The 114,227-nt window shown below is 33.0% G+C and overlaps 8 protein-coding genes, 1 long non-coding RNA gene and 7 pseudogenes across 16 annotated transcripts; 8 read left to right on the top strand and 8 right to left on the bottom strand.

Moving 5' to 3' along the window:
* Positions 1–822: 822 nt before the first annotated feature.
* Positions 823–1,873, bottom strand: LOC122725043 (protein VAPYRIN-like). The gene is made up of 2 exons (XM_043961466.1): positions 1,679–1,873; positions 823–1,587 (listed from the first exon to the last, which is right to left on the bottom strand). Exons 1-2 carry the CDS (start codon positions 1,871–1,873, stop codon positions 823–825), a joined length of 960 nt encoding a protein of 319 aa, XP_043817401.1.
* Positions 1,874–8,976: 7,103 nt separating this feature from the next.
* On the top strand, positions 8,977–14,250 carry LOC122725042 (annotated as a pseudogene).
* Positions 14,251–22,213: 7,963 nt separating this feature from the next.
* Positions 22,214–22,898, top strand: LOC122725173 (uncharacterized protein At3g28850-like). The gene has a single exon (XM_043962097.1). The coding sequence runs from the start codon at positions 22,551–22,553 to the stop codon at positions 22,896–22,898; it is 348 nt and encodes a 115-aa protein (XP_043818032.1). The 5' UTR covers positions 22,214–22,550.
* A 461-nt stretch (positions 22,899–23,359) lies between these two features.
* Positions 23,360–24,540, bottom strand: LOC122725170 (annotated as a pseudogene).
* A 5,187-nt stretch (positions 24,541–29,727) lies between these two features.
* Positions 29,728–32,800, top strand: LOC122725041 (annotated as a pseudogene).
* A 5,912-nt stretch (positions 32,801–38,712) lies between these two features.
* LOC110608363 (uncharacterized protein At5g39865) lies at positions 38,713–39,478 on the top strand. Its single transcript, XM_021747584.2, has one exon. It carries the CDS (start codon positions 38,717–38,719, stop codon positions 39,476–39,478), a length of 762 nt encoding a protein of 253 aa, XP_021603276.1. The 5' UTR covers positions 38,713–38,716.
* Positions 39,479–39,955: 477 nt separating this feature from the next.
* On the bottom strand, positions 39,956–41,136 carry LOC122725171 (annotated as a pseudogene).
* A 12,018-nt stretch (positions 41,137–53,154) lies between these two features.
* LOC122725168 lies at positions 53,155–80,265 on the top strand (annotated as a pseudogene).
* Positions 61,819–62,175, top strand: LOC122725175. The gene is made up of 2 exons (XR_006352627.1): positions 61,819–61,865; positions 61,949–62,175. It is a non-coding gene; the product is annotated as an uncharacterized LOC122725175 (long non-coding RNA).
* Positions 64,243–65,618, bottom strand: LOC122725169 (annotated as a pseudogene).
* LOC122725174 (uncharacterized protein At3g28850-like) lies at positions 70,277–70,624 on the top strand. Its single transcript, XM_043962098.1, has one exon. The coding sequence runs from the start codon at positions 70,277–70,279 to the stop codon at positions 70,622–70,624; it is 348 nt and encodes a 115-aa protein (XP_043818033.1).
* Positions 71,120–72,268, bottom strand: LOC122725172 (annotated as a pseudogene).
* Positions 80,266–81,486: 1,221 nt separating the features above from the next.
* LOC110625924 (DNA ligase 1) lies at positions 81,487–94,874 on the top strand. Of its 7 annotated transcripts, none has more exons than XR_002489634.2 (19): positions 81,487–82,449; positions 82,908–83,024; positions 84,247–84,348; positions 84,434–84,550; positions 86,303–86,533; positions 86,620–86,714; positions 87,700–87,787; positions 88,670–88,801; positions 90,087–90,199; positions 90,600–90,701; positions 90,786–90,847; positions 91,056–91,127; positions 91,261–91,334; positions 91,408–91,464; positions 92,813–92,890; positions 93,522–93,599; positions 93,743–93,871; positions 93,974–94,017; positions 94,228–94,874. XR_002489634.2 is itself a non-coding variant. In XM_021771623.2 (17 exons), exons 1-17 carry the CDS (start codon positions 81,622–81,624, stop codon positions 93,809–93,811), a joined length of 2,415 nt encoding a protein of 804 aa, XP_021627315.1. In that variant the 5' UTR covers positions 81,487–81,621; the 3' UTR covers positions 93,812–94,226. The 7 variants fall into 7 exon arrangements, 1 of the variants encoding a protein (XP_021627315.1); XR_002489633.2 differs by having other exon boundaries at positions 93,949–94,017; XR_002489635.2 differs by lacking the exon at positions 93,974–94,017.
* Positions 94,875–95,533: 659 nt separating this feature from the next.
* LOC110625925 (protein enabled homolog) lies at positions 95,534–97,309 on the bottom strand. Its single transcript, XM_021771624.2, has 2 exons — positions 97,011–97,309; positions 95,534–96,893 (listed from the first exon to the last, which is right to left on the bottom strand). Exons 1-2 carry the CDS (start codon positions 97,062–97,064, stop codon positions 96,177–96,179), a joined length of 771 nt encoding a protein of 256 aa, XP_021627316.1. The 5' UTR covers positions 97,065–97,309; the 3' UTR covers positions 95,534–96,176.
* Positions 97,310–105,242: 7,933 nt separating this feature from the next.
* LOC110626083 (SHUGOSHIN 2) lies at positions 105,243–108,155 on the bottom strand. The gene is made up of 9 exons (XM_021771824.2): positions 107,625–108,155; positions 107,374–107,411; positions 107,085–107,193; positions 106,964–106,987; positions 106,810–106,878; positions 106,163–106,201; positions 105,978–106,074; positions 105,821–105,881; positions 105,243–105,725 (listed from the first exon to the last, which is right to left on the bottom strand). The coding sequence occupies exons 1-9, from the start codon at positions 107,787–107,789 to the stop codon at positions 105,431–105,433; spliced, it is 897 nt and encodes a 298-aa protein (XP_021627516.1). The 5' UTR covers positions 107,790–108,155; the 3' UTR covers positions 105,243–105,430.
* A 662-nt stretch (positions 108,156–108,817) lies between these two features.
* On the bottom strand, positions 108,818–111,383 carry LOC110626081 (protein NUCLEAR FUSION DEFECTIVE 4). Of its 2 annotated transcripts, none has more exons than XM_021771823.2 (2): positions 110,910–111,383; positions 108,818–110,800 (listed from the first exon to the last, which is right to left on the bottom strand). In XM_021771823.2, exon 2 carries the CDS (start codon positions 110,775–110,777, stop codon positions 109,104–109,106), a length of 1,674 nt encoding a protein of 557 aa, XP_021627515.1. In that variant the 5' UTR covers positions 110,778–110,800; positions 110,910–111,383; the 3' UTR covers positions 108,818–109,103. The 2 variants fall into 2 exon arrangements, with proteins under 2 accessions (XP_021627515.1, XP_021627514.1); XM_021771822.2 differs by having other exon boundaries at positions 108,819–110,827.
* Positions 111,384–114,227: the final 2,844 nt, after the last annotated feature.

The following is a 114,227-nucleotide window of genomic DNA, read 5'->3' as shown; positions in this document are numbered from 1 at the left end:
TAACAAAAGACGATAAAAGTTTATCTGATCTTGAAAGAGGGGTTGAAACAGGATCTATGGGGTCAAGGGCTTAATAAATGGCAAAAAAGAAGACATGCAACTCGCACAATGAATCAGGAAGAAACCATGATTCCAGGCCAAATATACCAGTCATGGCTTCAAAATGCTTCTGATATTGCCTCTAGAAGAGGAATAAAATGAAAGGTTCGTGCTTGCTCTTCAACATGGTTCACTTTTCTAACCTGGGCAATGAATCTTTTGATTATCATGTAAGTTAGGAGACAATTGGATAGGCTAAGAATATACTAACATGTCCACCATTGTTTAAAATTTCAATTGTTGGATGTATCTACCCTTGCAAAACAAACATTAAAGTGAAAAGCAAAGGAGCCTTGGACAACATACTGCATATTTTGCAGGAATGCAGGGATATTATGTCTTATTGGAGTAGCTAACCTGATGGATCTGCCACCTCTGTTCCTTATTGATGATTTATGTGCATATGAATATAGAGAAATATATAAATTTCAATTAAAAATTTTTAATTTAACAGTTAACAATCTATTAACTTAACTAGCATTGATACTATATCTTTGTGCCCTTTGATAGCTGCTGCACGCAAGGCTGTGAAGCCATATTGATCTTTATAGTTTTCGTTTGCACCTTTCTTTAGTAATGATTCAAGGTGTTCCAAGTTCCCTCGCCTGGCCGCCATTAGCACTACTTCTCCACGTTCCAGAGTCTCCAGAATCTCCTCCGGCGTCGTCGTCAATAAAGAAAGGTTCTTAATAATGTAGTCTGAATTATTTGAAGCTGGATTCTCTAGTTTGTGACTATATTTAGATGTCCCTTGTCCCGAGCAACATCAAAAGCTGAACGGCCATGATTATCTGCGATTGTGGGGTCAGAACCCATCTCAATTAGCATCTCTACCATCTTATGGTCACCATTTGCCGCTGCTCTATACAGTGCAGTCCAGCCATCTTTGCTCTTAGCATCCTTATCTGCACCGGATTCCACCAATACCCTAGCGCACTTGATATTCCCTCTACCTGCCGCCAAATGCAACGGTGTCCTTCCTTCTTTATCTCTCAAATCCAATGGCCCAAAACTATCCAATGAATCCAAAACTTCGTCCGTCCGATCAAATGCTATTGCCACGTGCAGCTCGCACCAGCCTTTGGATTGCCACTTTGCGTCCATTTGATGAAAGCCCACATCATCCGCTTTCGCCCGTGCGTCAATCTTCAACCCAGCTTCAAGCAGTAAGTTCACCATACCCTCAGGGTCAGCCAACTCAGTAGCAACTCGAAGGAGCGACTCAGCCTCTCTCGGTGACAACTCAGAAAGTATCGACCTCTGCCTCTTTATTATATTCTTCACAGAGTTAACATCCCCACTGCTGACAGCGTGCCGGAGAAGAAACGGACCGACGAAGGCAACCTTGAGCTTAAAATCTTGAGTTGACCAGAGAGGAAGGGAAGAGAACCATGAGTTGAGAGAATCGGGGTTAGTCAAATCGGATGAATTGGGAGGAAACGGTCGGAGGGAGAACGAGGGAAAGAGGATGGGAGATGGGTTTGTGGTCTGAGTATGATTTGAAAGATGGTAGAGGATGAAGGAGGGATAAGCCCAGTTGGTGGATTAACCAGGAACTTGTGCGCGCTGAAGTTTGGACCTTGAATGCTATTGGGGTAGTGGCGGAGAGAGACCTGAGGCGGACGTTGGCTCGGCATTTGAAATTGAGCATAAAGTCTAGACGAACCTCTGAGTCTGATACTACGATGAGCGGCCTCTCCATTAATGGAGATGGAGAAGTCAGAAATGGGGAAATGGCCTGTACGTTGTGATGATTGATGAAGAGGAAAGACATTCCCCGAAATTAAGCAATTAAAAATATTAGCATGCATTGCCATGTTTTTTTTTCCGATTGGCTCCATCATTTTTTTGCAAATATTAATATTAAAAACCATAAATACTTAATTACCATAACTTCAAATCTTTCCAAGTAAACTTGACTATATATATAATTACTTTCTTTCTTACTAAATTCTAATTTAGAATAAATATTTCATCTCTGAACATCCCCAAAACCAAGGATTTAAAAATATTACCATGTGCTGCATTGCTATTTTTTCTCAATTGGCTCCATCGTTTTTGCAAATATTAATATTAAAAACCCATAAATAATTAATTACCATAATTTCAAATCTTTCCAAGCAAACTTGACTATATATATAATTACTTTCCTTCATATTAAATCTTAATTTAGAATAAATATTTCATCTCTGAACATCCCGAAATCAAGAAATTAAAAATATTACCATGTGCTGCATTGCTATTTTTTCCCGATTGGCTCCATCTTTTTTTGCAAATATTAATATTAAAAACCATAAATACTTAATTACCATAACTTCAAATCTTTCCAAGCAAACTTGACTATATATATAATTACTTTCCTTCATATTAAATCTTAATTTAGAATAAATATTTCATCTCTGAACATCCCGAAACAAAGAAATTAAAAATATTATCATGTGCTGCATTGCCATTTTTTTCCGATTGGCTCCATCTTTTTTTGCAAATATTAATATTAAAAACCCATAAATAATTAATTACCATAACTTCAAATCTTTCCAAGTAAACTTGACTATATATATAATTACTTTCTTTCTTACTAAATCCTAATTTAGAATAAATATTTCATCTCTGAACATCCCCGAAACCAAGGAATTAAAAATATTACCATGTGCTACATTGCTATGTTTTCCTAATTGGCTCCATCGTTTTTGCAAATATTAATATTAAAAACCCATAAATAATTAATTACCACAACTTCAAATCTTTCCAAACAAACTTGACTATATATATAATTACTTTCCTTCATATTAAATCTTAATTTAGAATAAATATTTCATCTCTGAACATCTCGAAACCAAGAAATTAAAAATATTACCATGTGCTGCATTGCGATTTTTTCCCGATTGGCTCCATCGTTTTTGCAAATATTAATATTAAAAACCCATAAATAATTAATTACCATAACTTCAAATATTTCCAAGCAAACTTGACTATATATATAATTACTTTCCTTCATATTAAATCTTAATTTAGAATAAATATTTCATCTCTGAACATCCCGAAACCAAGAAATTAAAAATATTACCATGTGCTGCATTGCCATTTTTTCCGGATTGGCTCCATCTTTTTTTGCAAATATTAATATTAAAAACCCATAAATAATTAATTACCATAACTTCAAATCTTTCCAAGCAAACTTGACTATATATATAATTACTTTCCTTCATATTAAATCTTAATTTAGAATAAATATTTTATCTCTGAACATCCCGAAACCAAGAAATTAAAAATATTACCATGTGCTGCATTGCCATTTTTTCCCGATTGGCTCCATCGTTTTTGCAAATATTAATATTAAAAACCATAAATAATTAATTACCATAACTTCAAATCTTTCCAAGTAAACTTGACTATATATATAATTACTTTCTTTCTTACTAAATCCTAATTTAGAATAAATATTTTATCTCTGAACATCCCCGAAACCAAGGAATTAAAAATATTACCATGTGCTGCATTGCTATTTTTTCCCAATTGGCTCCATCGTTTTTGCAAATATTAATATTAAAAACCCATAAATAATTAATTACCATAACTTCGAATCTTTCCAAGCAAACTTGACTATATATATAATTACTTTCCTTCATATTAAATCTTAATTTATAATAAATATTTCATCTCTGAACATCTCGAAACCAAGAAATTAAAAATATTACCATGTGCTGCATTGCCAATTTTTCCCGATTGGCTCCATCGTTTTTGCAAATATTAATATTAAAAACTCATAAATAATTAATTACCATAACTTCAAATTTTTCCAAGTAAACTTGACTATATATATATAATTACTTTCCTTCTTACTAAATCCAAATTTAGAATAAATATTTCATATCTCTGAACATCCCCAAAACAAAGAAATTAAAAATATTACTATGTGCTGCATTGCCATTTTTTTCCAAATTAAGTTTTAAAATTAAAATTTTTAATTAAAAAATTTTATTTATAAATTATTAATTAAAATTATATAAATATGGTATTAATTTGAGTCATAATAATTGATTTTAGAATGAATTTAAATAATTTAATATAAATTTTCATCGTATTTGAACGAGTTCAATTATTAAAAATATTAACCGATTTAGCATAGGGTGGTTTTTTGTGAATGTTCTTTCATTATTATTTTAGAGAGATGAACAATAAAATTCATTTTATATCATTTGTTAAATCACATCATTGTTTATACTTTAAAAATAAATAATTAAATTAAATTTAAAATAGTTATATTACACATTTTATTGATGTTTGTAAATGTTTCTCTCATAAATTCAGTTTTAAATGTATTTATTAAAAACCATTTTAGTTTTAAAAGTTGACTCATCAAAATCCCGTTTGGATAGATTAGTGGTGCACAAGTTGAATTAAAATGGAAAAATTAAAAGGAGAAATTTTTAAGTGAATTAGATTTATTATGAAGTTAATAGATATTAAAGGCACTCCGAGGCTTAGCCTGGTGGAAAATGCATCCTAGTAGACTTGACAGGTCTAAGGTTCTACTCCCCCAATTCCTATTTCAAAAAAAAAAAAAAAAAGATATTAAAGTGAATTTTATTTATTATTTTATAATATAATTTATTATTTATAATTTTAAAAATTTATTAATCTATAATAAATTGGATCCAAATATATACTTCCCATCAAATGTACTTAAAAATAACTCAATTTATTGATTTATTGGTTTATAAAAAACATTTTCGTCAATTTTATAGTAAACAATATTTTATTAATAATAATATTAGTCAATATACTAATATGTAGAATGCTTTCGGGTGAGCATTTATTAAATTTTAAAAATTAAACTCTATCTTATTTTATTTTGTCAATTTTATAACAAACAACATTAAAAAAAGTACGAGATAAATTTAAATATTGTATCATAAAAAGCTACTACTCAATTTAAATAAATAATGTAATGCATGGTAGTCAATTTAAGGTCAACGTGAAAGATGAAATTAGAGATTTACGCCCATATTCTAAAATTCTTAAATATTGATTTCAATTCAACGATTTCATGCAAAAAAAAGTGACATACAACAAATTTTAATTTGATTTAAAGAAAAATAAAACAACTTAATTAAATTGATGTTGATTTTATTTTAATTTTGCTTCAAAACCTAACAGATTACTATTTAAATTCAAAATAAAAACCGAACCATGACTCAATTGGGAATGTAATTCCTTTTGTTTGCTCCGCATTTTCTAATTTTTAAATGTGAGTCCATACTGATAATTCTCATTTTTTAATAAAATTTTAGGATGCAAATTAGATACTTTGAATGTAGCCTCACTTATTAAGGACGGATGATTATTCATCTAACTCATTTTAGGATGAGGTTAGGAAAAATCATATAAGCATATGGATAAGATTTGATGATAAGAGTCTTTTTTCTGTAATATTAACTGTTTTATTAAACTATTAACTGATTATTCACCTTATTTAGTAGGGAATAGCAGTTATGTTAGTGATTACTTGAATATAAAAGATAATTTTTTATAATTTATTTTTTTAATCACTAAATCAAAATATTAAGCATTAAGAAAAAATTATTACTTAATTTTTATAAAAAATTTTAATTTTAAAAAATATATTAAAATATTTTAAATATTTTAAAAAATTTATTAGTAAATGATTAGGTTAATTTTATTCATTAAATATTTTACTATTTAATATTTATAATTTTAAAAATTTATTAATTAATATTTTAGATATTTAAAAAGTTTATTAATTAATTTTTTATATTCATAACATTTTAAATTCTTTTATAATATTTAACCTTAAAATTAATAAAAAATAATTATTATTTTTTAAAAAAATATTAAAAATATTTTAATATATTTTTTAAAATTAAAAAATTAATTAGTTTTCTTATACCATATACACTAAAAAATATTTTTTTCCTTACTAAGATGGAAGTAGCGGGAAGAAACCATTGTGATCCTATGACATCTTTTATTCTAGAAATGATATTAAAATTTCAATAATGATTTCTGAGTTGTTCCTGCACATGCATTTGCTCATACATATGGCACAATTAAGTTCTATAGTCGTAAACAGAATTATTTAGGGATTGGCAGATCTCAATGCACCCCTCTGGCTACTAGTGAATATCCCCGAAATCAAGAAATTAAAAATATTACCATGTGCTGCATTACCATTCTTTTCTAATTTGCTTCATCTTTTTTGCAAATATTAATATTAAAAACCCATAAATAATTAATTACCATAACTTCAAATTTTTCCAAGCAAACTTGACTATATATATAATTACTTTCCTTCTTACTAAATCCAAATTTATAATAAATATTTCATATCTCTGAACATCCCCGAAACAAAGAAATTAAAAATATTACCATGTGCTGCATTGCCATTTTTTTCCAATTAGCTCCATTTTTTTTTGTAAATATTAATATTAAAAATCCATAAATAATTAATTACCATAACTTCAAATCTTTCCAAGCAAACTTGACTATATATATATAATTACTTTCCTTCTTAGTAAATCCAAATTTAGAATAAATATTTCATATCTCTGAACATCCTCGAAACCAAGGAATTAAAAATATTACCATGTACTGCATTGTAATTTTTTCCCAATTGGCTGACATCTTTTTTGCAAATATTAATATTAAAAACTCAAATAATTAATTACCATAACTTCAAATTTTTCCAAGCAAACTTGACTTTATATATAATTACTTTCCTTCTTGCTTAATTCAAATTTAGAATAAATATTGAGAATATCTAATATTTTTAAAGACCTCCAAAGATTTAAACCAATGATGAATCAAGTATTTGATCAGACACTCCATTGTTAAAGTTATAGAATCCCTTTCTTTAATAGCACCAAAGGCCCGGTCCAGTCCTACTTTGTAACCCTAACTAGTCTCATGTCTCTTCCATTCTCTCTCTCTCTATATATAATGTGGCTAGAGTGGCTGAGATCACCAAGTAGGGCTCACACCTCCCTGAGACTGCCGGCGGAACCACCTTCACCAAGGTACTTCTCCTGCTCATCTTTCAAAGATATCAATGCCATTCTCTTAGAAGAACAAAATGGATCCAAATCCCAACCCCAAACCCCCATAAGACCCTCCATTTTCCACCGTGTCCGGATTGCCTCCCCACTCCACCGCAACCACTCTAAAACATTCATAATTTCACCCTGGTTAGGAGGTGGTGAAATTATGAATGTTTTAGAGTGGTTGCGGTGGTGGCAGTGGAGTGGGGAGGCACGGTGGAAAATGGAGGGTCTTCTGGGGGTTTGGGGTTGGGATTTGGATTCATTTTGTTCTTCTAAGAGAATGACATTGATATCTTTGAAAGATGAGCAGGAGAAGTACCTTGGTGAAGGTGGCTCCGGCGGACGTCTTAGGGAGGTGTGAGCCCTACTTGGTAATCTCAGCCACTCTACTGCGTCCAAAAAAGTTAGGTTACCTGCAGTTTTCTTAGGAGGGAAGTATGTTGGCGGGGCCGAGGAGATCAAGGAGATGAATGAGAGTGGTGAGTTGAGTAAGCTGATTGAATGGCAGCCATAAGATCTACTCTGAGAAGCATGGGTTTAGGACCTGCACATCCGGTCTGATTAAGTGCGGCCTATGTTATCCCGCCTATGTTATCCCGTGCAATGTAAACGGTCTGATTAAGTGCGGCATATGTTATCCCGTGAAGCGGCGATGTATGTCAACTTAGCCCTCTATCCACAATAGGAAATATAGAAATAAAATAATATTGGTGTTTTTTCTTTTGCTTATTTTCTATTTTAGAAAAAAATGGAATACAGGAAAGTGGGGATCTTCCTATTTGGGTTCTTTTATTTGATGGGATTTGTTTGATTAGATGTTTATAGACTTTTTTTTTGCCACAGATGTTTATAAACTTAGCAGCAAGTGTTTGCTGATTTATGAATTATTTGTGAAACTTGTAAATCTTTACTTGTTGATTTTTGTTTATTATTTTTCTAACAAGTCCCTGTGATACTATTTCTCCTTTTTTTTCTCTTTTTCTTTGTTTTTTTGCAAACATAAGCGATTTCTAATTTCTATTACATAAAAGGAAAATGCAGTATTTCAGTCATACACCATACCTATTGAAGAATATTCAACATAAAAAAAACAAATCATGGATAGCTACTATAATATGCTTTAGAAAATATCATTGAGAAAATTATTAACTTAAATACATATTAGTCAAATTTATAAAAAAAATTAATTTAAAATTAAATTTAACATGCTTTATTATAAAAATTTGAATAAGTAAATAATTTTAATTTTTTTTTTTTAGAATGGGGATTAGAAATTGAGAGACTAGAATATGAGAGTTCTATCAAATTTACTTAAATGCACTTACCATATTAAATCTGTGAGTCCAATTTTAAATTCTTTATATATATATATATATACACATAAACATATCTTAAACGATCATTGTTTTTTCTTATTCCGATCTTTGACGGGATGAGCCGCTTTCCTGTTGTTGACTCTTAAATTATTAGGGACAACTATATTTTCTTATTTATCGATAGTTAATTGAAGCAGATCGTTTCTTATGGAGAAGGAAAAATAAGAAGTTAGGTTTAAAAAAGAGGAAAAGGCGAGAGTACCGAGCTACAAAAGGAGTACAGAGGAAAACTTACATTATTATATATATTATAAAAACATGTAGAAGCATATAAAAAAATATTATATGAATTGTTAATCTGAAAAAAAAAGTCGTTAATTAATAAAAATATTCTGTGGTAGCTCGTTAAAATTTTAATTAAAAAATAATAACGCTAGGAGAGAATATTTTTATTTATAATATTTTTAATTTGAAAAATATTTTAAATATTCATAAAGATTATGATGTTTATTTTCTTCTCTTTTTGCTCCTGGAAATTCATCAGATTTAGAGTTCTTCTTCTCTTTTTGCTCTACCGGAACTTTATTTTGTGCTGGTCGCTCAACGACGAAGGTATATAGCTACATATGGTTTTCTGTTTGTTTCTTGGGAAAGTGGAGAAGAATGGTTGGTGAAATTTGGTGGTCTGTTTGCAGGTTTAGCGTTATTGAAGTTTAGAGAAAGAATAGTGAGTGATCCGTACGACGCGTTGAAGAATTGGAAGGATGAGGATGGAGTTGTTAATCCGTGTTATTGGTTTGGAGTTGAGTGCTCTGATGGCAAAGTTGTCGAATTGTATGTATCTTTTCTCTCTGCTGAAAAATTTTGGCCTTTTGTTTTCGTTTTCTTTTCTGTTCTGATACTGGAAAATTTAAGGGAAAAGTTTTGAGGCTCGAGATGCATTTTTTTGATAAAATTTGTAATTTCTGAAGCTAATCATGCGAGTCAGCGATGAAAAATACATAACCTTTTGGTTTTGGATGGCAAGTTTAAAGTGTGTTCTAGCTATTACTTTGCAGTTTTGAGAAGTCATCCGTTGGTTTCCAGTTTACTTTTTTGGATGACTCTATCAGATCAAAGTAACTCTATTACTATAATTTATGCTGCTTGATCTATGGATTACATGTTCTGTTGATTGCCCTTTTGGCTGCAGTCTGCAGCATTGTGAGAACATTTTTCAAAACTATATCACATCAGGTGCTGCTGTGCCTGGGATCCTTTTGGGTTCCCTGGTGATATGTAAACTTTGCAACTTGAATCAGAATCCTTAACTCGTGCTTTGGTTTCCAAGTTCGGTTTATTTTGATTAGAACTTAATGGAATCAGCTCAGATTGAGTAAAACTTGAAAAGAAAATCAGTGTTACTCTCTTTGTAGTTAATGGTTATTTTAAACGTGATACTACTTGCTGATAAGCTCTCTATTTTATTCTAAAGAAAAATATGTAATATTCAGGAACTTGAAAGATCTTTATCTTGGAGGAACACTAGCACCTGACCTCAGAAACCTTGTTCGCATAAAGTCTATGTAAGTATCAACTAGGCAACATAAATTTACCTTCTGTCCTTTGATTCAGAATTTTTTTGCCTTTGGTCATATGGCTTAATGTTCTGCTGCAGCATTTTGCACAACAATTCTTTTACTGGCATCATTCCTGAAGGGATTGGAGAGTTGAAGGAGTTGGAGGTGCTAGATTTTGGAAATAATAACTTCAGTGGGCCACTCCCTCCCGTCCTTGACAGTAGTCTCTCTTTGACAATCCTGTAAGTTGATAATGTTGAACAATTTTTTTCCTCCATTGAGATTATCTTTTGCTTCCATTAGTATATGAACTCCATTTTTTTTGTGCATATGTTTTAGTCTCCTGGACAACAACAGGCTTCTCAGCAATTTATCACCTGAAATTCATCGACTAGAAACACATTCTGAATTTCAAGTAGATGAAAACCAACTAGCTAGTGCAGCTAAAGGACCATCTTACAATGAAAGATCTGCCTTACGGTATGTCAGTTGAATATTCTCGTATGGGTCAAGATAAGACATTTTTCTGGTAGTCTACTGTAAATCTGAGACAATTTTAGTGGCACTAACATTGTTTTAGGTTCTTGGGCACCTTTTGGTGAACCATCTGATGGAATTTCTCCTTTATGGGGGACGTTGAGAAAAGGAATGGCCCCTCTGTGACAAACAATTCATTGTTTTCATGAAATGAAATTGTCTTGCATTCCCCCCCTCCCTTCCCTTCCCCTTCTCTGTATTTGTGTAATTTCTTTGTTGTTCCATGCTGTTACATACTTACATTATGCCTTTGTCCCCCATATTTTTTACAGGAATGCTGTGCAAACTGAAAATGCAATTAACAAGCGACAGCTGCAAGTGGCCAATGCCCCTCGAGTGAATGAATCACCATATTTAAGAAGTCGTTTCTCTGTTCCAGAAGCACCTTCTGAATCTGGAAAGGCTCCACCTAGATCTGTAGCCCCACCATTTTCGCTTTTGCCTTCTCCCCCTGTAAATAACTCCATTCAATCTCCTCCACCGGAACCAAATCCGGCACCCTCTTCTCCCCCTGCAGTTGTTTCTCTTCCAACTCCACTGGAACCAAATCCCCCTTCTGCTTCACCTAATGGTTCTGCTTCAAATCCTCTTCTAGTTCCAACTCCTCCATCCTCTAATAATCCTAGAAAACCTTCCTCATCAAAAAAACATGTTTCTGTAATTGCTGGTGCCATAGGGGGTGCTCTACTTGCCATGTCCATTGTCATCTTCTATGTGTATAAAATTAACAAGGCTACTGTCAAACCTTGGGCCACAGGATTGAGTGGGCAACTTCAGAAAGCATTTGTAACTGGTAATTCTTCTTCCCAAGTGGAAAAGTTATATTTTGTACGAGGGTGTGAGGTTTCAAACTTCAAACCATTTTACATGTGCATCTAGAGTGTAAGCTGCTCCACATCTTTCTTCCATATGGTGTGTCCGTGTTCAACCCTTTTTGGCTATCTACTTGCATGACTCAAGATTTGCATTTCAGGTGTATCGAAGCTTAAAAAAGATCTGAGCTTGAAGCAGGCTGTGAAGATTTCAGTAGTGTAATTGGTTCTTCACCAATTGGTACACTGTACAAGGGAACATTGTCCAGTGGCATTGAAATAGCTGTGGCCTCAGTTGCAGTAACATCTTCCAAGGATTGGCCTAAGCATTTGGAAGTTCAATTTAGGAAGAAGGTACTTTATGAGCTAATCACATTGAACTATAAGGACTTATGATGCAACCTCGTTTTCTAATTCCTTCAGATATTTTCTTTCAGATTGAGACATTATCAAAAGTGAATCACAAGAATTTTATCAACCTTTTTGGATATTGTGAGGAGGAGGATATTTTACTTCATTTCTCTTCTCTTCAATTCCTACTGGTAAATGTGAACAAACTTGCATGGTTTCATTGCTTTATGGCGTTTTGAATTCTAACAAGCTTGAACTCTTCAAAATTTGGCTCGACTCGATTCGTTTACACCCCTACTTATTTATTATTTTATAAATTTACAACAGTTGAATTTTCATAAAATGTTGAACTTATGTTTATTGACTTGTTTATTTTGTTTGAAATAAGTTTAACCTTTTCCTTTCACTTCATGTTTCAAATCAAGAAATTTGTAAAAATTTAACTTAATTTATTTTTTTACCAATTTTTAAATTGAAAATGAAAAATTAATTCTTTTTAATTTAATAAATAATTTTAAGTAAAACTATAATTCATATATGATTTATTTCAAGTGACACATCAAAAAATAATTTTAAATGCTATTGAAAATTAGTTTGGAAATATTTATTTGTTTGGAAATTTTACGATTAAAAAAAATAATGATTATGTTTTTTTAGCAATTTCTATTCGACGTATTGAAAGTAATGCTCAAACGACAATCTACTTTTTACTATCTAGGTTCGGCCCGGTGGAAATTGCCCATTGAAATTGACCCGGCCCAAATAAATTAAATGAGCTTTCAGTAATTGCCCAACCGAATCCGATGATCCATGCTTGTGACCCATGAGCATGTAGTTATTAGTTAACAAGATTTTTTTTGGCAGTATTAGATTAGTAAATTTAAATTTATCGTATACCAAAATTATAAGTGAATTGCATGTTTATTAATTAACGTACTAAAAGTGTGAGATGAATAAATTATATTAAATTCAATTAATCTAAATGATTACTGCTGGTCGCTTGCATAGAATCATAATTGAGCCCTTAGATTCAAAATTCATCAAAGTTAACTATGTAAGATAATACATTAGTGTTCAACTCCATCTCCAATCGAGTAGGCCAGACCGACTGAAGTCAGAGTTTCCAATCTCGGGCAATGAGTATAATGTTTCCATGTTTGTTTACAATGAACAGATTTTGAATCCCTATGTACCAATGGCGCTTAGGCTCTCTGGCATTCTAATATCCTTTTTTACAATCTATTTTGTAATCGATTTCTGATTGGAGATCACTGACTAGAATGTTTTCTTTTCTCTTCTCAGGTGAAATTGTTATCGTTTATGAACGGAAAGTGAAACTCCTCTATGGTGATGTTCAGTCCCTTTTATCTCACATTTGTTGAAGTTAAATTGCAATTTTCAGTATCATCTAGGTTAACAGTCTCTACTGTGTGTTTATTTGCAGATGATGCAATCCATTAGCTGGGTAATTGCACGAATTTCTACATCAAGAAGAAAACGAAACCATTCCTCGGTTTTCTTTTTGGCTTTTTGTTTTTAAATTTACAATTTCCTTCACTCAGCTAATTTTAAATTATGTGGTGTCCGCTGACTCCACATCCTACTGTTCCTCCTAAAGAGGTCACCGTCTTTTTTCTCTTCACCTCTCCTCTCCTCTCCTTGAATCAGCGTATTTTATCACACTGATTCACTAAACCAGCCCGCTATGTCGCAACCATTTGAGAGGAATTGTTTATTTCTACACAATTTAAGACCAGAAGATGTTAAGAGCCGATGAAGGCCTTACCGTTCTGTCTCCAGAGAATGGCGAGAGCATTGTATGCACCGCAAGCAAGGGTGGCAATGTGAAATAGCACGTGTTTGACCGTTTCGTTTTTTATTAATTGGTGTGATTTGTTCGCTGGAAGGAGTCTGTAACAACTCTGCCCGATAACCAAGGGACTGATACAAACGCCATAATTAGTTTCCAAAGAGCAGCCCATTTTGCAATTGGTAAATTAATATAAACATAAATTTCGCTTTCTACATGTGATCTAAGCTATTATGTTAAACAAACAAATCCTTCGCAGGAAATTGTTTTGAAAGTGTGCAACTTTTCCGTTAAGCTAACCATTGTTGTTCTCTCAGCTAATGCCAAGAACATCAAATTGTTTGAACGTGTTGATTTGTGTATTATCTATGATAGCTTTGAGGAGACACAACCAAACTTCACTTCTGGAGATCATATGAAGATCCAACCTACTCTCATACCCTCCTAACTCTGACAGAATGAAACTCCATGTCAGTAACATGATATGTGCGCATTTCAAGATGTTTTTTTTTTTTGTTTCTCTCTCTTTTATCTTCATGATATTCTAAACAATCTTTTACATTTTTTTCCTTTTTCCAACAGGGTTATGCAATTAGCTTTCCAACAGGCAACCTTGAGCTTAAAATCTTGAGTTGACCAGAGAGGAAGGGAAGAGAACCATGAGTTGAGAGAATCGGGGTTAGTCAAATCGGATGAATTGGGAGGAAACGGTCGGAGGGAGAACGAGGCAAAGAGGATGGGAGATGGGTTTGTGGTCTGAGTATGATTTGAAAGATGGTAGAGGATGAAGGAGGGATAAGCCCAGTTGGTGGGTTAACAAGGAACTTGTGCGGCGATGAAGTTTGGACCTTGAATGCTATTGGGGTAGTGGCGGAAAGAGACCTGAGGCGGACGTTGGCTCGGCATTTGGAATTGAGCATAAAGTCTAGACGAACCTCTGAGTCTGATACTACGATAAGCGGCCTCTCCATTAATGGAGATAGAGAAGTCAGAAATGGGGAAATGGCCTTTATGTTGTGATGATTGATAAAGAGGAAAGACATTCCCCGAAATTAAGCAATTAAAAATATTACCATGCACTGCATTGCCATTTGTTTTTCCAATTGACTCCATTTTTTTTGTAAATATTAATATTAAAAATCCATAAATAATTAATTACCATAACTTCAAATTTTTCCAAGCAAACTTGATTATATATATAATTACTTTCCTTCATATTAAATCTTAATTTAGAATAAATATTCCATCTCTGAATATTTCGAAACCAAAGAAATTAAAAATATTACCATTTACTGCATTGCCATTATTTCCTGATTGCCTCTATCTTTTTTTGCAAATATTAATATTAAAAACCCATAAATAATTAATTACCATAACTTCAAATCTTTTCAAGTAAACTAGACTATATATATAATTATTTTCCTTCATATTAAATCTTAATTTAGAATAAATATTCCATCTCTGAACATCCTGAAACCAAGAAATTAAAAATATTACCATGTGCTGCATTGCCATTTTTTTCCGATTGGCTCCATCTTTTTTTGCAAATATTAATATTAAAAACCATAAATAATTAATTACCATAACTTCAAATCTTTCCAAGTAAACTTGACTATATATATAATTACTTTCTTTCTTACTAAATCCTAATTTATAATAAATATTTCATCTCTGAACATCCCTGAAACCAAGGAATTAAAAATATTACCATGTGCTGCATTGCTATTTTTTCCCAATTGGCTCCATCGTTTTTACAAATATTAATATTAAAAACCCATAAATAATTAATTACCATAACTTCAAATCTTTCCAAGCAAACTTGACTATATATATAATTACTTTCCTTCATATTAAATCTTAATTTAGAATAAATATTTCATCTCTGAACATCCCGAAACCAAGAAATTAAAAATATTACTATGTGCTGCATTGCCATTTTTTCCCGATTGGCTCCATCGTTTTTGCAAATATTAATATTAAAAACCCATAAATAATTAATTACCATAACTTCAAATCTTTCCAAGCAAACTTGACTATATATATAATTACTTTCCTTCATATTAAATCTTAATTTAGAATAAATATTTCATCTCTGAACATCTTGAAACCAAGAAATTAAAAATATTACCATGTGCTGCATTGCCATTTTTTCCCGATTGGCTCCATCGTTTTTGCAAATATTAATATTAAAAACCCATAAATAATTAATTACCATAACTTCAAATCTTTCCAAGCAAACTTGACTATATATATAATTACTTTCCTTCATATTAAATCTTAATTTAGAATAAATATTTCATCTCTGAACATCCCGAAACCAAGAAATTAAAAATATTACCATGTGCTGCATTGCCATTTTTTTTCCGATTGGCTCCATCTTTTTTTGCAAATATTAATATTAAAAACCCATAAATAATTAATTACCATAACTTCAAATCTTTCCAAGCAAACTTGACTATATATATAATTACTTTCCTTCATATTAAATCTTAATTTAGAATAAATATTTCATCTCTGAACATCCCGAAACCAAGAAATTAAAAATATTACCATGTGCTGCATTGCCATTTTTTCCCGATTGGCTCCATCGTTTTTGCAAATATTAATATTAAAAACCCATAAATAATTAATTACCATAACTTCAAATCTTTCCAAGCAAACTTGACTATATATATAATTATTTTCCTTCATATTAAATCTTAATTTAGAATAAATATTTCATCTCTGAACATTCCGAAACCAAGAAATTAAAAATATTACCATGTGTTGCATTGCCATTTTTTCCCGATTGACTCCATCTTTTTTTGCAAATATTAATATTAAAAACCCATAAATAATTAATTACCATAACTTCAAACCTTTCCCAGTAAACTTGACTATATATATAATTACTTTCTTTCTTACTAAATCCTAATTTAGAATAATTATTTCATCTGTGAACATCCCCGAAACAAAGGAATTAAAAATATTATCATGTGCTGCATTGCTATTTTTTCCAAATTGGCTCCATCGTTGACTCGCGGTTGTCGAAGCCGGTCAAAAATAACCTTCCTGGTTATCAACAATTTTACAACTGCAGATAGTGGTGAAAGGATCGAATCCACAGAGAATTGATTACCTATTTATTTTTCTCAACAAGACCAATAAAATGAACTGAAACAATAATAAATTAAAGATGAGATAAAAGACTGAAAGTGGGATCAAATGAGATAAACTGGAAGCAGAATAAAAATAAATTGCAATAAAAGTAAAATGGGGGGTTTGAGATTGATTGTAGTAACTAATAATGAGAGTAATAATAGAAAGCAAATAGTTAAAATAAAAGAGGAAATCAATATGAGAAAAGCCTAGTTGAAGATATGGATCCACTTTGGTTGTTTGGGTTGATCATTGAAACTTAGATTATCTTGATTAGTTCAATAGATTAGTTATGGGGGTGGAAGACGCTTCTCACCACCATGTCTCTCCTTATGATTAAATTAATTAGGGAACGTCCTCTAATTAATTACTAATTAACAAATTGCCAAGGAACGTCTTTGGGCCATAGGCATCAAAACAATTGTCAATTGCATAAAGAAATAAAGAGATCCAATCCTAGCTACCCAAACGTATGGAGATAATGCTAGATCATGCAATTTTCTTGGGTTTTATCCCAAGTGTTCTAAGGTCAGAATATTTCCAGCAATTACGGACTAAAAATAATCCCAACTAACAATCAATTAACTTTGCAATTAAAATCAAGTGGCCAATTTGATCAAAACAACAAAGTAATCATATAATTAAAGCATCAATTGCATAAATATTGAACAAAACCAAAGACAATTATTTATGTTCAGATCTCACAACCCATTAAACAACCTTAGTTTCAACCAATCCTCAACTAGAATTAAAGATTTCAGCCTCTCATGGCTGAAACAAAACTAAAAATAAAATAAAAGAAGAAAGGTAGAAGAAGAGATGTGAATTTCGTAGGTGTCTCCCAAGGAGGGCTTAAGGACCATGTAGAGGCTCCTTATGTGGCTTTTTATAGTTGAAAAGTGTTGCCCTAGGTCATACTTACTGCCCAAGAGGTATTTTCTGCCCAAGTTATGTCTGAAAAGGAAAGAATCGCGTTTTTCGGCTTCAGAAGGAAGGCTGCGCGCGAATGCTTTGCGGAAAGAAGTTGGTGCGCGCGGTTTGGTCTCAGAAAGGGAAAGAGGCGCAGATTGTGCTTCCTAAATAAGTTTAGATGCTGACCTTACTTCCTAATTAGTGTAGAGGCTGCCCAAGATGCTGCCCATGTGCAACTTGCTGCCCAAGTTGTTGCAGAATAGGAAGGTGGCGCGCAGATGGCTCTCAGAAGAGGAAAGCGTGCATATTGTTTCTGAATAGGAAGGATGCACGAATTTTGATCTTCAAAGGGGAAGATATGCTTGTCCATACATTTCTTTTTAGGTGGAGCCTCTTTTGAAATTTGAATATTGAATGCAGAAGAGGAAGAGTATCTCTTTGAGATCTTGCTGCCTAAATAAGAAGATATGACTACAGCAGTGTGTGCACATTTTTGAACAAGGAAAGAAAGATCTGCGATTTGAATTTCAAATAATCTTCTGAGTGAGTTTTCCTTGTTTGCTTTTGCTTCTGCACTTTCCTCATTTGAAAACCTTCCTTTTCTGAAAACTTTCCTTATTTGGCACTTTTTGGCAGTTTTAAGAGCATTTTCTCCAGATTGTCTCTTTACACCTAATATCTGCAAAACATAATTAAACCCACAAAATTAAGCAGAAAAGATGTAAATAAACATCAAGAACATAATGATAAAATGGACTAAAATATGCTCTATCAATCGTTTTTGCAAATATTAATATTAAAAACCCATAAATAATTAATTACCATAACTTCAAATCTTTTCAAGTAAACTAGACTATATATATAATTACTTTCCTTCATATTAAATCTTAATTTAGAATAAATATTCCATCTCTGAACATCCTGAAACCAAGAAATTAAAAATATTACCATGTGCTGCATTGCCATTTTTTTCCGATTGGCTCCATCTTTTTTTGCAAATATTAATATTAAAAACCATAAATAATTAATTACCATAACTTCAAATCTTTCCAAGTAAACTTGACTATATATATAATTACTTTCTTTCTTACTAAATCCTAATTTATAATAAATATTTCATCTCTGAACATCCCCGAAACCAAGGAATTAAAAATATTACCATGTGCTGCATTGCTATTTTTTCCCAATTGGCTCCATCGTTTTTACAAATATTAATATTAAAAACCCATAAATAATTAATTACCATAACTTCAAATCTTTCCAAGCAAACTTGACTATATATATAATTACTTTCCTTCATATTAAATCTTAATTTAGAATAAATATTTCATCTCTGAACATCCCGAAACCAAGAAATTAAAAATATTACTATGTGCTGCATTGCCATTTTTTCCCGATTGGCTCCATCGTTTTTGCAAATATTAATATTAAAAACCCATAAATAATTAATTAACATAACTTCAAATCTTTCCAAGCAAACTTGACTATATATATAATTACTTTCCTTCATATTAAATCTTAATTTAGAATAAATATTTCATCTCTGAACATCTTGAAACCAAGAAATTAAAAATATTACCATGTGCTGCATTGCCATTTTTTCCCGATTGGCTCCATCGTTTTTGCAAATATTAATATTAAAAACCCATAAATAATTAATTACCATAACTTCAAATCTTTCCAAGCAAACTTGACTATATATATAATTACTTTCCTTCATATTAAATCTTAATTTAGAATAAATATTTCATCTCTGAACATCCCGAAACCAAGAAATTAAAAATATTACCATGTGCTGCATTGCCATTTTTTTCCCGATTGGCTCCATCTTTTTTTGCAAATATTAATATTAAAAACCCATAAATAATTAATTACCATAACTTCAAATCTTTCCAAGCAAACTTGACTATATATATAATTACTTTCCTTCATATTAAATCTTAATTTAGAATAAATATTTCATCTCTGAACATCCCGAAACCAAGAAATTAAAAATATTACCATGTGCTGCATTGCCATTTTTTCCCGATTGGCTCCATCGTTTTTGCAAATATTAATATTAAAAACCCATAAATAATTAATTACCATAACTTCAAATCTTTCCAAGCAAACTTGACTATATATATAATTATTTTCCTTCATATTAAATCTTAATTTAGAATAAATATTTCATCTCTGAACATTCCGAAACCAAGAAATTAAAAATATTACCATGTGCTGCATTGCCATTTTTTCCCGATTGACTCCATCTTTTTTTGCAAATATTAATATTAAAAACCCATAAATAATTAATTACCATAACTTCAAACCTTTCCCAGTAAACTTGACTATATATATAATTACTTTCTTTCTTACTAAATCCTAATTTAGAATAATTATTTCATCTGTGAACATCCCCGAAACAAAGGAATTAAAAATATTATCATGTGCTGCATTGCTATTTTTTCCAAATTGGCTCCATCGTTGACTCGCGGTTGTCGAAGCCGGTCAAAAATAACCTTCCTGGTTATCAACAATTTTACAACTGCAGATAGTGGTGAAAGGATCGAATCCACAGAGAATTGATTACCTATTTATTTTTCTCAACAAGACCAATAAAATGAACTGAAACAATAATAAATTAAAGATGAGATAAAAGACTGAAAGTGGGATCAAATGAGATAAACTGGAAGCAGAATAAAAATAAATTGCAATAAAAGTAAAATGGGGGGTTTGAGATTGATTGTAGTAACTAATAATGAGAGTAATAATAGAAAGCAAATAGTTAAAATAAAAGAGGAAATCAATATGAGAAAAGCCTAGTTGAAGATATGGATCCACTTTGGTTGTTTGGGTTGATCATTGAAACTTAGATTATCTTGATTAGTTCAATAGATTAGTTATGGGGGTGGAAGACGCTTCTCACCACCATGTCTCTCCTTATGATTAAATTAATTAGGGAACGTCCTCTAATTAATTACTAATTAACAAATTGCCAAGGAACGTCTTTGGGCCATAGGCATCAAAACAATTGTCAATTGCATAAAGAAATAAAGAGATCCAATCCTAGCTACCCAAACGTATGGAGATAATGCTAGATCATGCAATTTTCTTGGGTTTTATCCCAAGTGTTCTAAGGTCAGAATATTTCCAGCAATTACGGACTAAAAATAATCCCAACTAACAATCAATTAACTTTGCAATTAAAATCAAGTGGCCAATTTGATCAAAACAACAAAGTAATCATATAATTAAAGCATCAATTGCATAAATATTGAACAAAACCAAAGACAATTATTTATGTTCAGATCTCACAACCCATTAAACAACCTTAGTTTCAACCAATCCTCAACTAGAATTAAAGATTTCAGCCTCTCATGGCTGAAACAAAACTAAAAATAAAATAAAAGAAGAAAGGTAGAAGAAGAGATGTGAATTTCGTAGGTGTCTCCCAAGGAGGGCTTAAGGACCATGTAGAGGCTCCTTATGTGGCTTTTTATAGTTGAAAAGTGTTGCCCTAGGTCATACTTACTGCCCAAGAGGTATTTTCTGCCCAAGTTATGTCTGAAAAGGAAAGAATCGCGTTTTTCGGCTTCAGAAGGAAGGCTGCGCGCGAATGCTTTGCGGAAAGAAGTTGGTGCGCGCGGTTTGGTCTCAGAAAGGGAAAGAGGCACAGATTGTGCTTCCTAAATAAGTTTAGATGCTGACCTTACTTCCTAATTAGTGTAGAGGCCGCCCAAGATGCTGCCCATGTGCAACTTGCTGCCCAAGTTGTTGCAGAAAAGGAAGGTGGCGCGCAGATGGCTCTCAGAAGAGGAAAGCGTGCATATTGTTTCTGAATAGGAAGGATGCACGAATTTTGATCTTCAAAGGGGAAGATATGCTTGTCCATACATTTCTTTTTAGGTGGAGCCTCTTTTGAAATTTGAATATTGAATGCAGAAGAGGAAAAGTATCTCTTTGAGATCTTGCTGCCTAAATAAGAAGATATAACTACAGCAGTGTGTGCACATTTTTGAACAAGGAAAGAAAGATCTGCGATTTGAATTTCAAATAATCTTCTGAGTGAGTTTTCCTTGTTTGCTTTTGCTTCTGCACTTTCCTCATTTGAAAACCTTCTTTTTCTGAAAACTTTCCTTATTTGGCACTTTTTGGCAGTTTTAAGAGCATTTTCTCCAGATTGTCTCTTTACACCTAATATCTGCAAAACATAATTAAACCCACAAAATTAAGCAGAAAAGATGTAAATAAACATCAAGAACATAATGATAAAATGGACTAAAATATGCTCTATCAATCGTTTTTGCACATATTAATATTAAAAACCCATAAATAATTAATTACCATAACTTCAAATCTTTCCAAGCAAACTTGACTATATATATAATTACTTTCCTTCTTACTAAATCCAAATTTAGAATAAATATTAAGAATATCTAATATTTTTAAAGACCTCCGAAGATTTTTGATCAGACACTCCATTGTTACAGTTATAGAATCCCTTTCTTTCATAGCATCAAAGGCCCAGTCCAGTCCTACTTTATAATCCTAACTAGTATCATGTCTCTTCCATTCTCTCTCTCTCTCTCTCTCTAATGTGGCTAGAGTGGCTGAGATCACCAAGTAGGGCTCACACCTCCCCAAGACAGCCGCAGGAGCCACCTTCACCAAGGTACTTCTCCTGCTCATCTTTCAAAGATATCAATGCCATTCTCTTAGAAGAACAAAATGGATCTAAATCCCAACCCCAAACCCCCAGAAGACCCTCCATTTTCCACCGCGCCTCCCCACTCCACGGCCACCACGGCAACCACTCTAAAACATTCATAATTTCACCACCTCCTAACCAGGATGACCACGAGATCATCCTCTACTTTACCAGCCTCGGCATTGTCCGCAAAACATTCGAAGATTGCAGAACCGTCAGATCAATCCTCCGTGGATTTCGCATCCCAATTGACGAGCGAGATTTGTCCATGGATGCCGGGTATCTCGACGAGATACAGATGATCACATGTTCTAAAAAGGTTAGGTTACCTGCAGTTTTCTTAGGTGGGAAGTATGTTGGTGGGGCCGAGGAGATCAAGGAGATGAATGAGAGTGGTGAGTTGAGTAAGCTGATTGGTGGGTTACCCTTTGTAGGAAACAATAGTTTCTGTGATGTTTGTGGAGAGCTGAGACATGTTCTTTGCGCACAGTGCAATGGCAGCCATAAGATCTACTCTGAGAAGCATGGGTTTACGACCTGCACATCGTGCAATGTAAACGGTCTGGTTAAGTGCGGCCTATGTTATCCCGTGAACCGGCGGCGAATGTCAACTTAGCCCTCTATCCACAATAGAAAATATAGAAATAAAATAATATTAGAATGGAAGTAGTAGCTGTTTTTTCTTTTGCTTATTTTCTATTTTAGAAAAAAATAGAATACAGGAAAGTGGGGACCTTCCTATTTGGGTTCTTATATTTGATGGGATTTGTTTGATTAGATGTTTATAGACTTTTTTTTTTTGGCACAGATGTTTATATACTTAGCAGTAAGTGTTTGATGGTTTATGAATTATTTGTGAAACTTGTAAATCTTTACTTGTTGATTTTTATTTATTATTTTTCTAACAAGTCCCTTTGATACTATTTATGGCATGTTAATTGAATTTGTGGGCCACTGTTAAAAATAAAAGTTAGGTTTATTTAGGAAATCATGTTAATCTTGACAATTTTAGTTGTATAATTACTTTTGAATATCATAGAAACTCAACACGCCTTCCAGCACACTATTTCATTTTTTATTCTGTACCAAAACCCAGTGTCTCCATCATCAGAAATTGGAATAATCAAGTCAATAAAGAAAGGTTCTTAAAAAAGAAAGGTTCTTAATAATGTAGTCTGAATTATTTCAAGCTGGATTCTCTAGTTTGTGACTATCCTTACATGTCCCTTGTCCCGAGAAACATCAAAAGCTGAACGGCCATGACTATCTGCGATTGTGGGTCAGAACCCATCTCAATTAGCATCTCTACCATCTTATGGTCACCATTTGCCGCTGCTCTATACAGTGCAGTCCTGCCATCTTTGCTCTTAGCATCCTTATCTGCACCGGATTCCACCAACACCCTAGCGCACTTGATATTCCCTCTACCTGCCGCCAAATGCAACGGTGTCCTTCCTTCTTTATCTCTCAAATCCAATGGCCCAAAACTATCCAATGAATCCAAAACTTCGTCCGTCCGATCAAATGCTATTGCCACGTGCAGCTCGCTCCAGCCTTTGGATTGCCACTTTGCGTCCATTTGATGAAAGCCCACATCATCCGCTTTCGCCCGTGCGTCAATCTTCAACCCAGCTTCAAGCAGTAAGTTCACCATACCCTCAGGGTCAGCCAACTCAGTAGCAACTCGAAGGAGCGACTCAGCCTCTCTCGGTGACAACTCAGAAAGTATCGACCTTTGCCTCTTTATTATATTCTTCACAGAGATAACATCCCCACTGCTGACAGCGTGCCGGAGAAGAAATGGACCGACGAAGGCAACCTTGAGCTTAAAATCTTGAGTTGACCAGAGAGGAAGGGAAGAGAACCATGAGCTGAGAGAATCGGGGTTAGTCAAATCGGATGAATTGGGAGGAAACGGTCGGAGGGAGAACGAGGGAAAGAGGATGGGAGATGGGTTTGTGGTCTGAGTATGATTTGAAAGATGGTAGAGGATGAAGGAGGGATAAGCCCAGTTGGTGGATTAACCAGGAACTTGTGCGGCGATGAAGTTTGGACCTTGAATGCTATTGGGGTAGTGGCGGAGAGAGACCTGAGGCGGACGTTGGCTCGGCATTTGGAATTGAGCATAAAGTCTAGACGAACCTCTGAGTCTGATACTTCGATGAGCGGCCTCTCCATTAATGGAGATAGAGAAGTCAGAAATGGGGAAATGGCCTGTATGTTGTGATGATTAATGAAGAGGAAAGATATTAGTGTTTGAGACGATGCATGCACGTGATTCTGTGGGACTCATGCATGGGTGGCCAATTTGGGTTTGTCTTTGTCCCTAATGTATTAAGAATTAAAGTATAATTACATAATAATTAATTTTTTTTATAAGTTAAAAAAATATATTCCCTAACTATTTTTATTTTTTTAATACAATTGATAGCTAAATATCTTATGAAACGATATAAATTAGAGATTTGAATAAATAAAATATTTTTGAATATTTAATTTGATGAAATTTTATTACAATGAATTTGAATAAAATATATAATTAGATTTAAAATAGTTTTGATTTAAATTCATGGTAGACTTGCTTGGATTTGGATTTTTCATATTGAATAATCATTATCTAAATTTATTTATATAAATAATTAATTTAATTAAAATATATATTTTATAATAATATTTATAAATTTTTATATGTTTTCATTTAAAATTATATTATAAATATTTTATGAAATATTAAGTTTTAAAATTAAAATTATTAATTAAAAAATTTATTTATAAATTATTAATTAAAATTATATAAATATAGTATTAGTTTGAGTCATAATAATTGATTTTAGAATGAATTTAAATAATTTAATATAAATTTTCATCGTATTTGAACGAGTTCAATTATTAAAAATATTAACCGATTTTGCATAGGGTGGTTTTTTGTGAATGTTCTTTCATTATTATTTTAGAGAGATGAACAATGAAATTCATTTTATATCATTTGTTAAATCACATCATTGTTTATACTTTAAAAATAAATAATTAAATTAAATATAAAATAGTTATATTACACATTTTATTGATGTTTGTAAATGTTTCTCTCATAAATTTAGTTTTAAATATATTTATTAAAAACCATTTTAGTTTTAAAAGTTGACTCATCAAAATCCGGTTTGGATAGATTAGTGGTGCACAAGTTGAACCAAAATGGAAAAATTAAAAGGAGAAATTTTTAAGTGAATTAGATTTATTATGAAGTTAATAGATATCAAAGGCACTCCGAGACTTAGCCTGGTGGAAAATGCATCTTAATAGACTTGAGAGGTCTAAGGTTCTACTCCCCCAACTCCTATTTCAAAAAAAAAAAAAAGATATTAAAGTGAATTTTATTTATTATTTTATAATATAATTTATTATTTATAATTTTAAAAATTTATTAATCTATAATAAATTGGATCCAAATATATACTTCCCATCAAATGTAGTTAAAAATAACTCAATTTATTGATTTATTAGTTTATAAAAAACATTTTCGTCAATTTTATAGTAAACAATATTTTATTAATAATAATATTAGCCAATATACTAATATGTAGAATGTTTTCGGGTGAGCATTTATTAAATTTTAAAAATTAAACTCTATCTTATTTTATTTTGTCAATTTTATAACAAACAACATTAAAAAAAATACGAGATAAATTTAAATATTGTATCATAAAAAGCTACTACTCAATTTAAATAAATAATGTAATGCATGGTGGTCAATTTAAGGTCAACGTGAAAGATGAAATTAGAGATTTACGCCCATATTCTAAAATTCTTAAATATTGATTTCAATTCAACGATTTCATGCAAAAAAAAGTGACATACATCAAATTTTAATTTGATTTAAAGAAAAATAAAACAACTTAATTAAATTGATGTTGATTTTATTTTAATTTTGCTTCAAAACCTAACAGATTACTATTTAAATTCAAAATAAAAACCGAACCATGACTCAATTGGGAATGTAATTCCTTTTGTTTGCTCCCCATTTTCTAATTTTTAAATGTGAGTCCATACTGATAATTCTCATTTTTCAATAAAATTTTAGGTGTAGCCTCACTTATTAAGGACGGATGATTATTCATATAAGCATATGGATAAGATTTGATGATAAGAGTCTTTTTTCTGTAATATTAACCGTTTTATTAAACTATTAACTGATTATTCACCTTATTTAGTAGGGAATAGTAGTTATGTTAGTGATTAGTTGAATATAAAAGATAATTTTTTATAATTTATTTTTTTAATCACTAAATCAAAATATTAAGCATTAAGAAAAAATTATTACTTAATTTTTATAAAAAATTTTAATTTTAAAAAATATATTAAAATATTTTAAATATTTTAAAAAATTTATTAGTAAATGATTAGGTTAATTTTATTCATTAAATATTTTACTATTTAATTTTTATAATTTTAAAAATTTATTAATTAATATTTTAGATATTTAAAAAGTTTATTAATTAATTTTTTATATTCATAACATTTTAAATTCTTTTATAATATTTAACCTTAAAATTAATAAAAAATAATTATTATTTTTTAAAAAAATATTAAAAATATTTTAATATATTTTTTAAAATTAAAAAATTAATTAGTTTTCTTATACCATATACACTAAAAAATATTTTTTTTCCTTACTAAGATGGAAGTAGCGGGAAGAAACCATTGTGATCCTATGACATCTTTTATTCTAGAAATGATATTAAAATTTCAATAATGATTTCTGAGTTGTTCCTGCACATGCATTTGCTCATACATATGGCACAATTAAGTTCTATAGTCGTAAACAGAATTTATTGGAGTTCTCCACATTAGCTGAGAAAAATTATTTAGGGATTGGCAGATCTCAATGCACCCCTCTGGCTACTGGTGAATATCCCCGAAATCAAGAAATTAAAAATATTACATGTGCTGCATTACCATTTTTTCCTAATTTGCTCCATCTTTTTTGCAAATATTAATATTAAAAACCCATAAATAATTAATTACCATAACTTTAAATTTTTCCAAGCAAACTTGACTATATATATAATTACTTTCCTTCTTACTAAATCCAAATTTAGAATAAATATTTCATATCTCTGAACATCCTCGAAACCAAGGAATTAAAAATATTACCATATACTGCATTGTCATTTTTTCCCAATTGGCTGACATCTTTTTTGCAAATATTAATATTAAAAACTCATAAATAATTAATTACCATAACTTCAAATTTTTCCAATCAAACTTGACTTTATATATAATTACTTTCCTTCTTACTAAATTCAAATTTAGAATAAATATTGAGAATATCTAATATTTTTAAAGACCTCCGAAGATTTAAACCAATGATGAATCAAGAATTTGATCAGACACTCTATTGTTAAAGTTATAGAATCCCTTTCTTTAATAGCACCAAAGGCCCGGTCCAGTCCTACTTTGTAACCCTAACTAGTCTCATGTCTCTTCCATTCTCTCTCTCTCTATATATAATGTGGCTAGAGTGGCTGAGATCACCAAGTAGGGCTCACACCTCCCTGAGACGGCCGGCGGAGCCACCTTCACCAAGGTACTTCTCCTGCTCATCTTTCAAAGATATCAATGTCATTCTCTTAGAAGAACAAAATGGATCCAAATCCCAACCCCAAACCCCCATAAGACCCTCCATTTTTCACCGTGTCCGGATCCCTCCCCACTCCACCGCAACCACTCTAAAACATTCATAATTTCACCCTGGTTAAATTATGAATGTTTTAGAGTGGTTGCGGTGGTGGCAGTGGAGTGGGGAGGCGCAGTGGAAAATGGAGGGTCTTCTGGGGGTTTGGGGTTGGGATTTGGATCCATTTTGTTCTTCTAAGAGAATGGCATTGATATCTTTGAAAGATGAGCAGGAGAAGTACCTAGGTGAAGGTGGCTCCGGCGGACGTGTGTGAGCCCTACTTGGTGATCTCAGCCACTCTACTGTGTCCAAAAAAGTTAGGTTACCTGCAGTTTTCTTAGGAGGGAAGTATGTTGGCGGGGCCGAGGAGATCAAGGAGATGAATGAGAGTGGTGAGTTGAGTAAGCTGATTGGTGGGTTACCGTTTGTAGGAAACAATATTAAAATTAAATTTAATAGCGTAATGGCAGCCATAAGATCTACTCTGAGAAGCATGGGTTTAGGACCTGCACATCCGGTCTGATTAAGTGCGGCCTATGTTATCCCGTGCAATGTAAACGGTTTGATTAAGTGCGGCATATGTTATCCCGTGAAGCGGCGACGTATGTCAACTTAGCCCTCTATCCACAATAGGAAATATAGAAATAAAATAATATTGGTGTTTTTTCTTTTGCTTATTTTCTATTTTAGAAAAAAATGGAATACAGGAAAGTGGGGATCTTCCTATTTGGGTTCTTTTATTTGATGGGATTTGTTTGATTAGATGTTTATAGACTTTTTTTTTACCACAGATGTTTATAAACTTAGCAGCAAGTGTTTGATGATTTATGAATTATTTGTGAAACTTGTAAATCTTTACTTGTTGATTTTTGTTTATTATTTTTCTAACAAGTCCCTGTGATACTATTTCTCCTTTTTTTTCTCTTTTTCTTTGTTTTTTGCAAACATAAGCGATTTCTAATTTCTATTACATAAAAGGAAAATGCAGTATTTCAGTCATACACCATACCTATTGAAGAATATTCAACATAAAAAAAACAAATCATGGATAGCTACTATAATATGCTTTAGAAAATATCATTGAGAAAATTATTAACTTAAATACATATTAGTCAAATTTATAAAAAAAATTAATTTAAAATTAAATTTAACATGCTTTATTATAAAAATTTGAATAAGTAAATAATTTTAATTTTTTTTTTTAGAATGGGGATTAGAAATTGAGAGACTAGAATATGAGAGTTCTATCAAATTTACTTAAATGCACTTACCATATTAAATCTGTGAGTCCAATTTTAAATTCTTTATATATATATATATATATATATATATACATTAACATATCTTAAACGATCATTGTTTTTTCTTATTCCGATCCTTGACGGGATGAGCCGCTTTACTTTTGTTGACTCTTAAATTATTAGGGACAACTATATTTTCTTATTTATCGATAGTTAATTGAAGCAGATCGTTTCTTATGGAGAAGGAAAAATAAGAAGTTAGGTTTAAAAAAGAGGAAAAGGCGAGAGTACCGAGTTACAAAAGGAGTACAGAGGAAAACTTACATTATTATATATAATATAAAAACATGTAGAAACATATAAAAAAATTATTATATGAATTGTTAATCTGAAAAAAAAAGTCGTTAATTAATAAAAATATTCTGTGGTAGCTCGTTAAAATTTTAATTAAAAAATAATAACGCTAGGAGAGAATATTTTTATTTATAATATTTTTAATTTGAAAAATATTTTAAATATTCATAAAGATTATGATGTTTATTTTCTTCTCTTTTTGCTCCTGGAAATTCATCAGATTTAGAGTTCTTCTTCTCTTTTTGCTCTACCGGAACTTTATTTTGTGCTGGTCGCTCAACGACGAAGGTATATAGCTACATATGGTTTTCTGTTTGTTTCTTGGGAAAGTGGAGAAGAATGGTTGGTGAAATTTGGTGGTCTGTTTGCAGGTTTAGCGTTATTGAAGTTTAGAGAAAGAATAGTGAGTGATCCGTACGACGAGTTGAAGAATTGGAAGGATGAGGATGGAGTTGTTAATCCGTGTTATTGGTTTGGAGTTGAGTGCTCTGATGGCAAAGTTGTCGAATTGTATGTATCTTTTCTCTCTGCTGAAAAATTTTGGCCTTTTGTTTTCGTTTTCTTTTCTGTTCTGATACTGGAAAATTTAAGGGAAAAGTTTTGAGGCTCGAGATGCATTTTTTTGATAAAATTTGTAATTTCTGAAGCTAATCATGCGAGTCAGCGATGAAAAATACATAACCTTTTGGTTTTGGATGGCAAGTTTAAAGTGTGTTCTAGCTATTACTTTGCAGTTTTGAGAAGTCATCCGTTGGTTTCCAGTTTACTTTTTTGGATGACTCTATCAGATCAAAGTAACTCTATTACTATAATTTATGCTGCTTGATCTATGGATTACATGTTCTGTTGATTGCCCTTTTGGCTGCAGTCTGCAGCATTGTGAGAACATTTTTCAAAACTATATCACATCAGGTGCTGCTGTGCCTGGGAACCTTTTGGGTTCCCTGGTGATATGTAAACTTTGCAACTTGAATCAGAATCCTTAACTCGTGCTTTGGTTTCCAAGTTCGGTTTATTTTGATTAGAACTTAATGGAATCAGCTCAGATTGAGTAAAACTTGAAAAGAAAATCAGTGTTACTCTCTTTGTAGTTAATGGTTATTTTAAACGTGATACTACTTGCTGATAAGCTCTCTATTTTATTCTAAAGAAAAATATGTAATATTCAGGAACTTGAAAGATCTTTATCTTGGAGGAACACTAGCACCTGACCTCAGAAACCTTGTTCGCATAAAGTCTATGTAAGTATCAACTAGGCAACATAAATTTACCTTCTGTCCTTTGATTCAGAATTTTTTTGCCTTTGGTCATATGGCTTAATGTTCTGCTGCAGCATTTTGCACAACAATTCTTTTACTGGCATCATTCCTGAAGGGATTGGAGAGTTGAAGGAGTTGGAGGTGCTAGATTTTGGAAATAATAACTTCAGTGGGCCACTCCCTCCCGTCCTTGACAGTAGTCTCTCTTTGACAATCCTGTAAGTTGATAATGTTGAACAATTTTTTTCCTCCATTGAGATTATCTTTTGCTTCCATTAGTATATGAACTCCATTTTTTTTGTGCATATGTTTTAGTCTCCTGGACAACAACAGGCTTCTCAGCAATTTATCACCTGAAATTCATCGACTAGAAACACATTCTGAATTTCAAGTAGATGAAAACCAACTAGCTAGTGCAGCTAAAGGACCATCTTACAATGAAAGATCTGCCTTACGGTATGTCAGTTGAATATTCTCGTATGGGTCAAGATAAGACATTTTTCTGGTAGTCTACTGTAAATCTGAGACAATTTTAGTGGCACTAACATTGTTTTAGGTTCTTGGGCACCTTTTGGTGAACCATCTGATGGAATTTCTCCTTTATGGGGGACGTTGAGAAAAGGAATGGCCCCTCTGTGACAAACAATTCATTGTTTTCATGAAATGAAACTGTCTTGCATTCCCCCCCTCCCTTCCCTTCCCCTTCTCTGTATTTGTGTTATTTCTTTGTTGTTCCATGCTGTTACATACTTACATTATGCCTTTGTCCCCCATATTTTTTACAGGAATGCTGTGCAAACTGAAAATGCAATTAACAAGCGACAGCTGCAAGTGGCCAATGCCCCTCGAGTGAATGAATCACCATATTTAAGAAGTCGTTTCTCTGTTCCAGAAGCACCTTCTGAATCTGGAAAGGCTCCACCTAGATCTGTAGCCCCACCATTTTCGCTTTTGCCTTCTCCCCCTGTAAATAACTCCATTCAATCTCCTCCACCGGAACCAAATCCGGCACCCTCTTCTCCCCCTGCAGTTGTTTCTCTTCCAACTCCACTGGAACCAAATCCCCCTTCTGCTTCACCTAATGGTTCTGCTTCAAATCCTCTTCTAGTTCCAACTCCTCCATCCTCTAATAATCCTAGAAAACCTTCCTCATCAAAAAAACATGTTTCTATAATTGCTGGTGCCATAGGGGGTGCTCTACTTGCCATGTCCATTGTCATCTTCTATGTGTATAAAATTAACAAGGCTACTGTCAAACCTTGGGCCACAGGATTGAGTGGGCAACTTCAGAAAGCATTTGTAACTGGTAATTCTTCTTCCCAAGTGGAAAAGTTATATTTTGTACCAGGGTGTGAGGTTTCAAACTTCAAACCATTTTACATGTGCATCTAGAGTGTAAGCTGCTCCACATCTTTCTTCCATATGGTGTGTCCGTGTTCAACCCTTTTTGGCTATCTACTTGCATGACTCAAGATTTGCATTTCAGGTGTATCGAAGCTTAAAAAAGATCTGAGCTTGAAGCAGGCTGTGAAGATTTCAGTAGTGTAAGTGGTTCTTCACCAATTGGTACACTGTACAAGGGAACATTGTCCAGTGGCATTGAAATAGCCGTGGCCTCAGTTGCAGTAACATCTTCCAAGGATTGGCCTAAGCATTTGGAAGTTCAATTTAGGAAGAAGGTACTTTATGAGCTAATCACATTGAACTATAAGGACTTATGATGCAACCTCGTTTTCTAATTCCTTCAGATATTTTCTTTCAGATTGAGACATTATCAAAAGTGAATCACAAGAATTTTATCAACCTTTTTGGATATTGTGAGGAGGAGGATATTTTACTTCATTTCTCTTCTCTTCAATTCCTACCGGTAAATGTGAACAAACTTGCATGGTTTCATTGCTTTATGGCGTTTTGAATTCTAACAAGCTTGAACTCTTCAAAATTTGGCTCGACTCGATTCGTTTACACCCCTACTTATTTATTATTTTATAAATTTACAACAGTTGAATTTTCATAAAATGTTGAACTTATGTTTATTGACTTGTTTATTTTGTTTGAAATAAGTTTAACCTTTTCCTTTCACTTCATGTTTCAAATCAAGAAATTTGTAAAAATTTAACTTAATTTATTTTTTTACCAATTTTTAAATTGAAAATGAAAAATTAATTCTTTTTAATTTAATAAATAATTTTAAGTAAAACTATAATTCATATATGATTTATTTCAAGTGACACATCAAAAAATAATTTTAAATGCTATTGAAAATTAGTTTGGAAATATTTATTTGTTTGGAAATTTTACGATTAAAAAAAATAATGATTATGTTTTTTTAACAATTTCTATTCGACGTATTGAAAGTAATGCTCAAACGACAATCTACTTTTTACTATCTAGGTTCGGCCCGGTGGAAATTGCCCATTGAAATTGACCCGGCCCAAATAAATTAAATGAGCTTTCAGTAATTGCCCAACCGAATCCGATGATCCATGCTTGTGACCCATGAGCATGTAGTTATTAGTTAACAAGATTTTTTTTGGCAGTATTAGATTAGTAAATTTAAATTTATCGTATACCAAAATTATAAGTGAATTGCATGTTTATTAATTAATGTACTAAAAGAGTGAGATGAATAAATTATATTAAATTCAATTAATCTAAATGATTACTGCTGGTCACTGGCATAGAATCATAATTGAGCCCTTAGATTCAAAATTCATCAAAGTTAACTATGTAAGATAATACATTAGTGTTCAACTCCTTCTCCAATCGAGTAGGCCAGACCGACTGAAGTCAGAGTTTCCAATCTCGGGCAATGAGTATAATGTTTCCATGTTTGTTTACAATGAACAGATTTTGAATCCCTATGTACCAATGGCGCTTAGGCTCTCTGGCATTCTAATATCCTTTTTTACAATCTATTTTGTAATCGATTTCTGATTGGAGATCACTGACTAGAATGTTTTCTTTTCTCTTCTCAGGTGAAATTGTTATCGTTTATGAACGGAAAGTGAAACTCCTCTATGGTGATGTTCAGTCCCTTTTATCTCACATTTGTTGAAGTTAAATTGCAATTTTCAGTATCATCTAGGTTAACAGTCTCAACTTTTCCGTTAAGCTAACCATTGTTGTTCTCTCAGCTAATGCCAAGAACATCAAATTGTTTGAACGTGTTGATTTGTGTATTATCTATGATAGCTTTGAGGAGACACAACCAAACTTCACTTCTGGAGATCATATGAAGATCCAACCTACTCTCATACCCTCCTAACTCTGACAGAATGAAACTCCATGTCAGTAACATGATATGTGCGCATTTCAAGATGTTTTTTTTTTGTTTCTTTCTCTTTTATCTTCATGATATTCTAAACAATCTTTTACATTTTTTTCCTTTTTCCAACAGGGTTATGCAATTAGCTTTCCAACAGGCAACCTTGAGCTTAAAATCTTGAGTTGACCAGAGAGGAAGGGAAGAGAACCATGAGTTGAGAGAATCGGGGTTAGTCAAATCGGATGAATTGGGAGGAAACGGTCGAAGGGAGAACGAGGCAAAGAGGATGGGAGATGGGTTTGTGGTCTGAGTATGATTTGAAAGATGGTAGAGGATGAAGGAGGGATAAGCCCAGTTGGTGGATTAACAAGGAACTTGTGCGGCGATGAAGTTTGGACCTTGAATGCTATTGGGGTAGTGGCGGAAAGAGACCTGAGGCGGACGTTGGCTCGGCATTTGGAATTGAGCATAAAGTCTAGACGAACCTCTGAGTCTGATACTACGATAAGCGGCCTCTCCATTAATGGAGATAGAGAAGTCACAAATGGGGAAATGGCCTTTATGTTGTGATGATTGATAAAGAGGAAAGACATTCCCCGAAATTAAGCAATTAAAAATATTACCATGCACTGCATTGCCATTTTTTTTTCCAATTGACTCCATTTTTTTTTAAATATTAATATTAAAAATCCATAAATAATTAATTATCATAACTTCAAATTTTTCCAAGAAAACTTGATTATATATATAATTACTTTCCTTCATATTAAATCTTAATTTAGAATAAATATTTCATCTCTGAATATTTCGAAACTAAAGAAATTAAAAATATTACCATTTACTGGATTGCCATTATTTCCCGATTGCCTCTATCTTTTTTTGCAAATATTAATATTAAAAACCCATAAATAATTAATTACCATAACTTCAAATCTTTTCAAGTAAACTAGACTATATATATAATTACTTTCCTTCATATTAAATCTTAATTTAGAATAAATATTCCATCTCAGAACATCCTGAAACCAAGAAATTAAAAATATTACCATGTGCTGCATTGCCATTTTTTTCCGATTGGCTCCATCTTTTTTTGCAAATATTAATATTAAAAACCATAAATAATTAATTACCATAACTTCAAATCTTTCCAAGTAAACTTGACTATATATATAATTACTTTCTTTCTTACTAAATCCTAATTTATAATAAATATTTCATCTCTGAACATCCCCGAAACCAAGGAATTAAAAATATTACCATGTGCTGCATTGCTATTTTTTCCCAATTGGCTCCATCGTTTTTACAAATATTAATATTAAAAACCCATAAATAATTAATTACCATAACTTCAAATCTTTCCAAGCACACTTGACTATATATATAATTACTTTCCTTCATATTAAATCTTAATTTAGAATAAATATTTCATCTCTGAACATCCCGAAACCAAGAAATTAAAAATATTACCATGTGCTGCATTGCCATTTTTTCCCGATTGGCTCCATCGTTTTTGCAAATATTAATATTAAAAACCCATAAATAATTAATTACCATAACTTCAAATCTTTCCAAGCAAACTTGACTATATATATAATTACTTTCCTTCATATTAAATCTTAATTTAGAATAAATATTTCATCTCTGAACATCTTGAAACCAAGAAATTAAAAATATTACCATGTGCTGCATTGCCATTTTTTCCCGATTGGCTCCATCGTTTTTGCAAATATTAATATTAAAAACCCATAAATAATTAATTACCATAACTTCAAATCTTTCCAAGCAAACTTGACTATATATATAATTACTTTCCTTCATATTAAATCTTAATTTAGAATAAATATTTCATCTCTGAACATCCCGAAACCAAGAAATTAAAAATATTACCATGTGCTGCATTGCCATTTTTTTCCCGATTGGCTCCATCTTTTTTTGCAAATATTAATATTAAAAACCCATAAATAATTAATTACCATAACTTCAAATCTTTCCAAGCAAACTTGACTATATATATAATTACTTTCCTTCATATTAAATCTTAATTTAGAATAAATATTTCATCTCTGAACATCCCGAAACCAAGAAATTAAAAATATTACCATGTGCTGCATTGCCATTTTTTCCCGATTGGCTCCATCATTTTTGCAAATATTAATATTAAAAACCCATAAATAATTAATTACCATAACTTCAAATCTTTCCAAGCAAACTTGACTATATATATAATTATTTTCCTTCATATTAAATCTTAATTTAGAATAAATATTTCATCTCTGAACATTCCGAAACCAAGAAATTAAAAATATTACCATGTGCTGCATTGCCATTTTTTCCCGATTGACTCCATCTTTTTTTGCAAATATTAATATTAAAAACCCATAAATAATTAATTACCATAACTTCAAACCTTTCCCAGTAAACTTGACTATATATATAATTTCTTTCTTTCTTACTAAATCCTAATTTAGAATAATTATTTCATCTGTAAACATCCCCGAAACCAAGGAATTAAAAATATTATCATGTGCTGCATTGCTATTTTTTCCAAATTGGCTCCATCGTTGACTCGCGGTTGTCGAAGCCGGTCAAAAATAACCTTCCTGGTTATCAACAATTTTACAACTGCAGATAGTGGTTAAAGGATCGAATCCACAGAGAATTGATTACCTATTTATTTTTCTCAACAAGACCAATAAAATGAACTGAAACAATAATAAATTAAAAATGAGATAAAAGACTGAAAGTGGGATCAAATGAGATAAACTGGAAGCAGAATAAAAATAAATTGCAATAAAAGTAAAATGGGGGGGTTTGAGATTGATTGTAGTAACTAATAATGAGAGTAATAATAGAAAGCAAATAGTTAAAATAAAAGAGGAAATCAATATGAGAAAAGCCTAGTTGAAGATATGGATCCACTTTGGTTGTTTGGGTTGATCATTGAAACTTAGATTATCTTGATTAGTTCAATAGATTAGTTATGGGGGTGGAAGACGCTTCTCACCACCATGTCTCTCCTTATGATTAAATTAATTAGGGAACGTCCTCTAATTAATTACTAATTAACAAATTGCCAAGGAACGTCTTTGGGCCATAGGCATCAAAACAATTGTCAATTGCATAAAGAAATAGAGAGATCCAATCCTAGCTACCCAAACGTATGGAGATAATGCTAGATCATGCAATTTTCTTGGGTTTTATCCCAAGTGTTCTAAGGTCAGAATATTTCCAGCAATTACGGACTAAAAATAATCCCAACTAACAATCAATTAACTTTGCAATTAAAATCAAGTGGCCAATTTGATCAAAACAACAAAGTAATCATATAATTAAAGCATCAATTGCATAAATATTGAACAAAACCAAAGACAATAATTTATGTTCAGATCTCACAACCCATTAAACAACCTTAGTTTCAACCAATCCTCAACTAGAATTAAAGATTTCAGCCTCTCATGGCTGAAACAAAACTAAAAATAAAATAAAAGAAGAAAGGTAGAAGAAGAGATGTGAATTTCGTAGGTGTCTCCCAAGGAGGGTTTAAGGACCATGTAGAGGCTCCTTATGTGGCTTTTTATAGTTGAAAAGTGTTGCCCTAGGTCATACTTACTGCCCAAGAGGTATTTTCTACCCAAGTTATGTCTGAAAAGGAAAGAATCGCGTTTTTCGGCTTCAGAAGGAAGGCTGCGCGCGAATGCTTTGCGGAAAGAAGTTGGTGCTCGCGGTTTGGTCTCAGAAAGGGAAAGAGGCGCAGATTGTGCTTCCTAAATAAGTTTAGATGCTGACCTTACTTCCTAATTAGTGTAGAGGCTGCCCAAGATGCTGCCCATGTGCAACTTGCTGCCCAAGTTGTTGCAGAAAAGGAAGGTGGCGCGCAGATGGCTCTCAGAAGAGGAAAGCGTGCATATTGTTTCTGAATAGGAAGGATGCACGAATTTTGATCTTCAAAGGGGAAGATATGCTTGTCCATACATTTCTTTTTAGGTGGAGCCTCTTTTGAAATTTGAATATTGAATGCAGAAGAGGAAGAGTATCTCTTTGAGATCTTGCTGCCTAAATAAGAAGATATAACTACAGCAGTGTGTGCACATTTTTGAACAAGGAAAGAAAGATCTGCGATTTGAATTTCAAATAATCTTCTGAGTGAGTTTTCCTTGTTTGCTTTTGCTTCTGCACTTTCCTCATTTGAAAACCTTCCTTTTCTGAAAACTTTCCTTATTTGGCACTTTTTGGCAGTTTTAAGAGCATTTTCTCCAGATTGTCTCTTTACACCTAATATCTGCAAAACATAATTAAACCCACAAAATTAAGCAGAAAAGATGTAAATAAACATCAAGAACATAATGATAAAATGGACTAAAATATGCTCTATCAATCGTTTTTGCAAATATTAACATTAAAAACCCATAAATAATTAATTACCATAACTTCAAATCTTTCCAAGCAAACTTGACTATATATATAATTACTTTCCTTCTTACTAAATCCAAATTTAGAATAAATATTAAGAATATCTAATATTTTTAAAGACCTCCGAAGATTTTTGATCAGACACTCCATTGTTACAGTTATAGAATCCTTTTCTTTCATAGCATCAAAGGCCTAGTCCAGTCCTACTTTATAATCCTAACTAGTATCATGTCTCTTCCATTCTCTCTCTCTCTCTCTCTAATGTGGCTAGAGTGGCTGAGATCACCAAGTAGGGCTCACACCTCCCCAAGACAGCCGCAGGAGCCACCTTCACCAAGGTACTTCTCCTGCTCATCTTTCAAAGATATCAATGCCATTCTCTTAGAAGAACAAAATGGATCTAAATCCCAACCCCAAACCCCCAGAAGACCCTCCATTTTCCACCGCGCCTCCCCACTCCATGGCCACCACGGCAACCACTCTAAAACATTCATAATTTCACCACCTCCTAACCAGGATGACCACGAGATCATCCTCTACTTTACCAGCCTCGGCATTGTCCGCAAAACATTCGAAGATTGCAGAACCGTCAGATCAATCCTCCGTGGATTTCGCATCCCAATTGACGAGCGAGATTTGTCCATGGATGCCGGGTATCTCGACGAGATACAGATGATCACATGTTCTAAAAAGGTTAGGTTACCTGCAGTTTTCTTAGGTGGAAAGTATGTTGGTGGGGCCGAGGAGATCAAGGAGATGAATGAGAGTGGTGAGTTGAGTAAGCTGATTGGTAGGTTACCCTTTGTAGGAAACAATAGTTTCTGTGATGTTTGTGGAGAGCTGAGACATGTTCTTTGCGCACAGTGCAATGGCAGCCATAAGATCTACTCTGAGAAGCATGGGTTTACGACCTGCACATCGTGCAATGTAAACGGTCTGGTTAAGTGCGGCCTATGTTATCCCGTGAACCGGCGGCGAATGTCAACTTAGCCCTCTATCCACAATAGAAAATATAGAAATAAAATAATATTAGAATGGAAGTAGTAGCTGTTTTTTCTTTTGCTTATTTTCTATTTTAGAAAAAAATAGAATACAGGAAAGTGGGGACCTTCCTATTTGGGTTCTTATATTTGATGGGATTTGTTTGATTAGATGTTTATAGACTTTTTTTTTTGGCACAGATGTTTATATACTTAGCAGTAAGTGTTTGATGGTTTATGAATTATTTGTGAAACTTGTAAATCTTTACTTGTTGATTTTTATTTATTATTTATTATTTTTCTAACAAGTCCCTTTGATACTATTTATGGCATGTTAATTGAATTTGTGGGCCACTGTTAAAAATAAAAGTTAGGTTTATTTAGGAAATCATGTTAATCTTGACAATTTTAGTTGTATAATTACTTTTGAATATCATAGAAACTCAACACGCCTTCCAGCACACTATTTCATTTTTTATTCTGTACCAAAACCCAGTGTCTCCATCATCAGAAATTGGAATAATCAAGTCAATAAAGAAAGGTTCTTAAAAAAGAAAGGTTCTTAATAATGTAGTCTGAATTATTTCAAGCTGGATTCTCTAGTTTGTGACTATCCTTACATGTCCCTTGTCCCGAGAAACATCAAAAGCTGAACGGCCATGACTATCTGCGATTGTGGGTCAGAACCCATCTCAATTAGCATCTCTACCATCTTATGGTCACCATTTGCCGCTGCTCTATACAGTGCAGTCCTGCCATCTTTGCTCTTAGCATCCTTATCTGCACCGGATTCCACCAACACCCTAGCGCACTTGATATTCCCTCTACCTGCCGCCAAATGCAACGGTGTCCTTCCTTCTTTATCTCTCAAATCCAATGGCCCAAAACTATCCAATGAATCCAAAACTTCGTCCGTCCGATCAAATGCTATTGCCACGTGCAGCTCGCTCCAGCCTTTGGATTGCCACTTTGCGTCCATTTGATGAAAGCCCACATCATCCGCTTTCGCCCGTGCGTCAATCTTCAACCCAGCTTCAAGCAGTAAGTTCACCATACCCTCAGGGTCAGCCAACTCAGTAGCAACTCGAAGGAGCGACTCAGCCTCTCTCGGTGACAACTCAGAAAGTATCGACCTTTGCCTCTTTATTATATTCTTCACAGAGTTAACATCCCCACTGCTGACAGCGTGCCGGAGAAGAAATGGACCGACGAAGGCAACCTTGAGCTTAAAATCTTGAGTTGACCAGAGAGGAAGGGAAGAGAACCATGAGTTGAGAGAATCGGGGTTAGTCAAATCGGATGAATTTGGAGGAAACGGTCGGAGGGAGAACGAGGGAAAGAGGATGGGAGATGGGTTTGTGGTCTGAGTATGATTTGAAAGATGGTAGAGGATGAAGGAGGGATAAGCCCAGTTGGTGGATTAACCAGGAACTTGTGCGGCGATGAAGTTTGGACCTTGAATGCTATTGGGGTAGTGGCGGAGAGAGACCTGAGGCGGACGTTGGCTCGGCATTTGGAATTGAGCATAAAGTCTAGACGAACCTCTGAGTCTGATACTTCGATGAGCGGCCTCTCCATTAATGGAGATAGAGAAGTCAGAAATGGGGAAATGGCCTGTATGTTGTGATGATTAATGAAGAGGAAAGATATTAGTGTTTGAGACGATGCATGCACGTGATTCTGTGGGACTCATGCATGGGTGGCCAATTTGGGTTTGTCCCTAATGTATTAAGAATTAAAGTATAATTACATAATAATTAATTTTTTTATAAGTTAAAAAAATATATTCCCTAACTATTTTTATTTTTTTAATACAATTGATAGCTAAATATCTTATGAAACGATATAAATTAGAGATTTGAATAAATAAAATATTTTTGAATATTTAATTTGATGAAATTTTATTACAATGAATTTGAATAAAATATATAATTAGATTTAAAATAGTTTTGATTTAAATTCATGGTAGACTTGCTTGGATTTGGATTTTTCATATTGAATAATCATTATCTAAATTTATTTATATAAATAATTAATTTAATTAAAATATATATTTTATAATAATATTTATAAATTTTTATATGTTTTCATTTAAAATTATATTATAAATATTTTATGAAATATTAAGTTTTAAAATTAAAATTATTAATTAAAAAATTTTATTTATAAATTATTAATTAAAATTATATAAATATAGTATTAGTTTGAGTCATAATAATTTATTTTAGAATGAATTTAAATAATTTAATATAAATTTTCATCGTATTTGAACGAGTTCAATTATTAAAAATATTAACCGATTTTGCATAGGGTGGTTTTTCGTGAATGTTCTTTCATTATTATTTTAGAGAGATGAACAATGAAATTCATTTTATATCATTTGTTAAATCACATCATTGTTTATACTTTAAAAATAAATAATTAAATTAAATATAAAATAGTTATATTACACATTTTATTGATGTTTGTAAATGTTTCTCTCATAAATTTAGTTTTAAATATATTTATTAAAAACCATTTTAGTTTTAAAAGTTGACTCATCAAAATCCGGTTTGGATAGATTAGTGGTGCACAAGTTGAATCAAAATGGAAAAATTAAAAGGATAAATTTTTAAGTGAATTAGATTTATTATGAAGTTAATAGATATTAAAGGCACTCCAAGGCTTAGCTTGGTGGAAAATGCATCCTAATAGACTTGAGAGGTCTAAGGTTCTACTCCCCCAACTCCTATTTCAAAAAAAAAAAAAAAAGATATTAAAGTGAATTTTATTTATTATTTTATAATATAATTTATTATTTATAATTTTAAAAATTTATTAATCTATAATAAATTGGATCCAAATATATACTTCCCATCAAATGTAGTTAAAAATAACTCAATTTATTGATTTATTAGTTTATAAAAAACATTTTCGTCAATTTTATAGTAAACAATATTTTATTAATAATAATATTAGTCAATATACTAATATGTAGAATGTTTTCAGGTGAGCATTTATTAAATTTTAAAAATTAAACTCTATCTTATTTTATTTTGTCAATTTTATAACAAACAACATTAAAAAAAGTACGAGATAAATTTAAATATTGTATCATAAAAAGCTACTACTCAATTTAAATAAATAATGTAATACATGGTGGTCAATTTAAGGTCAACGTGAAAGATGAAATTAGAGATTTACGCCCATATTCTAAAATTCTTAAATATTGATTTCAATTCAACGATTTCATGCAAAAAAAAGTGACATACATCAAATTTTAATTTGATTTAAAGAAAAATAAAACAACTTAATTAAATTGTCACACCCAATCCCCAAACTGTAGAGACTGATATGACCCGAAAAACTGACAGAACTTCCCCTGATATTTATACATATAAAAACATGTAACCTGCTATAATTCCAAATTATAAAACATATAAGAGAAAAACTGATAGTTGGACCTGTCAATCCCTCATATATTTACAATAAACAAAATACATTCTTCACTGGGCTGTACAATCTATACATGATATATCAAAAGTACAAAAAAGAAACGACAAAAGGCCTAGGATTGGTCCGACCTCCTCTAAACTCTGAGTGGACGATGTGGAAGGAATGACAAACTAGGAAATGAGGACTGCTGAGCGGATCACCCAAAAGGAACTGAAAGATTAAAAGAAATATAAGGGGTGAGTACAAACTACTCAGTGAGCGGATAAATAAATAACAAAGGGGAAAAGATAAGTTTAGGTACTTAATAGTACCAAATATTTAGCTAAAATAAGTCAGCTGAATAAATATAATTTAATTCCATCAATTTAACATAAACTGTGAAAAATACAATCCGCATACACTCATAATATGTTCCCTGCAGATAATGCTGGCATCTCAGGTGTAATAACATAATAACAGCCTGAGAGCAATGCTGGCATCTTAGGCTCTATAATGACAAGTTTGGCCCAAGAGCAAATAAAATACTGGTCATACACATGTGCAGAGCTACCCCCAAAGGGTGACCACCTGACATACGCCCCAAAGGCTATCTGTATATCAAGCGCTGTCCCAAAGACAGTATAAATATATATCATGCTGAAAATAAATCACCTGTCATTAAGGTGTTATCTGTTCGGTGCATATACAGAGTGTAATCGGCTATTTATTCAGCTGTGCTTTAAATTGAATTGTCATTGATTCAAGAAATATAAAGTAACTTTATCCTTTCCCATTTTAAATAAACAAAATAACCTATACACATATAAATACATTTAAGAAAAATATCAATGTTATATATTTATCCACTCACCAGAATACTTAGGACAAAAGACTTAGGTCGCAGGAGGACCCCTAGTATCTATCCTGGAAGCTGGATCCTCTCCTAGAATTAAAAAGAAAATAAAATAATATATCAAATAATAATAAAAAATGCTCTAGAACAATAATATAAAAATACGAAATTTTAAATACATTTATATATATATATATTTTAAAACAATTTCGGCAATATTTCGGCATAGTTAGTCCTCCCAAAAATACCCAAACTCAACAAAAATACTCAATAAGCTGTAAATATTATTTAAATCAACCTATAAAAATCATTAAGTCCAAAAATAAATATAAAACCCCATTGATTGGATCTAACTAAAACATAATCCATTTTTATCCTCAAATCACAAAAATCACTATTAAAAGGTAAAGAAAATAAATTATATCGTAAAATTGAATAAAAGCGATAAAACTCACCTACCCAAATTTTGGAGCCTCTGGCAGAAATTATTGAATTTTTAAGCAGAATATAGGTTTAATCAGGATCTAGCTGAAGGATCTTAGAAGTTTATGGGTTGATTGGGTTGAGGAGGAAGAGATTTAGATTTAAAAGAGGAATTTTTTTTTTTTTATCAAACCAGAGCAGAAGCTCTGTTTCGCAAGGGGGGGAAGAAACTGTGGTTTCGGGAATGTTTCGGGACATTCCCGAAACCACAGCTTAAAAGCTCTTTTCTTTTTCTTTTTTTTTTTATTTTTTTATTTTTTTATGGGCTAGGCTTGGGCCTGATAATTCTCTCCTCCTAAAAGAAATTTCGTCCTCGAAAGTTTACATACCTGGTGAAGGGAATAAATGTGGGAATTGAATTCGCATATTCTCTTCTTTTTCCCAGGTAGCTTCTTTAGCAGAATGATTACTCCATCGAACTTTAACCAGGGGTATTATCTTGCTCCTTAAAACCTTCTCTTCTCTGGCAATGATCTCTACTGGCTCTTCTTCATATGTTAAATCTTCTCTCAACTCGATAGGTTGTTTCTGGAGGATATGGGAAGGATCACTTATGTATCTTCTTAACATAGATACATGAAAGACATCATGAATCTGAGATAGCTCTGGAGGTAGTGCTAAACGATAAGCAACTGGTCCGATTCTCTCTAAAATCTCATACGGTCCTATGAATCGCGGACTCAATTTTCCACGTTTGCCAAAACGTACAACCCCTTTCCAAGGAGAGATCTTCAGAAATACCTTGTCGCCAACATTATATTCAATATCCCTTCTCTTCAAATCTGCATAACTCTTCTGTCTATCTTGTGCTGCTTTTAACCTACTTCTGATCATCTGAATTTTATCTGTAGTGTGTTGTACTAGTTCTGGACCTTCTAATTGTCTTTCCCCTACCTCATTCCAACACAATGGCGTTCTGCATCTTCTCCCATACAAAGCTTCGTAAGGAGCCATGCCGATACTCGAATGATAACTATTGTTATAAGAGAACTCCATTAAATGCACATACCTATCCCAACTTCCTTTAAACTCCATCACACAAGCTCTCAGCATATCCTCCAAGGTCTGAATCGTTCTTTCTGATTGACCATCAGTCTGAGGGTGAAAGGAAGTACTAAACTTCAACTTGGTGCCTAAAGCATTTTGCAAGCTAGGCCAAAAACGAGAAGTGAATCTTGGATCTCTATCTGAAACAATAGAAACTGGAGCACCATGAAGTCTTACAATCTCACTGACATAGATCTCTGCTAACTTGTCTAAAGAGTAATCCATCCTGACAGGCAAAAAGTGTGCTGACTTGGTTAACCTATCAACTATCACCCATACTGCATTATGTCCACGCGAAGTACGAGGTAGCCCAGAAACAAAATCCATAGTAATGTGTTCCCACTTCCATTCCGGAATAGGGAGCGGTTGCAGCTTTCCTGTTGGATGTTGATGTTCTGCTTTAATCTGTTGGCAAACTAAGCATGTGTACACAAAGTCAGCTATTTCTTTCTTCATACCTGGCCACCAATAATTTTCCTTAAGATCTCTATACATTTTTGTACTGCCTGGATGCATAGAGTAAGCAGAACAATGGGCTTCCTCCATAATTTCTCTCTTCAAGCTTTCCACTCTGGGTACACATAGTCTATCACCAAACATTAAAGTTCCATCCTCCCTTAGAGAAAAGTCGGTACGAGTGCCATCTCTTACTTCATTCTGGATCTTACTCAACTGCTCATCCTGATTTTGGGCTTCTCTGACTCTTTCTATCAAAACTGGTCGAACTTTGAGAGTTGCTAACAATGCTCCTGCATCATCCACTGCTAGTTCTACCCTTAAGGATCTGATCTCTAGTAACAAAGGAAGCCAAACTGTTTTGAGATAAGCCAAATTACTAAAGGACTTGCGACTAAGGGCATCAGCTACCACATTAGCTTTACCTGGATGATATTCAATGGTACAGTCGTAGTCCTTAAGTAACTCAATCCACCGTCTCTGCCTTAAATTCAACTCCTTCTGTGTGAGAAGATACTTCAAACTCTTGTGATCTGTAAAAATCTGACAAGTCACGCCATAAAGATAATGCCTCCATGTCTTTAATGCAAACACAACTGCAGCTAATTCCAGATCATGGGTGGGATAACTTAATTCATGTGGTCTAAGCTGTCTAGAAGCATAAGCTATCACCTTCCCATGTTGCATGAGTACACAGCCTAAACCCTTGTGAGAAGCATCACTATACACCACAAATCCATCTGTACCTGAGGGTAAGGTAAGAACTGGGGCTGATGTGAGACATGTTTTAAGCTTCTCGAAACTCTCTTGACATTCATCTGTCCATTCAAACTTTGCATTCTTCCGAAGGAGTTTAGTCAATGGTGCTGCAATGATGGAGAAATCCTGAACAAAACGACGATAATACCCTGCTAAGCCCAGAAAACTTCTAACCTCTGTAACATTAGTTGGAGGATCCCAATTGACTACTGCTTCAATCTTCTTAGGATCAACCAAAACTCCATCTGCTGAGATAACATGTCCCAAGAAAACCACCCGATCAAGCCAAAACTCACATTTGCTCAATTTAGCATATAGTTGTTTATCTCTCAAAATCTGCAATACTATCCGTAAATGCTTCTCATGCTCTTCCTTGCTACGGGAATATACTAAAATGTCATCAATAAACACAATAACAAAGCTATCCAAGTAGGGCTTGAACACCCTATTCATGAGATCCATAAAAGCAGCGGGTGCATTAGTTAACCCGAAAGGCATAACGAGGAACTCATAATGCCCATAACGAGTTCTGAAGGCTGTCTTAGGTATTTCAAACTCCTTGATCTTCAATTGGTGATACCCAGACCGCAAATCAATCTTAGAGAATACTTTAGCACCTTGAAGCTGATCAAAAAGATCATCAATGCGGGGTAAAGGGTACTTATTTCGCACTGTGACTCGATTCAATTGTCTGTAGTCAATACACAACCTTAAGGAACCATCCTTCTTCTTCACAAATAGCACAGGGGCTCCCTAAGGTGAAACACTGGGTCTTATGAAACCTTTATCAAGTAGCTCCTGCAATTGTGCTTTTAACTCCTTCAATTCTACTGGGGCCATTCTGTATGGTGCCATAGAAATAGGAGCTGTACCTGGATTTAAATCAATAGAGAATTCAATCTCTCTATCTGGAGGCAACCCAGGAAGCTCTTCAGGAAATACATCAGGAAACTTGCTTACTACTGGTATATCTTCCAATTTAGGTCCCTCTAGGTTACTGTCCACCACATAGGCTAAGTATGCTTGACAACCCTTCCGAAGCATCTTCCTAGTAGTCATGGCAGAAATCACATAAGAAGGAAGTAAACGCCTCTCCCCAAAGAAAGTGAACTTACACCCTTCTGGACTATTAAATACCACTGATTTCTCAAAGCAATCTATTGTGGCATGATGACGGGATAACCAGTCCATACCTAGGATGACATCCAGATCTTGTAGACACAAAGGAATTAGATCCACTAACAACTCATGGTCGCCCAACTTAACAACACAATCCCTATACACATATTCACATACAACAGAATCCCCAACTGGAGTACTCACAGCTAATCCACAGTCTAAAGGTTTTAATTCTCTATCAGCATGCTTAGAGAAGGATTGAGATACGAAAGAGTGGGTGGAACCAGGATCTATAAGAATGTGTGCATCTTTATCGAAAATAGTTAACATACCAGTCACCACCTCTGGAGATGCTCGTGCCTCCTGCTGTGTCATAGCAAAGACTTTGGCCTGAGTGCGAGGTCTACCAGGCTGCATCATTGGTCTAGGCTGAGAAGATGAAGTAGCTCCACTGGCTCTGCTTGTGCCAGGCCCAACTTGTGCTGTAGGTACACCCTGTGATGGTGTCACACCATACCTTAGATTCTGAGGCGCCACTGATCCTTGCTGAGAACCACTGTCTCTGGCTATCAGCAATGGACAATCTCTCTTAAAATGGCCCGAAGAACCACATTCAAAACAACCCCTATCGAACTTTCTGCACTCCCCAGCATGATGTTTACCGCAGGTGGCACATTGAGGAACATGTCTCTTCCTTTGTTCAAACCCAGAATCATATCCTTGACCTTGTCCACGTTTCTGTGCCCCAAAGGAACTACCCGCTGGTTGTGCTACTGAGCTCTGACTGGACTGGGGTCGAGCAACCTGTTGCTCTGTGTTAACAAAGGAACCTCTACCACTACCACTGTATCCAGCTTGCGACTGAAATGAACTGCTCCCTCTCTTAGTTGGTCTTTCTCTAAACCCCTGTGAGCCCTGCAAATGCTTTCTACTTATCTTCTGTTCATACTCTTTCTCTTCTTGCTTAACTTTTTCAACATTCAAAGCTGCTTCCACCAACTCTCTGAAGTTATTACCTCTGAACCAGGTTAGAGATGATCTGATATTAACATGTAGACCCTGTCTGAATCTGTCACATTTTGCTTCCTCAGAAGGCAATATATCTGAAACAAAGCAATAAAGATCTTCAAACTTGTCAACATACTCTCTTATTGAGAGGCTTCCCTGAAACAACCTGAAAAAGGCATCCTGTTTTCCTTTCCTGTAACTTTCTGACAAATATTCCTGACGAAATTCATGTATAAATTGATCCCAAGTCAGTCTGACTCCATGTCTACGACGAATGCCATCAAACCAAGCATCAGCCTTACCCTGAAGTAAACCATGTACATTTTCCACCTTCTCTGGATCAGTCAACTTCATTAATTCAAACACTTTTAGCATTTTCTTTAACCATTTATCTGCAATGTCAGCATCAGAGGAACCCTCAAAATCATAAGCTCCCAAACGTCTAGCATGATCCACTATCTCCCACGGATCTCTAGGTTTGGCTGTAACAGCTGCTGTAACTACTTGTGCCACAAAAGCACCCAAGTCTGCATTTATCTGGAAAGGATGGGCTGGTGCTACAGGTGGAACAAAAGGTGGAGCTGCAGGTGCAACAGGAGGTGCAACTGCAGGTGCCGAGGAAGGCGATGGTGTAGTCGGATATGCCCCTGATTCAACACCATGAGAGACAGATTCTCCATGTCCTTCTCGGCTCTCAGATAACTCATGATCTGCCACCCCTTCAAGAGGCGGAGGTGCAACCGTAGGATCCCTAGGAGGTCGACCAATATCAGCTAATCTAGCTGTACGAACACCACGGCCCCGACTTCTATTACCTACTCTGGGCGGCATTGTCCTACAAACGAAAAAGAAATACGAAAAGAATGATTAGAATATAATAAAAAAAAATACCAACTCGACGAATCTATAACCTAAGCTCTGATACCAAAAATTGTCACACCCAATCCCCAAACTGTAGAGACTGATATGACCCGAAAAACTGACAGAACTTCCCCTGATATTTATACATATAAAAACATGTAACCTGCTATAATTCCAAATTATAAAACATATAAGAGAAAAACTGATAGTTGGACCTGTCAATCCCTCATATATTTACAATAAACAAAATACATTCTTCACTGGGCTGTACAATCTATACATGATATATCAAAAGTACAAAAAAGAAACGACAAAAGGCCTAGGATTGGTCCGACCTCCTCTAAACTCTGAGTGGACGATGTGGAAGGAATGACAAACTAGGAAATGAGGACTGCTGAGCGGATCACCCAAAAGGAACTGAAAGATTAAAAGAAATATAAGGGGTGAGTACAAACTACTCAGTGAGCGGATAAATAAATAACAAAGGGGAAAAGATAAGTTTAGGTACTTAATAGTACCAAATATTTAGCTAAAATAAGTCAGCTGAATAAATATAATTTAATTCCATCAATTTAACATAAACTGTGAAAAATACAATCCGCATACACTCATAATATGTTCCCTGCAGATAATGCTGGCATCTCAGGTGTAATAACATAATAACAGCCTGAGAGCAATGCTGGCATCTTAGGCTCTATAATGACAAGTTTGGCCCAAGAGCAAATAAAATACTGGTCATACACATGTGCAGAGCTACCCCCAAAAGGTGACCACCTGACATACGCCCCAAAGGCTATCTGTATATCAAGCGCTGTCCCAAAGACAGTATAAATATATATCATGCTGAAAATAAATCACCTGTCATCAAGGTGTTATCTGTTCGGTGCATATACAGAGTGTAATCGGCTATTTATTCAGCTGTGCTTTAAATTGAATTGTCATTGATTCAAGAAATATAAAGTAACTTTATCCTTTCCCATTTTAAATAAACAAAATAACCTATACACATATAAATACATTTAAGAAAAATATCAATGTTATATATTTATCCACTCACCAGAATACTTAGGACAAAAGACTTAGGTCGCAGGAGGACCCCTAGTATCTATCCTGGAAGCTGGATCCTCTCCTAGAATTAAAAAGAAAATAAAATAATATATCAAATAATAAAAAAAAATGCTCTAGAACAATAATATAAAAATACGAAATTTTAAATACATTTATATATATATATTTTTTAAAACAATTTCGGCAGTATTTCGGCATAGTTAGTCCTCCCAAAAATACCCAAACTCAACAAAAATACTCAATAAGCTGTAAATATTATTTAAATCAACCTATAAAAATCATTAAGTCCAAAAATAAATATAAAACCCCATTGATTGGATCTAACTAAAACATAATCCATTTTTATCCTCAAATCACAAAAATCACTATTAAAAGGTAAAGAAAATAAATTATATCGTAAAATTGAATAAAAGGGATAAAACTCACCTACCCAAATTTTGGAGCCTCTGGCAGAAATTATTGAATTTTTAAGCAGAATATAGGTTTAATCAGGATCTAGCTGAAGGATCTTAGAAGTTTATGGGTTGATTGGGTTGAGGAGGAAGAGATTTAGATTTAAAAGAGGAATTTTTTTTTTTTTTATAAAACCAGAGCAGAAGCTCTGTTTCGCAAGGGGGGGAAGAAACTGTGGTTTCGGGAATGTTTCGGGACATTCCCGAAACCACAGCTTAAAAGCTCTTTTCTTTTTCTTTCTTTTTTTTTTTTTTTTATGGGCTGGGCTTGGGCCTGATATAAATTGATGTTGATTTTATTTTAATTTTGCTTCAAAACCTAACAGATTACTATTTAAATTCAAAATAAAAACCGAACCATGACTCAATTGGGAATGTAATTCCTTTTGTTTGCTCCCCATTTTCTAATTTTTAAATGTGAGTCCATACTGATAATTCTCATTTTTCAATAAAATTTTAGGTGTAGCCTCACTTATTAAGGACGGATGATTATTCATATAAGCATATGGATAAGATTTGATGATAAGAGTCTTTTTTCTGTAATATTAACCGTTTTATTAAACTATTAACTGATTATTCACCTTATTTAGTAGGGAATAGTAGTTATGTTAGTGATTAGTTGAATATAAAAGATAATTTTTTATAATTTATTTTTTTAATCACTAAATCAAAATATTAAGCATTAAGAAAAAATTATTACTTAATTTTTATAAAAAATTTTAATTTTAAAAAATATATTAAAATATTTTAAATATTTTAAAAAATTTATTAGTAAATGATTAGGTTAATTTTATTCATTAAATATTTTACTATTTAATTTTTATAATTTTAAAAATTTATTAATTAATATTTTAGATATTTAAAAAGTTTATTAATTAATTTTTTATATTCATAACATTTTAAATTCTTTTATAATATTTAACCTTAAAATTAATAAAAAATAATTATTATTTTTTAAAAAAATATTAAAAATATTTTAATATATTTTTTAACATTAAAAAATTAATTAGTTTTCTTATACCATATACACTAAAAAATATTTTTTTCCTTACTAAGATGGAAGTAGCGGGAAGAAACCATTGTGATCCTATGACATCTTTTATTCTAGAAATGATATTAAAATTTCAATAATGATTTCTGAGTTGTTCCTGCACATGCATTTGCTCATACATATGGCACAATTAAGTTCTATAGTCGTAAACAGAATTTATTGGAGTTCTCCACATTAGCTGAGAAAAATTATTTAGGGATTGGCAGATCTCAATGCACCCCTCTGGCTACTAGTGAATATCCCCGAAATCAAGAAATTAAAAATATTACATGTGCTGCATTACCATTTTTTCCTAATTTGCTCCATCTTTTTTGCAAATATTAATATTAAAAACCCATAAATAATTAATTACCATAACTTTAAATTTTTCCAAGCAAACTTGACTATATATATAATTACTTTCCTTCTTACTAAATCCAAATTTAGAATAAATATTTCATATCTCTGAACATCCTCGAAACCAAGGAATTAAAAATATTACCATATACTGCATTGTCATTTTTTCCCAATTGGCTGACATCTTTTTTGCAAATATTAATATTAAAAACTCATAAATAATTAATTACCATAACTTCAAATTTTTCCAAGCAAACTTGACTTTATATATAATTACTTTCCTTCTTACTAAATTCAAATTTAGAATAAATATTGAGAATATCTAATATTTTTAAAGACCTCCGAAGATTTAAACCAATGATGAATCAAGAATTTGATCAGACACTCTATTGTTAAAGTTATAGAATCCCTTTCTTTAATAGCACCAAAGGCCCGGTCCAGTCCTACTTTGTAACCCTAACTAGTCTCATGTCTCTTCCATTCTCTCTCTCTCTATATAATGTGGCTAGAGTGGCTGAGATCACCAAGTAGGGCTCACACCTCCCTAAGACGTACTTGGTGATCTCAGCCACTCTACTGTGTCCAAAAAAGTTAGGTTACCTGCAGTTTTCTTAGGAGGGAAGTATGTTGGAGGGGCCGAGGAGATCAAGGAGATGAATGAGAGTGGTGAGTTGAGTAAGCTGATTGGTGGGTTACCGTTTGTAGGAAACAATATTAAAATTAAATTTAATAGCGTCTGTGATGTATGTGGAGGGCTGAGATATGTTCTTTGTGCACAGTGCAATGGCAGCCATAAGATCTACTCTGAGAAGCATGGGTTTAGGACCTGCACATCCGGTCTGATTAAGTGCGGCCTATGTTATCCCGTGCAATGTAAACGGTTTGATTAAGTGCGGCATATGTTATCCCGTGAAGCGGCGAGGTATGTCAACTTAGCCCTCTATCCACAATAGGAAATATAGAAATAAAATAATATTGGTGTTTTTTCTTTTGCTTATTTTCTATTTTAGAAAAAAATGGAATACAGGAAAGTGGGGATCTTCCTATTTGGGTTCTTTTATTTGATGGGATTTGTTTGATTAGATGTTTATAGACTTTTTTTTTTACCACAGATGTTTATAAACTTAGCAGCAAGTGTTTGATGATTTATGAATTATTTGTGAAACTTGTAAATCTTTACTTGTTGATTTTTGTTTATTATTTTTCTAACAATTCCCTGTGATACTATTTCTCCTTTTTTTTCTCTTTTTCTTTGTTTTTTGCAAACATAAGCGATTTCTAATTTCTATTACATAAAAGGAAAATGCAGTATTTCAGTCATACACCATACCTATTGAAGAATATTCAACATAAAAAAAACAAATCATGGATAGCTACTATAATATGCTTTAGAAAATATCATTGAGAAAATTATTAACTTAAATACATATTAGTCAAATTTATAAAAAAAAATAATTTAAAATTAAATTTAACATGCTTTATTATAAAAATTTGAATAAGTAAATAATTTTAATTTTTTTTTTAGAATGGGGATTAGAAATTGAGAGACTAGGATATGAGAGTTCTATCAAATTTACTTAAATGCACTTACCATATTAAATCTGTGAGTCCAATTTTAAATTCTTTATATATATATATATATATATACATTAACATATCTTAAACGATCATTGTTTTTTCTTATTCCGATCCTTGACGGGATGAGCCGCTTTACTTTTGTTGACTCTTAAATTAATAGGGACAACTATATTTTCTTATTTATCGATAGTTAATTGAAGCAGATAGTTTCTCATGGAGAAGAAAAAATAAGAAGTTAGGTTTAAAAAAGAGGAAAAGGCGAGAGTACCGAGTTATAAAAGGAGTACAGAGGAAAACTTACATTATTATATATATATTATAAAAACATGTAGAAGCATATAAGAAAATTATTATATGAATTGTTAATCTGAGAAAAAAGTCGTTAATTAATAAAAATATTCTGTGGTAGCTCGTTAAAATTTTAATTAAAAAATAATAACGCTAGGAGAGAATATTTTTATTTATAATATTTTTAATTTGAAAAATATTTTAAATATTCCTAAAGATTATGATGTTTATTTTCTTCTCTTTTTGCTCCTGGAAATTCATCAGATTTAGAGTTCTTCTTCTCTTTTTGCTCTACCAGAACTTTATTTTCTGCTGGTCGCTCAACGACGAAGGTATATAGCTACATATGGTTTTCTGTTTGTTTCTTGGGAAAGTGGAGAAGAATGGTTGGTGAAATTTGGTGGTCTGTTTGCAGGTTTAGCGTTATTGAAGTTTAGAGAAAGAATAGTGAGTGATCCGTACGACGCGTTGAAGAATTGGAAGGATGAGGATGGAGTTGTTAATCCGTGTTATTGGTTTGGAGTTGAGTGCTCTGATGGCAAAGTTGTCGAATTGTATGTATCTTTTCTCTCTGCTGAAAAATTTTGGCCTTTTGTTTTCGTTTTCTTTTCTGTTCTGATACTGGAAAATTTAAGGGAAAAGTTTTGAGGCTCGAGATGCATTTTTTTGATAAAATTTGTAATTTCTGAAGCTGATTATGCGAGTCAGCGATGAAAAATACATAACCTTTTGGTTTTGGATGGCAAGTTTAAAGTGTGTTCTAGCTATTACTTTGCAGTTTTGAGAAGTCATCCGTTGGTTTCCAGTTTACTTTTTTGGATGACTCTATCAGATCAAAGTAACTCTATTACTATAATTTAAGCTGCTTGATCTATGGATTACATGTTTTGTTGATTGCCCTTTTGGCTGCAGTCTGCAGCATTGTGAGAACATTTTTCAAAACTATATCACATCAGGTGCTGCTGTGCCTGGGAACCTTTTGGGTTCCCTGGTGATATGTAAACTTTGCAACTTGAATCAGAATCCTTAAATCGTGCTTTGGTTTCCAAGTTCGGTTTATTTTGATTAGAACTTAATGGAATCAGCTCAGATTGAGTAAAACTTGAAAAGAAAATCAGTGTTACTCTCTTTGTAGTTAATGGTTATTTTTAACGTGATACTACTTGCTGATAAGCTCTCTATTTTATTCTAAAGAAAAATATGTAATATTCAGGAACTTGAAAGATCTTTATCTTGGAGGAACACTAGCACCTGACCTCAGAAACCTTGTTCGCATAAAGTCTATGTAAGTATCAACTAGGCAACATAAATTTACCTTCGGTCCTTTGATTCAGAATTTTTTTGCCTTTGGTCATATGGCTTAATGTTCTGCTGCAGCATTTTGCACAACAATTCTTTTACTGGCATCATTCCTGAAGGGATTGGAGAGTTGAAGGAGTTGGAGGTGCTAGATTTTGGAAATAATAACTTCAGTGGGCCACTCCCTCCCGTCCTTGACAGTAGTCTCTCTTTGACAATCCTGTAAGTTGATAATGTTGAACAATTTTTTTCCTCCATTGAGATTATCTTTTGCTTCCATTAGTATATGAACTCCATTTTTTTTGTGCATATGTTTTAGTTTCCTGGACAACAACAGGCTTCTCAGCAATTTATCACCTGAAATTCATCGACTAGAAACACATTCTGAATTTCAAGTAGATGAAAACCAACTAGCTAGTGCAGCTAAAGGACCATCTTACAATGAAAGATCTGCCTTACGGTATGTCAGTTGAATATTCTCGTATGGGTCAAGATAAGACATTTTTCTGGTAGTCTACTGTAAATCTGAGACAATTTTAGTGGCACTAACATTGTTTTAGGTTCTTGGGCACCTTTTGGTGAACCATCTGATGGAATTTCTCCTTTATGGGGGACGTTGAGAAAAGGAATGGCCCCTCTGTGACAAACAATTCATTGTTTTCATGAAATGAAATTGTCTTGCATTCCCCCCCTCCCTTCCCTTCCCCTTCTCTGTATTTGTGTAATTTCTTTGTTGTTCCATGCTGTTACATACTTACATTATGCCTTTGTCCCCCATATTTTTTACAGGAATGCTGTGCAAACTGAAAATGCAATTAACAAGCGACAGCTGCAAGTGGCCAATGCCCCTCGAGTGAATGAATCACCATATTTAAGAAGTCGTTTCTCTGTTCCAGAAGCACCTTCTGAATCTGGAAAGGCTCCACCTAGATCTGTAGCCCCACCATTTTCGCTTTTGCCTTCTCCCCCTGTAAATAACTCCATTCAATCTCCTCCACCGGAACCAAATCCGGCACCCTCTTCTCCCCCTGCAGTTGTTTCTCTTCCAACTCCACTGGAACCAAATCCCCCTTCTGCTTCACCTAATGGTTCTGCTTCAAATCCTCTTCTAGTTCCAACTCCTCCATCCTCTAATAATCCTGTTAGTTTAACAATTGAAAACACAGAACAAAGACAAAAATTATAACAAAAAAATATTGAATAATTGCAAACAGAAAGAAGAAGAGAAAGATTGTTGTAAAGGATCCATCTATTCATGAACTCTTCCTTTACATTTATAGTGATGAATTGAACTGAAAAGCAGAAATTGACGCAACTAAGATCAACAACTAAAGTAGTGCTTGAAAGCACGAGGGGAAAAAAAAAAAAAAAAAAATCTTCAGATCCCTAAAGACTATATCTGAGATAATTAAAGCAATTAAAAAATAAATAAATAAGAACACATGACAAGCACGTGAGTTTAAAGTAACAGAAGCAATAAACTAATACTCCTCCTTGCTTTCGTTACTGCAAACTCCAAGTTTCTGCCTAAGCAGCTCAAACTTGTTAACTGGGAGTGGCTTTGTAAACAGGTCTGCTATTTGATCTTCAGTTTTGCAGTAAACCAGTGTTGCTCCTCCATTCTCTTGTATCTCTCTCAAAAAAAACAATTTGATGTTGAAATGCTTTGTTTTTCCATGAAAGACCGGATTGTTAGAGATCGCAATCGCTGCTTGATTATCAACAAAAATCTCAGCACCACTTTTCTGCTCCATATTCAGATCACACAAAATTTTCTTTATCCATAAAACTTGATTAACTGCTGCTGTTGCTGCAATAAACTCAGCTTCAGCAGTAGATTGTGCCACAATCTCTTGCTTCTTTGAGCACCAAGAGAAGAAACCTGAACCAAGACTGAAACAATACCCAGATGTACTTTTCATGTCGTCAACTGATCCAGCCCAGTCACTATCTGAGAATCCACATAGCCTGAAATTTTCACTTTTTCCAAACTTGACACCATAATTGATTGTACCTTTAATATACCTCAACACTCTCTTTGCTGCAATTCAATGTAACTCACTAGCACAATGCATAAAACGAGATAAAAGACTTACAGCAAATAGAATGTCAGGTCGTGTAGCAGTAAGATACATAAGACATCCAACCAAGCTTCTATAGTGGCCTTCATCAACTTTCTCAGTTCCATCTTCTTTGCTCAACTTCTCTTTTTGATTCATGGGTGTAGCAACTGATTTGCATTCTTCCATTTGAAATTTCTTTAGAATTTCCTTGGCATATTTTTTCTGACAAATGAACACTTCATTTTGGCCTTGTGTAATCTCCATACCAAGAAAATAGTTCATGAGTCCAAGATCCGTCATTTCAAAAACGTGCTCCATTTCTTGCTTGAATTTTTCAACCAGCAGATCATTATTTCCTGTCACCAATATATCATCAACATAAAGAGAGACTATAAGAACATTGTTCTCTTTATGTTTAACATAAAGAGTTGCCTCCGATAAGCTCTTTTTAAAGCCTAAGCTTTGCAAATAGTCATCAATTTTGCTATACCAGGCCCTGGGTGCCTGTTTCAAGCCATAAAGAGCCTTTTTGAGCAAGTAGACTTTATCTTCTTCACCTTGAACAACAAAACCAGCAGGCTGCTCCACATATATTTCTTCCTGCAAAACACCATTCAAAAATGCAGATTTGACATCTAATTGAAATACTTTCCAGCCTTTTTGAGCAGAAATAGCTAGAAGCATTCTGATTGTGTCCAATCGAGCCACAGGAGCAAAGGTGTCTGAGTAATCAACACCAAAAATCTGTGCATAACCCTTAACCACAAGTCTCGCCTTGTGTTTGTTGATGGTGCTATCTGCATTTAATTTTATTCTGAACACCCACTTCACTCCTATAATTTTTCTGTCAGCAGGTTTGTCAACTAACACCCATGTTTTATTTTTTTGAATCATCGACATCTCCTCCTCCATTGCTTTTTTCCATTTTGGATCTCCAAGAGCTTCTTCATGTCCAGCTGGTTCATAAACTGCCATATTACATCTTTGGTAGATTTCAGAAAGTGACCTGGTTCCTCTAACTGGTAAATCATCAAGATTTTCTTCCAGCAAGTTGTCTTTTGATTGTTCTTCAGGAAGACTAAGCCCATGTAGAAGTTTTGATGAGTCATTCCAATCCCATTGCTTCTCTTCATTAAAGTGAACATCTCTGGTAATAGTCATCTTTCCAGTTTGTGGATGATAAACTTTATAAGCCTTGGATACTAAGCTATAACCGACAAAGATACCAGGAATAGCTTTCTTGTCTAGTTTGTCACGCTTATTTTGTGGAACATAGACAAAACAGACACTACCAAATATTTTCAGAAATTTTAATGAAGGTTTAAAACCATACCAGGCCTCAAATGGTGTTTGATCCTTCAATGCTTTGCTTGGGAGTCGATTTTGGAGAAACACAGCTGTGTTGGCAGCTTCTGCCCAAAAACTCTTAGGCAAGTTCTTTTCATGCAACATACATCTCACCATCTCCATCACATATCTGTTCCTCCTTTCACTGACCCCATTTTGTTGAGGTGTATAGGGAGCAGTAAATTGATGTTCAATGCCGGCTTCTTCACAAAAAGCATTGAACTGAGATGAGGTGTATTCTGTTCCATTATCAGATCTCACAACCTGAATTTTGCAGCCACTCTGATTTTCCACCATATTTTTGAATTTCCAAAAAACTCCAGCCACTTCTGACTTATACTTCAAGAAGAAAATCCAACACATTCTTGTAAGATCATCAATAAACAAGATAAAGTAAAGGCTACCTTGGAGGGATGGAGTTCTTTGAGGTCCTGCAACATCTGTATGAATTAGTTGCAATTTCTGTGAGGCTCTCCAAGTTGATGTAAGAAATGGCAATCTATTCTGTTTACCAAATTGACAAGCATAGCAATCTGGCAATTTCTCAGCAAGCTTTGGCAAATCTCTTATCATATCTTTCTTTTTCATCTCCAACATACGCTGAATATGACAATGGCCAAGTCTTTTGTGCCATACTTCAGTGATATTGTTGGTTTCTGCAACATAAACAGCTTGCTCCTCCTGTGTTGGATCATATAAGAAGCTTCTACCTCTCATTTTAACTCGCAGAACATGCTCTCTTTTTGCATCAAAAAGGTCACAAAACCCATCTTCGAATATTAATTTGAACCCTTTTTCAACTAACTGTCCAACACTTAACAAATTTTGATCAATATCAGGTACAAAAAGAACATCAGACACTGTTTTTATACCTGACATTGTTATAATTGTGACAGTCCCTTTTCCTTTTGCTGGAATGTGAACACCATTACCAACTCTGACTTTACTGATTTTGGTAGGATTCAAATCTTTAAAAAGAGCTCTGTCATAGGTCATGTGATGTGTACAACCACTGTCGATCAACCAACTTTCTGAAACGCATTTTGCTGAGAAACATGATGCAACAAAAATCTGATCTTCATCTTGCTCAGCAACTTGGACAACTGCTTCTTGCTTCTTGGTTTTGCAAATTATAGCTTCATGTCCAAGCTGATTACACTTCTTACATTTGGCATCTGGCCTTCTCCAACATTTGAAAGATGCATGACCTGTTCTGCCACAATGTTTACAAGCTGAATATTCTTTTGATCCTCCACCTTTGCCACAATTTTGATCATCTGCGTTCTGCTCATCATTTGAACCAGCTTGCTTTCTTAGAAGGTCTTTTTTTTCATGATGTCTGGCCGGAAGCGCTCCCTCAATGAAACCATTTTGCCTCATAGATCTCCTCTGCTCTTGTGCCTGAAAAGAATTCAGTAACTCGGCCAAAGTGATTTTGGACAAATCCTTTGTATTCTCCAAAGTGGTAATAGAAGCCTCATATTGTTCAGGAGCAGTAACTAACATTTTCTGAACAATTCTAGAATCGTCAAAAGTAGTGCCGAGTAACCTTACTTTATTGACGATATCGAGACGTCTTTCGGAGTATTCTTTGGCTGTCTCTGACTCCTTCATTCTTTGCAGCTCAAACTCTCTAATGTAATTGAGAGCTTTCATACCCCGAATCCTATCATCACCAGTATACTCCTCCTTCAAATAATCCCAAACTTGCTTAGCTGTTTTGAGAGACATAATTCTGGTGAAGATAGTGTTTGAAACAGCGGAGAACAAACAATTTTTTGCCTTTGATTTTCTGGTTTTCTTTTCCTTGTGGTTTTTTATCTGGGCCACGGTCGGATTTGCAGGCAGCGGAGCAACTTCATAATCCTCTTCCACGGCTTCCCAAAGATCAAGAGCATCCAAGTGGGCTTCCATTCTAATTGCCCAAATTTCATAATTTTCTCCGTCAAAGATGATCGGAGCTTTTGGAAAACTCCCCTCAGGTTCCATCTCACAAGTCCCTTCAAGAACAGGGCTTTGATACCAATTGTTAGTTTAACAATTGAAAACACAGAACAAAGACAAAAATTATAACAAAAAAATATTGAATAATTGCAAACAGAAAGAAGAAGAGAAAGATTGTTGTAAAGGATCCATCTATTCATGAACTCTTCCTTTACATTTATAGTGATGAATTGAACTGAAAAGCAGAAATTGACGCAACTAAGATCAACAACTAAAGTAGTGCTTGAAAGCACGAAGGGGAAAAAAAAAAATCTTCAGATCCCTAAAGACTATATCTGAGATAATTAAAGCAATTAAAAAATAAATAAATAAGAACACATGACAAGTACGTGAGTTTAAAGTAACAGAAGCAATAAACTAATAAATCCTAGAAAACCTTCCTCATAAAAAAAACATGTTTCTATAATTGCTGGTGCCATAGGGGGTGCTCTACTTGCCATGTCCATTGTCATCTTCTATGTGTATAAAATTAACAAGGCTACTGTCAAACCTTGGGCCACAGGATTGAGTGGGCAACTTCAGAAAGCATTTGTAACTGGTAATTCTTCTTCCCAAGTGGAAAAGTTATATTTTGTACGAGGGTGTGAGGTTTCAAACTTCAAACCATTTTACATGTGCATCTAGAGTGTAAGCTGCTCCACATCTTTCTTCCATATGGTGTGTCCGTGTTCAACCCTTTTTGGCTATCTACTTGCATGACTCAAGATTTGCATTTCAGGTGTATCGAAGCTTAAAAAAGATCTGAGCTTGAAGCAGGCTGTGAAGATTTCAGTAGTGTAATTGGTTCTTCACCAATTGGTACACTGTACAAGGGAACATTGTCCAGTGGCATTGAAATAGCTGTGGCCTCAGTTGCAGTAACATCTTCCAAGGATTGGCCTAAGCATTTGGAAGTTCAATTTAGGAAGAAGGTACTTTATGAGCTAATCACATTGAACTATAAGGACTTATGATGCAACCTCGTTTTCTAATTCCTTCAGATATTTTCTTTCAGATTGAGACATTATCAAAAGTGAATCACAAGAATTTTATCAACCTTTTTGGATATTGTGAGGAGGAGGATATTTTACTTCATTTCTCTTCTCTTCAATTCCTACTGGTAAATGTGAACAAACTTGCATGGTTTCATTGCTTTATGGCGTTTTGAATTCTAACAAGCTTGAACTCTTCAAAATTTGGCTCGACTCGATTCGTTTACACCCCTACTTATTTATTATTTTATAAATTTACAACAGTTGAATTTTCATAAAATGTTGAACTTATGTTTATTGACTTGTTTATTTTGTTTGAAATAAGTTTAACCTTTTCCTTTCACTTCATGTTTCAAATCAAGAAATTTGTAAAAATTTAACTTAATTTATTTTTTTACCAATTTTTAAATTGAAAATGAAAAATTAATTCTTTTTAATTTAATAAATAATTTTAAGTAAAACTATAATTCATATATGATTTATTTCAAGTGACACATCAAAAAATAATTTTAAATGCTATTGAAAATTAGTTTGGAAATATTTATTTGTTTGGAAATTTTACGATTAAAAAAAATAATGATTATGTTTTTTTAGCAATTTCTATTCGACGTATTGAAAGTAATGCTCAAACGACAATCTATTTTTTATTATCTAGGTTCGGCCCGGTGGAAATTGCCTATTGAAATTGACCCGGCCCAAATAAATTAAATGAGCTTTCAGTAATTGCCCAACCGAATCCGATGATCCATGCTTGTGACCCATGAGCATGTAGTTATAAGTTAACCAAGGGACTGATACAAACGCCATAATTAGTTTCCAAAGAGCAGCCCATTTTGCAATTGGTAAATTAATATAAACATAAATTTCGCTTTCTACATGTGATCTGAGCTATTATGTTAAACAAACAAATCCTTCGCAGGAAATTGTTTTGAACGTGTGCAACTTTTCCGTTAAGCTAACCATTGTTGTTCTCTCAGCTAATGCCAAGAACATCAAATTGTTTGAACGTGTTGATTTGTGTATTATCTGTGATAGCTTTGAGGAGACAACCAAACTTCACTTCTGGAGATCATATGAAGATCCAACCTACTCTCATACCCTCCTAACTCTGACAGAATGAAACTCCATGTCAGTAACATGATATGTGCGCATTTCAAGATGTTTTTTTTTTTGTTTCTATCTCTTTTATCTTCATGATATTCTAAACAATCTTTTACATTTTTTTCCTTTTTCCAACAGGGTTATGCAATTAGCTTTCCAATAGGATTATGCAATTATCTAATGCAGCCTTTTTTTCTTTCACCAATTTCCATTATATATTGCAATCTCAAAAAAAAAAAATCCATTATATGTTTTTATCTATTTATTTGTCTTTCCTGGACCGGCGTGTGAAACTTCTGTTAATGTATTTGTTTTTTTCCAAAAATGAGATTCTTAAATGTTTGTAGTGAATTCCTTTACTACTGAATCATATAAGGGTTTTCTATTTGATGATGACATACAGTGGTGTATATTAATAACTACAGAACAATTTGATCATTTTCCTTCTTCATTTTAATGAACCGAAACATTATGTGGTCATTCTAGCATTTACTCTAAAGCCTTGACTGATAGAGCGAACACTTGTGAACTTTCACTAAGAAAACGTCTAGCTGTGTATATATATTAACATTAATATTGCCTTATGCAGCTGTTGAAATTGAAGGCTATCTAGAAAAATAAGTCAATCAACCATCTGATGAATGCAAGGCAAGCAGACAGGTAAAGTAATTTAATTAAAGAAGCTCTTATGTATGATCATGTTAGCTTAACAAAAGACGATAAAAGTTTATCTGATCTTGAAAGAGGGGTTGAAACAGGATCTATGGGGTCAAGGGCTTAATAAATGGCAAAAAAGAAGACATGCAACTCGCACAATGAATCAGGAAGAAACCATGATTCCAGGCCAAATATACCAGTCATGGCTTCAAAATGCTTCTGATATTGCCTCTAGAAGAGGAATAAAATGAAAGGTTCGTGCTTGCTCTTCAACATGGTTCACTTTTCTAACCTGGGCAATGAATCTTTTGATTATCATGTAAGTTAGGAGACAATTGGATAGGCTAAGAATATACTAACATGTCCACCATTGTTTAAAATTTCAATTGTTGGATGTATCTACCCTTGCAAAACAAACATTAAAGTGAAAAGCAAAGGAGCCTTGGACAACATACTGCATATTTTGCAGGAATGCAGGGATATTATGTCTTATTGGAGTAGCTAACCTGATGGATCTGCCACCTCTGTTCCTTATTGATGATTTATGTGCATATGAATATAGAGAAATATATAAATTTCAATTAAAAATTTTTAATTTAACAGTTAACAATCTATTAACTTAACTAGCATTGATACTATATCTTTGTGCCCTTTGATAGCTGCTGCACGCAAGGCTGTGAAGCCATATTGATCTTTATAGTTTTCGTTTGCACCTTTCTTTAGTAATGATTCAAGGTGTTCCAAGTTCCCTCGCCTGGCCGCCATTAGCACTACTTCTCCACGTTCCAGAGTCTCCAGAATCTCCTCCGGCGTCGTCGTCAATAAAGAAAGGTTCTTAATAATGTAGTCTGAATTATTTGAAGCTGGATTCTCTAGTTTGTGACTATATTTAGATGTCCCTTGTCCCGAGCAACATCAAAAGCTGAACGGCCATGATTATCTGCGATTGTGGGGTCAGAACCCATCTCAATTAGCATCTCTACCATCTTATGGTCACCATTTGCCGCTGCTCTATACAGTGCAGTCCTGCCATCTTTGCTCTTAGCATCCTTATCTGCACCGGATTCCACCAATACCCTAGAGCACTTGATATTCCCTCTACCTGCCGCCAAATGCAACGGTGTCCTTCCTTCTTTATCTCTCAAATCCAATGGCCCAAAACTATCCAATGAATCCAAAACTTCGTCCGTCCGATCAAATCCTATTGCCACGTGCAGCTCGCACCAGCCTTTGGATTGCCACTTTGCGTGCATTTGATGAAAGCCCACATCATCCGCTTTCGCCCGTGCGTCAATCTTCAACCCAGCTTCAAGCAGTAAGTTCACCATACCCTCAGGGTCAGCCAACTCAGTAGCAACTCGAAGGAGCGACTCAGCCTCTCTCGGTGACAACTCAGAAAGTATCGACCTCTGCCTCTTTATTATATTCTTCACAGAGTTAACATCCCCACTGCTGACAGCGTGCCGGAGAAGAAACGGACCGACGAAGGCAACCTTGAGCTTAAAATCTTGAGTTGACCAGAGAGGAAGGGAAGAGAACCATGAGTTGAGAGAATCGGGGTTAGTCAAATCGGATGAATTGGGAGGAAACGGTCGGGGGGAGAACGAGGGAAAGAGGATGGGAGATGGGTTTGTGGTCTGAGTATGATTTGAAAGATGGTAGAGGATGAAGGAGGGATAAGCCCAGTTGGTGGATTAACCAGGAACTTGTGCGGCGCTGAAGTTTGGACCTTGAATGCTATTGGGGTAGTGGCGGAGAGAGACCTGAGGCGGACGTTGGCTCGGCATTTGAAATTGAGCATAAAGTCTAGACGAACCTCTGAGTCTGATACTACGATGAGCGGCCTCTCCATTAATGGAGATGGAGAAGTCAGAAATGGGGAAATGGCCTGTAGGTTGTGATGATTGATGAAGAGGAAAGACATTCCCCGAAATTAAGCAATTAAAAATATTAGCATGCATTGCCATGTTTTTTTTCCCAATTGGCTCCATTTTTTTTATAAATATTAATATTAAAAATTCATAAACAATTAATTACCATAACTTCAAATCTTTCCAAACAAACTTGACTATATATATATAATTACTTTCCCTCATATTAAATCTTAATTTAGAATAAATATTTCATCTCTGAACATCCCGAAACCAAGAAATTAAAAATATTACCATTTGCTGCATTGCAATTATTTTCCGATTGGCTCCATCTTTTTTTGTAAATATTAATATTAAAAACCCATAAATAATTAATTATCATAACTTCAAATCTTTCCAAGTAAACTAGATTATATATATAATTACTTTTCTTCATATTAAATCTTAATTTAGAATAAATATTTCATCTCTGAACATCCCGAAACCAAGAAATTAAAAATATTACCATGTGCTGCATTGCTATTTTTTCCCGATTGGCTCCATCTTTTTTTGCAAATATTAATATTAAAAACCATAAATACTTAATTACCATAACTTCAAATCTTTCCAAGTAAACTTGACTATATATATAATTACTTTCCTTCTTACTAAATCCTAATTTAGAATAAATATTTCATCTCTGAATATTTCGAAACCAAAGAAATTAAAAATATTACCATTTGCTGCATTGCCATTATTTCCCGATTGCCTCTATCTTTTTTTGCAAATATTAATATTAAAAACCCATAAATAATTAATTACCATAACTTCAAATCTTTTCAAGTAAACTAGACTATATATATAATTACTTTCCTTCATATTAAATCTTAATTTAGAATAAATATTCCATCTCTGAACATCCTGAAACCAAGAAATTAAAAATATTACCATGTGCTGCATTGCCATTTTTTTCCGATTGGCTCCATCTTTTTTTGCAAATATTAATATTAAAAACCATAAATAATTAATTACCATAACTTCAAATCTTTCCAAGTAAACTTGACTATATATATAATTACTTTCTTTCTTACTAAATCCTAATTTATAATAAATATTTCATCTCTGAACATCCTCGAAACCAAGGAATTAAAAATATTACCATGTGCTGCATTGCTATTTTTTCCCAATTGGCTCGATCGTTTTTACAAATATTAATATTAAAAACCCATAAATAATTAATTACCATAACTTCAAATCTTTCCAAGCAAACTTGACTATATATATAATTACTTTCCTTCATATTAAATCTTAATTTAGAATAAATATTTCATCTCTGAACATCCCGAAACCAAGAAATTAAAAATATTACCATGTGCTGCATTGCCATTTTTTCTCGATTGGCTCCATCGTTTTTGCAAATATTAATATTAAAAACCCATAAATAATTAATTACCATAACTTCAAATCTTTCCAAGCAAACTTGACTATATATATAATTACTTTCCTTCATATTAAATCTTAATTTAGAATAAATATTTCATCTCTGAACATCCCGAAACCAAGAAATTAAAAATATTACCATGTGTTGCATTGCCATTTTTTTCTCGATTGGCTCCATCTTTTTTTGCAAATATTAATATTAAAAACCCATAAATAATTAATTACCATAACTTCAAATCTTTCCAAGCAAACTTGACTATATATATAATTACTTTCCTTCATATTAAATCTTAATTTAGAATAAATATTTCATCTCTGAACATCCCGAAACCAAGAAATTAAAAATATTACCATGAGCTGCATTGCCATTTTTTCCCGATTGGCTCCATCATTTTTGCAAATATTAATATTAAAAACCCATAAATAATTAATTACCATAACTTCAAATCTTTCCAAGCAAACTTGACTATATATATAATTATTTTCCTTCATATTAAATCTTAATTTAGAATACATATTTCATCTCTGAACATTCCGAAACCAAGAAATTAAAAATATTACCATGTGCTGCATTGCCATTTTTTCCCGATTGACTCCATCTTTTTTTGCAAATATTAATATTAAAAACCCATAAATAATTAATTACCATAACTTCAAACCTTTCCCAGTAAACTTGACTATATATATAATTACTTTCCTTCATACTAAATCTTAATTTAGAATAAATATTTCATCTCTGAACATCCCGAAACCAAGAAATTAAAAATATTACCATGTGCTGCATTGCCATTTTTTCCCGATTGGCTCCATCGTTGACTCGCGGTTGTCGAAGCCGGTCAAAAATAACCTTCCTGGTTATCAACAATTTTACAACTGCAGATAGTGGTGAAAGGATCGAATCCACAGAGAATTGATTACCTATTTATTCTTCTCAACAAGACCAATAAAATGAACTGAAACAATAATAAATTAAAGATGAGATAAAAGACTGAAAGTGGGATCAAATGAGATAAACTGAAAGCAGAATAAAAATAAATTGCAATAAAAGTAAAATGGGGGGGTTTGAGATTGATTGTAGTAACTAATAATGAGAGTAATAATAGAAAGCAAATAGTTAAAATAAAAGAGGAAATCAATATGAGAAAAGCTTAGTTGAAGATATGGATCCACTTTGGTTGTTTGGGTTGATCATTGAAACTTAGATTATCTTGATTAGTTCAATAGATTAGTTATGGGGGTGGAAGACGCTTCTCACCACCATGTCTCTCCTTATGATTAAATTAATTAGGGAATGTCCTCTAATTAATTACTAATTAACAAATTGCCAAGGAACGTCTTTGGGCCATAGGCATCAAAACAATTGTCAATTGCATAAAGAAATAGAGAGATCCAATCCTAGCTACCCAAACGTATGGAGATAATGCTAGATCATGCAATTTTCTTGGGTTTTATCCCAAGTGTTCTAAGGTCAGAATATTTCCAGCAATTACGGACTAAAAATAATCCCAACTAACAATCAATTAACTTTGCAATTAAAATCAAGTGGCCAATTTGATCAAAACAACAAAGTAATCATATAATTAAAGCATCAATTGCATAAATATTGAACAAAACCAAAGACAATAATTTATGTTCAGATCTCACAACCCATTAAACAACCTTAGTTTCAATCAATCCTCAACTAGAATTAAAGATTTCAGCCTCTCATGGCTGAAACAAAACTAAAAATAAAATAAAAGAAGAAAGGTAGAAGAAGAGATGTGAATTTCGTAGGTGTCTCCCAAGGAGGGCTTAAGGACCATGTAGAGGCTCCTTATGTGGCTTTTTATAGTTGAAAAGTGTTGCCCTAGGTCATACTTACTGCTCAAGAGGTATTTTCTACCCAAGTTATGTCTGAAAAGGAAAGAATCGCGTTTTTCGGCTTCAGAAGGAAGGCTGCGCGCGAATGCTTTGCGGAAAGAAGTTGGTGCGCGCGGTTTGGTCTCAGAAAGGGAAAGAGGCGCAGATTGTGCTTCCTAAATAAGTTTAGATGCTGACCTTACTTCCTAATTAGTGTAGAGGCTGCCCAAGATGCTGCCCATGTGCAACTTGCTGCCCAAGTTGTTGCAGAAAAGGAAGGTGGCGCGCAGATGGCTCTCAGAAGAGGAAAGCATGCATATTGTTTCTGAATAGGAAGGATGCACGAATTTTGATCTTCAAAGGGGAAGATATGCTTGTCCATACATTTCTTTTTAGGTGGAGCCTCTTTTGAAATTTGAATATTGAATGCAGAAGAGGAAGAGTATCTCTTTGAGATCTTGCTGCCTAAATAAGAAGATATGACTACAGCAGTGTGTGCACATTTTTGAACAAGGAAAGAAAGATCTGCGATTTGAATTTCAAATAATCTTCTGAATGAGTTTTCCTTGTTTGCTTTTGCTTCTGCACTTTCCTCATTTGAAAACCTTCCTTTTCTGAAAACTTTCCTTATTTGGCACTTTTTGGCAGTTTTAAGAGCATTTTCTCCAGATTGTCTCTTTACACCTAATATCTGCAAAACATAATTAAACCCACAAAATTAAGCAGAAAAGATGTAAATAAACATCAAGAACATAATGATAAAATGGACTAAAATATGCTCTATCAATCGTTTTTGCAAATATTAATATTAAAAACCCATAAATAATTAATTATCATAACTTCAAATCTTTCCAAGCAAACTTGACTATATATATAATTACTTTCCTTCTTACTAAATCCAAATTTAGAATAAATATTAAGAATATCTAATATTTTTAAAGACCTCCGAAGATTTTTGATCAGACACTCCATTGTTACAGTTATAGAATCCCTTTCTTTCATAGCATCAAAGGCCCAGTCCAGTCCTACTTTATAATCCTAACTAGTATCATGTCTCTTCCATTCTCTCTCTCTCTCTCTCTAATGTGGCTAGAGTGGCTGAGATCACCAAGTAGGGCTCACACCTCCCCAAGACAGCCGCAGGAGCCACCTTCACCAAGGTACTTCTCCTCCTCATCTTTCAAAGATATCAATGCCATTCTCTTAGAAGAACAAAATGGATCTAAATCCCAACCCCAAACCCCCAGAAGACCCTCCATTTTCCACCGCGCCTCCCCACTCTACGGCCACCACGGCAACCACTCTAAAACATTCATAATTTCACCACCTCCTAACCAGGATGACCACGAGATCATCCTCTACTTTACCAGCCTCGGCATTGTCCGCAAAACATTCGAAGATTGCAGAACCGTCAGATCAATCCTCCGTGAATTTCGCATCCCAATTGACGAGCGAGATTTGTCCATGGATGCCGGGTATCTCGACGAGATACAGATGATCACATGTTCTAAAAAGGTTAGGTTACCTGCAGTTTTCTTAGGTGGGAAGTATGTTGGTGGGGCCGAGGAGATCAAGGAGATGAATGAGAGTGGTGAGTTGAGTAAGCTGATTGGTGGGTTACCCTTTGTAGGAAACAATAGTTTCTGTGATGTTTGTGGAGAGCTGAGACATGTTCTTTGCGCACAGTGCAATGGCAGCCATAAGATCTACTCTGAGAAGCATGGGTTTACGACCTGCACATCGTGCAATGTAAACGGTCTGGTTAAGTGCGGCCTATGTTATCCCGTGAACCGGCGGCGAATGTCAACTTAGCCCTCTATCCACAATAGAAAATATAGAAATAAAATAATATTAGAATGGAAGTAGTAGCTGTTTTTTCTTTTGCTTATTTTCTATTTTAGAAAAAAATAGAATACAGGAAAGTGGGGACCTTCCTATTTGGGTTCTTATATTTGATGGGATTTGTTTGATTAGATGTTTATAGACTTTTTTTTTTTTTGGCACAGATGTTTATATACTTAGCAGTAAGTGTTTGATGGTTTATGAATTATTTGTGAAACTTGTAAATCTTTACTTGTTGATTTTTATTTATTATTTTTCTAACAAGTCCCTTTGATACTATTTATGGCATGTTAATTGAATTTGTGGGCCACTGTTAAAAATAAAAGTTAGGTTTATTTAGGAAATCATGTTAATCTTGACAATTTTAGTTGTATAATTACTTTTGAATATCATAGAAACTCAACACGCCTTCCATCTCACTATTTCATTTTTTATTCTGTACCAAAACCCAGTGTCTCCATCATCAGAAATTGGAATAATCAAGTCAATAAAGAAAGGTTCTTAAAAAAGAAAGGTTCTTAATAATGTAGTCTGAATTATTTCAAGCTGGATTCTCTAGTTTGTGACTATCCTTACATGTCCCTTGTCCCGAGAAACATCAAAAGCTGAACGGCCATGACTATCTGCGATTGTGGGTCAGAACCCATCTCAATTAGCATCTCTACCATCTTATGGTCACCATTTGCCGCTGCTCTATACAGTGCAGTCCTGCCATCTTTGCTCTTAGCATCCTTATCTGCACCGGATTCCACCAACACCCTAGCGCACTTGATATTCCCTCTACCTGCCGCCAAATGCAACGGTGTCCTTCCTTCTTTATCTCTCAAATCCAATGGCCCAAAACTATCCAATGAATCCAAAACTTCGTCCGTCCGATCAAATGCTATTGCCACGTGCAGCTCGCTCCAGCCTTTGGATTGCCACTTTGCGTCCATTTGATGAAAGCCCACATCATCCGCTTTCGCCCGTGCGTCAATCTTCAACCCAGCTTCAAGCAGTAAGTTCACCATACCCTCAGGGTCAGCCAACTCAGTAGCAACTCGAAGGAGCGACTCAGCCTCTCTCGGTGACAACTCAGAAAGTATCGACCTTTGCCTCTTTATTATATTCTTCACAGAGTTAACATCCCCACTGCTGACAGCGTGCCGGAGAAGAAATGGACCGACGAAGGCAACCTTGAGCTTAAAATCTTGAGTTGACCAGAGAGGAAGGGAAGAGAACCATGAGCTGAGAGAATCGGGGTTAGTCAAATCGGATGAATTGGGAGGAAACGGTCGGAGGGAGAACGAGGGAAAGAGGATGGGAGATGGGTTTGTGGTCTGAGTATGATTTGAAAGATGGTAGAGGATGAAGGAGGGATAAGCCCAGTTGGTGGATTAACCAGGAACTTGTGCGGCGATGAAGTTTGGACCTTGAATGCTATTGGGGTAGTGGCGGAGAGAGACCTGAGGCGGACGTTGGCTCGGCATTTGGAATTGAGCATAAAGTCTAGACGAACCTCTGAGTCTGATACTTCGATGAGCGGCCTCTCCATTAATGGAGATAGAGAAGTCAGAAATGGGGAAATGGCCTGTATGTTGTGATGATTAATGAAGAGGAAAGATATTAGTGTTTGAGACGATGCATGCACGTGATTCTGTGGGACTCATGCATGGGTGGCCAATTTGGGTTTGTCTTTGTCCCTAATGTATTAAGAATTAAAGTATAATTACATAATAATTAATTTTTTTTATAAGTTAAAAAAATATATTCCCTAACTATTTTTATTTTTTTAATACAATTGATAGCTAAATATCTTATGAAACGATATAAATTAGAGATTTGAATAAATAAAATATTTTTGAATATTTAATTTGATGAAATTTTATTACAATGAATTTGAATAAAATATATAATTAGATTTAAAATAGTTTTGATTTAAATTCATGGTAGACTTGCTTGGATTTGGATTTTTCATATTGAATAATCATTATCTAAATTTATTTATATAAATAATTAATTTAATTAAAATATATATTTTATAATAATATTTATAAATTTTTATATGTTTTCATTTAAAATTATATTATAAATATTTTATGAAATATTAAGTTTTAAAATTAAAATTATTAATTAAAAAATTTTATTTATAAATTATTAATTAAAATTATATAAATATGGTATTAGTTTGAGTCATAATAATTGATTTTAGAATGAATTTAAATAATTTAATATAAATTTTCATCGTATTTGAACGAGTTCAATTATTAAAAATATTAACCGATTTTGCATAGGGTGGTTTTTTGTGAATATTATTTCATTATTATTTTAGAGAGATGAACAATGAAATTCATTTTATATCATTTGTTAAATCACATCATTGTTTATACTTTAAAAATAAATAATTAAATTAAATTTAAAATAGTTATATTACACATTTTATTGATGTTTGTAAATGTTTCTCTCATAAATTCAGTTTTAAATGTATTTATTAAAAACCATTTTAGTTTTAAAAGTTGACTCATCAAAATCCGGTTTGGATAGATTAGTGGTGCACAAGTTGAATCAAAATGGAAAAATTAAAAGGAGAAATTTTTAAGTGAATTAGATTTATTATGAAGTTAATAGATATTAAAGGCGTGGAAAATACATCCTATAGACTTGAGAGATCTAAGGTTCTACTCCCCCAACTCCTATTTCAAAAAAAAAAAAGATATTAAAGTGAATTTTATTTATTATTTTATAATATAATTTATTATTTATAATTTTAAAAATTTATTAATCTATAATAAATTGGATCCAAATATATACTTCCCATCAAATGTACTTAAAAATAACTCAATTTATTGATTTATTGGTTTATAAAAAACATTTTCGTCAATTTTATAGTAAACAATATTTTATTAATAATAATATTAGTCAATATACTAATATGTAGAATGCTTTCGGGTGAGCATTTATTTTATTTTGTCAATTTTATAACAAACAATACTAAAAAAAGTACGAGATAAATTTAAATATTGTATCATAAAAAGCTACTACTCAATTTAAATAAATAATGTAATGCATGGTGGTCAATTTAAGATCAACGTGAAAGATGAAATTAGAGATTTACGCCCATATTCTAAAATTCTTAAATATTGATTTCAATTCAACGATTTCATGAAAAAAAAAGTGACATACAGCAAATTTTAATTTGATTTAAAGAAAAATAAAACAACTTAATTAAATTGATGTTGATTTTATTTTAATTTTGCTTCAAAACCTAACAGATTACTATTTAAATTCAAAATAAAAACTGAACCATGACTCAATTGGGAATGTAATTCCTTTTGTTTGCTCCCCATTTTCTAATTTTTAAATGTGAGTCCATACTGATAATTCTCATTTTTTAATAAAATTTTAGGATGCAAATTAGATACTTTGAATGTAGCCTCACTTATTAAGGACGGATGATTATTCATCTAACTCATTTTAGGATGAGGTTAGGAAAAATCATATAAGCATATGGATAAGATTTGATGATAAAAGTCTTTTTTCTGTAATATTAACTGTTTTATTAAACTATTAACTGATTATTCACCTTATTTAGTAGGGAATAGCAGGTATGTTAGTGATTACTTGAATATAAAAGATAATTTTTTATAATTTATTTTTTTAATCACTAAATCAAAATATTAAGCATTAAGAAAAAATTATTACTTAATTTTTATAAAAAAATTTAATTTTAAAAAATATATTAAAATATTTTAAATATTTTAAAAAATTTATTAGTAAATGATTAGGTTAATTTTATTCATTAAATATTTTACTATTTAATTTTTATAATTTTAAAAATTTATTAATTAATATTTTAGATATTTAAAAAGTTTATTAATTAATTTTTTATATTCATAACATTTTAAATTCTTTTATAATATTTAACCTTAAAATTAATAAAAAATAATTATTATTTTTTAAAAAAATATTAAAAATATTTTAATATATTTTTTAAAATTAAAAAATTAATTAGTTTTCTTATACCATATACACTAAAAAATATTTTTTTTCTTACTAAGATGGAAGTAGCGGGAAGAAACCATTGTGATCCTATGACATCTTTTATTCTAGAAATGATATTAAAATTTCAATAATGATTTCAGAGTTGTTCATGCACATGCATTTGCTCATACATATGGCACAATTAAGTTCTATAGTCGTAAACAGAATTTATTGGAGTTCTCCACATTAGCTGAGAAAAATTATTTAGGGATTGGCAGATCTCAATGCACCCCTCTGGCTACTAGTGAATATCCCCCATAAATAATTAATTACCATATCTTCAAAATTTTCCAAGCAAACTTGACTATATATATAATTACTTTCCTTCTTACTAAATCCAAATTTAGAATAAATATTTCATATCTCTGAACATCCCGAAACAAAGAAATTAAAAATATTACCGCTGCATTTCCAAGCAAACTTGATCAATGATGAATCAAGCATTTGATCAGACACTCCATTGTTAAAGTTATAGAATCCCTTTCTTTAATAGCACCAAAGGCCCGGTCCAGTCCTACTTTGTAACCCTAACTAATCTCATGTCTCTTCCATTCTCTCTCTATATATAATGTGGCTAGAGTGGCTGAGATCACCAAGTAGGGCTCACACCTCCCTGAGACGGCCGGCAGAGCCACCTTCACCAAGGTACTTCTCCTGCTCATCTTTCAAAGTTATTAATGTCATTCTCTTAGAAGAACAAAATGGATTCAAATCCCAACCCCAAACCCCCAGAAGACCCTCCATTTTCCACCGTGTCCGGATCGCCTCCCCACTCCACCGCAACCACTCTAAAACATTCATAATTTCACCCTGGTTAGGAGGTGGTGAAATTATGAATGTTTTAGAGTGGTTGCGGTGGTGGCAGTGGAGTGGGGAGGCGCAGTGGAAAATGGAGGGTCTTCTGGGGTTTGGGGTTGGGATTTGGATCCATTTTGTTCTTCTAAGAGAATGGCATTGATATCTTTGAAAGATGAGCAGGAGAAGTACCTTGGTGAAGGTGGCTCCGGCGGACGTCTTAGGGAGGTGTGAGCCCTACTTGGTGATCTCAGCCACTCTACTGCGTCCAAAAAAGTTAGGTTACCTGCAGTTTTCTTAGGAGGGAAGTATGTTGGCGGGCCGAGGAGATCAAGGAGATGAATGAGAGTGGTGAGTTGAGTAAGCTGATTGGTGGATTACCGTTTGTAGGAAACAATATTAAAATTAAATTTAATAGCGTCTGTGATGTTTGTGGAGGGCTGAGATATGTTCTTTGTGCACAGTGCAATGGCAGCCATAAGATCTACTCTGAGAAGCATGGGTTTAGGACCTGCACATCCGGTCTGATTAAGTGCGGCCTATGTTATCCCGTGCAATGTAAACGGTCTGATTAAGTGCGGCATATGTTATCCCGTGAAGCGGCGGACGTATGTCAACTTAGCCCTCTATCCACAATAGGAAATATAGAAATAAAATAATATTGGTGTTTTTTCTTTTGCTTATTTTCTATTTTAGAAAAAAATGGAATACAGGAAAGTGGGGATCTTCCTATTTGGGTTCTTTTATTTGATGGGATTTGTTTGATTAGATGTTTATAGACTTTTTTTTTGCCACAGATGTTTATAAACTTAGCAGCAAGTGTTTGATGATTTATGAATTATTTGTGAAACTTGTAAATCTTTACTTGTTGATTTTTGTTTATTATTTTTCTAACAAGTCCCTGTGATACTATTTCTCCTTTTTTTTCTCTTTTTCTTTGTTTTTTGCAAACATAAGCGATTTCTAATTTCTATTACATAAAAGGAAAATGCAGTATTTCAGTCATACACCATACCTATTGAAGAATATTCAACATAAAAAAAACAAATCATGGATAGCTACTATAATATGCTTTAGAAAATATCATTGAGAAAATTATTAACTTAAATACATATTAGTCAAATTTATAAAAAAAATTAATTTAAAATTAAATTTAACATGCTTTATTATAAAAATTTGAATAAGTAAATAATTTTAATTTTTTTTTTTAGAATGGGGATTAGAAATTGAGAGATTAGAATATGAGAGTTCTATCAAATTTACTTAAATGCACTTACCATATTAAATCTGTGAGTCCAATTTTAAAATCTTTATATATATATAAACATATCTTAAACGATGATTGTTTTTTCTTATTTCGATCTTTGACGGGATGAGCCGCTTTACTGTTGTTGACTCTTAAATTAATAGGCACAATTATATTTTCTTATTTATCGATAGTTAATTGAAGCAAATCGTTTCTCGTGAAGAAGGAAAAATAATAAGTTAGGTTTAAAAAAGAGGAAAATGCGAGAATACGAGTTACAAAAGGAGTACAGAGGAAAACTTACATTATTATATATATTATAAAAACATATAGAAGCATATAAGAAAATTATTATATGAATTGTTAATCTGAGAAAAAAGTGTTAATTAATAAAAATATTCTGTGGTAGCTCGTTAAAATTTTAATTAAAAAATAATAACGCTAGGAGAGAATATTTTTATTTATAATATTTTTAATTTGAAAAATATTTTAAATATTCATAAAGATTATGATGTTTATTTTCTTCTCTTTTTGCTCCTGGAAATTCATCAGATTTAGAGTTCTTCTTCTCTTTTTGCTCTACCGGAACTTTATTTTGTGCTGGTCGCTCAACGACGAAGGTATATAGCTACATATGGTTTTCTGTTTGTTTCTTGGGAAAGTGGAGAAGAATGGTTGGTGAAATTTGGTGGTCTGTTTGCAGGTTTAGCGTTATTGAAGTTTAGAGAAAGAATAGTGAGTGATCCGTACGACGTGTTGAAGAATTGGAAGGATGAGGATGGAGTTGTTAATCCGTGTTATTGGTTTGGAGTTGAGTGCTCTGATGGCAAAGTTGTCGAATTGTATGTATCTTTTCTCTCTGCTGAAAAATTTTGGCCTTTTGTTTTCGTTTTCTTTTCTGTTCTGATACTGGAAAATTTAAGGGAAAAGTTTTGAGGCTCGAGATGCATTTTTTTGATAAAATTTGTAATTTCTGAAGCTGATTATGCGAGTCAGCGATGAAAAATACATAACCTTTTGGTTTTGGATGGCAAGTTTAAAGTGTGTTCTAGCTATTACTTTGCAGTTTTGAGAAGTCATCCGTTGGTTTCCAGTTTACTTTTTTGGATGACTCTATCAGATCAAAGTAACTCTATTACTATAATTTATGCTGCTTGATCTATGGATTACATGTTCTGTTGATTGCCCTTTTGGCTGCAGTCTGCAGCATTGTGAGAACATTTTTCAAAACTATATCACATCAGGTGCTGCTGTGCCTGGGAACCTTTTGGGTTCCCTGGTGATATGTAAACTTTGCAACTTGAATCAGAATCCTTAACTCGTGCTTTGGTTTCCAAGTTCGGTTTATTTTGATTAGAACTTAATGGAATCAGCTCAGATTGAGTAAAACTTGAAAAGAAAATCAGTGTTACTCTCTTTGTAGTTAATGGTTATTTTAAACGTGATACTACTTGCTGATAAGCTCTCTATTTTATTCTAAAGAAAAATATGTAATATTCAGGAACTTGAAAGATCTTTATCTTGGAGGAACACTAGCACCTGACCTCAGAAACCTTGTTCGCATAAAGTCTATGTAAGTATCAACTAGGCAACATAAATTTACCTTCTGTCCTTTGATTCAGAATTTTTTTGCCTTTGGTCATATGGCTTAATGTTCTGCTGCAGCATTTTGCACAACAATTCTTTTACTGGCATCATTCCTGAAGGGATTGGAGAGTTGAAGGAGTTGGAGGTGCTAGATTTTGGAAATAATAACTTCAGTGGGCCACTCCCTCCCGTCCTTGACAGTAGTCTCTCTTTGACAATCCTGTAAGTTGATAATGTTGAACAATTTTTTTCCTCCATTGAGATTATCTTTTGCTTCCATTAGTATATGAACTCCATTTTTTTTGTGCATATGTTTTAGTTTCCTGGACAACAACAGGCTTCTCAGCAATTTATCACCTGAAATTCATCGACTAGAAACACATTCTGAATTTCAAGTAGATGAAAACCAACTAGCTAGTGCAGCTAAAGGACCATCTTACAATGAAAGATCTGCCTTACGGTATGTCAGTTGAATATTCTCGTATGGGTCAAGATAAGACATTTTTCTGGTAGTCTACTGTAAATCTGAGACAATTTTAGTGGCACTAACATTGTTTTAGGTTCTTGGGCACCTTTTGGTGAACCATCTGATGGAATTTCTCCTTTATGGGGGACGTTGAGAAAAGGAATGGCCCCTCTGTGACAAACAATTCATTGTTTTCATGAAATGAAATTGTCTTGCATTCCCCCCCTCCCTTCCCTTCCCCTTCTCTGTATTTGTGTAATTTCTTTGTTGTTCCATGCTGTTACATACTTACATTATGCCTTTGTCCCCCATATTTTTTACAGGAATGCTGTGCAAACTGAAAATGCAATTAACAAGCGACAGCTGCAAGTGGCCAATGCCCCTCGAGTGAATGAATCACCATATTTAAGAAGTCGTTTCTCTGTTCCAGAAGCACCTTCTGAATCTGGAAAGGCTCCACCTAGATCTGTAGCCCCACCATTTTCGCTTTTGCCTTCTCCCCCTGTAAATAACTCCATTCAATCTCCTCCACCGGAACCAAATCCGGCACCCTCTTCTCCCCCTGCAGTTGTTTCTCTTCCAACTCCACTGGAACCAAATCCCCCTTCTGCTTCACCTAATGGTTCTGCTTCAAATCCTCTTCTAGTTCCAACTCCTCCATCCTCTAATAATCCTAGAAAACCTTCCTCATCAAAAAAACATGTTTCTATAATTGCTGGTGCCATAGGGGGTGCTCTACTTGCCATGTCCATTGTCATCTTCTATGTGTATAAAATTAACAAGGCTACTGTCAAACCTTGGGCCACAGGATTGAGTGGGCAACTTCAGAAAGCATTTGTAACTGGTAATTCTTCTTCCCAAGTGGAAAAGTTATATTTTGTACCAGGGTGTGAGGTTTCAAACTTCAAACCATTTTACATGTGCATCTAGAGTGTAAGCTGCTCCACATCTTTCTTCCATATGGTGTGTCCGTGTTCAACCCTTTTTGGCTATCTACTTGCATGACTCAAGATTTGCATTTCAGGTGTACCGAAGCTTAAAAAAGATCTGAGCTTGAAGCAGGCTGTGAAGATTTCAGTAGTGTAATTGGTTCTTCACCAATTGGTACACTGTACAAGGGAACATTGTCCAGTGGCATTGAAATAGCTGTGGCCTCAGTTGCAGTAACATCTTCCAAGGATTGGCCTAAGCATTTGGAAGTTCAATTTAGGAAGAAGGTACTTTATGAGCTAATCACATTGAACTATAAGGACTTATGATGCAACCTCGTTTTCTAATTCCTTCAGATATTTTCTTTCAGATTGAGACATTGTCAAAAGTGAATCACAAGAATTTTATCAACCTTTTTGGATATTGTGAGGAGGAGGATATTTTACTTCATTTCTCTTCTCTTCAATTCCTACTGGTAAATGTGAACAAACTTGCATGGTTTCATTGCTTTATGGCGTTTTGAATTCTAACAAGCTTGAACTCTTCAAAATTTGGCTCGACTCTATTCGTTTACACCCCTACTTATTTATTATTTTATAAATTTACAACAGTTGAATTTTCATAAAATGTTGAACTTATGTTTATTGACTTGTTTATTTTGTTTGAAATAAGTTTAACCTTTTCCTTTCACTTCATGTTTCAAATCAAGAAATTTGTAAAAATTTAACTTAATTTATTTTTTTACCAATTTTTAAATTGAAAATGAAAAATTAATTCTTTTTAATTTAATAAATAATTTTAAGTAAAACTATAATTCATATATGATTTATTTCAAGTGACACATCAAAAAATAATTTTAAACTCATCAAAGTTCATCAAATTGAGTCCTTAGATTCAAAATTCATCAAAGTTAACTATGTAAGATAATACATTAGTGTTCAACTCCATCTCCAATCGAGTAGGTCAGACCGACGGAAGTCCGAGTTTCTCGGAAGAGAATCCAGCTTTTCTGACGTGACAAAAGAGTAGGAAATAGACCTAACTATATCACGACTCTAGCAGCACAAACACTAAAAATAAATTAAATGGACGTCTAACAGTAATAAAAAGGTAGATATATCCGTATATACGATTTTGTATGACAATGACGCACTATAATAAAATGATGATTATGCGTCTTTAGAAAAAATAAATAAATAAAAAAGAAATGCGTGAGTTATTCCGGCTAAATTTTTTTAAATATACAAAAACTCTATTTTTTTTATGAAGATCAGATATCACTGAATATTATATAAAATATTTTCATAAAAATTAAAATATACTATCATTTCTATATGAATATATATTAAAATAAATTACTTTTTTCATAATTAAATTAACATTAACATATATGTAACCCTCGATGTGAGATTCCAAAAACTTGCCACTTTCAATATCAATAATAATTTACTAGTGTATGTTAAATGTTCATCAAAGTTTAGAAAAAAAAATTGGTAAAAAAAATTCATAATTGATTTTAATATTCTTTTAAAAAACCACTAAAACATTTATAAAATTTAAATCTATTGATAATTTTTTTTATTAATTTTAACTATTAATCGATGTTTTATGTATACTAATTATTTTTTTATATAAAGAGTATTTTAAATTTTTTAATTATATTTAGTTATTAAAATTAATAAAATAATTAATTAATAAATTTTTTAAAATTTTAAATTAAAACTAATGTATTTTTAAAAAGAAATAATGTAATTAATGGATTTCATATAGGATCAAATAGTAATTTTTCACAGAAATGGCATCTTGGTCCTCAGAAACATTACAGGGCCAAACTCCCGCCATTTTTCTCTCCTAAGCTCTCGCAGCACTCACTCTCCCTCCTTCTCAGTCTAAGAACCCAACTACTACTCTTCCCTCCATTTGATGCTCACTCTCCGTTCATGCTCTTCTCTGCGATTCATTTTCCTTCCTCATCGCTCCAATTTTTTCTCTTCTTTCCTTTTCTCCTTCTCCTCCTCTAAATCTCCCTTTCTTCCTAATTCTCCTCATCTCGTTGTTAAATTCAATCCTAAGTCCACAATGTCCTCTCGCCCCTCCGCTTTTGACACACTAATGTCAAATGCACGCGCCGCCGCTAAGAAAAAACCCCAGTCTCAATCCACCTCACCCAAAAAGCGCAAAAACCCTGCTAAAACCCTCAATTCCGTTGAAGCAGAAACTACCCCGAATCCCACTATCCCTGACTCAACTCATTCTCAAGATGAAACAAGCAAGTCCACAGTGGACCATGAAATTGTAACTAAATCCCAAATCTCTAGCTCGGAAAACCCTAGTTTATCTATGGTTAAATTGGGTCAAGAAAGAGTTATCAATACCAAGAAACAACGTGTTGAAATTGCGGACTTGAAGAGTAAGATTGAGTTATTAAAGAAGAGCCCGGGGGATTTTGACCCCAAAAAGGTGTTGTCTTGGGAGAAGGGTGAGAGGGTTCCTTTTATATTTGTTTGTTTGGGGTTTGAGTTGATTGAAAAAGAGAGCGGGAGGATTTTGATCACTAATATGGTGTGCAATATGTTGAGAACTGTAATGGATACGACGCCTGACGATTTGCTAGCATTGGTATATCTTTTGGCTAACAAGATTGCTCCTGCGCATGAAGGAGTGGAGCTGGGAATTGGAGAATCAATCATTATCAAAGCACTTGCAGAGGCGTTTGGGAGAACTGAGAAGCAAGTCAAGAAGCAATTAGAGGTCATTGTTGATTTTGAATTTTGCTTATGTTTCATTAAACTTATAGAAAAAGGAGCTGGTAGTTTATGATCTCTGTTGATTGATCTTTCTAATTACTCAGATTACAATAATGCCAAATAAGCTTAATGATTTGACAAATTTGAGCTGCTTAGATTATATTTATGTCATTGTAGATTCTGTTACCTGGTTTACTTTAGGTGGTGGGAGAGGTGATACGCATGTTGCTGAGCTGATTGATATTTGCTAATAACCTTGCTATTATTTGTCAAATTTATGAAAATTCTCCTAAAGAGATGTGCTAACAATTGCATTTCACACCTGATTTTTACTTGGGTTACTGGTTCATCATTTGATATTATTGCATTACATTTTGTGAGCCTCATCCTCTTCTGATTTGAGTTGGGTTGTTGTCTTCCGGGCTCATCTTCCTCTTTTATATGCTTAATTTTGATTGGCAGGGAACAGGAGATCTAGGCCTTGTTGCTCAAGCAAGCCGCTCATCGCAATCCATGATGCGCAAGCCTGATCCATTAACAGTTGCCAAAGTTTTCAATACATTTCGGCTGATTGCCAAGGTACTTTCTTTCCAGAAGTTTACTGTTTTGATACTAAGTCACATGGGCTAAATTTCTTCTGTGTGTGATGGAGCAGGAGAATTTTAGTAGGTGTCAAAGAAAGTGATCAACATAAACAATGAGGCGTTGGTATAGTGGTAAAGAAACCAAGGCTTATGTCTTGATAATTAATGGAATCAAGATATCATTTCCACTATCATTGGTTATGATTCATTTGTAATTTATATCTTCTACTCTATCATTGAAAAAGAAATTGGTGAATATATGTCTTCACCAACATAATTGTCCCATTTGAAATAAGATGTTTATGGGATAATGGGAGATGTAAATTAATGATATTGCCTAAAACTCAGTGTCTATCCTACGTAAACTCATTGGTGAACTTTCAAATCTGAGGCAGTTTTTCCAATTTCATGCTCTTACATATTTTAAATATTCGATATTTTGTCCATATACAATTAGTTTAAGACAAGTAACCAGTTATTTCGAAAAAAAAAAAAAGACAACTAGTTGGTTCCCATATGCTGAAGTTTTGTACAAGTGTTTTTGATGGGTCAAGTATCATTTTATGGTTATACTATACCTCTACTCCATGAACATTCAAGTCATTTGCCTGTTGTAGGCATTAATATTGTGGTATAGGAATGAGCTTTGGATTTTATACGCCTGGTATTTGTTCAAGAAATCTCCCTTTGTGGTGTTGTGATATTCTCACATTTAGCAGTTTTTATCAATGTGGAATTGGTCTAAACAGAGCTGAAGTGCAAAAAATAATCTATGTAGATGATCCCAATTAGTTTGGGATTAAGGCTTAGTTGTTGTTTCTTGTTAGCAATGATACTTCATTAAGGTATCAGTCTCCAAATTAGGGAAAACAATGTAGTTGGTTTCTATTTTACCCACCATTCATAAAATAATTAATGCTATGCTCTCCTTGTCATATACAATATCTTCATGGCTTTGTAAGGATTTTTCCTATGCGAAATAATGTGTGGTACCCCATACCTTTGACTTTATTTTCGGACTTTAAAGTCTCTGTTGGAAATACTATTCTGCAATATAGAACGTATGCGAAAAGCAATATCATCTATAGGAAAAAAAAATTACAGTTCTAAATTAATAAGCAATAAAAGAATAGATGAAGACCTTGTGATTGAATATAATAAAAAAAGTACTTAATTTTATAATTAACTTACCCTTGTTTTTGCTTGGATCTTATTAGGAATCTGGGAAGGATAGCCAAGATAAGAAAAAGAATCATATTAAGGCACTTCTTGTTGCAGCCACTGACTGTGAACCTCTATATTTAATTCGTCTGCTTCAGGTTGAAATTTTTGAACATTTTTCTGGATGATATTTCTTTTTTGACTCTTTCTGTTAATTAAGTGTTCTATGCATACATTTTACAGGGAAAGCTGCGAATTAGTTTGGCAGGACAGACTCTTTTGGCAGCACTGGGACAAGCTGCTGTATTCAATGAAAACCATAGCACTCCACCTTCACACATCAATTCTCCTTTGGAAGAGGTGAGTTGATTTCATGTATGCAAGAAAATGATGCCAGTGTCCTGGTTGTGTGACAACCCATGACATGCATCTTATGACAGAATGGGTGGCCAATTTCTCTTTTACTTCCTTGATTGTATGATTAGTCTAGGCAGGTTGTTCTAAAGAAAGTTTGAACCACCTCTTTAGCAATTTTTATGCATGCATTATTTGAAGGTCCTGTTTTGGTTATGCAATGGCAATATCTCACATACAAATACAATTACTTGCTATTTTGAGTATGCTGCCAAGTGAAACCCATGCTTACTTGTTTGCCATAGAGTTAGAAACCATGCAGGGCAAGTCAATTTTGAGAATCAGTAAATGATATATTTCACAAAAAGGTTGTTTGGGGTAGCACACATGAAAAGAGGAATCAACCATGAGAAGAAGGACCAGAAAGAAAAAGAACTAATGAAATGCATAAGGAAATGCCATATTAAGTGGTAACTGGATGAGGTTATACCCCTTCGAAAAAATGGATCTTCAATGATGTCTTTTTTAGCTAGTATTTGTATGATGCCAAAATAAATGGCTCCTCATTAACTGCCAAAAGAGTAAAGTATTTCTTTATCAAAGATATCTAATGCCAACAAAGACTGTAGTAATTGGTTTCCAATAGAATGATTTTGCTGGATTTTTGGTTAGTGGATGCCTGCCAATTTGCACAGCAATTTTTTTATTTTTAACCCAATTGGCATAGGCCAGTTTCGTATCCCAGGCATTAGTTAACTTCCTTGGTGTGTCAGTAGCTGATCATTTTGACCTCTTTGCAGAACCCAAGCGACCAAGTCCTAAGGGTCTGAGTTCGATTTGAAAAATGAAGGGTGTTTGTGCCATTTTCATTTTTTGGTCCTTTATACATAATCCAAATGCAAAAAGGTCATTGAAGTGTTCATTTCTTGGCTATTAAATGCAAAGGCATAAAATTCTATTTTGCTAGAAACTTGTTTTAGTAAGACTCGTTGGTATGCTTTCTTATGTCCATATCAAGCTCCATGCTAGGTTTTAAAATTTCAGAATGTCAAATTGAGCAAGTACTTCTGTACGTTAATATGAAGGAAGAACATGTAGTCGCACTTAGATGTGGGGCTGATCTCTCATGGGAATATATGATAGATTGTAATCCATTTGAGGTTGAGGAAGATTGTTTAATGAATAATTATATGGGGTAGCATTTTAGTAAATAGTGGGAATAAGATCAGCAACAAACTGTAGAGCTTACATCATATGTGTAGTTTGGACCACGGCTAGATATTGCCCCACCAGGGCAATAGGAGAATAAAAAGGTTGATATCTTCCAAAGGCCTATTCATGGTTACAAACTATGAAAATTTTAGGGAAATTGATCTCTCAAAGAATGTGGCAAACATATCCCGTGCAAGTTTATGATATTGTGAGCAATAAATGATTACATATTCCTATTAACTATAATTGATTGTTAGCTGGTTAAAGCCGACCTCATTTACTTTTTATTCTTGCTCTCCAAAGTTGTGAATGATTTGGATAAGATAGTGTGTAGAAGACTAATGTTTATAAATTGTTGCTATTCTGCTTCCTTTAGGCTTTTTAGCACATAAGATGTGGAAGTTGTGAATAAAATATGTGCTTAAAAAGCAGCTCCCATGATGAATTTCTGGAATGTGTTTGAAAGAAAATCTAGTCATCATTTGAAAGTTTGTCAATTTATATTATTGCGCTTCAGTCAGTGTTATTTTATTGTGTTCGTAACAGGCTGCAAAGATTGTTAAACAAGTCTACTCTGTACTTCCTGTGTATGATAAAATAGTTCCTGCTCTTCTTAGTGATGGTGTATGGAATCTTCCCAAGTCTTGTAGCTTTACTCCTGGTGTCCCCGTCGGACCAATGCTTGCAAAGTCAATAAAAAAGGTTTCTGAGATAGCAGATAAGTTCCAGAATATGGAATTCACCTGTGAATACAAGTATGATGGTGAACGAGCCCAGGTGATACTAACTAGTCATGGGCTTCTAATTTTTTAATTAAGTAATTAATTAATTTTTGTTTTCTTAATGTTATTTTTATAATGCAGATACATTACCTGGAGAATGGTACAGTCGAGATATACAGTCGAAATGCTGAGCGGAATACTGGAAAATATCCTGATGTTATTGTTACGATTTCAAGGCAGGTTTTATTCCTTGCTTGGTATGGACTGTATTTGTTTGAGCTTGGAAGAGCCAATTTCTAAGTCCTTGAAGTTTTAAACATTTTGAGTTTTGTTTATTGATCCCTGTTATTCAATTGTGTACTATTAAGCCTATAATCTTTCCAATTTAAGGATGCTTAGGACTTATTAACAGTATAAAAGAAAAGATAGAGAAATTTGTTAATGGCGGTTTACAAATAATTAAAAATGGTACTAATTTTCATTGTGGAAATTATTGAGGTTAAAGAAAAGGGGAAACGTATTTCCAAGGGCTTTTTCCAATTTTTTGTCTATTAAGCAGTGCCATTGTTTTTCTTTCTTTTGCTGTTATTCACGTCTTTAAATTGGAAAATTTTGGCCTTAAACAGCACACAATTGAACAACAGGGGGTTACTAGACAAATCCCTAGAAGTTCTGAGGCTCAAGAATTTTTTCCTTGAGACTCGTCATGTAGGGAAAGTTAGTCTAAATCGTAATATCACCAAAAGATAGATAGTTATCTTTGCAGCTTCATACCCAAAGATGAAATATGTTTGCTATCATATGAATACTTGAACTGGCTTCTCTTCTTTCTCTAGTGTATCCTTTTCTTTTTCCTGATTTTACTTCCACATCTACATATTGATATCTCTATTTATTTTTTTTGGTTTGAGCAGCATTAGTGCATAACATAAGAGTAAGTCACAAATCCTGATGGATGGGTGTGCTCTAATTCTCATTTCAAATTTGTATGAACTATTAAATGCTGGCTTGAAAATTTTCAGTGAGATGTTTTACTTCCACTGATTCAGAATTTCAAATGAAATCTGTTCTAGGTAAACTCAACTTGAGGTTTGTAGTTGTTTATTTGTGTTGTAGTATAAGTTGATAATTTTAAGGAGTTTTATTTACAGTGTCTTGCTGTTTAGTACTAGTTATTTGCTAATAGTATTTTCTGCTTGGTGCTTATTATTTCATGTGCAGATTAAAGAGGAAGCCTGTAAAATCATTTGTCTTGGACTGTGAAATTGTTGCTTACAACAGAGAGGAAAAAAAAATTCTGCCCTTTCAGGTAACATATTCTGTTAAACATAAATAATTATTTAGTTAGCAAGAACTTCAATTCATTTGTTCTTTTATTACTTTCAACTGATAATTTGTCAAAATTATTCAGCTATCTTCTGGTATTTCCAAGTAATTAAAAATAACAATAATGCACAAAACTATCCAATTCATTTTTATAGAGATGTAGCATTACATAATGTAAAGTGTAAAATTAATGGACCTGCGAAAACAGTGCCAAGGATAACTAGAATAAAAAAAAAAAACTTGGTTGATGAAGTAAAAGAATTTGGAAAGATGGAAAGGAAATTTAAAATGTTTTACATGGTTACTTATTATATTTTGTTGGTTGATTTATTGGCAGCAGATAATGCTGACTCTGTAAATCAACTGGGTAAAGTTGATCTGTTTTATATATATACGTGTATATATATGTAATGAATATATATATATTATTGTCAATGAGCTTTAACTCTGTTCAATTCTATCTTCTTATTGGCATTTGAGTTTGCTTTGGTAGATGTTCACGTCTGTTTGAAACTAGCTCAAGTTGGTTACCTTAGTCATGGTGCATGGAACACCACTAGAAACCTACATGAATTGTCAGTATATCTTTAGTTTTGTTTATTAGCCTAAATGGTTTTCAATAGTTTGCACTCCCTTTTTGTTTCAAGAAGAAAAGTCATCAGTTTGTTTTGGCACAGTTTATTGACATGTGTCTTAACTATACAGTGGAAGCAACTTATACCATATGCTAGCAATGGAACCTCTTTATATTCTTTATTTGTATCTTAATTTTTGAATATAGTAGAAGATAGTATTAATTGCCATAGACAGGTAGGATGCCAGCGCTTGTGTTGAGATGAAATGTTTATGGTATATGTTGTTGCAGATCCTTAGTACTCGGCCACGCAAAAATGTCACAATGAGTGACATCAAGGTTAATGTTTGCATATTTGCATTTGATATCTTGTATCTTAATGGCGAACCCCTTATTCAGAAAGAACTAGAAGTTCGTAGACAGGTATATTCTCTCTTTCCTTTTTGCCTTCTCATTTAATTCAAATATTATTAGCAGCTTTGAAAGTGATTGTGGTATGATGTGTCTCATATCTGAGTGTGAAGCATCGTTAGTGTTGCTTTCATCTAGAAGTTACCAACTACTATTAGTATTTGCTATTAGAAAAAATATCTGAACTCTGTAGATATGTAGTTAGATAGACTGCAAGGTCTGCCTGAGTGTCTCGTGGCTGCTGATGTTTGAGCTTATGGTGTCAATTCTGCTAAAGCAGGGGATGCCCATAATTTTCCAGCATTTATTTCTTCAGTGCAAGAATTCTCTCTCTCTCTCTCTCTCTCTCTCTCTCTCTCTCTCGCCATAGAGGTTTACTGATCAACATGATGGTCCTACTTGGCAATTTATTTACTCTGAAGCAATTTTGTTGGTCACATTCTTACTGCAATCAAGAATCACTATCATAAAGTCTTTTGGAAGAAGACTTTGAGAGTGATCTGCTATGATGGAAAAGTATGATTAATGATTTGTCATACAGTTTGATGTTTTTATACTATTAGGGATATCTTAGAGATTTATTCCTTCTTTTTTAGTGCTATGTATTGGGCTATGTTGTTATAATAAAACTCTACTTTTTTAAAGTTACACAGCAGCCAGCCTTCAAGTAGCTGCTGCGCCAGGTCTAGTTTATTGTGAGACTTATTATGAGTGTGCTGTAGCTGTATGTGTAGGTTTTGCAGTTACAACTTACAAGTGATCTCATTGAGATTAATTTTGTGTGCACCATGCATATTGCACTATCTTTTGACACAGAAGCCTAAAACTCAGAAGGCTCATGCCTTACATGAGGATTGCACCCCTTTATATAGAGATAAAGCACCTTTCTACAAATGTTTGCCTCTTCAAAGACGTGCAATTTGTCGATAAGAATAACTGGATTTGAAAAATATTATACTAACAATATTAATTCCTAAATGCTAAAGGGCTTCAGTCTTTGGCCTTTGAGCCTTTTAGGAAATTAAGAGCTGTAAAGATGCTTGAGTGGAGACTGGAGATAAGGAGGGAGGACTCTTAGTGGTTTTCACTTTTCACAAGTCTAGGAATATGCCACTATTGGATTGTATATGTATATATGTGCTATGTTAAATGATGGCCTCCAGATTAATTTATTAACACAAGTATGACATCCTGTGATAATGGAGGTCCTAACATGTTCTGTATTTAGCTTTGACATAATTAGTGTGCCTGTGTCAGAAAATACTCATTCATTTATGGTTCTGTGCTTTGGTTGTAGCGGCTTTATGACTCATTTGAGGAAGAACCTGGATTTTTTCAGTTTGCAACAGCAGTAACATCAAATGATCTTGAGGAGATTCAAACTTTCCTTAGTGCTGCTGTTGATGCAAGGTTGTGATCTCATGCTTTGTGCACTTTTCAGCGTGCAACAAGTAACTTTGAGTATATACTCACTCTAGCATGTTAATGATTGCTTGTTGCATTTAAATCTTGTTTATGTAATCCTATATTGGTTAAGTATGAAGTTTGGTATGGCCTTATACATTGTCTTGGTCTCTGCTTCATAGCTTAAGTTTTTAGGACTGAGAAACCCATCCCTGTCTTTGTCTAATCTTATAGGGTATTCTATCTTTGTCTAATATATGTGTGCCTGCATGTTTTTGCTTGAAGGTTTCTTCATGAAATAACTATGGAACTGCTACATACATCCATTTTATTAAAATATGATGTCTTGCACAAACTTGGCAAACTCTTGCTGTTATTGTGGTCATTTATTCATCGTAATGTGCAGTTGTGAGGGTTTAATCATTAAAACATTGAAGAAAGATGCTACATATGAGCCTTCCAAGCGATCACTGAATTGGTTAAAATTGAAGAAAGATTACATGGACAAGTAAGCTTTAAGGGATATCAGCTTTATCCACTTGTCATTAACTTGTACCAGAGTATGATTATCATTGTTGGTGGTGCTCTGCAGTATTGGAGATTCACTGGATCTAGTACCAATTGGGGCTTTCCATGGTCGTGGGAAACGTACAGGTAACTACCATTTTAGTTGAAGTAAGCAGGCATGGTTTTGTTTATCATATGCATTTACTAATCCCATGCTGCTGTAAGTTTCATGTTGATCATGTTGATTTTATGGGGCAGAGTTTTCGGGTAGAAAGGGGGGGGGGGGGGGGGAAGAGCATTCCACTTTCAAGTCCAAACCTGTTTTTATTCACAACACATTGTTGCTTGGCCTTAGGTGTCTATGGTGCTTTTCTTCTTGCTTGTTACGACTTTGATAACGAAGAGTACCAAAGCATATGCAAAATAGGTATTATTTTTAAATAAAGCTCCGTGGAATTTGAGTTTTGTTAATTTTTATGCCATTCTCTTTTATGTTTTTCCTCTTCTTTTTTTTAATTTTTTTTTTCAGAATTTTTTTTCATCATTGTTATAATGGACAGGAACTGGATTTTCTGAGCAATTGCTTGAAGATCTATCTAATGGGCTTCGTTCTAAAGTGATTCCTAAGCCAAAGGTCTGTTATTCTTTTCATGATAATGGTAAAGTTTGCATTACTTTGACAATTCTAACTTTCTAGTTGGTTCCAGCCATACTTTAGGCATGGAGATAAAATTAATCCAGATGTGTGGTTCGAGCCTAGTGAGGTAATAATTATCATCTTCAAGAACACTAGCGTATACTCTTGCCATCTTCTTGAGTTTGCTTTTCATTTTCTTGTCTAATCTTTGGATCTTGTATTTTGCTCCATAGTCACTCTAATTGGTTGATAGAATTATGTTCCACAACTCATTCCTAAATATGCGCTTGAAACCACCCAAAGCAGTGTGAATGGGACTCTTGAATCCCCATATGGATGGAAACAAGTGACTCAAGTATCTTCATAATGGTCATTCTCATCTGGTATTTGGTTCGAACTGCATGGATATGGATAAATCTTTTCTTAGACATTAAAAAAGGACAAAAAAAAAAAAACACACTTCTCTGTTACTTGAAATTCTAAGCTCATGATCTTGTGCCATTAAAAAACTGTTTGGATATTGCATGCCAAGTTAATTGTTCTTGTTGAATCCCACATCGATTGTGGAAAGGGGTAACGTGCCCTTTATATGGGCCATAGGCACTCCTCTCCCTTGAGCTAACTTTTGGGGTGAGTTAGGCCTGACCCAAATTTAATATGGTATCAGAGCCTTCCCATTCGATATTGGGCGCCCCATAAATGTGCCACGCACCAGTAAAAATTCTGGGCGTGAAGGGTGTATTAAATCCCACATCGATTGTGGAAAGGGGTAACGTGCCCCTTATATGGGCCATAGGCATTCCTCCCCTTGAGCTAGCTTTTGGGTGAGTTAGGTCTGACCCAAATTGTGAAAAGGGGTAATGTGGCCTTTATATGGGCCATAGGCACTCTTCTCCCTTGAGCTAGCTTTTGGGGTGAGTTAGGCCTGACCCAAATTTAACAGTTCTCTTTCATTTTTCTTTCAGCAATCATCCTCATGACATCAAAGAAATTTCAGGCTCGTGGATTTTGGTTGGTTTCTGATGAAACTGAAAGCTCAAATTAACTTATACAAAAACCAGACAAGCTTCAAAATTTAGTTAAACAGCAGGCTTTGCATGGCCTAGCATTTAGCTGCTAAATGTGTTTGCCTGAACATCACCATATTTGATACTCATTTTTGTCAATTAGTAAAAGTAAAATTGTTCCCCAAGGACTTCTATTTGCTTAGATTCTTTTTAGCTAGCTCATTGAGATTAAATTAGCTTTAGAACTATAATAATTACTTTGCTTATGAAAAGTGGGAAATTAGAAGATCACATAGGGGAAAGCATATCTGTTCTGCTCTCTCTCTTTGAGATAACGTTATCTGTTTTCTTCTTAGTTCAGTGGAACTTTTGGTTTGCTTGCACCATATTTACTGAGCATTAATTTCTCATTTCTTGTTATTATTGTTGTTGTCATTATATCGTCATTATTATTATGAAAAAATGTAGGTGTGGGAGGTGAAAGCTGCGGACTTGACCATTAGCCCTGTTTACAGTGCTGCACTTGGCAAAGCAGAGAGAGACAAGGTTGAATTCAACTTCTTAATACTTGACTGTTAATGTGATACATCATAAAAGAAAGTATCCATGCAGACAGGAGCTGGCTGCTTCAAGACACTGATGTTGTGACCTCACATTGAAACATGGTTTTGCAAATAAATCATTACCTGAATTTTCATTCTACCCTTTTGTCATTTTACCAAACGGCTGTGAACCATTCAACATATGGCAGTTTGTTTTTGTGCTTTTCACCTTCTACATGAAACAAAAAGTAGAAGGGACTAAAGATGTCTCCGGTTCCTGTGCTTTTGTAATTGCTTATGTTGAGCCATGCTTATTTTGTAATTTTGGCTTTCTATATTTGCATTTGGGGGTTCCAGATCTTTAGATTACCTGGAACCTGTCTTTAAGTATCTTCAAAATGCTGGGTATCAGTTTGGGGTGGTGATCACCCCAGTGCCTGTGGTTGGAATTTCATTGCTTGTCTGAGCTTTTCAGGATGTTTTACTTGGAACTGTGTCATTTGGGCTTTTCATATGGTTTTATGAAATAAAAAGCATCTGTTTTGGGTCGGATTCCAATATGTTTCTCCTGGCAATTTCTTTGTTGGTTGAATCAAATTATTAGCTGCTTATTGTTTTTTGGGTCCTTGCTTTAGGGTGTTTCGCTGCGATTTCCACGACTAGTAAAAGTCCGGGCAGACAAGTCTCCAGAGCAAGCCACAACATCTGAGCAGGTAATAAACAGACCTACTTGCTGGATGATTTAATATGAGATCTGACTGCAAACATGAGGAACGAGGAAAACTATCTTAGCTTAGAAGTTTATTACTCTCTTTTTGTGTTGTCCACTTAAATGTCTTTTTCCATATATTTCCAGGTTGCTGAGATGTATAACGCTCAGAAGCCTAATCAACCAAAAAATCAGGATGACAGTGAAGATGATTGAGGCTTTCCAGTCATTTGCAGAGAATTTTCTTTGTAAAGATCAGCAGCATTGTGGATGCCTGTGAGTAGAGTCCGACGAACACGGATCAACTTTTGAGTTTATTACTGATAGTTGGACTGCATGATCATGTCTTTCAGATTTGTGCTCGTTTGCATGGTGCAGGATGCGTCAAAATGAAAATTTGCCATCTGATTAAATTGTATTCGGTTAGTCGAAAATTTTCCATTATCTGAATTATGGGGTTTTCAAAATCATTGAATCACTAGCTTTGGTGTCTCAAAATCACTGGCTTTGTAACACATACAAACAGGAGTGGCCGATTAGTCTGTTCGTTTTTCCTTCTTTTTTCCTTTTTTCTTCCTTAGAAAATCATTTATTCATATAATTAAGCATAACGCAAACTTTTGTGCTTTCAGGACTGTGTAATGATAATATGGATTAATTATCCAGCCATTAGATTGAACCTGGCAATCGTGTTAACTGGTAGTCTATTGCGCGGAAATTGGGTTGCCTCCGATCAGAAGGCCAATTAGACTATTTATTCACTATAATCATAATTATCAACTAGGAGTTTTGAGGCTTTATTTGGGAGAGGAATGAAAATGGGAGGACGAGAAAACAGTGGGAAAATGTGAAGCGAGACCCATCGCCTCCTTTTCCTCTCTTTCCCAAGCGTAGCCGAAGTCCTTGCCTGTGAATTTGAAGAAACTTGGATGGTTCCGACATGGTTATAAGCTTTTCATGAAGTAATATATACAGCTAAAAGCTAAGAGCAGAGCCAGAGATTCAGAGGGATAAAGGGCAAGGAGTTGATATTCTTGTGAGAAATTGGTTTGGGCGATCGTGAATGCTTTCCTGCTCGGTTGTAAAATGTCATGTTAAACTGGTAATAAGCGTGATCTGCATTCCCCTGTGCAGACTTCTAATCTGGTTGAACACTTTGTTGGGTTTTTAACTTAATTGAATAAGATGGATCTGAGCTACTGTGAGTATGACCTTTCTCAGGTCTTGTCTATTCTTTTGAATAATCATCCCAGTCTTTAGTCAAGTTTCTTATTTCTAAGCCTCTGCCGTGTGGACCGGTTCAGCTTTTTGCAGCCTAACATTCCTAACCTTGTCTAGGCTTCAAAGGATCATATCAATTGGCAATTGCAACTTGTCCAAGTTTCTTCTTTTTTTATGAAAATTTTGTAGGATAATGCCCCTTGACGTGATATCTGAGGCCACTCCGTTTTTCTCTTGATATCTATCTTCCTTCCAAGTTTTCTTCCGCTAATCTAGGACGTAATATGCTTCCAAAGGATGAATAAGAAATTTCAATTCCTCTGTTCTACGCCAACTTTTCTTCTCTCTATCAGCTTCTTTGCCTAAGAATTGGAAAGGGTAAATTTACTCAAAGAACTGATTACAAGAAACGAGCAGTTTTATAATCCCTCCCAATAGAAGAACAACCTGGTTGGCGTAGAATATGGTAGAAGCTGCTAATCATGGTTCTGCAACAAGACTACTGTGTGTCCCCTCAGTTGGGTAATAATATATATTGCATGTGGAGCAATATAAAAAACTTGCATTATTTGGTTTACTTTAAGGGTATGAAAGTTTATGCTAAAATAATATAAACACATAACAAGTAGAGTGGGGCATGTGGAAAATGGAACTATAACATATTTAAAACAAGTTTGGTGAAATTAGAGAGTTAAACTATAGAAGAGGGAAAATGACTTTAGCTAAAAAACAGATGATTAGGAATTATATAATCATATACTTCCTCTCCAAAACAGAGTAATATAATCACACATCACACAAGTAGTAGATCCTGATTCTGATTTGTGGGATCCACTCAACCCGACAAGCAGGTCTATGAGACCTTATGGTTGTTGGCCTTACCCAACAACTTCACACACATCATCTAGTTTTTCTTGATTGTGATATCTTTCTCTCTCTCTCTCTCTCTCTGTCTCAAAGCTCACACTTCCCATTAGTAAACTAGCACCTAAAGTTACATTTTACATGCCACAGCAATTTTGGAGAAACCAATCTCCCTTTCACATCATGGAGAGCAAAAACTCAAATTTGAAGAAGAGAATCCAAAAAAAAAGAGCCAAAAATCTCCAACCCAAGACACTGGCAACTAAAAAAGCCAAGCACAAGCCCCTCTACTCTTCTCTCCTCTTCAGTCAACTGGGAATAGCTTCTCTAAAACAAACCTTCTGTACAAAATGCTAGAGATCAGTCACATACCCATCATTGCAAATTCCCTTCCTTGCTAATTTTTAGTGGTAATCAAATGATTTATGAATATATATTAATATATAATTGTAGAACTCTGTAAATTTCTTCACTCAGTAGTTGCAGCGGTCACTGGTCAGTGGAGAAGTATCCTTTGATGCTTGTTCTCTGTTGGAGAGTCGGAGCCATCACAGAGTACCCTCTTCCTATTGCAAACATTAATGCTGATCAAGGAGTCCTGGTGGAGGAGCTGTGGTGGTTGTGGTTGTGGTGGTAGAGGTGGTGAGGGGATTGTCACAGGTGGGATCTCAAAGGACTCAAGTGGTGGTGGAGGGTGTCTCCATTGAGGGAGAGGTCCAGCTAGAAGAAGTGTCTGTAAGAGAGGGCCAGCTTTCATCACTGCCTGTAAAAGCTTGCCCTTTTCAGGCAGAGGCTTTTGAGGCACAACCTCAATTGTTGGTTGAGGTAAAGACTGTGGAGCTAAAACTGGTGGCAGTTGAGGTGGTTGTGAAATTGGGTCAATGACCGGAGATGAAACAATGCTTTCTTCACAATCTGATGATGAGAAGCCATTGTTAGAGTCAATTGCTCTTCTGGGTTCATCTTCAATGCTAGAAATCCCAGAGAGAGGAGCATTCTGCTGCTGCTGCTGTTGTTGAAGCAAGAGCTTCTCAAGGAGAAGTCTTTGGCATCTTTCCCTTGCCTCATCTCTCTCACTTGTGATTTTGTTAAGCAGATCTTTAAGATGACTCAACTGATCATCTCTCTTTCTCAGCTCTTCTTGAGCTGCTACCCTTGTTTGCTCAAGCTCCAAAGTTGTAAACAAAAGGGAATTCTTCAACTCTTCCATATTCTGCATTAACCATAAGAAACAAAACCCATCAGCAAAATTGTCTCAAAAAAAAGAACCCACTAATCTATCTAATTGCAGAACCCCAAAACAGAGACAAAAACTGAAGAAATGTGTTACCTTTCCTTGGCAGAAGTAAGCCCAGCTAAGAATAGAGCTTCTCTGTGTGTCCATGATCCTAAGCCACTACACTAGACCTATGAACTGAAGTCTGAAGCTTTTTCTCAAGAGAAAAAGAGGGAGAGATGTGGGGGTTTTTGAATGGTTTAGGTAGCTCTTATAAGAAGAAGCAAGCACCACTTGGTTCTACTGTTTGCTCTTGGGGGTGATGTTTTGTTTTCCCTTTTACTTTTTCTCACTAGGAGTTGGACAAAAGCAGAAAAAGCCAAAACCCTAGCATTGCCAAATCCCCAATTTTTCTATTCCTAATTTCTCTTTCTGTCTATGTGTATTGGAGTCAGTATTTTGTACTGAGGGTCCATGGCTCTATCCACACACCAGAGGGCACACCCATCTAGGAATCTCTTCTCGGATGTGAGAGGCCAGTCCCCTCCAACATATACATATATATACATATATATCACCACTCTGCAACCAATTTTCTTCTCTTTTCTTTAGGCCAAATGCCTGATTCCTGTACTTTACTGCCCACTTGCTTGAGGTTTTTGAACAAAGTTTAGAATTTGCTTACCTTAAAGTATGCTAAAGTCTTCAGTCAATTTTTATTACAAAAATTTAGTTTCATTATATACTTCATTAAAATGCATTCACTCTTTTATTATTAGTATATAACTAATATGTTAAAAATGAATACTTCGATTTAATATTTGTTGAGAGTACTTTAAATTTTAGTAAATTAATTCAATATTAATAGAATTTAGATATATCTATAATTATATAAAAAATATATATACACATTTAAGCTCAGCACAATAAATTAAAAGATATTTATAATTATAAAAAATATATATATTTATAATTTAAAAATGAAATGATAATACGAAAAATTAGAGTAAGTAGATTTCAAATAGTATATATTAAAAAATATATATTTATATATATATTTTTTATACTTCCAGTAGTAGTCCTGTGATATTTGGATAAATAATTTTGAATTACCCTTTAATGATATTACAAAATCATTTATAAATAAATGAAACTCACATCCTTATTGAAATAAACCATGTGGGAAAATTTTCTTTATAGAAAATAATTAAAAGTGAAAAAAAATAAAAAGAGAAATGAGCAAATAATTTTCTCCCTCGTGGGCTGCTTCAACGGTTAAACCTAAACTTTCAGATTTTTCAGATACTTTTTTCCTTTCATATTGAGTTTTTGTTTGAGGAAAAGAAAGAGAAGGTTTTATTTATTTACTTGCTGAGTAATTCAGAATTTATTATTATATTCTTCTTCTAGATTAAATTATAGGTAGAAGTCATTTGAAGCATGCAATAGTAAATTTATAGAAAGAAAATAAATAATTATATATTTTTTTTCTGAAAATAATTTTCAAAGTAAGAGAATTTTTTTTGTCATATTTAGGGCAGGGCATGTCTTTTTTGACAAAACACACTGAGAAACCATTAAATTTTGATGTCTCTCATTGTTGACTTGAAGAGTAGCTTGCATGTGATCATACTTAGAATTAATACATTCAAAACTCCATAGATATTCTCTTTCAAAGCTCTCTCTTTTATATGTTTTTTTTTTTTGTTCATAACACATAGATTCATTGGTCAGAAAAAGGAGCTGGTAACCAAACTTTCCCACCAATATTTTCCCGAGAAAGGTGGTGGACCCATTTTCAATAATAAAGTCCTCTTTGTAGGAAAGGGGAAGGCTTCTCTTTGACTAATTCAAGACTCTTAATATATTCTCAAATTAAATCAATAAAACTATTTTTTTATTAAATTAAAATGGAATTTTATAATCAAATTTTAGCTATGATTTGGAGTAAATTCACAATTAGATGCATCAGTCTATTAATAGCAAATTCAAACATCATTAAAAAATTAATTAATTGATAATTTTCTTATTTAATAAATTATGTAAAAATATGAATTAAGATAACTACTAAGATTAATTTTTTGTACATATCAATCAAGTTCAAATTCCCATCACTAAAAAATACTATAAAATTAAATTTATCTCATTAATATTAAAATCATCTATAAAATTGTATAATTTTGAGTTAATACAAAGGAGAATTTCAAGATTATTTAATTAATAAAATAATTATTTTAAAAAACAATTAAAGGAGTATGATTGCTATTGGCTTCTACAAAGGAAAAAGGACTAGTAAAAATCCAAAGTAATCATCCAGAAATTTTCGAAGGGCCCATCCCAGGTTTACTTAGCTTAGGCTTTTTATCAAAATTAACCTGCATATCTGCTTTCTTCTTACTGCCACCACCAACCATATTCCATCTCTTCTCATCACTTCCTAATTTCTATGTCTACTTTAATTATATTTAATTTTTATTTGCTTTGGTAATTAATTATTTTTTACTGGGTATTTATTTTATTGTTCAATTAATATTTTAATAATAATTTGATATTTTGTTTTTTTTCCAATAAAAATAGGACAAGAGAAAATATTAATTAATGGGCATAGTGGAGTTTAGTGAAGCATGGTGTGAGATGATATGATGATATTAATTAATTATGATAATTATATAATATTTTATTAAAAAGACATTCTAAGCTTCACACTACACGAAACCCATCTAATTGTTTTTTATTTTTTTATTTTTAATTTTGTAGTAATAAATCTTTAAGAAAGTCATCCTCACATACAAAAAGAAGAGACAACACAAATCATTGCAGGTTCATCTTTACTGAACATAATCTCCATTGCACAATACTATTGATTTTAATTTTAATCTTGTCTTATTTTCAGTTTAAGAATATTTTTATTTTAATATAAAAATTTAATTCAACCAATATATTGTAGTTCATTTCAATCATACTATTTTTAATCAATTTAAATTAAATTAACTCAACTTATTCAGAATCATGTTGGATATTGAGTTTAAAGATTATAAAATATTTATTTTAAATACTATTAAAAAATTAAATAAAAATCTTTATTTTAGTGTTTTTATAATTAAAACATATCAACTTTAAATTATTATTTAATTTATTTATTTTTTAAATAATTTTCTTAATACTATACTCTTTAATCTATTATATGGTTGGCAACAAGGGTAACAAAATTCTATAGTAAGCAATCCTTATAATTAATTTGGACCCAAATAAGCCTACAATCTCCCCACTAAATGCTGGCTAAATTACAAACCAAACGGATAAGTTTCTATGATTCTCCTTAAGTGTGGAAATTTTAGTCTTCCATGCAATATTTTCTTTTTACCATTGGTGTTTTAAAATTCAAAAAATATAGAGTTTGCAGGTGTGTATAAGTTTGAAGATTTGGCATCACGTTTTTTTTTCTTTTATTCCTTTTTCCCTTATTTTTTAGTGACATATAACCAACACTTTACTCTCATACAGATTCATATGTACGAGCGTTTCTCCCTATCCATTTAATTCATTCGGTGCGCGTGTTGATAGAATCATGACGAAACTGAGTCTACTTCTCTACTTCCCATTACATCAAACAAGTTAGGCTCTCGTTTGGTGGGTCTAGAGCTCAGTCCGTTTGGCCTGCTGTAGCCGCGGGTTGAATGACTCGTGATGGATCGGTCTGCTTAGTGAATTCTAATAGGTTTTGGACCTGATTCTTCTCTTCAAGGTCCAACCTCAGTTGAATGCTAAAAACCCAACAATTATCATAATGGGTTGTATAACTGCTCAAAAAAAGTAGCAAGATTTATAAAAGAGAAATTAATTCTGGAATAGCAGCAGTAGCTAATATAATATTTGGTTTGCTAAATTTACGTTTCTAAAAATATTTTTAATTCTTAATTGAGATAATCATATGGGTAACTAATTATATATCTTTATTAATTAAAAATTGCACACTTGATCCTTCACATAATTAAAGCTTTTATTGATTCACCCATCTTTACCTATTGTATAAAATGCCTAAGAATTCAACTTTATGCTGAAAAAAGAAAAAGAAATCAAAGAATTACATTTGATGTCCTTAGTTAAGGTGATAAAGTTTTTTACTCTTTGTTTAGAATCTAGGGCACAGTAATTATAATCTCTTTAAAATTGGCATCAAATGCTCATAAATTAAAAAATAATAATAATAAAGTTATAACTAACTCTACAAAGAAAGAATGGTAGTTGTTGAAAAGAAGTAACCAATTTCTTTTGGAGGTTAAGGGAATTGATTCTTTTAGTAGCCTTTAAAGACTGTTAATCACCCAATCTACTTACCCTTGTAGATCTTCGGAACTTATAGCTTTAAGTATGGATATTTAGTTTTTTGCATAAAAATAAGTTAAAAATTTTTAATAAGAGATAACTCAGTCAAAAATTTTAAAATTTTTTATTTAATATAAATAATTTATTTATTTCAATTTAATTAAATTAATAAAATTAAAATGAATCAGTAAATTAATCAAAAGATTTAACACGCTAACCATAGAACTAAAGTCAAATCAAACTTGATTGTCATGTACAAATCTTCATAAAATATAGATCTTAGAAAACTTAGAATACAAACAGAATTAGCATGTAATTAAAAGATTAGATTAGATTTAGACACAAATCATAAGTAGATTTTTAAAAAATAATAATAATAAAAGAAGGTGGGGTCCTAACGGCTAATACCTGTCGGATGAGGGCCTAGAAAATCATGGATGCCAACTTTGTTAAGACGTGTGGGGTCACAAAGAAAACGAGAGAATCAACGGTTGGAGGGCTCTTTAGTCTTTAGGTCTTAAGGTGGGCCCTCAATTCTATCTCCACATCATATCATGTTCTTGCATATCTTTGGAATCCCAAGCCCCAATCACTTCTCATTTCCTTTTTCCTTTTTTTTTTTTTTTTTTTTGTACTAATAAAGTTTCAATTTCTTTAATTCCATATTTAACTATGCTTTCTCACTATTTTATTTCAATATTATTATTATATACAAAATTCTATAAATTCAATTATAATTTATTAATATAAATATTAAACTTTACACAATTTTTTTAAAATTAATATTTCTTTTTTCACTTTTTAAAATGTATGAACGGAGTTTTAATATATCTTCGATTTTTATAAAAAAAAAAAAAAAGTTCCCTTAATTTTAGGAAAAAAAAATTAATAAAAGGGGTTAATAGTCCGTGATCAATTAACGCGGTTTTGGGTATGGAAGTCTGATGGAAAAAACGACGGGCTTTTTGTCGTATTGGTCTCAAAGCATGTGAAGGGGGTTGATCAGTAGTTAATGTTAGTTGGCTTTTTGCCACGTGGCCCAATCTCATTTCCTTTATCGCGAATAAAGTGAGAGTATTTGGTTGTGTTGATTCGGATTTGGGCTGGGAAGGAGAGATATTTAAAAGTTGGGGAAAATGAGAAAATTGTTTAGTAATTAAAATCAGTTACAATCCCAAAATCCTCAATCATCATCATCATTCCACCAAGACGATAAATGAGGTAAATTAGGGAAAAAAAATATTATAATTTCATTTTTATTTTTTATATTTTAATAAATATTAATATGTACAGTTAATACTAGTGTATTAAACTTATTAATTATGAAATTTTAGAAAAAATATATATATAATAAGCTCTTAAAAAAGAATAAGAAAATAATTTCTTAAATTATTTTAATTTATCTTTTAAATTTTTTTATATAATTCAGATTCGTTTAATTTACTTTTTTAAATTTTTAATAAAAATTAATTTACATTTATCTATTCATTTTGTCATATATATATTTACGTTTTTATACCAACTTAACATAATTTTGAAATATTATATTTTTTAGAAGTTTATTTATTTATAAAAAAATAAAATATTTAAATTATTCTATTATAATAAATACACTAATAAATTTACAAATATTATAACTTGAAAATATTTTTTGCGTATTTAATAAAAATTAATTTACATTTATCTATTAATTTTATTCTAAATATATATATTTGTGTTTTTAAACTGAATTGACATAATTTTAAGTTGCTATATTTTGTTGTGAAGATAAAAGTTTATTTATTTATAAAAAAATAAAATATTTAAAATTTCCAGCAAATATAGTAACAAACTTATAAACACTACAACTTAAAAATATTTTTTAATTATATGAATAGCTAACATATAAAATATTTTTTAATTAAAAAATACTATCATATAATTATAAAAATAATTATATAATATATCATTTTTAATACATAGACTTGATCTTTATAGATTAATATAATGTTAGAAATTAAAAGTATAATATATATAGTTTGATTAATAATAAAATTTATTTATATTGTTATTCAAAATAAATGCAAAAAAATAATTGTAAGGAGTTTTCTCATCTCAAATCTAATTAATAAGTTCATTTGTATATTCTACTCTAAAAATAAAAAATAAAAAAGGAAGCATTTTGGATAATTTGGTGGCATGATAATATTAAATAAAATTTTAATTAATGTTTAATATTTTATAATAAATATTTTAACACAATTTCAATAAAATAAAATAGATTTTTTTAATGGAAGGGACCCACACGGTTATACTGTGAACAATTTTGATAGCTGAAGTGATATAAAAAAAGGGTTAGTTAGTTGGAAGAATTTAGGTGAAATGTAGACCAAAAGAGACTTGAAGTCTTCACTAGTAAGCTTTAATTTCTCACTTTACTCTGTAATTTGGTCATTACCCACTAATGATAAGACATTCATGGTGTTGTAGAAATACAAACCTTTGAATTTTTAGTTTGGATGAACATACATTGATAGAATCTTTCCTACTATGAACCCTAAAATTCATACTAGCAATTATTTACTTGTATACTAATTGAGCCTACTAAAATTGCTTAGTCAATTTTAACCCTCCTATTTTATTTTATTTTATTTTTACAACGACGTATATTCTGAGTTCATTAAATTTGTTTGTATCGAATTGACTCAGTGAGATATTAAAATACTCTAAGTGAATATTTGCTTCAACCATATTAAAATCGAACTTAAATTTATTTAAACGTAAATTTATTTGTATCGAATTGACTTAATGAGAAATTAAAATACTCGAAGTGAATATTTGCTTTAACTATATCAAGATCTAACCCTAAATTTATTTAAACGAGAAGAGTAACAAATCACTCAATCCAACAACTCTTTATTTATTTATTTATTTTCCCTTCATACTAGGGATGGCAAGCGGGCGGATTTTCACGGGTACCCGATCCGCCCAAATCCTATTAGGACGGATTTGGATTTTTACGAAATGGAAGTGATCGGATACCCGTTACCCGAACCCGGTTAACTATACTAACAAAACTAACCCTAATCCTTAAATTTCATTTTTTCATTTCACTTCATACACTTCCCTCTCTTTGTCGGCGCCTCTCTCTCCCAATTCTCAATCTGACTCTCTCCCCCACTTCACTGCCGGCAGCCTTGACACCGGCGACGTCTCATTTTTCTCCCCAACGACCATAAATCTTCTCCCTCCCGAGTTAGCTATATCTCCCTTTTCCCATCCCTTGAGTACTACCTTCAAGGAATTCCTCTTGCGTCCCTGTATTGATAAGAGCTCATTCTCATACTCCCACACGCGTCTGATTGAAGAGCTCCAAGGCAAACAACGGATATTCTAACAAGACCGGGTAAGCATTCAGCTATAGGAACAGTAATCCACAAACTAAAAATACAGATGCAAGCGGCTCATGAGGTTTTTTTTTCTTTTTATTTTTTTTATTTATCACTTGGCTTCTGGAAAAATTTTTTTGTTCTTCTATGTATATGACCTTGGGTGTTCTTAATTTCTTATGCTTCAATTTTGAGTGAATTTTGTGATTCAGGTTTGTTATTTGGGTTATAATATCCAAATCTTTAGATTTTTTATCATTGAATTGAAGTAAAAAAATCGGGTTCGTTCGGGTTCGGGTATTGTACGGGTATTGTTAAACGGATTTGGAACGGGTACGGATATTAAAATTAAAATACTAAACGGGTTTGGGACGGATTTGAAAATTTTACATATAATGGAGTTCGGATTTGGGTACTCTCAATTTCGCGGGTACCCTAGCCGTTGCCATCCCTACTTCATACTAAAGAAAGAAAGTGATAACAATAGTGTTTTTAGCTGTGAGACTCAGCATTGTTTTTTCTATTAGGGGCTTGCATGGGCTTCCCATTTCAGCCCATTCAAGTTTTGCACATTTGGGGTTTGTGATGAGCTATGAAGTGTTGTGTTGTTAAGGAATTTGACCCTTTTCAAGAGCAAAAATCAGTTTTCCAATGAGCATGAAACATCAACCTGTTATCATTACATTCATTAAAAGCCCTTTAACATTACAACACTTGTTAACTAACAATGGCACAACAGCACTCTCGCCAGTCTGTTAAATATGCAGAAGAACACAAACACTAGTTATAGCTTATAAAGACAAATGTGGGAACTCAATGGTGATGCATTGCAGATCCTGCTCATTCTTTTCTGCGCATTTTGGTATTAAGGGGAACTTCTTTGTATGATTGCACCTTCTCAGCCGCTCTGCGAACTGGTCTGCCGAGTGAAGATCTGTGTGCTACATGTGGTTCATTTCCAGGCTCAAATGTTTCTTCCTTTATAACAGATGCAGTTGTTAGGCCATATTCCTGCATTGGAGTAGTATCAAGTGGCTGAGCGATTGGAAATTTTGCAACTTCAATCTCAAACAAGTTCTCCATTGGCTCTCGTTCCTGGGATTTGAATCTAGCAGATTGCCTTCTCAAACAACGCCTGCAAAGATTAAAATGCACATTTGAATAATATTTTCTAGGAATCCTGGGGAACTTTTGGAGTCTCGCAAACCAAATCCAAGTTCACAGACTCGCCTTTTGTTTTCAAGCCTCTCTTTTTCCAGGCCTTCTTTAGACGTAGTAGAAGGGCCCATAGCTGCAAGTGTTTTGAAAGTGCATTATGTCAGTAACCATTACCAAGAAGCAAAGAAGAATAATACTCAGATGAGCCATTTGAGATCAAAATGATTACATTGACTTCTTCTTGTATTCTTTCTGATGCGATTACTACGCTTCCTGTTGTCATTAGCTTTGTTTAAGCATTGTCCTTCTATATTCTTCTCCGCTTCCTTGGACCAACAAAGTATTAGGGGGTCAACTGATAAAAAAGAAGTTTTCAAACTCATAAATGGCTCTAACAGACATGTGGAGACTCACCTGAGAGCCGGTGTTTTGATTTTTAATTTCTGCTTTTCCCTGCATAATAAGACTAATTGATTACAATTACTTTTAGACAGCAAATTTTAATGTTTTTGAATGTTCAGCTCTACAATATATTTTTCTATTCAATCAGTAGCTGAATTTTTTAATTCTCTCAGATGTTTCATTTTGCTCAAGGTAGCAAATTAATATCCTGATGCCTGAAGGCAAAACCCAGTCTAAAGCATAGTGATAAAGTAATGGGAAAATTACTATTTAGTCTTTGTGTTACACTCCTTAGTTAGTCCTTCAATTCTGAAAAATATATCAAAACTTTTATTGACATTTTAAAAAGTCTGGTAGTCTGTCAATAAGAAGATGGACAAATTAATATGGAGGGACAAATTAATAAAATTTTTTACAAAATTAAGATATCAACTAATGAATTTTTTTAAATTAAAAGGACTAAATAATAAAATATTAACGATCGAAACTAATGAAAGAATTTTAGAGATACTTTAATGAATTTTTCAAAATTGAAGACTAATTAATGAGTTTACTCATAATACAGGACTAAATAGTAAATTTTTTTAAAGTAATTATATTTGGGTGATAGAATTGGTGATAAATTAAGAATAGATTAAAGAATGGAAACTGAAGCCAACCTCTTGCTCTAAACTCTTTGCTTTAAGTAAGGCATCCTTGCATACAACTTCATGTTGTAGTGCCTTCAGCTGAAATAATTATATCAATTTCTTGAGTTTGCAAATGAAATAGTAAGATAGTACTCAAGCAAGCAATTGGGATTCTGAACATTACCTTTTCTCTTCCTAAATTAAGCTCCTGCCAAATCAACAGAACACAATCAATGTCACTGAGAAGCAAATTATTTTAGAAATAAGATAAGCTTTGAATGTTAATGAATTAAGGAGAAACTGACTGCTAACATCTGGCTGTTTGATTGAGCAAGATTCCAATTCTGCAGCTGCAGTTTCTGATAATGCATCCGCAGATTCTTCAGCTGGTTATCACTCAATGCTATGATTTTGCTGTTCAATTCAAATTAAGAAAATCCAAACAAAAATCCATCCAAAATGGGCAGTGGAAGAATTCAGATAAGAAGCAAGAAAATAGTCCACCAACCCAACAGCAAATAAATAAAAAGCAGAAAAATTTTTAATCCAAATTATTTGGAAGAAAAGAAAAGGAAATAAGCAATCAAAGGATACTCTCTCTCCTCAATAAGCTGCATTAGAGTTGCTTTTTCCTGTTAAAAGAAAACCCTTATAAGCCAAAGCAAGCCACTTCACAGGGACAAGAAATTATGGTTGCACACATGAAGAACATATATTTGATAGAATGTCAATGAGAGTTTGATTCGAATGTTAGAATTCTCACAAGCTAAACTAATCCCATGCAATTTATTTCGAATAAATAAGACAAAGAATCATCAAAAGATAGATCCATAGAATCCTCGTACCTTAAGAAGCTGATTAATCAAGTCATCTGTGAAGTTAGGAATCGGAGGTTGCTTTTCTTCGAGCCTAACCAACTTGTGCTGTGACTGAGAGTTGGTAATGTCAGATAGCCTTTTTCTTACTATGCTTCCAAATGATGATCTTTTCGCCATTCTTTCACCTTTCATGCTTAACTATCTGTAAATTTGTTGAACTCAAAAACTAATACAATTCAAGAATCTGTAATTCTGCAAAATTGAAGGCTACCCAGGAGAGAAAATGGAAATACTAACAAGAACAGAATACAAAAGGTTCATAAAGCAACAAAAAACAAAGAGGAATCGCTGAAATGGAGGGACTTTATATGGGCAAAGGCCCGACTACTTATAATTCAAACTGAAGCAAAGAGGAATCACTAAAATGACGAAATGTTTGTTAAATTGGAATGTGAAATGAAAATTTGATTGAAAGGAAATGAGAGAAAGAGGAGGGAAGTGAAGGGGAACAAATGAAAATGAAAAAGAAAAAAGGGCTAAAGAGAGAAAGCGAAGGCAAAGAAGATAAGCAGGGAAGGTTGCAACTCGTTAACGGCTTTCCGAAGCTGAATAGCAAAGATGCTTCCGAACCTGATTTTAAATTTCCAAAGCTCATTCCGAACCTCCTTTCTTTTTTCTTTTTTTCTTTTTTTCTTTTTCTTTTCATAAAAAATTTGGTTCTATGTTTTTCTTTTCTCTAAAAAATTTAATACTTTCAACATGTTATTTGCCAAATTTTAATTCTTAAATTTGCTTTAATTATTTTAAGGAATAAAAAAAGGGAACAAAGCAAGTGAATAAAGTATGCTCTTGATTTTTTTTTTTTTGAAACTAATATGCCCTTGAATTTAAATACCCCTATTATATATTTAAAAAATTCCAGCACCCTTAGATTAAAAAATAAAAAAATAAAAAAAAATCTCGTCTTAGATAAATAAACTATAGTATTAAAATGTATTCTTATTGATATGCACATGATTACTGCTTCAATATTAACATTATGCAATAAAAATTTATAAATAAAACAAAATAAAATCACTTGCAATAATTGAAATTGAACTAAATAATTAGCAGACATGTGGATTAACAATAAATTTCTTTTCATTTAATTTATGGTCTTGAGTTTAAATTCTAAATACACATTAATGAGTGCATAAATTCATATTAATCGAGTCAGTAATACCAAATATTTTAGAAAAAAAAAATTAAGAGAAGAATTTGCATAATGCAAGCGTGTGCAAAATTACATCTATTAAGGTAAAACCTTAATGTAGTGGAACTAGTAAAGAGTCTTGAGACATTATCCTACTCCTTTGCAAACTTTTCTTCAATAAGATTATTTAAAAATAAAGTTTACAATTGTTGAAGTGAAAATAATTGCTATTGCAATTATGCTAATCAACATAATTCCTTATTGTAATCACCCCTTAATTTTTGTATCTCTGTTCTGTCTTAATCTCAGATATGTCATTGTCTTTCTCTGAATTTCTTGTATATATCACCACTGTAAAATTTCCTTGTCCTCACAACTAAAATCAGTGAAACAAAAGCACCAAACAAAGCAGCAGAAGCCAAAATTATAAATGGTTTCCTATAACATTCAACTCCAATGCAAACCAATTGCTTCACTGCTGATCTATCAAGCCCCTTGGCTTTTAGCAGCTTTGTTGCTTCATTATCATACAACATTCCAGTGATCTGCACATTCAGTATATATGACCCAAGAGGACTTGCCAATTGCCCACAGTTGAACAATGTGGAGTAGTACTTCAGCCCAAAGAGCTCAGAGATTATTGCAAAAAGCAAAGGCAACTGTGCACCAAATGAAAATCCCATAATCACTGAGGCTATGTAGACTGAATTAGGGAAAGGGAAGGCAATTATAAGGTGGCCCATGCAGGAGAGGAGGAGGACAAAAGTCATCATCAATGGCCTTGGTGTTTTGTACTTGATTAGCATTGTTTCAGAGACAAATCCTGAGAAGACTCTACCAAAATAATTCCATATGCTCACTAGGGAAACAAAGGAATTTACTGTCTTTGTTGGATATCCTAGTGATTCACCAATTTGACCCAAGTTGTCTACTGCTGTTAAGCTTGCACCAAGCCCACAAAGTGTTGCAGCAAATAGAATTAGCATGTCAATGCTGAGAAGTGCTTGTAAGATTGTGTAGTCTTCACCTCTCTCTGGCTTGTCAAATATTGTAAGGAAACAAGATCTTTGATCTTGATCTTGATCTTTTTGCTCTTTTGAGACACTATACTTCACTGATTCTTCATCTTCTGGCTTCTGTATGGTTAGCTCAGTTGGAGGCTTCATTGCTTCCGCTTTCTTGAGATTCCATTGGACCCATTCTTCTTTAATGGCAATTAAGAGAGGTACAAAGAGGATGATACAAACCACAGTAGCACTTGCAGCATAGGCTCCTCTTGAGAAACTAATGATTTTTTCAAGTACACTCATGGCCATGAGAAATAAAGCAAGAGCAATTGAGACATAGAGGAAATGGTAAAAGACTCTGAGCTCATTAGGTTGCCTTTCACGCTTCATTGTTCTAATTGTGTAAACAAAAATCACAGAAATAGCAGCAGGAAGCCAAGCAACTAGAAGAATGAGGAACTTGGAATCATCTCCATAGATGGCCAAGTAAAGTTGGGTAAAGATTGCTCCACTTAGCCCAACAAAACCCTTCAAAAGACCCAACATAACACCTCTATTTTCTGGGAAATTCTGGACAAAAGTGACAAGAGCTCCTGTATTGGCAAAATTTTGAGAATTGGCTCCTATGCAAATATAGAGACACATATGCCAAACCCTAGGCTTGGGGATTTTTTCAGTCACAGCTAGCCAAATCATGAGATACCCAACAAAGTTCATAGCAGAACCTGTGAGAAGAACAAACCATGTTGGTGTTACTTCTGCAATTAGACCAGAAATGACCCCAAGATTGGCTCCAAGATCCTTGAAGAAACCTATAAGATTCAGAGTTTTTTGGTCATAGCCAAGTGTGGATTTTATATCTTTAGAGTAGGTTCCAAACAAATAGGTTGCACCAGATCCAGCCATGATTATAAAGGAGGCAAAAACTGAGAACCATCTCCCATTCAAAACATGAACTGCAAATCGCCACGTCTCACCCATTTTTTTCTTCTTGTCTGATAAGCCTGTGCAAGAGAAACCAAGCAAAGAAACTACAACAGACTCTCTCTTGTCTGATAGAAAATTATTAAAGAAACATAAATGGACTAAAAACCAAGGGAAATGAGAGCTTACTTGGATAAATTAAGCTGGCATTTACTTTCTAGGAAAGTGTGTCAAAATGTCAACAAGGGAGTAAGCAATTCTGCAAGAAACTTGAAGTGGAGATATGGATGGGATAAGATTTTTTTACGTACCCAAAATAAAAAATGGAGACATTGTATGAATTGATGATTGCCCAAGTGCCTAAACTAAATATTATCAAGGAGTAGCGCCGTAGAGAGAAAAGAAATTACAGATAAAATGGCAGGGGAGATAAGGTTTCCTCTGTGGTATTTGATAGTCAAATGACTCTTTATCTGTTTATCTGGTGAGAAATCTATTTATAGAGCTATGGCATGAGCTAACTCGTCAACAGTATTGACTCTTCTTACAACAAAGAACTAAAGCAAAAGGGAGGGGGGAAAATCATATTCAGAGGCAATTAGACCTGAACTTCCGGCATAGAAGGTTGTCCAAAAACATATTTCAAATTAGCCGAAAACTAGGTGTTAATATTGGACTTAAACTTGTGATTGGCGGATAACAGGCTTTTTGTTTCTTCCTTAACAGTAAATGGTCTATTGGGTTTCTGTTTGTGTTTGAATTTGGTCTACATGGTATTTGATAATTGGTTGATCAAATTCATCACATTGACTTTCTTTTTTTCTTATAAAAGATCAAATTGTGTGCAAAACAAAAGCAAAGGCAAAGTTACTTTATAATAAGTAAATAATTGTTTATCTTATTTTTAAAATTTTCATCATTTTTTTTTAAAACAAAGTTACGATTGTATTAATAAAATTCTATCAAATAAAAAGGATATCATCCCAAATAGAGAGATGATTATACCTGATACATTCTCTAATCAAAATATAAGCAGTTAAAGTAGATACTTTAACTACGATGAACTCATGTAACATAAATATTAATTTTAGAGTCTAATGATTTATAATTATTTAAAATTAAACTTCTGCCTAAGATAATTTGACAAAAATACTTTTCAAATGCCTGATTAAACTCCTGTATAAGATAATTTGGCAAAAATACTCCTCATTCTTTCTTATCTCTCGAATATAAATCATTAAAATCTCTCGAATAAAGTCATGAAAAAGAGTTTGTATGAAATAAAGTTTGAATAAGGTTTCAAGACTGATGTCGTCGTTGCAATTTCGAAAACCTATAATAACTAGTAAATCTCGATTGAACATTAACTTCCGAAACAATCGAATTAATAAAATTTGAAGAAAAGCCAACCACAGAAACAGACGCCTCCTCTCAATCATTATCTATTAACTGAAAAGCAACCATCAAAATGTAAAAAATTATGAAAAAATTTTATATGAGAATTAAAAGTTTTTATTTCCATAAAAAATAAAATATCCGACTTGTAATTAGAAACCAAATCCTTCAATGTAATAACTGTTCGATAATTACCGCCATAAATCTGCCAAAAGGTCTGCATATTCTGAAAATTGATTGAATTGTATGTGAAAAATATTTCACCATACAGAAATCATAAATGACGATCGAAATATCTCTGAAATTTTTTATAGAGATAATAACTTTTTTTTTATCATCGACAGTCAATTGACGCATATCGTTTTCATAAAAAAGGGAAAAGAAGAAATTAGATTTAAGAAAAAGGAAAATGTGAAAGTATAGAGTCACAAAGAAATCATAAAAGAAAACTTGACTAAAATTAAATTTTCATAATTTAAAATTTATATTTTACTATTCTCTTTTAAAAAAAAAAAAATCTAAAAAGACCTACGAATTAAATTAAAAGTTCTTAAACATGACAAGTATTTTTTTTTGAAAGCAATGACCAGTATTATTGATATTATTAAAAATAATAAAAAAAATAAATAAGCATATTTTATATCTTTTAATTTATAAATTCAAAACTTAAACATTTGTTGCTATTTCATTGATTGAAAAATTTATTTTTTATTATAAAAATATGAAAATTTGATTACATAATAAAATTGAATATTTTAATAGTTTCGTTAAAAGCAACATATTTTTAATAATATTAACGATTAAATTATTATATTAAGTTATGTATAGAAATTTTATATATATATAATTTCATTAATTTTTTTATTCTTGTAAAAGTTATTTTTTATCCCACAAAAATATATTTATTTTTATTTATTAAAAAAATAATAAATATTATTTGGCCTTTGATAATACGTTATCCACTTACATTAATATAATGGAATTAAAAAAACTCAAAATATAATTACTTTTAAAATTAATTAATTTTATTTTTTAATACATATTAAAAATATGAGTATACTAGTAAAATAATAAATAAGTTATATTTTTAAAAAATAAAAAAAAGATTTACAATAAATAAAAACTTAAAATAAATTTATATTTATAAGAAATAATGAAATAGACTAAATATATATTTACACACTTAGAAATTTCAAACACTTTAATTTTAACAGTGATTTAATAAGTCCTTAAATTTTTAAAAAAATACTTTTAAATATTATTTTATTAAATTTATAATTAAAAGTAAATTTTTAAATTTATAGTTTTAAAATTATATATAAAAGTAATTTTTTAAATTTTTTATTTTAAAGTTGTGTTTAAAAATATTTTTTTAATTTAAAGATATAAATAATATTTTATTAAAATTTAATTATTTAAAAAAAATTTAAAATTTAAATATTTATTAAATTATAATTAAAATTAAAATATTTAATAAATAAAAATATTAAAATAAAGATCTCGAAATATGGATTTTGGCGAAGGAAATATCTAAAGTTTTTCTAAATTGAAATATCCGCTTGGCCACTGATTGTATGCGGAGAAGTTAAGGACTATAATACGTTGTTTTTTTTTTTAAAAAAAAAAAGAAATTATGTTATTTTTTCAGAAAAAGAAAAATAAAAAAGTTTGTAAAAAATCACATGAGATGTGAAGGTAGGCGTATACTGCTAGGCTCGTGGGGAGGAAAATAAAAGCAATAAATCCAATGCATGTGGAGAGAGAGAGAGAGAGAGAGGGATGGGTCACGGATCACAATGAACTCAAGATAAGATAAATATCTATTATTAATTAATATTTTAAAGATATATATGATTGAAAAATTAATAAAAAATTTATTTTTTTAATATATAAAAAAATAAAATAAATAAAAAATTATAAGATATAAGAAATATTTTATTTATTTTAGTTATTAGTTAAAACAAAATACGTCACCCAAAATAGCGATATAAAAATTAGGGTAATTGAGTTTCCATATTTTGATGAAACGTAAAGTTTAATTTTCTATTTTTTATTTGATTATAACACTCTCTTTACCATATTGATAAAAAGGTATTTATTATATTAATTATG

Source organism: Manihot esculenta, chromosome 11 (assembly GCF_001659605.2).
Source record: "Manihot esculenta cultivar AM560-2 chromosome 11, M.esculenta_v8, whole genome shotgun sequence".
Classification (NCBI taxonomy): Eukaryota; Viridiplantae; Streptophyta; class Magnoliopsida; order Malpighiales; family Euphorbiaceae; genus Manihot; species Manihot esculenta.
This window is presented reverse-complemented; position numbering and strand designations above follow the sequence as displayed.

Coding starts and splice junctions, on each gene's coding strand:
- LOC122725043 (XM_043961466.1), bottom strand. CDS start 1,873: ATGTCTTTCCTCTTCATCAATCATCACAACGTACAGGCCATTTCCCCA. Junction 1,588..1,678: donor CTACCCCAATAGCATTCAAG/GTCCAAACTTCA, acceptor AATCATACTCAG/ACCACAAACCCATCTCCCAT.
- LOC110608363 (XM_021747584.2), top strand. CDS start 38,717: ATGTCTCTTCCATTCTCTCTCTCTCTCTCTCTAATGTGGCTAGAGTGG.
- LOC110626083 (XM_021771824.2), bottom strand. CDS start 107,789: ATGAAAGGTGAAAGAATGGCGAAAAGATCATCATTTGGAAGCATAGTA. Junction 106,879..106,963: donor TTAATTTAGGAAGAGAAAAG/GTAATGTTCAGA, acceptor TAATTATTTCAG/CTGAAGGCACTACAACATGA. Junction 105,726..105,820: donor GAGAGGCTTGAAAACAAAAG/GCGAGTCTGTGA, acceptor TAATCTTTGCAG/GCGTTGTTTGAGAAGGCAAT.
- LOC122725174 (XM_043962098.1), top strand. CDS start 70,277: ATGGATGCCGGGTATCTCGACGAGATACAGATGATCACATGTTCTAAA.
- LOC110625925 (XM_021771624.2), bottom strand. CDS start 97,064: ATGGACACACAGAGAAGCTCTATTCTTAGCTGGGCTTACTTCTGCCAA. Junction 96,894..97,010: donor CTTACTTCTGCCAAGGAAAG/GTAACACATTTC, acceptor TGGTTAATGCAG/AATATGGAAGAGTTGAAGAA.
- LOC122725173 (XM_043962097.1), top strand. CDS start 22,551: ATGGATGCCGGGTATCTCGACGAGATACAGATGATCACATGTTCTAAA.
- LOC110626081 (XM_021771823.2), bottom strand. CDS start 110,777: ATGGGTGAGACGTGGCGATTTGCAGTTCATGTTTTGAATGGGAGATGG.
- LOC110625924 (XM_021771623.2), top strand. CDS start 81,622: ATGCTCACTCTCCGTTCATGCTCTTCTCTGCGATTCATTTTCCTTCCT. Junction 90,702..90,785: donor AAGAAAGATTACATGGACAA/GTAAGCTTTAAG, acceptor GGTGCTCTGCAG/TATTGGAGATTCACTGGATC. Junction 91,465..92,812: donor TGTGGTTCGAGCCTAGTGAG/GTAATAATTATC, acceptor GAAAAAATGTAG/GTGTGGGAGGTGAAAGCTGC.